The sequence below is a fragment of the Musca vetustissima genome, unplaced genomic scaffold (assembly GCF_032173495.1).
Source record: "Musca vetustissima isolate MV318-11 ecotype Yass unplaced genomic scaffold, APGP_CSIRO_Mvet_v1 utg28897, whole genome shotgun sequence".
Lineage (NCBI taxonomy): Eukaryota > Metazoa > Arthropoda > Insecta > Diptera > Muscidae > Musca > Musca vetustissima.
Genome location: NW_026875576.1, coordinates 7,341 through 138,820, shown reverse-complemented (window position 1 = coordinate 138,820; position 131,480 = coordinate 7,341). Strand labels below are relative to the sequence as shown.

At 35.6% G+C, this 131,480-nt stretch overlaps 11 protein-coding genes across 11 annotated transcripts in view; 5 read left to right on the top strand and 6 right to left on the bottom strand.

Moving 5' to 3' along the window:
- Positions 1–15,766: 15,766 nt before the first annotated feature.
- Positions 15,767–18,262, bottom strand: LOC133338063 (uncharacterized protein DDB_G0283357). Its single transcript, XM_061546246.1, has 6 exons — positions 18,048–18,262; positions 17,622–17,989; positions 16,533–17,491; positions 16,394–16,466; positions 16,100–16,326; positions 15,767–16,029 (listed from the first exon to the last, which is right to left on the bottom strand). The coding sequence occupies exons 1-6, from the start codon at positions 18,063–18,065 to the stop codon at positions 15,767–15,769; spliced, it is 1,908 nt and encodes a 635-aa protein (XP_061402230.1). The 5' UTR covers positions 18,066–18,262.
- Positions 18,263–18,987: 725 nt separating this feature from the next.
- On the top strand, positions 18,988–20,453 carry LOC133338066 (DDB1- and CUL4-associated factor 13). Its single transcript, XM_061546249.1, has 3 exons — positions 18,988–19,057; positions 19,124–19,838; positions 19,901–20,453. The coding sequence occupies exons 1-3, from the start codon at positions 18,988–18,990 to the stop codon at positions 20,451–20,453; spliced, it is 1,338 nt and encodes a 445-aa protein (XP_061402233.1).
- A 1,462-nt stretch (positions 20,454–21,915) lies between these two features.
- On the bottom strand, positions 21,916–22,554 carry LOC133338062 (histone H3-like centromeric protein A). Its single transcript, XM_061546244.1, has 2 exons — positions 22,215–22,554; positions 21,916–22,148 (listed from the first exon to the last, which is right to left on the bottom strand). Exons 1-2 carry the CDS (start codon positions 22,552–22,554, stop codon positions 21,916–21,918), a joined length of 573 nt encoding a protein of 190 aa, XP_061402228.1.
- Positions 22,555–26,709: 4,155 nt separating this feature from the next.
- On the top strand, positions 26,710–33,752 carry LOC133338061 (sugar transporter SWEET1). Its single transcript, XM_061546243.1, has 2 exons — positions 26,710–26,888; positions 33,323–33,752. Exons 1-2 carry the CDS (start codon positions 26,719–26,721, stop codon positions 33,750–33,752), a joined length of 600 nt encoding a protein of 199 aa, XP_061402227.1. The 5' UTR covers positions 26,710–26,718.
- Positions 33,753–39,068: 5,316 nt separating this feature from the next.
- LOC133338060 (uncharacterized protein CG7065) lies at positions 39,069–48,187 on the top strand. The gene is made up of 3 exons (XM_061546242.1): positions 39,069–41,005; positions 45,913–45,944; positions 46,602–48,187. Exons 1-3 carry the CDS (start codon positions 39,069–39,071, stop codon positions 48,185–48,187), a joined length of 3,555 nt encoding a protein of 1,184 aa, XP_061402226.1.
- A 2,630-nt stretch (positions 48,188–50,817) lies between these two features.
- On the top strand, positions 50,818–51,738 carry LOC133338058 (deubiquitinase OTUD6B). The gene has a single exon (XM_061546241.1). It carries the CDS (start codon positions 50,818–50,820, stop codon positions 51,736–51,738), a length of 921 nt encoding a protein of 306 aa, XP_061402225.1.
- Positions 51,739–53,340: 1,602 nt separating this feature from the next.
- On the bottom strand, positions 53,341–56,261 carry LOC133338065 (transmembrane protein 185B). The gene is made up of 5 exons (XM_061546248.1): positions 56,224–56,261; positions 55,945–56,121; positions 55,548–55,885; positions 55,332–55,462; positions 53,341–53,724 (listed from the first exon to the last, which is right to left on the bottom strand). Exons 1-5 carry the CDS (start codon positions 56,259–56,261, stop codon positions 53,341–53,343), a joined length of 1,068 nt encoding a protein of 355 aa, XP_061402232.1.
- Positions 56,262–58,637: 2,376 nt separating this feature from the next.
- LOC133338057 (band 7 protein AGAP004871-like) lies at positions 58,638–72,002 on the bottom strand. The gene is made up of 5 exons (XM_061546240.1): positions 71,852–72,002; positions 60,113–60,280; positions 59,704–60,052; positions 58,842–59,007; positions 58,638–58,775 (listed from the first exon to the last, which is right to left on the bottom strand). Exons 1-5 carry the CDS (start codon positions 72,000–72,002, stop codon positions 58,638–58,640), a joined length of 972 nt encoding a protein of 323 aa, XP_061402224.1.
- A 24,711-nt stretch (positions 72,003–96,713) lies between these two features.
- LOC133338056 (fatty acid hydroxylase domain-containing protein 2-like) lies at positions 96,714–98,021 on the bottom strand. The gene is made up of 4 exons (XM_061546239.1): positions 97,890–98,021; positions 97,658–97,833; positions 96,940–97,403; positions 96,714–96,861 (listed from the first exon to the last, which is right to left on the bottom strand). The coding sequence occupies exons 1-4, from the start codon at positions 97,990–97,992 to the stop codon at positions 96,714–96,716; spliced, it is 891 nt and encodes a 296-aa protein (XP_061402223.1). The 5' UTR covers positions 97,993–98,021.
- Positions 98,022–101,235: 3,214 nt separating this feature from the next.
- On the bottom strand, positions 101,236–104,854 carry LOC133338064 (fatty acid hydroxylase domain-containing protein 2). The gene is made up of 4 exons (XM_061546247.1): positions 104,738–104,854; positions 102,310–102,485; positions 101,457–101,911; positions 101,236–101,398 (listed from the first exon to the last, which is right to left on the bottom strand). The coding sequence occupies exons 1-4, from the start codon at positions 104,838–104,840 to the stop codon at positions 101,248–101,250; spliced, it is 885 nt and encodes a 294-aa protein (XP_061402231.1). The 5' UTR covers positions 104,841–104,854; the 3' UTR covers positions 101,236–101,247.
- Positions 104,855–119,783: 14,929 nt separating this feature from the next.
- The window catches only part of LOC133338069 (E3 ubiquitin-protein ligase UBR1-like), a gene marked incomplete at its 3' end in the record, with an annotated part of 18,800 nt that continues 7,103 nt past the window's right edge, over positions 119,784–131,480 (top strand). The window contains exon 1 of the mRNA XM_061546252.1: positions 119,784–120,009. Within this exon, the coding sequence (XP_061402236.1) occupies positions 119,838–120,009 (172 nt within the window). The remainder of the gene's footprint in view (positions 120,010–131,480) is intronic.

Here is a 131,480-nt window from a genome sequence, read left to right as displayed (position 1 = left end):
ATGTTTTTTTTATATTTTCTTTTTTTCATTTTCAAAAATTCATAATGGCAGTCTGACAATCCGCAAAAGAACCGCGTAGCTTGTTCCGATTTGTGTTGTGTTGTTGCTTTTTGTCTTCCTATTTTGTTTGATGTCTCGTGCTGTTGTTTTCTTTTATTTTTTGTGGTTCTATTTAAAAGAAGAACAATTTGCAATTTTGTTGGGGCCAGAGGAAACCCCCACCACCCACCATCCACATTTGCAGCCTCATCGAATATCGACATCATCACCACCAGCCATCAGGCCGGCAATCCGCGGTGTGTGTACGTGTATGACTTTTTTGGGGATATTTTATTTTAAATGTTGTTGTCGTTTTTTTTTTCTGTTGTTGTCTTCAAATGGCATTTTACCAAAAACGCAAAAAATATGAAATATTTAAAACGGAAAAGATCTAAGTTTAGCAAACGAAATGAAAAAAAAATGGTTCTACTGAAGAGGCGCTAAATGCAAGCGCAAATGTGTCATTTCATTCATGTGAATTCGCACAATATTTTTCACAAGAAAAAAGCCACAATCCATTACCCTGTGGATTTCTTTGATATCCTTTCTAGCCTTCTAACACCACCCCTGCTCCTCCTCAATAATGGATTTCTGTTCGTTTTAGCGTAAATTTCCCCTTTACGCAAAAAGGTTAAAGGTTAAACGCTGTGTGTGGTGTTTTTAATTCAAACCTCGTTAATAATGAATATCCTTGGTCAAAGGACACCGCTGAGTATTTATTTTTATTTTGCAAATTTTTTTTTCAATACAAACATAAATGGCAGCAACAAAGGGAGAGAGATTCAAGGCAACAACACAGCAGAATTGAAATAGGAGAGAGAGAGAGAGAAATTGTTTGGGTCTCAGAATGAAGAGTTTTCTGAGAGAGGTCCTTTAAAAAAGAGAAAGGAAAGTGGTAAAGTCGGACTGGACCGACTATATGACACCCTTCAACACTTTGGGTATATTTATTGACATGAAATAGAACGAACTTAAATATGCGATCTTTATCTATATGTGAACCGGCTATCATCAATCCATACACTTGGCATTCTGTAACCTATGGTAAATTTCATTTCATTCGGGCAGATTTAGATAGATACCTGTGTATCGGACAAACATTAGGAGTTGGATGCACAATTTACCTAAGATCGGACGAAAATATATATGGGACCTATATCTCAATCTGAACTGATTTTTCCCAATTGCAATACGGTTTGTCAGTTGTGCCAAATTTCAAAAAAACTAACATATAAAAAAATAATTAAAATCATCGTTATGTTCGAACGGATCGATCAGCATTTTTATAAAAAACATATTCTGATAAAATACTTCTTATTCACCAGTAAGCTGGAATACAAAAGTACAGCCAATTTGGTGAGAAAATAAAAACCGAATAAGTCTTTTTTATAGTCTTTTTTATATGGAAGCTTTGCCAAAATATGAACCTACACTGACATTCTTCTACAAAGAAGCAGAAATGCCAAATTACAATAAAATCGGAAATTAGGTTCAAACTTTTCAAATAACTAAAATATGCCGGGATCTTTATATGGGGGCGGATTTGACGAAACAGTAAATTTTGTAAAGATCCCGAATTACTTCAAAATACCGAAAATCTAAGTCTTACTGTCGGAATGTACTTCTTAAAGACACTCAGGTTGGAAATTTGACCAAGGACATTGAATATACCGAAAATGTAAAAACGTGAACTTATATTGAAAATGTAGAAGAAGTTTTTTACACACCATAATACCGGAATGCCAAATTACGCTACTTTTTTGTATTAAAATACAGTCAGGGGTCCATCAAAATACCTGGTAAGGAGCTGCACCTTTATATGTGGACTATATCCAAAGATCGTCCAAATGTTTCTAATATCTTGTAGGAAGATTTTCCGCCCAATGAGAACTCAAAATATTAAATTCGAACCAACACGGTTGAAAAATATGTCATCGATCGGGGTTTTAAGTAGAGGATATGCCATGGTAAATTACTGCCGAAAGAAAACGAAATACTAAACTACAGATACACAGGTTGCAGAATTTCGAATACGATCTTGAACATAACGAAAATAACGAATGATTGTTGCATGGATACTATGTAGAAAATGGGGATGAATATTGAAAAGCCAAAAAGTCGAAATCAACTTTTGATCTTTGAGAAAATCGTAAAGCCGACTTTTCAAGATCGATTTTTTTATAAATACGTGGTTTATTATCCCAAAGCCCAAATTGCCTAAAAATTACACATTCCAGAACTTTGTTTTATCTGTTGACAACAATTTATATAAAAAATTAAATTGTTAGTCGATTTTGCATTGGAAAGTCCATTTATATTGAAAATATCCTGTAAAACGTTGTAGTTTACCCACTAAGGTCCATTAACCTAAAATTACAGTCCCATATTAATGCTAAAATAAAGAAACTTTGGTTGGAAAATATGCTGCTGGTAGCAGAAAATCAGATTGGAAAAATCCAAGAAAATGCTCTAGAACCATCAAAATGGAGGTTATGCCCAAAGATCCGCCGATATTTATAAATTTTGTTATGTTAATCCCAATGATATTTTGGCATGATCGCTGCTAAAATCGATGCTCGAAAAAATATTCTTTAAACAATTTTCTAGCACTGATGTCAATGTCCTAGGAAAATTTTCTAATCTGAGTGCTGGTAGTTGGGTATTTAGTTTTCTGCTGTTAGCAATTGTCTATGACAGTGTCCCTATATCAAAATCCCGGACAATTTAAGGTATTTTAAATGTGCACTTCATGTTGGAGGATCTTTTTAATTTTTCCATCGGTGTCAGCCTTGTCAATGATGGCTATTCTCTGGTTATGTGGAACCATCTACTCTCAGTCGTTGGAAGAGAACTTGAAGACTCGCAAATATATCCGACTTTCTTCTTCCAAATGGGGGGCTTTCCACTATCCTTCTTGGCCACTACCGATACATACGAGATCAAAGACCGAGCTGCCAGAAAAATTTCTTCCCAGCTTATTGCTGATCCTCAGTCGATTTCATCCTGTTCATTTTTATAAAAATTCCATTTTATCCAAATTCCATATTTCCATAAGAATACATTTCTGTCTTCTTCAAGAATGCCTTTCCTTAATTCTTCTATAGGAATACCTTTCAGCCTTCTGTAAGAAACTCGTTCAGGTTCTCAAGGGAAATCGCTTCAATTTTCGGTGAGAATAAATTAAAATATTCAAAAACCTCGTTTTCCCTATGAAAATATCCTCCATAAAAGTTCGTTAGTTTCCAAGCAATATTCTGCGAAATTTTTATTTACCTCACATATTATGAAAATTGTAGTGTAGGATTCACAAAAGATATTAAAAAGAGTAGTAGTAGATAGAGAGAGAGAGAAAGGAAGGGGAGATTAGTTTCCTGTTGCAAATTGTCGACAATAAGAGCATCTGGTGTGTGCGTAGGAAACAAAAAAGGAAATAGAGAACATAAAAATTATAGAGTAAGGTTGGGAAAAAAGGACATCATAAAGAGAACGAGAGCGAGAGAGAATAATAGATAAATCCTAGTTTAATTGTTTTGTTGTTTGGTATTTTTTTTCAGATAAATGCGTTTTTGTGTATTTAACAAATGGAAGGGAGAAAGGGGAGATGTAAACAAAAATATTTGGAAGAAACGTAAAACAAACCAAAAAAAAAATGAAAAACAAAATACGCAGACAAAGAGAAGCAAAAAAAAACAATTAGGAAAACAATATTTATTTTTATAATTTAAATGACTTTAATATTATATATTCCAAAAACACACTTGTTTTTTTTTTTATTATGTTTTTTTGTTTTTCAGAAATACTGAATTGCGTTGTATTTAAAATAAATAATGGAAAATGGCTATTGAACACTAATAAATGGTTCCTCGTCTTCTTTGTATTGTTCTTGGGTTTGGTGTGTTATTATTTAAAGCAATGTTGTTTCAATTTCAAATCCAAAAAAAATCAAAAGTTTATTTGCATTATTTAAAATAAAAAGTATTCATTAATTGACCACAACAGAAACAACAATAAATATTATTGTCTATTGGCTGATTTTCATCATTGAGCAAGTTGAGCTGACTACAAGCAGTCTAGCGGGATATTTCGTTGTCACTTCCTTACTTATGTTGTTGTTTTGTACTCCAAATTTTTGTAAGTTCATTAGCTTGAGGGTGGTGGATCAAATATTGAGGAAATATTGGAATGGGGCCGTCGAATATTTATATAATTTATTTATATTGAAAATTTATATCGAAGCTACATTTATACCTGAAGAGAGGATGTGATGATCTACAAATGCCGATCGAATACAAACCAATGACTCTTGCTTATCCTGCCATCGGCATCAGGCTTGAGACATTGCAGGTTACTGTGAGGACTTGTAAATATTTCCTACTCTCGTATTCCCAATGGCAGGCTTCTCAATATCCTTCTTGGCAACTATCGATGCATGCGAGGTCGAAGACTGAGTTGTTCTTAGCAACAAGTGTTTCTTAGAAGCCGGTTGTAATCTTAGTAATTGAAGCAGACCACTATCCGTCTTGGCCACTACCGATACATACGAGTTCAAAGGCTAAGCTACAAGAAAGATTTCTTTCCAGATGGTTGGTTGCTAATCCTTCGTCGATTTCATTCTATTCATTTTTATAAAAATTCCATTTCAACCAAATTGCAATTTTCCATAAGAATACATTTTGGCCTTCTTTAAGTATAACTTTCCTTCGTTTAAAGGATAACCCTTAATTCTTCTATAGGAATACCTTTCAGCCTTCGGTTAAGAAACCCGTTCAGGTTCCCAAGGGTCTTCCCTTGGCAACTACCAATACATGGGAGACCGAAGACTAAGTTGTTTTTTTTTTTTTTTTTTTTTTTGCAACAAATGGTTCTTCGAAGCTGGTTGTAATTTCAGTCACTGGAGCAGACCTTTAAATGTTGCTGTGAAGACTTGTAAATATTTCCGACTTTCGTCTTCCCAATGGCGGTATTCCAACTACCCTTGATGGCCACTACCGAAACATGCGAGATCGAAGACAGCGAAAGGTTTCTCCCCAATTGGTTGATGTAGCTCCGTTGGTCTCATTCTCTTCATTGACCTTAGTACGAACTATAGCCTTGAACCTGTGGAAGTACCTTAGTGGCCTTGTATAGATAGTTTCTCAAACAGGAATCCTTCCTTATCAGCACATCGTTGGCAATAGTAAATTGTCCTCTAATACCATAGAAACCGATATCTTCCCTTTGTGCAGGTGATCAATAAAAGCTATTCTCTCTATAGAATAACGACGGGAGCTCTAATAAATTATTTTTTCTATCAAAGTCCCTTAAATTTAGGCATTCTCGACTACGTATTTTTGCTTCAGTTGTGGCAATGTTTTATTTTCTAGGTGTAATAACCAATTTCGCTGTCATGTGACTCAAAAGTTTGGGTACAAAACTTTTTATTAACTTCGTGATACAGCCAGAAACCCGATTTTTGGAACGGTCCGTTGTAGGTTCTAACTTATCCGGGTAGCCTACACTTTGAATTGTTTGACCTTGTTGCCATCATTGTAGCAACTAAAATAGAATAAATGGGAATTATCCATGGTCTGGTTTTATCTCCTCTGCATCCACATTTAGGTTGCAACCTGAATACTCCGTGGGTACCTACCTTGAGGTGTTACTCCACGGTGCTGTAAACACCAAACGCGAAATTCTCGAAAATGGGCCAAAATACCGCAGAAGGTCAAAGGTGACCAATTCGAACAAATCTAAACTTATTATTGCTTTCATTCAATAAAATTAAAAGGTATGGCGTTGACTTTGTTGCAGATTTTTTATATCTCACCCTGTATGTCTTTTGTTTACCCTTGATGATTGATTTTACACAGTGAATGTATCTCCCTTATATACCCTCCTGCCTCACTACATTAATCCGAATAGTTAATCACTTTTTAAATGGTAATTTCCATTATTCGAAGCAGGTAGAAATTCGGAAATATATAAATAGCAACCCTTGTATAAAGAATATACTTAAATAAGACATTATTAAACACACAAGAAGGGGGGAGGACAAGAAACAAACAAAAACGCAGCACACACATCGACACAACAACATGACATAATCGGTAGTGGGGGTCCGTCGTCATTATAATCGTTATTTTTAACTACTACTTCTTCCTTCACTACATTGCAGAATTCACGCTGAGTATCCAATGGATTTCTAAACAAAAAAGCAAAAAACAAAACCAAGAACAACAACATTTTCTTAGTGGAAAAATATGCATTCTATTTTTTGTTGATTATTTTTATACATTTTAGCAGCACAAATAAATAAACTCAAGCCTTTTCACAATATTTCCTTGTAATTCTTTTTTATTCCAAATAAAAAAATGGATACAAAAGTATCTTTGTGATTGTTATTTATGTTTAGATTGGCTTTAATTGCACCGATATGTTGTTCGCAGTTTTCGTTGTTGTTGTTATTATTTATAGTTTGTTGTATTTGTAAGTACAATTCTTTGCAATAATGGTTTTGGTTAATTTTGTTTTACTTTTATTTATTTTTTTTCAATTAACTCGATATTACAGAAAAAAACACAAACACACACAGTACCGAGCAACTCTTTTTCTTTTATTAAAAAAGAATTGATTAAAAAAACAATCCACCAGAACGACAAACAACGTTGTAATACGCTCCAATATAGAAAAATTACTGATTGTCATGCGGTGTATTTGGATTTGAGTTGGCCCCTTTTAGTTTCATTGGTTTGTTTTGTTTTGTTTGGGTATTGATGTGTTGCCTTGGTTGTAGTTGAGCGCGCGCTCTCTGCACACATCTCCTTCAAAATACCCAGTATGAGATAGAGAGAGCGAGAGAGTGGCACACACCACGACTTGGACCTCCTCTCTATTACGTGTGTTTTGAAGAGCTAATTCTTTTTTGTTTTTATTTATGTTTTCATCTTTATTTATTTGTCGTACGTCGTTCTTTGTCTCGGAGCGAGCGTTGTTGGTTTGTTTATTCTTGTTTTGTTTTTACTTTTTTACATATTCTACTTTATGTTTCTGTTTTGCACATAAATACTAGTAGTACTTGTTGTTGTTGTTGCTAAAATTGTATCTGTTTTATTTATTTTTGTATGGCTATTGTGTTGACGTTGACGTTTTGAGTTAAATGGTCAGAGAGAGAGAGAGAGAGAGAGAAGGAGATAAGAGCGGCTGGGAGCAAATTACAACACAGTGAGAAATTGCAATTCAATATTTGTGCAAAAACTCTTTATTATCACAGGGCGTAATTGTGATAACAATAAAAAATATCGATCAGTGTTGAACAGAACTAAATTGATAGTAAGTATGTGAGAGCGTAAGTGAGAGATCATCATCAACTAAATGGCTGACGATAAGAGAATACATGTTTAGCCATCACCGCTATCGTACTATTTTGTGCCTGAGTGATATAGATTAAGAAATTGTGATACCGTCTTGCGCACGATACTAGTAGTAAAGAACTAAAATATATACAGTAGTATCTCGATTCTTGCACGTAATGAAAACCAGCTTCGGTGCACGTTTCGAGGTTGTCACAGGAATCGAGTTATTAATTTCCACACAATTTTACGTAGTTATCTGCTTAGCATTCATATTTATTATGTTTAATATTTCAATTCAAAAAAATTAAGTACACATTTTACGTGGAACTAAACAAATTTAATATTTTTGTTTGTTTTGTGCAAACTTGCTTTTTCAGCGCCACACTGCTTCTGAGTCTCTGGAGCGTCATAATATCCTCTAAGGGAGCTTTGCCTTGATCCGCCCATTCTAAGCAAATATTAAATGCCGATATAGTCTCCTACGACGTCGGTTTTTTCATCAGCATCGTCAGTGTGCTCTTCATTTTATGCTGTGGGCGCCAGATTAGGTTCAACGACCCATATCTCAATTTCGGGATAGGAAATTTGCTGCAACGGTTCTACTTCCTCCAGCAAAGTTGCAATGTATTGAATACCAAGCAAGGGCTCTGATTGGCTTTAACATGGCGTTAAAGCCGGCTTATCTTGGTCCCTCTTTCATCTCAATTGTGGACACTGACCTCCCCGCGGTGTCACCTGGGAATCTATTTTCATCATCCCTTGAAATATAAAAAATGGGTTGAGGCGTCGGGTTAGTTGCCCACATTCAGAGAATCCCTCTTACTATGAAAAAGCAACGAAAAAGAAAACCAAACCCCACCAACGTTGACGACCCACGCAAACGTATAAAGGACCACGATCTGCGAATTTGCACTTGGAATGTTCGCACGTTGTACAGAACAGGCGCAGTTTTCACCTTGGCGGATGTACTCAAGAAGTACAAAGCCGATATTATTGCCTTACACAGGATATGTAAGGCAATAGGTTTCCATTTTCATGTGCCTTACAGAATGGAAATCAGGTGACAGATACAGACAGCGTGTTGAGGATCAGGAAGGAACATTTTGCAAATCTTCTGGTAACAAATAGTGGCGGTGAAGAAGATACCGCAGAACCAATCAGAGATGATGGTATAGAGTGTATACCACCCTAGCCAAGATGAGGTCAGAATAGTAATCGGCTGAAGAACAATAAAGCAGCAGATACAGATGTATTACAGTATTTTTCGGTTAATTGCACATCAAAATTTGCACAAATTTTTGTTCAATTAACCGAGGAACCAATTATCCGAACCCGCTTAATTGAATAGTTTGTTCAATTACTGTAATCACGTATAATTGGAACTACTAATGATTTGAAAAAATCCACCAATAAACATAGGTTTTGAATTAAATTATGTCGAATATGTATGTAAAAAATGACAGATTATTTGTCAATTATTATTATGCAATTAACCGGTGAAAATTAAAAGGAAATTTATTTTTGATGACATGAATTTTGAACCAATTAAGCGGGAAAATCAATTAACAGGGTTTAATTATCCGAGAAAATTTACTTGTATTTTCCTATGAAATATTTTTTGCCTCATCATGTGATTCAATTAAGCGTGGAAACCAATTAACCGTAGGGTTAATTAACCGAAAAATACTGTACCCAGGAAAAACACATCAACACCTTTCCATCCATTCGTCACCTATAAAGCCGCATTCGACAGCCCTATCTGTTCAGAGGTGTTTGAAGACATTTCTGAGTTCGGAATTCCTGCAAAATTAATACGTCTGTGCAGAATAACTTTAACTGGCACAAGGTCAGCAGTTAAAGTCGGAAAGGAACTATCGGAACCCTTCAATACCGAATGAGGATTCAGACAAGGTGACAGTTTGTCGTGTGACTTGTACAACATCCTGCTTGAAAAGTTCATACGAGATGCAAATGTGAACAAAAATGACACTCTGTAAACCAAACAGCATATGTTACTCGCCTACGCCGATGGGTCGAACATTGGGAGTGGTAACAGCCACCTTTGCCGAACACAGCCTTTCAAATTGGAAGAACTACGCTCGGCTTATGGAACAAATGTTCTGCCTTAAGCCAGCTATGTAAGTATATATCACCCGGTATTTTGGGCACTTTGGGATTTCGAATTGACTATAATTTTTGTATTTTAGTTTCTCATTGGGTAGCAAATGTTTTTTTTTTTAATATAAAGAAATACGCAAAATACTCTGAAGACTTCTTGGTGTTATAAAAATACAATGTAAGGCTTCGTTGGTTCGATATCATTTGAGAGATCAATTTTAATTTTTAATTGTTTTAAGGTTAAGGTCGAAATATCATCCCGGAGAAACAGGAATCTTATATGTGCATTTATTTATTGAGAACAAAAATTAATTGGTTTTCAAGTGGAAAATGTCTTCAATTGTCTCTGAAAGAGTAATAAAAATAAATTTAAGGTTTATCAAATACAAGTTTTGTTTTGTTTTTTTTTTTATTTAGATCAAGACAAAAAGTATTGAAAATATATGTATTATATTTATATTTTTTTTTTGTTCCATTAAGCATATATATTTAGAATAATTTATGCGTTATTATTTATTTTTGTTTTGTTTTTTATTTAAAATGCTAATTAATTTAATATTTTGATTAAAATGAAAGAACATACATTCATATATCTTTTCCGTTTTTTTTTGCGCATATAAGTTTAAGTCATTAAATGCTGTTTTTTAATACTGTTGTTGTTTTAGTTTTTCGATATTTTGTTTAGTGTAGAATATTGCAATATACACATACGTATATTAATATATTTATGAATAAATTATTAAAATTATATAGTTATTAAAAAATATAATTATAATTTGTTTCTTTTTTATTAAATAAAACATATCATTAGAGTGATATCAATCACTTTTTAAGAGATATGTTTAGATTGTGTGTGTGGGTATTTTTTTCATTACGATATTATTGTAATATGTGTTCAATGGGATTCTATTAAATGGTGGGTCTTTAAAAAAATCCAAATAGGACATTAGAAATCCCATTTATTGAACACTTCATATTTATGAATTTATTTCTATTGCCACATCAGCATTAAATAATACAACCATTTTTGTTTTAAATAATATTTCTTGTAATACAGTCACAACGCTTTAAAAGTAATTTAAGCTAAACTTTCGCTTTTCGTTTTTCGATTTTTTATTCCATCACATTCAGAAAAATTGCCAAATTAAAAAGGGAATTTTGTTAGGGTCGATACTCATAAATTTCGTCTGAACAATGCCTTCTGAATCGATCGATTCACCACATGCAAGGCAATTCCACGACGTCCAGTTCTATGCACCGGATTGACTCGGAGGAAGTAAATTCCGGCCAAGGGTGGTCAACCCAGCAAGTAAATGTTCGTGTATTTTTTCAAATTTAGAGCTACATTATCAGGAACGTTTTGGTCCGTGCCGGGATTGAGACAATCCCTGGAACATGGTTCTGCTCAGTTTGTCACAATATCATCCACCACAGATCTACTCGGCGAAAGGGACTACGTTGCTCGCCATTATCGGGGTCCACGTCATCTTCGTCGTCGTTTTTCCCCACAATCTCCGCCGCAGAGGCTAATCATCCAAGACGCTTAGTCCAGATGGAATCTCCATGGTGATGTTGAAGCAGCTTGATGGCCCAGAAGAAGAGTAGCTAACTAAAGTGTTTTTCCTCAAAATTTCGTTAGCCACCCTAATAGTTCCCGATGTCTGGAAAATGGACAGGGTGGTCCCGCTACTGAAGCCAGCCATGGATGCCAGCAAAGGTGAGGCATACCGGCCGATCTCACTTTTGTCGCCAGTAGCTAAGACCCTTCAGGCATTACTATTCCCTACTATTCGTGAATGCTATTTGATAGGCATTTAATACCGCCAGTCACGCCAAGCTGTTCGAGAACGTCGAGAGATCAACCTTCCAGCCAAGTTTGAAACGTTGGATCGTGAATTATATGTGTGGATGGTAGACGTACGTGGAATTCAGAAACAGGAAATCGAAGACCCGTAGAGTTAAACAGGCAGTTCCCCAAGGAGGGGCGATATCTCACGAACGGTTTAATTTCTACCTTTCTGGAATTCCACACCCACCGGACGACATAAAGATCGTAACATACGCGGATGATTGTACGTCAGGACCCAAATTTGATGACTTTTGCGAGAGGCTGAACCACCATCTCGTGGATATAGCTGAATTTTTCCGAGAGAGGAATATGGAAATATCCAGCATTAAATCAACGGTCACCTTGTTTACGACATGAGCAGCGGAGATGCGGCTACCTTTGAATGTATAGGTCGATGAGTCCACAATTCCGACCACCAATTACCACAAGGTTCCGCGAATGCCACAGCTATTTGCTATAAGATCAGAAGTAGGAACAAAGTTCTCAAGTCGCTAGCCGGCAGCACTTGGGGAAATCTTCAAACCTGAAAGAATGCTGCCCTGAGGACTGCAACAGGGTGTCTCCTCATGATTCCAATAGACCACATGCATGAGGAGACGAAGATCCTTCAGGTGCTTTAACACAACAAGATGTTGGGTGTTATAGAAGCAGCCATACAAATCATTGCCCACCACCTAAGCATGTCAGGAAGGATCTTCATGATCTGGAGAGAGAGAGAGAGAGAGGTGAAAAGGTACAAAAGGGAGCCTCTAGATCAACAGGCCTATATAGCAGGATTGAGTCGTATTCACACGGATGCAATAGAGGAAGCAATTCGAAAATATCGTGTGAATAGAATCCACGGCGATCACCCACCTACGATAGCAGCAAAAGAGCAGAAACTACCTCGACAAACCAGAGTGGTGAAGAAGATACCCCACTATACCACCTAGTCAAGATGATGTCAGAATAGCAATTAATCGGCCCAAGAACAATACAGCAGCAGGAGCCGATGGGTTACCAGCCGAACTATTCAAGACTGGAAGTCAGATGCTGGACAGAAGCATGCACCAGATGATTAATAGGATTTGGCTAGAGGAATGCATGCCCAATGATTGGAACCTCAGCATCCTGTGTCCCGTGCACAAAAAAGTAGACAAGACGATATGTATCAACTATAAAGGAATTAGTCTTCTTCCTATCGTATATAAAGTGCTATCCAGTGTGCTGTGTGAAAGATTGGAATCAATGGTCAATGACATTGAATCAATCAACCATTGACCAGATTTTACTCTGCGCCAAATCCTGGAAAAGATCCACGGATAACACATCGACACATTCCACCTATTCGTCGATTATAAAGCCGCAGCCCTATCCGTTCAGAGGTGTTTAAAGCCATGTCTGCGTTCGGCAATCCTGCAAAATTAATACGACTTTGCAGGATAACTTTAAGTGGCACAAGGTCAGCAGTTAAAGTCGGAAAGGACCTATCGGAGCCCTTCAATACCGAACAAGGATTCAGACAAGGTGACAGTTTGTTGTGTGATATTTTTAACATCCTTCTGGAAAAGGTCATACGAGACGCAAAGGTGAACAGAAATGACACTCTGTACACCAAACAACACATGTTACTCGGCTACACCGATGACATCGATATTATGGGTCGAACAATGCGAGCGGTATCAGACACCTTTGAACAAATTGAAAAGGACGAACTGTGAAACTGGAGAACTACAGCTTCGAGGTAGTTAAAGATTTTATATACCTTGGTACCGCCATAAATAAAACTAATAACATAAGTATTGAAATTCGGAGAAGGATATGGATGATCAACTGATGCTACTATGGTCTAAGTAAGCAGTTCAGAAACAAGGCCAGATGAGGCAGCTCCTGGGGGTGTTTGAGGGAAAAATTCTCCGAAATATCTACGGGCCGATCTGCGTCGACGGTAAATATGGGCGTCGAATGAACCACGAGCTTTTTAGTCTATACGCATACATCGACATAGTCAGTCGTATTGAGCTGCAGCGACTACGGTGGCTAGGTCATGTTGTGCGAATGAATGAGAATGCCCCAGCTCAAAAGGCATATAAAAGCGATGGTTCACACAGAATGGGAAGGCCACGAATTCGATTGAAAGATCAAGTAGAAGACAACGTCTCGGAACATGGCCTTTCAAATTGGAGGAGATGCGCCCAAGGCCGACGCGTTTCATATGAAATCTTTTTAAGCTCGTATTATGGAACAACCGTTCTGTAAAAAGCCAGTTAAGTAAGTAAGTTCAAAATTTATATATAGATTGTGAATTATAATAATTATATTATCGCAATAATTTAATCGCAATAATTTTCTTTTTGTTTCATTTCTAATTTATGCTTATAATATATATTTTATATTTTGATTTTTTTTTTTGTCTATATATTTTAAAATAAGTTGATATGGGTTTTTTATATTTTATTATTTAAAATAGATATGGAAATTAAAATGTAAATGGGAAATTAAAAGAGGAAAAAATAATGGCTTATTAAGCAAAACAATATAAAAATATTTTTCTTTAATTATTGCTCCTTAGTTTTTGATTTTTTTGTTCAATTGGAAAACATTCTAAACTATTTAAAACAATAATAAAAAAAAACCAAAAATAATGCAAAAAAACTTTTTGTAATTAAAACATTCAAATATCACAGATTTTGGATTTTGTCCACATCATTTTCATTTCCACGTTTTCCTTGTAAAAATATATAGAAAAAAACTAAATGCACAATTTTTATATTAAATTAAATTTTTATAGCCAATTTTTTGTTTTTGAGATTTCTAAAGCGAAAATGTAGAAGACTTTTTTTCATATATTTTGAACATTTTTTGTTTGTTATTTTTTAAATAAAGGAACATGTGTGTTTTGTTTTAAGGTTATTTTTTTTAATAAAAAAAGAAAAAAAAATAACACAATAGAGGCAAAATAAAATTAGTAAAAAATCAGTCTGTATTTTAAATAATGTGCAGTAGAATTGAATTGAAAATTTATATATTTTTAAATCTATACTCAAAACATAATGGTCGCCTATTTTTAAAAACAAATTATCCTCATAACTGCACATTATTATTATTTTTTTTTTTTTTTTTTTTTTTTGTTAGGAAATAAAAAATAATCAGTTTTAACCTAATTTATAATAAAAAAGGGAGTCTTAAAACAATGGCACACTTATGATTTATATATATATATATTTTGATAGCACACTACATTGTTTTTTACTGAGCATTTTGAAAAGAAAAAATACTTTTTCCGTTTGTTTGTTTTTTCTTCTTATTCAGCTAAGTTTTGTTAATAATTATAATAATAATAAAAATTATCTCCAACTTTAGAGTTGAAATTGCACAAATACTTAATTTACATACAATTAATAATTTCATTAAGATTGGTTTTAAAAACCTACATTCGAAGTTATGTGAGATTTTTTTTCGTTTAATATAAAATAATAACACTAATGCTATTGGGATTTTTTCTGATTTTAAAATTTACTTTAAACCTTTAGCATCAATTCAAGGATTTTATAATTTTTTTGATAGGAAAGAAATACCTTCTCATATTTATGTTGAGGATAATTTTCAGGGCTGAGGATTTGATTTTCTTAATAAAAGACGCAGAACCTAAAGAAAAAATCGCTCATCTACTAGTAACCTACACTATAGAAATATTAGTCCTAAGAAACTGAGGAAGTTTTTGCATAAAAATATCTGTCATCGTAAAATGCTTAAAAATCCACACGCTTTATGCGGATGCTTAAAAAAATATTTTTAAAAATCCACACGCCTTTTGTGGATGCTTAAAAATACGTTTTTAAAAATCCGCTCGACATATAATTTTATTATGATTAAGAATATATATATAACCCCGGGGAATATAATGAGACACTTAGGACGACTCAACTCAATGACCTAGAAGTTTAATAAAAATCTGTCATCAGTGTCTAAGAATTATTTTCTATATATAATACTATTCCTCTAAGCAAATAATCAGACAGCTGCAACAGTTTTTGTTTCAAATAATAAATAAACTACCTCTGAATTTAAAATGTATGTAACTATATAAACTTAAATATAATTATAGGACAAAGGATTCCTCAATGTAAACAAGAATTGATTCCTATAAAAAGGTAGCAGTGTGCTTATGTTTGATATTTTTCTTCAGTTCTTTAGGGAAGGAGAATGTAGAATAAAATCTACTACATATTAAATTTAATCTTACCAAGCTATATGTGTAATTATTGTATGTGCTGTGGAATGGTTTTTTTCTATTAGTTTGGGATATACATATAAATATTGTTATGGCATTCATCAATCTTTTTCACACATATATCATCTCGTTGATTTTCGAAACGTAAAACATAATTCAGAGCTTAATAAATAATAATTATTTTTAAACTTACCTTAAATAGAAATCGCCTTGCAACTAATTGCTTAAATTCTCAATACGATTTGTTGATAGATTAGTAATAAGGGATGGACCATTATTGCCACCAACAGAAGACATGCCACCAATACCGCCACCATTTGGACCAACTCCCATAACACCACCTCCAATGCCACCAACACCACTACCATCATTTAAATTTGATGTACCCTCACTTTCACTTTTCCACGAAGAGACTTGTATATGGGGTGGTGGTAAATAATTGCGTAAAGTTTGAACAATTTGTATGGTGTCCATTAAAGCTAAAATGACCGAGAGACAATAAAATTAATTTCCAGAATTCTTCTGTGTTCATTGAAATATCGCACATACTTTTCTGCAAGGATTCACTTTGTTTACCATAGGGTTTACACATTGATGGACGTATATAGGTTTTCATACGTGCCATATTACGCATTAATTCGGAAAATACCCGCACTATTTTATCCTGGCCAACGGGTAAATTATCTCGGGAATTCATATCCGGATTATTGTTAGACCATGCCCCATTGTGTAAAGCCAAAAGATCTTTATTCGATTCCAATGTTTCAAGATTTGAGCTGCAGAAAACCAAAGAATTAAATTTTAAATTAAATCAAAATCAATTTTTTAATCGTTTTTCCTTACCGCAAAGTTTCAACACTTTTCTGTACCATTTGTTCAACCATATGAGCTGTGGAGGACGACGACGATGATGATCCTGCTGCTGACGATGCAGCCTGTGATGCTGACGATGTTCCTGTATTCGATATATCATGACGACTACTGCTACTATGCATTGTGGTGGGAGATTGCGGTGGTGGTGGCAACTGATGATGGCCACTGCTGTGGTGTGTTGGCAAAGGAACTCCTTGATTGGGATTACCAGCTGAGAGAGCCATTGCGGCTGCCGATGAGAGAACCCTTTGCTTTTCTAGGGCGGATAAGTTATTGAATTTTTCAAAACTTTGTTGGGCCAATGCCCGACTCTGTTGTTGTTGCAATAGGGCTGCCGTCAATTGTTGTTGTTGCTGTTGTTGGGCTGCAGCAGCTGCGGCTGCCTGCTGTAAGGCGGCCTGTTGTTGGTGCTGTTGTTGTTGCTGTTGATGATGTTGTTGCTGCTGCTGATGATGTTGCTGCTGTTGTTGTTGCTGCTGCTGTTGTTTGGCCACGGCAGCCACAGCTGCACTAATTTGTGACAACTGAGATTGTTGCTGCTTCGTCAAGTGCTGCAATTGTGGTGGAAACAGTGGAGACTTTGCCGATAAATCCACTTCACCACCTCCAGCAGAACTACTCGTTGCGGAACTATTACTTCCCGCCGAACTAGGACCACTAACAGTACCACCACCAGCTCCCGGGACATGACCATGAGGTGGTGGTGGCGGTGGTAGATGTGGTAAATGTTGCAAAAATTCAGGACTAACTCCGGGAAATTGTTGGTCCATAAATGGTAATGGTGATATACCCACGTGATTTTTATAATAACGACAAGCCGGACTGGGGCAAGATTGGACCACTTCAATGATAAACTCCTTTTCCATGCCGAAATTTTCTCTTCCAATGGTATAGGATTCTAGGACAGCTCGAACGGTAGCATCAACACTCAAGTGCAGGCCATGTGGACCGGACATATGTTTCAACATGACAGCATTGGCGAAATGTTCAAAGGGTAAGACAATTTTACCATTTTCACGCAACACTAAACGTCCTTGGGAGTCCAACGTCATGCGATTGGCCAATACCCTGTAAGCAAAAAAACACAGATTAGTCTCGGTGAACACACAACCAAAATCTATACCCTAAATATCCTTTCTCCTTTTTCTTGGCTACCAGACACACACGCACACATACGTTGTATTGTCAGTATACTTACTGTAAATATCCTGCACTCGGTAACAATGCATTATCTTTCAGATCGGAAAAACATTGCAAAAGTTCTGCACTTGGATTCCAACCTTTGTTTTGCAAATACAATTGCAACAACATATACAATTTCTCTGTCACATAACCTGAACCAGATAGGCCGGGATTGACCGATGATGGAATATCACCAGCACCACCATGTGGGCCACCACCCACTGTGGACGATGAGGGCGCTGACATACCACCACCCACTCCCGAGGGACCTGCACCTGGCGCTGAACCCGGACCACCACCTCCGCCACCTTTCGACAATGCCGCCTTCATTGTTTCCGATAAATCCAATTTATAGTTTTCCGGGTAGAAATTCTTGACGTGATCCTTAAAAGTACAACAACAATAATTAATGTCCCCTCTATATTCCACTTTTTTTACTTACCAAATTATTCATTTTCATCAGGAAATCTCTCGAGATGTTGTTAGCGCCCGGCTGTGACGTCGACGTCCTTGCCTGTGATCTGGCAATTTTTAAAAATTTTTCTTTTTCACCTTTTTTCAAACAGTTATGCTTAAATATTCTTCTTCTACTAACGGTTTTCCATATAATGCGGCTAGCTCCTTCAAATTTTCACTGCTATAAATCGGATTTTGAGAATTCATCAGCTATTTCTTATAAGAAAAATACTTTTTGGCCAAGCAATTACACTTTTGTTCAGACGTGACTTGAAAATTTTCTTCCTTCTTATAGTTTACAGGATTTCTTTGTGTGAATTTACACACGAGCATCAGTTGCATGCAACAATGATGGTTGCATCTGGGTTTGTGCGTTTTTATAATTTTGTATTAAAAGAATAACGAATTGTAGATAAATGCTTGTAAAAATGCATAATATATATTGAAATTGACTTTGTTATTGTATTTAATTGATCAATTTGTTTATTTTGTTTGAAATAATTGCAAAAATGATAAATTCAATAAATTCATAAGTTTAGGGATTTGTAGATCGACTTTAGTCTTTAGACTTTAGTGAATTGTAAAGGTCGATTTCTCTTCTGTCGCCAATTGCTAAGACAGTCCAACATAAATACCATGGCTTGAATAAAGTTTTTTTTTTCCTTATCAACTCCTCTCCTTCCTGGTTATTGAATAACGTTTGCAAAACACCGGCATTTTTACGACATTCGCTGACGCCTTAGTTGTGTTTAATATCAAACAGCGGATCATTCAATGTGGCAACTATCGGCATTTCAAATGTCAAACATGTCAAACAATTCGTTTATTTACAAAACAACAAGACACGTGCGGTACTGCGAGATTAATTCCCAAATAGAACAAATAATTTAAAAAATTAACAATTTGCTAAAAGTTTAATAGGAAAAATGAAGGTAAAAATGATAAGCCGTAATCCGGACGAATATGTCCGTGAAACAAAACATGAACACCACAAATGTAAGTTTACAACAGCACCCATTAAGCTTCCCAATATGTAAACAATATATTTCTTTTAATTTACAGTACCTCGTAATTACGATCCTTCTCTGCATCCAATGGAATCGGCCCGTGAATATGTTCGCGCCTTAAATGCCACCAAATTGGAAAGAGTATTTGCCAAACCATTTGTTGGCAATTTAAGTGGTCATCGTGATGGTGTATCGTGTTTTGGTAAACACCCAAAACGTTTGTCAACCTTGACGAGTGGTGCGTATGATGGTGAGGTGCGGGTCTGGGATTTGGCAAATCGTGAAAGTGTCCGTAGTTTTGTGGCTCATGAGGGATTTGTGCGTGGTATCTGTTACGATGTTTCGGGAGAACGTTTCTTCACTGTGGGCGATGATAAAAATATCAAGGTATGGAATTCAAATGCACCCGATGTTGGTGAAGATGAAGAACCGATAAATACGATACTAAGTCGTACCATGATAACGGGTATAACACATCATCGTAAAGAACCGAAATTTGCAACATGTGGTGAATATTGTTCCATTTGGGATGAGAGTAGAAATGATCCACTGAAGAATTTGAAATGGGGTGTTGATACACTACATGCAGTGGCTTTTAATCCCGTGGAGACATCAGTGTTGGCTTGTTGTGGCAGTGATCGTTCAATTATATTTTATGATCAACGTGAAGCGAATCCCGTAAGGAAAATGGTATTGACAATGAAGAGCAACAAATTGGCATGGAATCCCATGGAGGCATTTAATTTTACGGTGGCCAATGAGGATTGCAAGTGAGTAAAACTTAATGGAATATATAAAAATTGTTAAATAAAATTTGTTTCTTCTCTTATAGTTTATACACCTTCGATACCCGCCAGCTGAGAAATCCTCTCAAAATCCACTTTGATCACGTGTCCGCCGTCACCGATGTCGATTATTCTCCAACCGGTAAAGAATTCGTCTCTGGCAGCTACGATAAAACCATACGCATCTACAATGTCCACCAAAGTCATTCACGTGATATTTATCATACAAAACGTATGCAACATATTGTTTGTGTTGCATGGTCATTGGATAACCGCTACGTATTTACCGGTTCCGACGAGATGAATATACGTATGTGGAAAGCTAAAGCCGCCGAGAAATTGGGTGTTATACGTCCTCGTGAACGTGTTGCATTCAATTATCAGGAAGCTTTGAAAGAGAAATATGCCGCTCATCCACAAATTAAACGTATTGCTAGACATCGTCAAGTACCACGTCACGTGTTGAATTCACAGAAGAAAATGCGTGCCGTTAAGGATAAGGAATTGCGTAAGGAAGCTAATGTCCGTAATCATTCGAAACCGGGCACCGTGCCATTTGTGGCGGAGAAAAAGAAGGCTGTACTAAAAGAGGAGGTGTGAGCAAGAACTACTTTGTTTTGTTTCTTTTTTGCACAGATAAAATTATTAGCTATTAAGAGAGTGTTTTTTTATTAGAATTTAAATATATAATAAAATAAATTAAAATTAATACTTCAGTAGTGTTGGCGGTTTGTTTTCGATACCATTTGTATTTTGTTTTTGGAAAATAGTCAGGCTGAATCCCAATTTGTTGTTTTTATAAAAAACTACTATTACTACTGAAGTTCTAGACGCAGGCACGGTTAAACTGTTTGGTTTGTTGCTGTATACTAGCAACACCAACAAAGTCGTTGTGTGCATTTGTCGCGATGTGACAACACACAACAGTTTGCCCCTCGGCAAACAATGCCATACATTCCCCACTAATAAATAGTTGTTTTTTATAAAAACAACAAATTGGAAATCAGCCTGACTATTTTGCAAAAACAAAATTAAAATTAATACCAAATTGTTATAAGGATATTTAATTTAAAACATACGCTTGTATGTTTGAAAAATCTTTTTTAGAAAAGTCCCCTGAAATATATATTTATACGGTCCCTGAAATATATATTTTTTTAAAGAAAGTCTACACTTGTAGACTGGACTGGACTGAAAATTCCACGCCTATAGTTTGGAACGCCCTTGAAATATATTTTTTAAAGAAAGACTACGCTGGACGGTCCTTGAAACACCCTTTTTAATAAAGTCCACGCCTTTAATTTGGAAGGTCCTTGAAAAATTGCCCTTAAGAAATATTCTTAAAAATAAAAATCGTCGCCTAAAGTCGGGATGGTTATTGAAAAATATTCTTTAAAAAATCCACGCCTAAAGCCGGGATGGTTATTGAAAAATATTCTTAAAAATAAAAATCGTCGCTTAAAGTCGGGATGGTTATTGAAAAATATTCTTTAAAAAATCCACGCCTAAAGCCGGGATGGTTATTGAAATATATTCTTTAAAAAATCCACGCGAGTAGTTAAAGTTATGTTGTTTTGTGTAACTTAAATGGCCTATTTGGCTTTGTTACTATGCTTAATAAAATAAAGTTTGGTTCTTTAAAAAAAATCCACGTTTATAGCTATGTTGGCCCTCGAACAAAAAATATTCTTTAATAATATGGTTATTTTATTACATAAAATAAGGCTATTTGATTAAGTTTAATTAACTTAAAATATATAATATATTAAAATTAAATACACAAATATAAATGTTGTAAAACAAATAGTAGCTAAATATATAGGGACATGCTAATTATTTAATAATAATTAGTCCTGGAATAATTAAATCAAATATATAAAATTACATAAACATTCAACACACGTTCAAAACTATGTACGACCGCAAAGAAAAACAATGAATCAGTCTATTTTGATGTATGCTCTATCATTCCATATAAGGTGCCTATACATATTACCAACTATGTACATGGAAACTTATAAGACTGTCTAATCATAAACAAAAGGAAACAACCCAAAAACAACTACAAATTAAATTTCAAATTACGTATTAACACAATATCGGATGCCGACAGGGTAATACAACGACGATGCAATGTCAGCAGATATGCATCCTGGAGCATTTGTGTTATAAACATTTCCGTTGCCTCTTGTATCGCTTCCAGCGCTGTCGGTGTATAATGTGTTACGTCTCGACGTACATCCATCGTAATTTCCCTCACCAAACGGGCAAATGGTGCTCTAGGTATTTGCAATTCTGAAAAAAAAAACAAAACACAAGAAATTCGTAGTTTAGATGGAATTAATTGCGGACTTGACTTACTTGTGGACTTTTGTAATTTCATTATTTTTCTCAAGTCGGCTAATTGTCTTTGACGATAGGATGGCTGTTTACGTTTTGCAGCTCCCCTGAGTACATCCTGAGTTGTTTCCTTTCTTTGTTGATTTTGTGGCGTTTCTCTTTGCTGATTCCGGCTTGTTTCCCTTTGTTGAGTCCGGCTTGTTTCCCTTTGTAGATTATGTGTATCCCGCAAGACGAGTTCCCCACGATCTCTAGCCTCTTTGCTAGTTGATGGTGGTATTTCGTATGGATTCGATATACGGGAATAACCTCGGACGCTGACATCACTATCACTGGCTTCACCCAAGGTTCCACGCGCCATGCTTCTTGTTGCTGCACTCCTTCGTTCAATTGGCTTTCTTGGGGGCATTTTCTCCTTTATTATTATCGTATTTTTTCGGTTTGTTTAAAAAAGTTAGTTTATTTGAAAATTCAAAGCAAAGCGCGTCCCCTCTTATTATTAGGGTTTTGTAGTGTTTAGACGTACACTTGTAATCATCTACAGTGGATAGCACGACAGCTAGCACACTAGTTATTATTTTACAGTGGATAGCGTACATCGTGGTTTACATATGCATCTTTTGTGTGCAACTCTGTTCAGCAGAGTTGCTGAGTTCTTATGAGATGAAGGTAAAAGTGGCTTTAGATTTACAAAATCCACTCGATCTCGAACGTCAATTCCTTAGCCTATACGTAAAATATAATCTATTGTAATCATCTTACAGTGGATAGGACGAAAGGTGATCATTTTATAGTGTATAGCACACGAGCACATTTTATAGTGGATAGTGTACGTCGTGGTTTACACATGCATCTTTTGTATGCAACTCTGCTCAGTAGAGTTGCTGAGTTCTTATGAGATGGAGGTAAAAGTGGATTTAGATTTACAAAATCCACTCTATCTCGAACGTCAATTCCTTAGCGTATATGTAAAATATAATCTATTGGATTTATGAAGATGATTAAGGTAACGTATACACTATGAAATTGACATTTAAGATCGAGTAGATTTCGTAGTCTAAACGTATCGCATTTAGATTAGAACTTTAACAGCACGCATATGTAAAAGTCAAGTCTGTGGAATCGGCACTGCATGAGGTCGTCAGTTATATTGAGATTAATATGGAAAACTCAAACTTTACGTTGGCTGCCTTCTTAGATATAGACGGAGCCTTCAACAGCATCAAACATGAGTCCGTAAACCACTCACTTAAAAAATTTTGCATTCCTGAAACCCTTACTTGTTGGATAGATAAAATGCTAATAGCAGAATTATAAATTCAAATGTGGTTTATACAAAAATCAGGAAAAAACTACTAGGCTAACGGCCTTGGAGTAAATCCAACAACGACAGAACTGGTAATGTTCACTAGGAAACGTAAGCTCGGCGTCTTTGCTCCACCAACACTGGATGGAGTGCAACTTCGTCTGGTCCCCGAAGCAAAATACATTGGCACAATCTTGGATCAATTACGATGGAACAGGAACGCTGAGGGACGGGCGAAGAGAGGGCAAATTGCACCCTATACATTCAAGAATTCCATTGTGAAAAGTTGGGGGCTAAAACCATCGACTATACACTGGATGCATAACACCCTGGTAAGGCCCATCCTTTCCTATGGTTCTCTTGTCTGGTGGCACTGCTTGCGCCATAAGTGGACATCTATCAAACTAGACAAGGTTCAAAGAGCCGCCTCGATTTCAATAATTGGAGCCGTGAGGACCACCACATAAGCAGCTCTGAACGCAATACTCAACTTAAGGCCTCTGAGTCTCAGCATTAAGTGTCAGGCAGCGTGAACAAAATCTATGGCGAAATTGTACCTATGGGCATGGATGTATCCTCAACGAATTAGGTATGACATTGGCTCAACGTATAAAAATAAGCGACTATATATCACCAGTCCTGAGATTTGACGATATAGATGTCGTTATCCGTAGTAGAGACGACTGGGAACGTAGCAACCCTCCTCTGGACGGTCTGATTTTTTATACATCCGTCTGTATAAAAAGTCAAGATGGAAGAAGATACGGGGGCAGGCGCCTACTGTGAAAGGTTAGGCCTTGAGCTTACATACAAGCTGGGTAACAACTGTAGTGAAATCTTCGCGATCTGGAAGGTAGCGGAATTGATAAAAAGACTGGATGCAGAGATCGTTGAACCGGTGACAATCTTTGTGTATAGTCAGGCGGCTCTTAAAGTCATCAAATACTGCAACATCAAATCTGATGCCGTCCTCAGCTACAGCTATCGGCTTTGTTGGGTACAAGGGCACCGTGACATCATGGGTAATGAAAAAACCGACGAATTAGCTAGACAAGGATCTCAATCTACATATCTAGCAATCGATGGCTCAATCACATCAACCACATGTCACCTTTTTCGGAACTTTGATGCGATCTTCAACGAATGAGGAAGAAGATACGGGGGCAGGTGCCTACTGTGAAAGGTTAGGTCTTGAGCTTACATACAAGCTGGGTAACAACTGTAGTGAAATCTTCGCGATCTGGAAGGTAGTGGAATTGCTAAAAAGACTGGATGCAGAGATCGTTGAACCGGTGACAATCTTTGTGTATAGTCAGGCGGCTCTTAAAGTCATCAAATACTGCAACATCAAATCTGATGCCGTCCTCAGCTACAGCTATCGGCTTTGTTGGGTACAAGGGCACCGTGACATCATGGGTAATGAAAAAATCGACGAATTAGCTAGACAAGGATCTCAATCTACATATCTAGCAATCGATGGCTCAATCACATCAACCACATGTCACCTTTTTCGGAACTTTGATGCGATCTTCAACGAATGAGCCAATGAACTGTGGCACAACGAACCTAGGTGCAATGTGTCAAGATTTATTTGGCCGACTCTGTCAACGAAGAGAACAAACTCACTATTGAACCTGTGTAAAGCTAAAATCAGAGTAATGGCAGGAGTCATTACTGGTCATTGCAATATCAGGGCCTTTACCAGTAAATGGGAACATGATGTTACTGACTTATGTAGACTCTGTGTTGAGGAGGAGGAGAGGGAGACAATTGAGCATCACCTGTGTCGCTGTCACACACTTTCCACCGCGAATGAATGAGAATGCTCCACGTCAAAAGGCGTAAAAAAGCAGCGAGCCTACTGATGGTTCACGCAGAAGGGGAAGGTCACGAATTAGATTGAAAGATCAACTAGAAGACATCTTGGAACGTGATTTTTCAAATTGGATGAGAAGCGCACAAGATCGAAACGCTTGGAAATCTTTTGTAAGCTCGGCTTATGGAACAACTGTTCGTAACACGCCAGCTAAGTAAGTAAGTATCTTTTCTATCCCCTGCAGAACTCTCCATATCATTCATGGGCAGTTGGGGCCAATTGGTCTCGGAGTGCTGCAGCCACATTAGTGACTGCACATCCCTAAACCTAACATACATTAGAACTTTTTAACGGGTTAAGCTATTTTATGATGATTTATTTGTACAAATTGTCACCTAAAATGTCATGCCTGAAATCATTTCTTTTTCTTCATTTTTTTTGACATTTCACCCCAATAAACACCATTTTCTTCAAAGCCTTTGTGTTGGCAACACTGATTTCATTTTCATAGAGGAAAAATAAATACTTCAAAGTTGACAACACTATTGTCATATTTTTGCCAATCGGAAGTGGGGGCATATTTGGGGGGACCTTACAAATTCAAAACATTGCTTTAGCACGAGAATTGAAAAAAGCAGTAAAACACACAACAGTTGTTGTCGAACCGTCCGAGAGAGAATATTTGCTCGCACAAACCGATTTTTGTTTGCGTGCGTAACGGTACGGTTGTGTGTTTTTGGTTTTCTGTTTTATATTTTGCATTACGGTGATTAGAAATTTAATTCTTTTTGTGTTTTCATTTGGCAAAGGCCAAAAAGTATTGTGAGAGATAAAATAAAAAAAGAACGAATGACCATTGATTAAGAAAGGCTTTAATTAGTGTACAACAAAAACAAAATAAAAAAGAATCGAATTAAAATAAAAATCAATTGGAATTTAATTGACAGTCAAGTGCATTGTATAAAAAAAGCGAGAGATAATTCCCATAACGACATTTATTGTAAACCGCTTTATAACCAAGTCTGTTAGAATTTTACATTTTTATTGGATGGTTGCAAGGTGGCCTGTGTGAGAAAAAGCCAACAAATCTGTGAACTTGAACTTGTATTTATTTTACAATTCCCATTGCAACCCCCTCCATAACCTCTTTCAGCACTTTCATAACTCTCTCATTTATGGAGCGCAGAGTAGTAGTATAGGAATTTGAAAAAAACAACAACGAAGTTGATTCTGTTAATTTTGTTGTTGTTCTTGTTATTTTGAACACGTTGCTCTGTGCTTTCTTATTATCTTCTCTTACGCTTGATTTAATGTTTTTTTTTTGTTATTACGTCTGTCTCCACTCACAACACAACAACAGATTTTTATAGTAAAAGCGGCAACAACAATTCTACAACAACAACATGGATGCACTAAGTGATATATTGGCGCCATACAGTGATGACATTGCCAAATTTGCCGGTTCGGTAACATGTCTGCAATTTTTATCCGGTGTTTTTCTACTCAACGACATTCGTAATAAAAAAAGCAGCGATCAATATCCGGCAGATCCATTCCTGGGAGGTATTGCATTGTAAGTAAAAATATGTATATACATATGTACTTATTTTAAAATGTTTATTAATGTGTAATTGTTTACTTCAGATATTGATTTGAAGATATTTTCAAAAATTTTGCAATAGTTTCCATTGAACAAATTATGGAAGAGGTGAAGATTGAAGTTATTACCTTGTATTAATAGCAGAGAATTAAACAGAAATTTTCCGAAAGAAAAGCTTTGTAAAATAAGACGTCTATTTTGAGCCGTAAATGTAACTAAAAAGTCCATGCTGTGATAGTCCTTCATGAATACTCATAAAAAATTCTCGTTTTTAGATATGTAGTTCTTCAAATAATCTACGAAAATTTACTAGGCTTACAGCTTTATCTCTGAAGAAAATGTGTTAAAAATTTAACGCTTACAGCTCTGATAGTCCTTGAATAAAATTTCAAGACTGATAATTCCCTAAAAACCAAGGCTACTTCTCTGATAGCGCTTCAAAAAATTCTCTAAAAAATCCAGACTGCTCTGATAGTCCTTCAAAAAATTACCTCCTTGAAAAAACGACCTTAAAAATTAAGACTATTGATTTGAACGTCTTAAAAAATCCTTTAAAAAATCCACGACTGGGATAGATCTTTTGACTGTACAACAGGACGCAAAAATCAAAACTCAATATTGACTGTAACTTCTTTAAAGTACATTTCAACAAATATAAGAGTGAGATTAAGCGTGCCAAGAAAAAGTTTTGAATTAACTTCTGTGAGTCGATAGAAGTCAACGACGCTGCTAGGTTTTGAAGATTACTATCCACTGATCCGAAATCCATTATGAGTATCAAGAAACAAGAGTGTGGTGCGTGGACGAACTCCGGCTCTGAGACTAGTAACCTCCTAGCAGAAACCCATTTCCTAGGTTGCAAAGTTGTGGATACCATCAACATTGAATGTGATGACACTCAACATCTTGCGAGTATAGATTTCGATCTTACAGACAAGGTGGTTAGAAGAAAAAAGATATGCTGGGCAGTCAGCACGTTCAATCCATATAAATCACAAGGACCAGATAGTATCATACCGGCTATGATTCAGTTTGCCTCGCCAAGTATATATCTGACCCTTGGGAAGATCTATACGGGGTGCTTGACTCTCTCGTGCGTTCCGGGTCTAAGGATCGTGGCCCATTAGCATATCATCCTTTCTTCTCAAGACTGTCGAAAGATTGATTGACCAGGAGATTAGGAGTTGTGTAGACACCACCTCTCTTAGCAATTCGCAAGTCTGTGGAATCTGCACAGCATGAGGTGGAGTTGTGTAGGCACCACCTCTCTTAGCAATTCGCAAGTCTGTGGGTCCGTAAACCACTCACTTAAAAAAGTTAGCATTCCTGAAACCTTTACTAGTTACATAGATAAAATGCTAAATAGCAGAATTATAAATTCAAATGTGGGTATACAAAAATCAGGAAAACAGTAACTAGAGGCATCCCTCAGGGCGAGGAGCTCTCACCTTTGCTATGGCAATTTGTAATCAACAATATTCTGATGGAACTGGAAGGGAAAGGTATCAAAGTCGTATCCTATGCGGACGACGTGGTGATATTGATTTCCGGAAAATTTCCGTCGACAATTTCGGAGCTCAGGCAAAGAGCCTTATCGACACTGTCACGCTGGGCCAAGGCTAGCGGCCTTGGAGTAAATCCACAAGTAGCTCTGAAATCCACAAGCAGCTCTGAAAAAAATGCTGAACTTAAGGGCTCTGTGTCTCAACATTAAGTGTCAGGCAGCGCGTAGTGCACTGTTTCCAAGCTGAAATCTTGGCGATCTGGAATGCAGCGGACTTAATAAAAAGTCTGGAAGCAAAGATCGTTGAACCGGTGACTAATTAAGGCCTCTGTGTCTCAGCATTAAGTGTCAGGCAGCGCGTAGTGCCCTATTTTCCAAGCTAAAATCTTGACGATCTGGAAGGCAGAGAAATTAATAAAAAGTCTGGATGCGGAGATCGTTGAACCAGTGACTACCTTTGTGGATAGTCAGGCGGCTCTTAAAGCTATCAAATCCTGTAATATCAAATCTGATGTCGTGCTCACTTACAGCTATCGGCTGTGTTGGGTACCAGGTCACCGTGACATCATGGGTAATGAAAAAAGCAGATGAATTAGCTAGACAAGGATCTCAATCTACAGGTCTAGCAATCGATTGCTCAATCAAACTACCCATCTGTCATATCATTCGGAACTTTGAGGCGTTCTTCGACGAACGAGCCAATGAACTCTGGCACAAAGAACCTAGGTGAAATGTGTCAAGATCTATCAAGATCAATAGGACAAACTCACTGTTGAACCTGAGCAAAGCTGAAATTAGAGTAATGACAGGAGTCATTACTGGTCATTGCAATATCAGGGCCTTTACCAGTAAATGGGACCATGATGTTACTGATTACTGCAGACTCTGTGCTGACGAGGAGGAGACGGAGACAATTGAGCATCTCCTGTGTCGCTGTCCAGTTTTGGCCTACAGACGGGACAGACTAGCGGGTGCTCTCTTTCCAACGTCTCTAAACTTCTTCTCAACTATGGAACCTGCTTTGATCTATAATACATCATTAGAAACCTAAAGTGGTTAGGAAAGAGCAACCTTAGCACGTAATATGATTTTCTGTCCAATTTCTTTAGCCATCGAAACTATTCTCACCTTCCTCCTCTTTTCTCTTCTTTCCTTTCAAATAAATTCCGTCTCTTACAGTCCTTCAAGAAATTAACTTTAAAAAATCCACGCCTGTGATAGTCCTTCATGAAATATACTTTAAAAGAATGCCAGTCAAGAAATCTACTTTAAAAAATCCACGTCTTTGATAGTCCTTGACATATGCTACTATAAAATATCCAATCCTTTAGATGTGATAGCTTTTGGAAAGACGTTATAAAAAAGCCCCTTATGTATTTTTTATTTATTTATATCTGAAAAATGTTCATCATTGCCATCCATCCCGACACACCCTTCGTTGTTTTCAATTTGTTAAAGTCATTTGTTAATTAAATTACGTTTTTCCGCAACCAGTACAGCCGTGGGACACTCCTCGAAAAACGCTTGCCACGCAATGCATTTAGATGAGATGACATTATTTTTTTCTTTCAATTAGGCTCCTCTGTTGATTTTATTTTTATAACTTGAGTATTTGCGTTAAATACATTTTTATTGGTATTACATTTGATTAGATTAGTTTGTTGTAGATGCTTTTGCTTTTTCGTTTTTCGTTTTTAGATTTTGTTTTTGCTCGACAATTTTATTCTAATCACAGATGGGATGGGGTTTGTATTTGTTTTTTTATGTTACTGCCCAATGGCACAATTTCATCATTTCGGGTTAATATTGAATTGATATATTATTTCCGAATGAATTTGTCAAAATACTTGAAATCTTATCAGTTTGTTGGTTACAAAGAGGAACTACTGCTGCTGTCAATAATTCAAAAACATTTATCAAAATATTAAAGTTTTCGATAGGGATTTTCATTGATAAGATTTGTGTGTGCAATTTTTTGCTGACGTGCCGTGATATGCTTAAAAAAACTAAACGAAAAGTAGATATTTAGTTGTGAAATATTAAAAGAAAATTTTTAAGGGCCCAAAATAAAAACATCACATTAATATGACTCAGCTCAATGTCAATCCTTAGATGTGGCGTGATGATATGCTATTACCATTTTTTAATGGGTGGAGTAGTCAGTTTTTTCATAAATTAATTGAAAATAAAATGTTGTAATATTCAGAAGAACTAACAAAGTGGGATTTTTTTAAAAAATATATATTTTTACAAATCAATCCGTATATTCTGCGTGAACCATCACTTACCTCGCTTTTATATGCCTTTTGAGCTGGGGCATCTTTATTCATTCTCACGAGATGGCGTAGACAACGTAGTCGTTGCAGCTCGATTTCGTCTGACTATGTTGATGTCCGAGAATAGATGGTATAGCTCATCGTTCATTCGACGACGATATTCACCATCGACGCAGATCGGCCCATAGATCTTCCGGAGAATTTTTCTGTCAAACACTCCAAGAGCTGCCTCATTTGCTTGCGCAAGGGGTAATATCTGCGTCTTGTAGAGTGTGAGTTTGGTCTGGCGAGAGGTGGTCTTGCTTTTGAGTTACTTACTCAGACCATAGTACCACCTGTTGGCCAACACTATTCTCCTCCGGAGAGGTATATAAAATCGTTCACTACCTCGAAGCTGTAGTTTTCAAGTTCCACAGTTGGTCCGAGTCTACTGGAAGTCTTGCGCGTGATACAATCAGCTTGGTCTACTGCCAGTAGACTAGCAATGTTTGACCCATTATGTCGATGTCGTCGGCGTAGGCGAGTAACATATGCTGTTTGCATCTCCTATGACCTTTTCCAGCAGGTCACACAACAAACGGTTACCTTGTCTGAATCCTCGTGCGGCATTGAAGGGCTCCGAGAGGTCCTTTCCTACTTTAACTGCTGACATTGTACCAGTAAAAGTTATCCTGCATAGCCGTATTAATTTTGCAGGAATGCCAAAGGCAGACATGGCTTTAAACCTCCAAACAAATAGAGCTGTCGAATGCGGCTTTATAGTCGACGAATGTGGAATGTGTCCATGTGTTTTTCGTGGGTTATTTCCAGGCTCTGGTCAATGGTGGATTTGCCAGGCCTGAAGCCGCATTGGTTGGTCCATAAATGTCATTGACCACTGGCTTCAGTCGTTCACACACCACGCTGGATAGCATTTTATATGTGATGGGAAGGAGACTTATTCCTCTATAGTTGGCACAATCGTCTTGTCTCCTTTTTTGTGCACGGGACACGGGATGCTGAGGTTCCAATAATTGGGCATGCATTCCTCTAACTAAATTGTACAAATCAGCTGGTGCATACTACGGACCAGCATTTGACCACCGGTCTTGAATAGTTCAGCTGGTAATCCATCGGCACCTGCTGCTTTGTTGTTCTTCGGCCGATTAATTGCTATTCTGACCTCATCTTGGCTAGGTGGTATATACTCTATACCGCCATACACGTCTCCTCCTGATCGGTCGTTGTTTGATCGGGAGAAATCCAAGTGGCCTTGTATATCGAGAAGCGAAGTCAATCAATCTCATGCCGTTGTCGGATGTTTCTTCATGGAGGCTGAATTTTCCGACAGTGGGACAAAAAATATTTTCACTTCCGATTTTTGAGTTAAAAAAATGCTAGCAGCATTTTAATGTCATGGCCAGAGCAGCGGTCATATGCAGTTTCTAGGCGGGGGTCGTCAACGCTGGGGGGTTGGTTTTCTTTCTCGTTGTTTTTTTCAGTAAGGGGGGTTTTCCGAGTGTGAGCAACAACCTGACGCCTCAACCCATTTTTTGTAGCTCTAAATGGTGCGCCAAATTCCCAAAGTTGGACCCAGTGAGATGAAATTTTACAAAGGGTATCAGATTGAGCCGAGTATGACGTGTATTCAGCTTTATTTAAATCGGTTCACATTCAGATATAAACCCCACATATATATTTTCAACATTTGACCGCTCTATTTTCTCCAGACTTTCAACTGAAAAGAAGAAAAAATATTGTTTAACAACTTCGACCGATGTCGAATTCCAGTTCCATATTTTGGAAGCCACTAAATGGATAACCCTTTAATATTCTCTAATTATAATATTCAACATTTGGGTGACCAATGTTGAATGGTAGAATTTAAAATAATTGCCTACTGTTGCATATTTTGCCGGTCCTCCGCCATAACTTTAAATTCCGAAAAAACGTGTTTTTCTCCGTCTGTGTGGCTGCATGTTAGAACATGCAAATTGCAGTAATTTACAATCGTAAGAGATTTTTTATCAGATATCTGAGAAGGCGAGCAGGTGAATCAAGTGCATGCTAAACTAGAAAAAAAGAACAACTGTGTGAAGTGTTTGCATACTCGCCTACCCACTTACCGGCTAGGTCAAATAAACTGCGACTAAGACATGTAAAGAATTCAACTAGTTGTGCTCTGGTAGTCAACCTATGCCTATCTGTTTGTGTGGCGGTGTCCACAAAAGGGTCATAAACTCAAGAGAATGTTAGAGAAACAAATGAAAAGCTTAATAGCTTTGTAGTGGGTGTAAATTGTTTGTCTGTTTTGCTTTGCAAAAAATATGCAGGACATAAACAACGCTACTATGTAACTGTTCAGGTGATATATGAATGTCCGTTATAAAAAGGGATACGGGGTTTTTTCTGTCTGTAGATGACATTTCGGAACTAATTGTTTGTTTGTAATCCATTGTGGCTTTTTAACGAGATTTATTTGAACTGTCTCCGTAATCAAGAAGGTATACAAAATTTTAAATTTATAAAGGCAAAATCGATAACAATTTTGATTATTAGAATATCCTTACAGTATTTGGAATAGAGCAATTGTATTTTTCTCACATAAAGGTCTATTTTTTTAATTTTCTTTTCTTTTTTATTTTCAGAACAATATTAAGTTTAAAAATGGGGGCCCTAATGGGCGATGAAGCAATGATCAAAGTCAATGTCATTGGTTTTGCCATTAACGTCATCTTCATGGTTGTCTTCTATTGGTATGCCTCGGAAACGTTTAGATCGAAAATCTGGTCGAAAATTGCAATGTATTTCACCTTTACGCTGGGCTGTTTGGCATATGCCAACTTTGAAGATCCCGCCAAAATTGAATTCCGTTTTGGTATGATTATCACCGCCATTCTGGTAGTACTTGTCGGCATGCCACTGCTGAATTTAGGTAAAATTATTGAAACCAAGAGCACTGAAGGACTACCATTCCCCTTGATATTGTCCGGAACAATTGTGGCCGCATCATGGGCTGCATATGGCATTTCCATCAGAAATCAAGTTGTAGCGGTAAGTAATTCACAATTTACCTGAAATACTTTTTTATAATCCAACACCTTTTTATTAATTTATTTACAGTATCAAAACTTGTTCTTATTCTTGTTGAGTTTTATACAACTCTCACTATTCGCCATATATCCAAACAGTTCAAATCCGGTAAAGACAACCACAGCTGATGGTGATGGTACACCATATAAAAAATTGAAATCAAACAACAATAGTCCATCCAAATCAAAAGCCAACAAGAAAAGGGATTAAATCCAGACATACATACCCACAAACATAATGGCACATTGCACAAAAGAGCTTTGCTTTGCTAAATAAAAAATACATTAAAACAACAAAACAAAAATATTAACAAATAAAAAGGCTTTAACTTTAAATCAAGAAAATAAAAAAATCCATAAGTGCATAACTTTTTGACAATAATAAAACATCTTCCAATAACGTATAACGATATATAAATATTTAATCAATTATTATTTTTTTAATAAAATCAAAATTATTTCACATATCTATAAATATTGTTATTTAGAATGTAATATAATGATAATTATTATTACTACAATTGTTGTTGTTTTTTATTACTATTTCTATTCTTATTAGCTATACAGCAAAATTTATAAGTTAACTTAAAAAAGAAAATAAGAAAAAATATAACACACAATAATAAACACTTTGTAAACATATTTCAAATAGCAAATTTTTGTTGAATGAATTATAACAAATTAAGAGCTTATTACAAAAAAATTAAAATAAATTTGATAAGAAAATAAAATATTATTATTGAAATGTTTGTCTGGGAATAAACAAATTAAGAGATTAGAAGTTAGAAAGTTATCTAGTTTCACTGATCAAAAATACAATATCACATTCTAAATATTACTTTTAATTTCCACATTGCTTGTTCTACAACAATTTTGCAATCGTTTGAATTTGTTTTCAGATTTTTAAGACCATTATTTAAGATATATATTTCAAATTCTGCTCATACATGACATGTTACAATATTACAAGTTAGGATAACTTATGGTGAAAAAAATCAACTTTGTAGATAGTGGCTTCTTCTGTCAAATATAAAAAATATGCCCATAATGCAACGATTGGTCTGTTCCCGAACTGCTAGAATCTACTACGAAAACGAATTTTCCTTTGTGATATCGAAGAAAATAAATTTGGGAGTAGTCATAATCCAATTAATCAAAACCATTTTTTAATCATAACCCATTATCCAATTAATCAAAATTTTTTTTTGTAATTTTCTCGGAATAATATTTTTAGTAGACCAAGCCGCTTTGTAATGATAACATTTATATTTAATTGTGAAATGTAGAATACAGCCTTAATAGCCTAGACAGACGACAGCCTTAATTTGCATTAACAGCCTTAATTTAAATTAACTTGTACATTATCCTCATTTTTATGTGTTGTAAATGCACAAAATCAAACTGAATTTATACTGAATTAAGCAATTTCAATATGGCAATGCTATAGAAAATAAATTGATTGTTGTCAAAATTGTTTACGTTTATGGAAATAAAAATTAGAAATAAAGGCAAAATACAACATTCCGTCGAAATGGGCGCTGTTTTATCGTAATTAGGAACTTTCGTCTGTCAGGGGTAAATATTAATTCAAATTAAGAATTTTTTAATGCAAATTAAGGCTGTCGTCTGTCTTTGGTATAAGATCCAAAGACTGGACAATAAAATAAATTAAATAAAAAAATAAAATCTAATTTGCAGAGTTAAATACGAATTTTTCGTTTTCTAGAGAGAAAAAAGCAAATAAACGAACAACATCCAGAAAAAAGATTGTATCGACACAGATGATTAAAACAACAAAATTGTTTCCTTGTAATAATTCGCAAATACTCAGTAACACAACTGTCAAATCTGCTCTCTCAATTTACTGGACTTTTGGGTAAACGAAGATTTTGTAATATTTTTTATACAAATTAATCAGTAAAAAGATTGTATCGACACAGATGATTAAAAGAACAAAATTGTTTCCTTGTAATAATTTGCAAATACTCAGTAACACAACTGTCAAATCTGCTCTCTCAATTTACTGGACTTTTAGGTAAACGAAGATTTTGTAATATTTTTTTATACAAATTATTGAGTAAACGAACAAACCTAATACCACATTTTAAATATTACTTTTTATTTTCAACTTGTTCTACAACAATTTTGCAATCGTTTGAATTTCTTTTCAGATTTTTAAGACCAATATTAAAGATATAGATTTGAAATTGTGGTGAGGTGAATAACAAAAAAGCAACTCTGTAGATAGTGGCTTTTTCTGTCAAATTTTATATCGTCATATTTCTCATGGTTGTCATAATCACAGGTCCCCTATACTACGGTACCTCCCATTTTCGGTATTTTGAAGATTTCAGAGAGGTTTTGACTATAATTATATATGTTTCATTGGGTGCCAAAATTAATCAACATCGTATCCTCGATTTTCGGTATTTTGAAAATTTCAGTCTGGTAAAGATATATAATTATATCTTTGCGTCTATTTGGATGCAAAAAATTTCTTCCAAAAAATCAGGCTGACCTTTGTTTTTACACAAAAGGGCTGAGGTGACAGACTTTGTTGTTGTTGTTGTAAGCCCTATTGCTTTTACACAATAGGCTAGACCCCTCTGTCGTGGAAACGTCCCCTCTTTGTGGCTTCACCTCTTTGTTTCTTCTCGCCCATAAGAAGTACCGATCAATTTTATATATTTTCAATGTGAAGGGTATACAAAATCCTGCCCGGTCGAATATAACCACTTATTAAAATTAATGGCAGAAAATGTGCTTTTGTATGTGGTGCATCATTAACGTGAAATCGGTTCTATTGGAAATTAAAACGTTTTAATTATTTTGCGCCCACTGTAGATTTAAAAAGGTAATGGCACTTTTAGATCTACAAAATCCTCTCGATCTCAAATGTCAATTCCATAGCGTCAAATATAATCCACTGGATTTGTTAACTGGATTAAGGTGAATTTGCGCTATGGAATTCACATTTGAGATCGAGGGGATTTAACAGTCTAAACGCGCTCTATAATTAGTACCTGAAATTACGAAATTACTCTGTTGAGAAAATGAATAAAAATTCAACTCTGTAGGGAAGTCTTATTATGTACCAAATCATGCCACAGATTGTATCGTTTACTTGGCATTTACAATTGCTACGGAATATTTTTTTTATTAAAAGCCATATTTTTAAATGACGACTTTTAATAATATATCACCAAAACACAACGTTAAAACATTCCCTGACAACAGGCACACTTCACAACTTTAGAATCACCCAGTGACCATTGTTTATGTATGCGGCTGACATTTTCGAGTAATCGATAACCAAATTAAATACAAAGAGAATCTCGTCGCGTCAAAACTTGAAGATTTCTGCAGTATTCTGTTCTGCTAGATTTATTTGTATTATAAAATAATACAATTATTTTATTTTAAATATTAGGGAATTATTTATTGAAAATGTATAGAAAATATTGATATATATTTACATTGCGTTAATTAAACTTGTGTGTGCATGTTTGCATCTGAAAAAAACCAAGACTTGTGTGTGTGTGATTGAACACAAGTTACGCGACAACAAGCCGCCGACAAATTCCATTGTTTTTTTATTGGGTAAGTACAATTGAATTTTTATACATTAAGATGGAAAAATAATCGTACACATTAAATAGACAACAAAAAATCTATATTTTATTTATGAGAGGATTTATGTTTCCCTGGTGTATTCCATTGCCTGTTTGTGTGTGCTAAATGTGCAGGGTACGCATACCAGTTTTCCGAGATGTGTAGGGAAATCATCAAGGTTGATATTTGTATGTACATATATGGTTCCATAAAGACGTTGGCTCCAATAAAGCCAGTATGCTGCAGCAGTCAAATTCAATATGTTCCTAAATGATACCATATTGTCATACCAACAGTTGGGTACCACAAATAGAGAATTTATTCTCCAGATTTATTAAAAAAAAATCTTTGTTGCAATTTTGGAAGACTGGTTATCTGTCAACATCAGCAATGAAATGGATACAGTATAAATCAACATATACTTTTCCATCTATTTTTGAAATCAAACGTTACGCATCTATGGAATTGCATGGCCTACGTCACACTGTGGTACAATTTATTATGCATTCGTACAGATATACATTTTGAGGATGTACTTTGAGTCGGTATGTGTGTGTCTAACCGTACGTCGCATTTATGAAATGAATCTGCACCTGGGGAAATGAATCTACATCAATTTAAACACCAATGCACACCCGATATCCCTTATGCACGTCCTTTGCGTATTTTATGACCAGACCACTAGTCTTCTGGAACATATTTAGGTGATCGAAAATTTGGTATTATGACGTATAGTTGGTCATAAGATCAAATTTTCGATCTGATTATGTTAAATAAGTGCTCTAAATAACGATTAATTTATAAAAAATCAGTTTTATGTGGTTTTACATAAAAAAGGCACGGTTTTAATCTCAAATTATTTTATCCTCTGAAATGCCTTATTTAGTTATGCCGAGAATTGGATAACAGGTTCCCAATGTCGGCACCATGTTTTATAATTATAATATTTTAATAAATAAAATTATTTTATATAACTTTTTCAATACTACACTGATGGAAATGTCCGATACTAATATTATTAATGAAAATATCAGAAAAATTAATTAAATAAATATTTTCTGTTTAACTAAAATACGACATGCCGACTATTGGAACATAACATGCCGACGATTGGAAAAAAGTGCCGACTATTGGCACAAAGGCACTGTTTTCCCTAATTATCAATTTAATCTACTTTAATACAAATTAATTAAACAAATTTGTATTGCATCGGAGATTAAACAAAATTTGGAAACATATGAACCTAAATACAATATAGTGAAAAAATGCTCTCGGGATGGTGAAACGTTTAAAATTCGAAAATCCTTAAAGTGCCGACTATTGATGCACTTACCCTATCTATCGTATATATAAATTTATTAAATTTGATTTAAATTTTCAACCAAAGAGACTACGTCGCTTTGTAATTGTGTAATTATCCTTTCAACTTATTTCTATAAAATAGGAATGTACGAATTATTTTTCTATCTTATGTCCGAAACTAAAAAAATCGGAAATAATGCATTTTTCTTGCGATTTCTTTAGGTATTTTTTCACAAGTTGACAAGTGAGTGAATGTGAGTCTGAGTAAATACGTCACATTTATATATCGCGCGTTCTTTTCTTTATTTTTTTGCGTGTGAATTTTGAAAGTATTTCAAGAAAAAGAAGAATTTATTTCTGTGAAATTTCGAAATCATAAACATCCATTATGGTGGATATTACACCTGGTGAGCCGGTACCACCCGGCTTTGAGGAAGAAATACTCAAGGCTCCACGTATTCAAAGTACAATCGATCAGTATAAAGCCAATGCTTTAATTGGTATCGAATATACCTTGGAATTGCATGAAAGTGATCGTCCCGAACCGGGTTACTTGTGTTTGTTGTGCGACAAACGTGGTGATGCCCGCACCATACTACACCATTGGACATCGTTTAATCATCGTATGAAATATTTGGAAAAACATTATCCTTCGTGTGTTCGTGAATTCCAACCGGTGAAGTATAAACCGAATTCCCACAATATTCTCATTGCCATAATACAAAGTATTGCCGAGGCTATTGAAGATTTTCATGGTCGTTTGAAAGTGAAAGCAATGGATGCCGATGAATTTCGTCGTCAGAAAACTAAGCATACCGAGGCAGTAATGTCATCGTTTCATCATGACGAACGAAATGGTCCGAATTTCTTAAATGCCATTGATCGGACATTGATTGATGTTAGAGGCAAATCAGATGGGTCAAGTAACCCCCCGTCTAAAGGCCATAAAAGAAATTCCCCCACAGAAAAGGCGCCACTAAAAAGAGATGAGTTTGATGCAATTTCCAGTGATTCGGATAATAATGATTCTGCAAAGAAACCCAAATTCCACAATAGGGGAGGAGGAGGAGGTAAACCCCCCACGTCCTATGCCAACGATGAGCCGCAAGACGACAAAGAAGAAAAGAAATTGCCCACTCCCAAAGAATTATCCCTGCAGGCATCTCATATTGCCCAAGAACGCTATAAGTGGGAAAAGTACCGCTGCATTTTGGAAATCCATTTAAAACAAGTTGAAAAATTGCAAAAAGACTATGAAAAATCCCCGGAGAAACATCCACAATATCCAGAAGAGTGGAAAAAGTTTTGGAATCGCCGTTACAAAGAATTGCAGGCTGAGAAAAAGGTCGATCCCAACAAATATGACTACAAACCGGAATGGATTGTTTTCTGGACGAAGCGAATGAAAGAACTCTTCAATGCTGATGTGGAAAAGAAGAAGAAAGAAATCAAAATTAAACTAGGTCTTCCCGAGGATGCTGAGGAAAAAGTTGATCAACTTAAGGAGCGTTATAAGGTGACTGTAAATCGTGTACAACGGCAGGTCGTATCGGATGTCATCGATATTAGCGATGAGGAAAGTCCAATTGGTCGTCGAAGACCACCGCCCAGACGTACTCGGTCGCGATCTCGATCTCGCTCACCGCGCGGTCGTTCACCACCACGTCGTGGTCGAGGTGGTGATTATCGTTATCGGTCGCGTTCACGTTCCAAATCACGTTCGTTAAGTCCATTCTCGGATGATTATGATCACATAAGTAGTAAACACCGTCATGCACCAAAACCACATCGTCCGACGGGGCCTCGTGGTTACAATCCCATAGATACACCTACGGACTATTATCAGTATGGTGGATCTTCACGTTATCCTCCAATGCCACATGGTGGTGTGGTTGGAGGTGGGGCACATTATCCCCCCGCCCATGCATCTGCGGGTCCATATCGCATTTTGGATTCAAGTAAAATACCCAAATATGAAGATACAACTACCCGGGATTCCAAAGAAGATGAGGCAAAGGAAGACGATGGTCCCCTATCGGTAGTTGGGGTTCTACGTCTCTTAACCGCTCTGGAAGAACATTTGGGTAGTCTCGGTCCCAAGGTCGTTGATCTGTTGGGCAAGGCATTGGCATTGGAAAAAGTGAAAGCCAATTCATCCGATGATCTTTTACTCAATGAAGATAATTGTGTATTTTTCGAAACCATCAAAGAAAAGCTAAAGGGTCTGTTAATTGCCGATGTTTTAGATGATGCACATAAAGTGCGTGCCGTCAAGAAAGCTATTAAAAATATTGCTGGCGTTATTTATCAAGTAACACAAGGTGAGTATAAACACACACACATTATGTGATTATTTGTGTAAGTATGCATAGCATATAAATAGAAATTTGTATTTTATGTATTTATAGAGTAGGGTATTTAAGAAGAAATTTAGGAAAGACTAAATTAGATTAATTTTTAAGTTTGGACATTTTTTAGATTTTAAATATTAGAAGTTTTTTAAGTAATTTGAAAACGCGCATTGTTCTTTGTGTTGTGTGAAAAATGTTTAAAAATATTAAATTGTGTTAAAGGTAAGACACATAAAATCAAATTGATTTATGGACGGCGGTTGTTCTGTTTTTAAAGTGTTGCGCATAGCACTTAATGTGTACTTTTTGTACGAAACGGATGTACAAAGTAATCCTACTTATTGGTATTTCAAAATTTTTTAGAGATATTCATGGATTTCATGGATAGTTTGGCCTTATTAGGCTTTATTGTTACATAATGAAATAAGAAATAAAATAAATAAATATCTAAAGTTCGAATTATGTGATCAATGACCTAATTGATGCTAGAAAATATATATGGAAGTAATTGTATTTAAAAAAATTAATATTTCATGATATTGATCAAAATTGCTATAATAAAAAGTAATCCAATATAGCACTGTTAAAAATTAATCTAAAAAAATATTTGTTAAAAATCCGCGCGTATCGAAAGCTTGCTTCATACTAAATTAAATCTAAAAAAATGATGTGTTTTAAGTTTCGTGAAAATCAAATCAGATTTACATATGCTCCCAAATATACAGTACTGCTCAAAACATTTGCAACCAAGTCATCTGCGGGACAAAACTCTTAATTTCATTGAAATAAAAAAAAATTGAAACAAAATTTTTAAATGCTAAAATATTAAGAATTATAAAATATTAATTTCATATCAACCAAAATTTCTTGTAAATTTTCAAAATAACGTAAAAACTCGTGTTTTTCTGTGTTCAAAACATTTGCAACTTAATTTTTTTGTTTAATGATTTCTGTCCATCTTCGTGCCATGGAGTTATACAGTGCTTTGTGTGTGTTATACAGTGCTTTGCGTGTGTGTCCTTTGGGATGTTATGCCCCTAATCATTCAGGGCAACATAAAAATTAAAATTTGCCAAAAGTTTCTCTATGTGATTTAGGTCTGGTGACTGACAGGTGTTTCACCAACATAGACGCGTGCTTGGTAATTGCCTCGTTGAAACACCCATGAAAGAGACATTTCCCAAGATGCATATGGCCAAATTACGTCAAATAAAATATTTTGGTAATTTTTTTGACCTTATAAAAGTTCAGTCTTTTGGAAAAAGAAAAAAGTTCAGTGTTTTGGAAGTTGCCAGATCGAAATAAAATTTAACATGTGTTCATAATAGAGATGGAAGTTTCCAATATACTTAACTTTTTTTCTGTTATACAGTGCTTTGTGTGTGTGGCCAGGTTTTCTTCCAAAAAAGTATAATCCAAAAACGATCATACACTAGGTACATCAAGCTTCTCGCATAAACAGTGTAATAGTAGTCCACAGTCCAACTATAGATTCAAAACGAAAGCTGCAACTAACAGCTGATGAAAATACAAACAAGAGCGATAGTACACAGAACTTTAATAATAGAAAAACTTGAAACAGATCAATCAAAGATTTTAAGTATATCGACTTAATCCGACTTACGATCTCCGGGTTGTGATGGTAGTCAAATAAACGTGAACGATATAAATGACTTCTTTGTTCAGTCTGGATCTGTTCCAACTGCCGACAGAGTAGAATTATCTGGGTATTTGGGTGAACAAACTTCTTTTTCCTTTGATTGTATCTTTGAGGAGGATATTTTCAATGCATTAAATTCCATAAAATCTCAATCTTTGGGAACTGATGGAGTTCCAATAAAGTTTATAAAAATCATATATCCTTATCTGTCTAATTATTTGCTTCATTTTTATAATACCATTTTTACAACGTCGATTTTCCCTACAGCATGGAAGGTCGCTCGTGTAGTACCTATACCTAAAGCAAAAGGTTCTTTCTCAGTAGATAACTTGCGTCCAATAAGCATTCTACCTTCACTTTCTAAAATCTTTGAACATCTAATGAAAAGACAAGTATTAGATTTTATTGGAAACCAAAAATTGTTAAATTCCTTTCAATATGGATTTAGACGTGGATATAGCACAGTATCTCACCTGTTGCATCTTACTGAAACAATTAGAGAGGCCGTAGATGCAGGCGATAATGGTGTTTTGATTTCGTTGGATCTGTCCAAAGCTTTTGATAGGGTGGACTATGCTACTTTGATTCAAAAATTACGTTATAGATTTTTCTTTGATGATACAGCCTGCAGGCTTATTTTCTCTTACTTAAATGGTCGCTCTCAGTTTGTGGATTTCAACGGAGTAGTATCGAGTGTTCGTTATGTTAGTAGTGGTGTTCCGCAAGGCTCTGTTCTTGGTCCATTGCTTTTCATTTTATACATCAACGATATTAATGATTCAATTGATTTAAATATATGTTCTCCATTTATATATGCTGATGATATACAATTATTTTTTCGATCACCTAGTGATGTTGATTTACTACTGCCTGCAATTAATTCAACGTTGAATACAGTGGGCCAATGGATGGAGCTGAATAATTTTATTGTTAATACCGACAAAACGAAGTCAATGCTATTTGGATCAATTCGACAGAGTGGTAATTCTTTTACAATGCATATCAATGGAAATATTGTTGAAGTAGTTGATATGATAAAATGTCTGGGTTTGTATATTGATTACAAACATGATTTTAGTTCTCATATTGACTCTTTATTTCCCAGAGTCATATCTATTTTGCGTAGACTACACTGTACAACTTATTACTTGCCCTTTTTTGTAAGAAGACAACTTGCACATGCATTATTGATGTCTGTCATTACATATGGCATTGAAATTATATCTGGCACTAGTCAATTATGTTTTGTTTATCGATTAAATTATCGTGATCACGTTCCCAACTATGTTACGGAGTTCCTTGGAGTGCCTTTTCAATCTTTTGTAAATGCACGAGTTATGGTATGTTTTTATAAAATAGTAAAAACTGCGATTCCAGAGATGGTTCACACAAAGTTCACATTTTCTCGATCTACACGAAATCCGCAAGTTCTCCTTCCTCGCTTTGGGTCATTAATCTATGATAGATCGTTTGTCGTTCGAGTAGCTAGGTTGTGGAATAACCTACCAAATAGTTTGCGCAATTTTGCCAGTTCGTCTTATACATTTAAGCAACATTATTTATTGTACCTTCGTCAATAAAGTTAATTTGATTCATTAGTATGGGTGTAATTATCAACAAATTATGGGTATTTCCTCAAATTTTCCTATTTTCTTTGGCTGGGGAGCCAAGTTTAATTTATATCATATATATCTTTGTTAAATTGTAATTAATATGAATTTAGAATATAAAATATGTTTCTTGCTTGGTCATGTATATATGCTAAAAACTTGTACTTAAAATGATGTCGACTTTGGTCTAAAAGACTTATTGGCATTAGAATGTATGAAAAATAAATAAATAAAATAAATAAGGCGTATGTAGTGACGAAAACTGCAAAACGGAGGCAAAGAATTTCCGGAACCAAAACTGCTTCCAGGTGATGAAGCGAATTAATTTCTTGAATAGCTCTTCCTCAGTGGATTTCAGGATTGTCATAAGATTGTTGTGTTGAAAAAAAGGGTGGTATAAGCGGTTCTTAATTGATTATATCTTGGGCAAGTAAAATGCAGTGCTTCATGTCTTCAGGAACACCGCATAAATCGCATTGCCAGGAATCACTGGCACCTATACAATGTAGATCGACTTTGCAATACGAATGTCCCGTCATGAGCCTGTTAATTAATTTTGTGTCCTCCGGGCTCAAATTGATTTTGCAATACCACGGTTTACTATACACATCGGCACAGAATTGGGAAAAGAATCTGCCTTCAGTCAAGGAAACTGTCTGAAACTCTTTATTCCACATGTCCTTTACTCTCCTTTCTATTTGTTTTATTGCCTCCTTCGTATTCAGCTATGCCACAATTGGTGTTCCTGCATCCACCGCTTGCTTTGCCAAAAATCCACAACTTCATTAAATAGTATGACTTTATGACTCGGAGTCCAAACCACATCACATCTGTACGCATTTGTTCTCCTCAAGAAATTGTAACATTCAGCAACCTGATAATTGTCAGAGCTTCCAGAGCCTAGAGCCTTACAGGCCGGCCGCAAGGCTGTCTGTAAAGATGACCAGATTGCCATAACCATCCTCTTCCGCAATTTCAAGGCCTTTTTGATAGCATAAAGTTCGCTGAACATGGACGAGGACTTAATGCCCAACTTAGAAACTTGTCCTTAATGGACACATTGTATACACCACACCCTGTGGCCTCACGCCCAACGAAGCATCAGTGGCAAAAATGGTGAAGTCATTACATCTGTAGTATTCCATCTCGTGTGGCACGTATTTCATTCTGCTTCGTACATGTTAAAATATTTGTTCTAATAGTCAATTTATCCTGATATTTATATGAACTTATTCTGATCTTTTGGAAAATGTCGTCAAACTCGTAAAATATTGCACTATAACTGGATTTAACTCGTGGGTTATCCGCTACTATCTCATATAATCTCTCATTGTTTTATGTATTTCTAATAATGTCTATGGCTGTTAGACCTTTGCTCGATATTTGGGGGGTATCTTCAGCTAGGGCATACCTCACATGAATCGGTGAAGTGGTCGTAACTCCCAAAGATCATCTCATTCATTGATATACGCCGGCGCATTGGCCGTTGTCGTCCTGCCATACACAACCTTCGCTCTTATAAAACTCTTATTACTGTTCATGGCCAGTTTCGGGCGCTTTTTATGCCAGGTTAAGAACTTCCCGAACTGTCCTCGTATATTAATTTGTCAGACACGCTATGTATATAAACTTTCCAGAAAATAGTATTCGTACATTTCAATATTCAATGTTTAAATCACGAGTTTCCAATCCTTTTTTATATATTTTATAATTGACAAATATTACCAATAAACAACAGCCACCTTTCGCGATATCAACAAAGTCATTTTGACCGAAAGTGAGCTCAGTTGTATACGTATATATATATATATTTTATTGATTATTCTTACTAAAAATAATATTAAAAATACACTACACATTGTTAAGTAAATTTCGTTCCAAGCATTGATTCTGATATTAAAAAGGTGCGCCATAATATCACAACCATTTACTATGAAATGTATTTACTAGTGCAAAATACTGTTTCGTTGTACACGGATATAGAGAACTAATCTTATTTATTTTTGTGATACCAAAAAGTTAAATGTTAATCCATTCAATGATTGTATCTGTAAGAAGAAGTGTTAATAACTATAAAAAGAAGAAATATGAGCACTACAAAATTATTAGTTAAAAAGAAATATTTAAAAGTGTTAACAAACTCAATAAAGAAAAGGAGCTTTTTTCATACAACAAACTACATAAGTAGACATTATTACAAAAATAATTATCTCTTTTTTGTTTAAATCTCATTTTAATAATACTACGTTTATTTATTTGTTATATTTTCCCCGAAAAAAAAAACAAAATTATAAATATAGGTAACACAAACGATGAGGTCAAGGAAGATAAATCGTACGATTCAACAAGTGGCGGCGGTGGCGGCGCTGCAATTCCCTCTACAATTGCCGGTAAAAATAAACTCAATGCTAAAGTAAATATCAAAGACTTGCCGTTTGATCGTCAAATGGTTGCCACCAAAATGGCTGCTGCATTGGTAATGCAAGGTCGCGAGGATGTCTCCACCGATGACATGGATAAGTTAATATATTTCTTTTTGTTAATGGTAAAATTATCGAAATCAAAACGTGAACTTGATGGTAAGCCGTTATATTCGAAAAATGTACTCTCCGAATTGGGTCTTATGCCCCTAATTAGTGCACAAAGCAGTAGTTCCGCTGGCATAATAGATATTGGCCACATTGAAACGGACAGCAGATCATCTTTCAGACCACCCTCATCGATACGTAGCGATTTCAGTAAAGACATTTCGGTGGAAAAAGAAACACCGAAAAATGATGCCAATGCCAGTACCTTGGAGTCGCTGACGGACTCTGATTTACAGACACTATTGCAAAACTTTAAACATTTATCTAGTGAAGAGCAGCATCATCTTATTGCCCATTTGAAGAAATTGGAATCTGTGGATCCACTACGTGTCGAGAAACTACGAAAATATGTAAACACTTCGGATATAGCCCCTGAACCGATGCCCAGTACAAGTAAAGCATCCTCTTCTGATAGCCTAGATGATGGTGGTATGGAACAGAAATCAAATTACTATTCGCCAAATACTAACAACGATTCACCTTTTTCAGCGATGGGTAAAGATCAGGACAAACACCGTCGTGTTCGATCGCCGCCTAGCCATGACATTGATGAACGGGCTAGAAATTCCGTTAATCCCAACAAATTTAGTTTGGATGATGATGACGATGATGATTATAATTTCGATGAAGTTTTTAAGGCAGCATCGCGAAATATAAATCCCGGCGGCGGTGGAACACCCGATGAAACATCGCGGCACTCAATGAATGATGCTTCTGGTAAATCCACAGGCAAATCCAGCAAAGATCACATTGTCTCTTTGGCATCTCAAAATGATTTGACATTTAATCCGGCTGGTCTCAAAGATCCACTGAGTGATACACAAAATCTTATTGCCAATTTAATGGGTTCACTGCAACAGAGCAATTCGAAATCGGCCAGCACCCTGCCGCAACCAGTTCCTCCCGTCGATGGTGGTGGCCAAAAACCAAAAATGCCACCACAAAATAAACAGCAGCAACAACCACCGCCACCACCTGCGCAACAACAGCATAACAATATGGCATACTATCAGCAGCAACAGCAGCCATCTCACCATCAAGGCGTCGGTGGTTATCCCGATATGCAACATGCTGGTGGTGGTTACAATCAAATGCCACCAAATTACTATAATCCCCCCGCCATGGGTTATAATCAAAATCCATATGGTGGTGGTCCACCGGCACCTGGCTACCCACCCCAACAGCAACAACCATGGGCCCCCGATCCCCATCAACAACAAATACCCGGCCATCCAAATATGCAATTCTTTGGTATGCCGAATTATGGTGGGGGTTATTATGGACAAGGTGGTAATTAAAAAAAACATTTTTGTTTAAAATTTAAAAAAATACAATTTTTGACTATTTTAATTTTTTATTATTTTTTTCATTTAGTTTTATAAACTATTTTTTATTCTTTTTGTTTAAAATAAAACAAGACAAATACATTAATAATAAATAATTATTATATATGAATTCATTGAATTCGTAATGCGATGCAAAACAGAAAAACAAATATGTATGTACATATATATATAAATAATAATATATACAAAAATAAACTACTACTCATTTTCCATAAGATAATTTTATCTTAAAAAACAATAACACACCGCATGTGTAGATTTAAAAATAATTTCTTTTCTTGTATGTATTTATGACCATTCAGCAGGTATGTATATTGAATATGTTTTGGAAGGCATTTTTATATTGGACAAAAATAAATTGAATCGATTTAGAAATTATTATTTAAAAAATATTGTCTAATATTATCAAGTTCTGGCTTAGTAATTATCTCAATGGTAATAAGCTCGATGTAAATATGCCCTAAACGTCATTTAATACATATGATCTGTTCCCGTACTGCTAGAATCTACTAGTTTTTACTTTTTATTTCGATATACATGTAAAAGAAAATGTGTTAACCTAGAAAGAAGTATTCGATTCTTGCAGTACGGGAACAGACCAATCCATGGTACAATTATAAAAGGCAAGTCCCAGCTGATTTGATTCCAACGTAATACTAGTGTCAATATGAATTTCACAAATTATATTTTTAAAAATCACCCAAAAGGAAAATTGTGAACGCATACAATTCGAAATTGTTCTTTATTAAATGTCCTCCCGTATTCATTTTACTAATGCCATGTTCTGACGGGCATTCGAACAACGTAGTTCGCTCTCAGAATTACGTACATGAATTAACCCGTTCATACAACACTATTCTTAATACATGTCATCAGAGTTTTTTATTTCAAACTTTTTGTTTCTTGTTTTACACCAAAATTCTAACATATTCGCATGAAACGCATATGGATCTAAATAGAAAAAATAATTCTCTTTCTCCTGACTATAATATCAGCCCCTATCTCTTTACTTTTAATTCATGTTTTCCATTTTTTTGAAAATATTGTTGTTTTCAATAAATTTTTATATTTTCTCAACTCAAATGTCACATATGTATATGTAAATAAAAATTTGGAGAATTTTTTGTTTGGGTTTCTCCACTTTTGTTTTTCGTTTTGTACGCTAATTAGAACCAATGGGAAAGAAATGCATATTGCATTATGTATACAACAAAATTTACATCCTTCTGCATATATAAAAACTAGAATTTTGATTACTTTTCATTCATCATTTTCAATTTTACTGAAAAAGTTTGAAAAATTTTTTCATGATGTCAAAATTAATTTATTTTCGATAAATTCTTTCATTTGTTAGAGATGGGACAAAATTCTTGGTTATTCAGAGAGTGATTCGAATAGAACAACGTACAAAAGTCGATGTTCGCTCAGACAATTTTGTATGGGGAACTAAGTAATTACTTCATGATTAGGGGTCGAACAACGAATGAGAGAGCGAACAACGCTCGTCTGTACATGGCATAAATCTGCCTGTTGGAAAAGTTTGAGGAAGCAAATCTTTCTTCATTGAATAACTCCCAATTCCCTGCATTTTCATATGTGTTACACATATAAGTGGCAATGGCTCAATTATAGGAAAGATGTGGAAGCGATAGAAATATAAATTTGATAGATTTTCATTCATGTTTTTCAAATTTTATTTTAGGGATTCGAAAATATTTTATTTTCAAAATAAATATAATTTATTTGTTTGTTTACATTTTTCTGTCAAAATACGTTGACACTAGTATAACTTACACAAACATATTTCCATGTGGTTGTTGTATCGTTTGTTGTACCACAACACTTGTTGTTACCTTCTATTATTATACCATGAGACCATGGCCTATAAATAAGGTCACCAAGGGAGACCAGCTGATTATCGATACCTCTCAAGTTTGCTGTCAAAATGCATTATTGTGAATTGACTCCCATTATGAAAACGTAAACAAAGTCGAAATTTTTGACATTAGACTTGAGAAAAAACAGCTGTTTTCCGATTTCGATTGCTATCTTGGTGACCTTATTAATAGATCTTGCATGAGACCAATCGTTGGCAAATTTATTATTTAAAAGTCGAGCTATATAACTCTAAATAATACAATCGATTTGGGTATCAGCTGTTTTTCGATAAATCGAAAAAATCTTTCTCGTTCATTTACACAAAAGGAACTAGTTCCATCTCTATCGTATTTTTTTGTTAATATATAAATTTCTTACAGAATTTTTAACATTTTACAGTATAACACAAAGATTCTTCAATTACACACACACACACCTTAAAAACAAACCGACGACATGAATTAAACTGGGCAATGTGAACTAAAGTGAATGAACTGGAAATAATTCCGTTCGTTCATTTCCCAAAGTCGTTCCATTGAACAGTTCGCTCCGGGACGACACTGCTGTAGTGAAATTGGCCAAAACGGAAGACATTTGCTCTGTTCCATCTGTTCCAGAACCTGAAAGAGGTTAAAAGATTTATAAGTTTTTGTGTACGGGAGCAGACAAATTAACTCATCACCTTTCATTTAACCAACGTATAAATGGAGGATCCAACTGACACTTTAATTGACACCACCGCAACAACATTGACGAAGCTATCCATTGAAGATGTACAGGCGAAACACCGCAAGGAGCGCAAAGAACTTCAGGCTAAAATCCAAGAATTAAAGAAAAATGCACCCAAGTCCGATAAAAAGAAACGAAAAGAGGTGCTGGAAGAAACTGCCAAATTGGAAGCAAATCTGGAGGCAAGACAAGCCGAAGAATTGAAAAAAGCTGAAGCCGAAATCAATGCCAATACTGCAGCCGAATGTAACGAAAAGAGCCCGGTGGACAATAATAAACAACCTCAACAACGCATATCGAAGGCACAAAAACGTAGGGATAAAAAATCACGCGAAGCACGTCAACGGGAAGAAGAAATAAAGGCTGCTGTCAAAGAGACGGTCTTTGCACCCAAGGCTGTTGAATATCGTAAACTGGTGGATAAGTTGGAAAAACGCAACTTGGCTCTGCACGACATCCCCTCGGATGGTGATTGTCTCTATAATGCAGTGCGTCATCAGCTACAGCAACACGGTTTGGGATCGCACAATATCCAAGAGCTTCGTCATGAGACTGCCAATTATATACACGCCAACAAAGATACGCTTTTACCCTATATGACAAATCCCCAGACTGGTGATTTGTTAAACGATGCGGAATTTGAAAAATATTGTGATGATGTACGCAATACGGCAGCCTGGGGTGGACAAATCGAATTAAAAGCTCTATCGACAATTCTCAAAGTACCAATTGAAGTAATACAAGCAGATGGCTCACCCACTATCCAAGGAGCAGAAGAATTTGGTGGTGCACCATTGATAATAACCTATCATCGTCATATGTATAGTCAGGGTGAACATTATAATTCGACGGTGGAATTGACAGGATGGGAGGGTGAAGAAAATGATGAAAATTAGACAAAAGGAAGGAAGGAAGAAAGCAAATGACATTATGTGGTATGCATGCGTATGACCATAAATGAGTCTTATATATGCAGAATCACGACTAATACAACTAAACGATGAATTTAATGCATTTAATCATAAAACAACAACAATAACAACACAAAATTTGATATTGATTTTATCTTTCAAAATAAAAGCAAACACATTTATTTGGTGTGTATATATCTCACCTTAGATGCAATTTTAAAGAAATTTCGAAATCATGGGTGGGCGAACGGTCGGTTCATGGATTTAAATTTAAAAACTAATGTGTAAAAAATAAATAATAAAAAATACAAATTATAATAAGTATACAAATAAAAAGAATTTCGTGCAAATCGAAGGATATGTAGGGACTATGGTGCACCATTTATATAAAATCGGACGAAAATATATATGGGAGCTATATATAAATCTGAACCGATATTCACGAAATTTAACACACATCTTTCTAGTCTTAATTCAGTACGCTGTGCAAAATTTCATTCAAATCGGAGGATATATAGCGACTTTGGTGCACCATTTACCTTAAATCGTACGAAAATATATATGGGAGCTATATATAAATCTGTACCGATTTTTCTTAATTTAAATAGGGTTCGTCCTTGGGCCAAATAAATGGGCTGTGCCAAATTTCATCCAATTCGAATCAAAAATGCGACATGCATTTTGTTTACAATTTAACATGGACATACGGACGGACGGATATGCATAAATCGACTCAGAAAGGGATTCTATATAAATATTCTCAAAAGAAACCATGTGTCTATCTCGTTTTCATTTGCCTGTTACATATGCACAAAGAAATAATACCTTGACCACAGTGTAGTGAAGGGTATAAAAAGGGACCTATATTGAATATTTTCTGCGGATATGTTGGAATGCTGTGAGTCAATACACAAGATGTCAATGTATTATCTGCTTGGGTAGGGTGACGTCTAACATGTCATGCCTGAATCCTCGTATGTGTTTCCTCTTTAGATCCTCCTTCACATTAAAACTCATTTTTTAATTTTTTTTGTTTTTTTTTTTTTTTTAAATTTACTATTTTCTACTACATAAATCCTTAACTATAGAAGTATGTATATATATGACGCCATATCATTAGTATTTTATTTGTATATGCTATACATATGGATTTACATTGTATTTAGTATTTGATGTTAGAAAAATATAGTTTTGTTTTCATTTGACATTTTTATTTTTTTTTTCAATAGAGAGATTCGATAAATGTTTCTAATAACGGAAAATGAAAGTGGATATTTTTGTTTGTGTTTCAAAAATAAATTTTAATAAAAATGTTTTTTTTTTTTTATTACAAATACTGTTTAATCTATGTGAAACAAACACACACACACCTTAAACATTCCGCTGAAAGAGTTGCTTTTGTGTTTTGTTAAAACCTAATTAATGTGAATAAAAAAAAGATGAAATAATTTTTTTATATGATGATTTAAAAAAACGTGTAATGCAAGTATTTTAGTTCACATAGTCTTTTCTAAAAAAATAACAATAGAAAGAAAATACCAAAAACTCTTACAACATACATATGCGATATGCATGTTCATGATTCATTTAATCGGGCATATCAATACTTATTATGGGTACCACCGGTTTCATGCTATCATTTTTAGCTGATTTTTTACTCTTCTTCATGTGCTTGTCGAAATCACCCAAATGGGCTGTACTCGATGATGATGAACTACCATCCAGTGGCTGTGATTGTTGGGCATTGCTGCTGCTTTCAGCATGATAGGAAATATTACCATATTCTTGTAGAAAAGGCATGGCCGACAATAGGAATTGACTGAAGGATTTGCGTATTCCAAACCACCATTTATTGCCACCCTTAGCACTAAAGCTGAGAACAATCAGGGCAAAGATGGAGGCCAGTAGGGGCGAGAAAATCACAATGTATGGGAATTTCAGTTCACCCTCAAGTTTATCGCAGATTACAACCTGTAACGAAGATCAAGATTTGTTTCAATTAATTTTTGTTTTCTAACGATAATGGAAATTATAAATTTTGATTTTAACGCAATATTTTTTGTTTTAATATTTGATAGCCTGTTCGCGGGTTACTTTTTATGTTTTTCCACAAGTAACCATATCACTATTTTGAAAGGCCATAATCACAAAAACTCCTCAAATTTCGAAATTTGGGAAGTATTGTTATATAAGCGTTACCCTAAAGATAGACCATCGTTGATAATATTTGGTAGGGGAATTTATTACTCAATGATAATCCATAATATCAAATTACAGTCAATTCGGTTGAAAAACTAGCCCAAAATACCGAATAATAGGAGTGGTTCTCCGAATATATTACAGTTTAAAATTATATTTTTTCAAAATATTTTTTTCCAATTTTCTTGCATAGTGGTTCTCCGAATATATAACCCTTAAAAATTATATTTTTTTCAAAATAATGTTTCTCTCCAAATTTCTTGTCCAAAAATTAGGAATAAAATGTTATCGAAAAAGTGAACAATAATGTCATTGACCATTGGCTTCAGTCGTTCACACAACACACTGGATAGCACTGTATATGTGATTGGAAGAATACTAATTCCACTATAGTTGGCACATATCGTCTTGTCTCCTTTTTTTGTGCACGGGACACAGGATGCTAAGGTTCCAATTATTGGGCATGCATTCCTCTAGCCAAATTGTACTAATTAGCTGGTGCATGCCCCTGACAAGCATCTGGCCACCAGTCTTGAATATTTCGGCTGGTAATACATCGGCTCCTGCTGCTTTATTGTTCTTCAGCCGATTGTTATTCTGGCCTCATCTTGGCTAGGTGGTATACACTCTATACCGTCATCTCTTATTGGTTTTGGGGTATCTTCTTCACCGTCACTATTTGATTCCAGAAGCTTTTTCCGAATATTATATTAAAAAAAGAAGATCTGTTCACAACTGAAGGTCTGAAATGTTGGTACGAAATTTGGCCACCATATAAAACAATTCTATTTGCACTGTTTGATACTAAACACAATAACAATATTCAAAGGTAACTACTGAATCTCTATATCTCAGGAAGTTTGTACTTTGTCCATAAGATTATTACATTTCAATGGCTTTTAAATGATACCCATATTGCCTTCGAATATAAAAGGTTATATTGTTGTTATCAGGGCTTTAAGGGTAAAAATTTTGAAACAATTCGCGGCTTGGCCCTAAGCTAGTCTTGTTCCCATATTCACCCTTATTACAGTAGGCGTAGTCGTAGTACAGCAGATGTCGTACGCGTCAACAGAATCTTGAAAGACAAATTTAGCGTATTGTAACGACTTTCATAATACCGATTTGTCATATATGTGCAACAGGGTCCACCACATCGCCAACCGTAATGAGGGTGATTATTTTCTTTTCTAAGTAGTCTCAATTCTTAGTCAAATTTGTATGTTGGTAGGCACCAACCAGTCTGGGACTTCTTCGCACGATTTGTAAACCGGAATATACAATTTTGTAAACAGGGCTCTTAGCTATATGTGGTAAAAAGTTCAAAATGAACCGCGGTTTCATCGATTTTATTTCTATATTTCCGTTTTCAAACATACCTGAAAAAATAAAAGCGGCAGTACTGTACAAACATTACCCACAGCTGCATTTAATGCGGCCTTTTTCTGTTGCAATGAAATCTCTGGGGTCCTCATCATAATACCACAAAATATAATATTGTAGAGAACACCTAAAAATAACATTGATAAATTAGACATTTCGAAAAAAAAATCATCACAGCTAATAATGGTTCACTCCTCTCATATAATACTCACTAACTAAGCTCAAACAAATCACAATCCACATTGGTACAAATACCACCTCCCAATTCCATGTTACAAATTGATCCAATTTCAATGGCAAGGATACAAATTGTAATGCATTGACGGCCAAAAACAATTCCAGCTCAAATGAACGATCATGTTTTACAGCCCAGACACAGGCACCAACGCTGGCCACCGAACCAAATATCAAGGGAATGAATACCAATACCCAGAGGTGGCGTTTTGAGGTGAGATTGTCACAGGCCAGCAATTCGAACATCAATAGGATTAGGTGGAGAGATAATGATATTAGCATGGCCTTAAATTGTGTATAGGAATCACCTTCAAGTCTGCAAATTGCCATAAGAAATAAATTAAAATATTCTCCTTTTAAATTTATTAAACTTACCTGTAGTGAGGATAACGGCACCATACTATTGCACCAATGGTAGCACCCAATGCTGCTATTGCCTTCCATATCCACAGTGGTGTAAAAATGAAATACCAAGGCCAATCGATGTAACCATCTAAGCGTAATGCAAACAACGTCACAAATGTAAATAAACTGCAGTGTACAATGAATTTGCTGCAAGCATAGAAACGCACACACACACGCGAACCCCGAGAAATATGTCATCCAAAAATACAATTTACAATTGACTAATAATGCAACCATATGCTTGCTTACCTGGGATTAAAATCTCTAAATAAGGATTGCAGATTCATTTTCCCCGCAACACATTCGGAGAGAGCACAGACGAAACAGGATCAGGATTATTTGTAAAATCACCTTGGTGGAACCACCGACCGAGCAACAAGTTTTCTCTTTTTCCACTTGAAATATTTATGAATATTGGGCGCTACTTGCAGCTTATGTAGTCAGGTTGGCCATTGATATGTTCGGCATTATTGTAAGGTACACAAAATGGTAGGAATTTTCATAAAAGTTTCACAATATGTTGCAGATTTTTTAGTTTTTTTTTCTTCTTTTCAAGATACTACACTATCCTAGCAATAAGCAAGCAGCATTAAGTAAGTATCATGGAAATGAAAATGTCGCACCTAGTCGAAAAACGTTTCGTATTTTGTGAATAGCAGGAGATACAGCGCAGAATGCCGATAAAGACCAGATGGAAACAAACCAAAAAAAAAAGAAAGGCACCCGTCTCGTATTTACGAATGAGTGAGAAGCATAAAGCCGTGGCAACCGTTTGTTTAGAATGAGACATAATAAAATGGTAACCAGCTGATTGAATACGAATGGAATAGAACAATCAAGAGAAAAATAACAGTCGCATTTCGAAAAATGTCAAGTTTAAGGTTACGGAACATTTTGAAATTTTTACCACAGATAGTCATAAGGATTCGGAGAAATGCACCTCCGCAGGGACCCTAGTATTTTCCACAGTTCCAAACATTTTCAAAGGCAATAAGAGGTTGAAGTCCTGACTACAAAAATGTAATTATCTTATTGAATAAGCCCCGAGGGAGTTGTTAGTCTCCTATCGGACGCGTCCCCAGGTGGCGGATAGGGCGGAGGTGGGTGATCATATTAATCTATTACAACCAGTGTATGTTGTAGGTATTGGAATAGTTTGATAACCCACCTTCATGGCTTCTGTTACCGCGGACCAAAACTAACTATGGGGTGTTACCCCCCAGATTCACCCCCACCCCCCAGATTCTTTATAAATTATTTTAAGGTTCTTAAAAAATATTCTTTAAACAAATTCAATAGACCAACTTCAGCCTTTTCGATAACCGATAACATGTCTTATGAATTGTTATAGAATATATTTCAAAGTGTGAACACCCCTAATGATTTGATTATCACATGAAACAGCTGACCAAAAGGCGGTTAAATGTAGCCTTTTATTCACATCTTACCACATTCCATAAGAAGAAATAACATAAAAATTAATATTTAATGGCAAACAACGGCGATATAAATGAAAGTGATTGCTGTGGAAATGGCTGTGCCAATTGTGTCCTTGATATGCCGGTGAAACAACCCAAAATCCGTGATAAAACTGGAAAAGAAAATGTGCTACTCCATTATACGCCCTTTCGTTTAGTAGAAAAGAAATCCCATTTTATTGGTGGTAATATTTGGCAATTCCATTTCAAGTCTGTGTTAGCCGAAATCTCAAAATCTTATATATTTGATATGAATCCTGGTTATCACTTAATGTTACGTGTCCCCGAAGGATGTGTGGTTGAAAACGACGATGAAAGGAAACGGAAATATTTATTGCGGCCTTATTCACCATACTGGTGGGATGTGCAGAAAATGGAATTTAAAATACTCGTTAACTTAAAATATCAAGGACCAATGTCTAGTGTTCTGAGGAACTTGGAAATTGACAATGAAATGGAATTTCGTGGACCCATAGGCAAATTTGAATATTCCCCAGATACTAAAGGTGATAATATCATGCTGATAATAAATCAAGGGGTGGCCATTGCTGCCACAATACCAATTATTGAAAATATTCTACAAAATGATGATGATCTAACAAGATTAATACATATATCCTGTTACGAGAATGTCCAACAAATATATTTTCGACAAGAAATTTATGATTTTCAAAAATATTGGAATTATATGGGTCACATATATGTGGCCCACGAATTGTGTGACGAATGTAAAGCGCATACGACAGCGACGACATGCTCCAATGAATGTCACATTTTTAAAAGTAAACTGAAATACAAAGAAGCAATACATCCACGACGACTGGATGACAATGAACTGGAAATAATATTAAATGGTTTTAAGGAAAATGAATTCGCAAACCTGCAAGTGGTATTGGCTGGTACGGGAAATTTTCAAAAACATTTTAAAAATTTACTATTAAATGATTTTTATCATATAAATGAAAATAATATTTATTTATTATAAAAAAAAAACATAAATAATACAACTTTTAATGAAATACTCGGTATATTTATATACTCGTTATTTATACTGTACAACTTTTTGTTTTAATTAATTAATTGTTTAATCTGTTTGGTATTTGGTATATCTCTTCGGCTAGTATCATCGTTTTTTAATTCGTAATGTCTAAGTGCATCCAAGTACCGTCGCAATGGTGATACTTGTCATTGTTTGTGGGAATTACAATTATGATTATTATGACCAGCCGATATAAATGGCGAGAGCAATTCCATTGGTAATGGAAAGATAATTGTGGAATTCTTTTCTGCCGATATGTTAACCAAGGTTTGTAGGTAACGTAACTGTAAATGTGAAAAAAAAGTTTTTATTAATTTTAAAGTAATATGAATAAAAAAAATTAACTGTACCTGTAAAGCTGATGGACTGGAGGAAATAATTTCCGAAGCCTCTTTTAATGCCCGGGATGATTTCATTTCACCCTCTGCTGCAATTACTTTGGCACGGGCCTCACGAGCGGCCTCTGCTTCCGCAGCCATGGCTCGTTGTAGGGCAGTGGGTAGTGATACGTCCTTACTGTTAAATATGAGAAGAAAATATTACAAATTTTTTTTTTCATAAATCTTAACCATATTTATTAAAATATTTGATTCCAACGGATTCGAGTAAATTTAAAGTTAACTCCCAATTTCGGTATTCTTCAACCGAAATGGCTATAATTTGATATTTTGAATTTTCATAGCTTATCAAATCTTCTTACGAAAAATTATCAATATTGTCCCATGTTTCAAGGTAGATCCTCCAATATTTCGGTATATTGGGCATGTTTTCCAACGAGTTGGATATTTTTTAGTTTTCTGGTTCTTATTCCTACCTTCCTACAAATACTTTTTAATATTGGCCTATGTTTCATAGTAGCATCAATATTACGCAACCCCCTAATATTCGGTTGTTTGGGCCCAATTTCCAGCCAAGTTGACTGTATAAAATTTTTCTGGCAAAGATTTATTATTCTCGGGAAGTATTTTTTGGAGAATTTGCCATGTTTTTCAATCGAATTGACTGAATATATTTTGGATTCTTATTGGATACAAAATTTTTCTAAGTCCTTTTGGGTTCTCATTGGCTATCATATAACGGTACCCCACATTTTTTGGAATTTTTTTGATTTTAGCCACGTTTAACAAATCGAGTATCTCACTCGAATTAGTTCCTGCCAACTTCTTTCGAAAAAATGTCCACGTTAAAATATTATTAACAAAACTGACTTACATTTCAACACGTTCCACCTTAACACCCCATGGATCGGTGGCCTCATCCAATGACATTTGCATGGTGTGAGATATTGTCTCACGTTCGGTTAACAATTCCGATAGATTTCTTGTACCCAAGACATTTCGTAATGTGGTAGCGGCCAGCAAACGTGTGGAATGACTATAATTCGAGACTTGTATAACCGATTTTAGAGGATCACTAATGCGATAATACACGACAGCATCTACAGTTACTGTTACCGAATCCTTCGATAGAACTTCCTGGGGTGGTACATCAAATGATACGGTTCTCAAATCAACTTTACAATAATCGTCGACGCAGGGTAAGACAAAAAATACACCGGGACCTTAAATAAAAAATTAAATTTGTAATTTTTTATAACTTAATATATTGCAAATTGCATTACCTCTTGCTCCACCACTACGTAAACGACCCATACGAAATATTACAGCTCTTTCATATTCTGACACCACTTTAAAGCAAATGAATACCGAAATGGGAAATGTCAGGACCATAAGGATTATCGATAATGTTGTGGCCAGTATTTCGACACAATTCATGTCATCATTTTCGGCTGTAATATATAGAAAAGGGAGTAAGTTATAATGGTTATGATTAAGTAAAAGTTAATTTTTATTTGTATTGTAATTTCAGATTAAATTAGAGCATACAGCAGACCTTCACTGTCTCTTCTAATTTGTCTGAAGCATTTAAAATTTACAAATTCAAGTCTAATGGGAGGTTCTGTAATACGTTCGTGCATGAACCCACAATGAAAATGTGAAAAAAGTCTATCGTGATGCAAATAATGGCAACCAAATGAATCAAGAAAGAACTTTTCAACCATAGAAACGGAATGAATTGTTATTTATTTTATAGATATAATCCAATGTTTTGAAAAGGATACAAGTAAAAAATGTATGGTCAAACTTTTTCATGAGGTGGAAATTAAATATATTTATATGGGATAAATTACGGCAAGGCGAAAACGAAATATTAAACCGCAGTCATACTAGAAAATGACGAAATATTGAAAATGACCTGTGAAGCTGTTGTTTACCCATCAATATCCCGGTTTGTCCATTCCATCAAAATACACATAAAGAGGCCTAATCTCTTTGGGACCTACTCCGATACTCCGACCAATATTAAGTTTGAAAACATAAAATACTCAACTTAACGGTCGTTTACATTAAACCGGATTTGGTTAACCCAGTGGGTTTAAATTTTCAATTCCTTTGAATATATGCCAAATAAATCCTCATAAATTTGGTTAACCCGGTAGAAAGTTCTAATGTAAATGCCGTATTACCCACCTGCTTGACGAAAACACTAACATACATAAGAAAACACTTCTTGTCCCGATAATAGTAAAGAAGCACAATGGCAATGAATTCCCCATGGTACGATCAGGAGTGTCGTAATGCTACTGATGTGAAAAACGCAGCGTATAGAAAAATGAAGAAAGAACAAGAAAAACATGAGCGTGAACAAATCGAGATGTACAGGAGTCTGAACGAAGTCAAGAAATTTTACCAACAAGTAAAACACCAAACCGATAGCTTTGACGCGTTTGAGAGAAAAATTCTCCGGAAGATCTATGGGCCGATCGCCGTCGAATGAACCTATACCTTCTATTCTCGGACATCGACATAGTCAGTTGGATCGAGCTGCAGCGAGAACGTTGGCTAGGCCATCTTTTGGGAACGGATGAAGATGCCGCAGCTCAAAAGGCATATAAAAGTGAGTCAAGTGATGATTCATGGAGAAGGGAAAGGCCACGAATCAGATGGAAAGATCAAGTAGAAGACAACATCTCGGAAAATGGTCCTTCAAATTTGATGAGACGCGCCTGGAAATCTTTTTTTTAGCTCGGCTTATGGAACAACCGTTCTGTCATAAGCCAGCGAAGTAAGTATGTAGGTTGGAAGATTTCCGAAAACCCAAAAAGTGGGTCAGCTCAAAAGGCATATAAAAGTGAGTCAAGTGATGATTCATGGAGAAGGGAAGGGCCACGAATCAGATGGAAAGATCAAGTAGAAGACAACATCTCGGAAAATGGTCCTTCAAATTTGATGAGACGCGCCTGGAAATCTTTTTTTAGCTCGGCTTATGGAACAACCGTTCTGTCATAAGCCAGCTAAGTAAGTATGTAGTATTATATTTTTTGGTTGGAAGATTTCCGAAAACCCAAAAATTGGGTCATTATTAATAATTTTTGGTAGGAAGATTTGTAACCTTGCGAGAACCTAAAATATCAAATTGGAGTCTAATCGGTTGAAAAATGTTTCTGAACTCTCTAAATTATTGAAATTTGGGAAATATTATTATATAGGTCCTACTCCAAAAAGTGGATCATTATTGATAATTATTGGTAGGTAGTTTGGTTTGATAAAATCGAAATTGATGAGATAATTATATGGGATGGTTTCCCAAGATTATTAATATTGATAATTTTTGGACGGAAGATTTGCTACCCAATGAGAATGTAAAATACCATTTGGAATATGCTCAACATTTTGGAATATGCTCAACAATTGGTTTGTTCCAAAACCTGCAAGAATGTAAAATTTTTTACTACAATAACAATTTTTTCTTTATAATATCGAAGGAAATATTAAAAATTAGTAGATTATTGTAGTACGGGAACAAATCAAATAATTCAATACCATGTCAAGTAATTGATATGAATACCATTGATTTTACAGATAAGATAACTTTAGAGTTCAAAAAAATCTTTTCCAAGTATGTGACAATTTCTGATAAGAACCTGTGAAATTCTAAGAAGACGAATTTATCAATTTGTTATCAGATTATTGACCTATTAGGTTACATTTACACAGAACATGTTTTATGATGAATCATTTAATCGTTGTTTAAGCTGCCATTTCTTTGTATATATGTAAAACAAACTCAACTGTCATGTAATTTCGATTTGGATTAAAATGCAAAAAAAGGGAATGTGTTTAATTTGTATTAATTGTAGCTTTGGCGCCAACTGACACACTTTCCACATTTACTTATAAACAAAATTATTAACCTTAATTTCCTTTGCCATTAATTTTCCATTTTATTGTCTACGAGAACCAAAAAATGGAAAAATGAATACCCATAAATCGATTGGCCGACCACCAACATCCATAGACACTTTTCCATCAATCAGCATCATGCTGTTATGTTTTAACACACAAATTTCAAATGTTTTCTACACTTCACTAACATATAAAAAAAAGGAAAAACAACACTTTCATTTTTCTAGGGAAGAAAATAAACAAAACTTAGAGTAAAAATAAACAGTATGTGGAATTCCTGTCCATTATATTGGATTGGATTTATCCACAATATTTATATTATGTTGGAATCCTCTTGCAAAAAAAGAATTTAAATGTGGTTAAATGCAAATAGATTTTAGTTTTAGTTTAGCCGGCAGACAGACACCTGCTCATTTCAATCAAATTGTTTACTCTAAACAAGCAATAAATTTTCTTTTCCGATAAACAAATTCGGGTAATTGTCGAATTAATCTCGTAAAAATTGACACAATTAAATTGTGTGCCATCGTTCAGATGTCAATATGGATGGATCATCAAAGGTATTTATTAACTTAATTAATTTTATTGTTTATAAATCATTTAAAGATCAGTAGATTATTTTTTAATAGGGAACGCCTATAAAAAATAGATTGTTTATAAAAAATATTAATACAGTTTTAGTCAGAGTATATAACAATTGGTCAGAGGATTTTTATAGACCAAACCGATTTTGCGAATAAAACACTCATGATATAGAAAATGGTTTGGTACTGTAATATGTGGGAGCCCCCAGGACCGCCCCCCTGCGTACGTCCATGGTGGGAGCTATATCGAAATCTGAACCGATTTTTTCCGAAACTTACCACACATCATTTTAGACTTAATTCAGTACGCTATGTAAAATTTCGTGTAAATCGAAGGATATATAGGGACTTTGGTGCACTATTTACCTTAAATCGCCATTCACGTCTCAATTTGATACGTTGTGCAAAATTTCGTGTTAATCGGACACATATTAGGAGTTTGATGTACTATTTAGGTAAAATCGGACAAATATATAAGAATATGTGGGAGCTATATCGAAAACTGAACCGATTTTTCCGAAACATACCACACATCATTCTAGACTTAATTCAGTACGCTATGTCAAATTTTGTGCAAATCGAAGGATATATAGAGACTTTGGTGCACTATTTACCTAAAATCGGACGAAAATATATATGGGAGCTATATCTAAATCTGAACCGATTTTCACGAAACTTAACACACATCACTCTAGACTTAATTTAGTACGCTATGTCAAATTTCTTGCAAATCGAAGGATATATAGGGACTTTGGAGCACTATTTACCTAAAATATATATGGAATCGTGTAGAATTGAGGTATGGAGGTAGTTTTGAAAATTCGTAATTATGTGTACTAAATTTACAATTTAGTGAAAAGATAGAGATGGAGAGCTTAACAATTATGGGATTTAGGTAATATTGGAAATTCGTAAATTTGATGAATGGGTAGAACTAGAATCCTGAAAATTGCAACTATGATAACTGTCGGAATGTAGGATTAAGGTAGTTTAGGAAATTCTTAATTATGAAAACAAAAAGTACTAAATGGTACCACATATTTTACAATTTCTTTTGTGTAAATAGATAGGGCTTAAATCTTGAAATTATAGTAGAAATTATAGTACACCAAATTGTACAGTATTCACGATTTCCATATAAAATATTATTTCTTTGTTTTGTATTCCCTTTCCGCATACGAAGTAACTGGCACTTCGCTAGTGAGGGTATATACACTTTGCTGGTGGGAAATATAACTCTCAAAGGGAGTAACCTATTTTATTCAAACTTTGTACAACCTAATATTTTTACCAATCCTGTATATTGTTGGAAGTTGGGACTTATCGGCACATTCCTTCTAGTACTGCCCCCACAAATGTCAATATTTTCAATTTTTAAAAATCCAATATTAAGGAAATGGAATGTCCGATTTGACCCAAACTTTGCAAACCTAGATCATGTCCGAAGATTTACTCCTTTTGGTAACACCCCACAAACATTGAAACACCTTTTATCAACCCAATTATCTCAAATCAGGACGATGTAGTCGAATTTGCGTGTTATAACAGATGAATTCTTTCCTTCTCTGTTTCTCAACTTTTATGAAACTAAAAAATAAAATTTGGATTTAAGGTTTAATTCATCAATCCTTGAAAGTAAAAAATCGGATTGTAAAATATAAAAAACAAAGTTGATAAACAAGTTTACTAGCCAAGTGACTTTAAATATACATATTTTCGCCGAAATACCTACAATGTTCACTAAAATTATTTTCGATTTGCACACATGTATATACATGTTTGTTTTTAATAGTATTTTGTAACTTATAATTAAAAGAACCAAAACTACTCGAATTGTTTTGTTGTTGTTGTTGTTATTTCAATTTATCGTGCATTTTAATCGATTTTATGATTTCATATGGCTGTGAATTTGTTCGTAAAACGGCTACAAATAATGTTTTTATTATTTTCATGTGCAATTAGCCGTTTTTTTGGTTGTGGCTGGATTGATGATTGAATTCCAAACAACAAAAATGTGATGAACACACTTTTGTAGTTTTCAATGAATGAATGAGAAATTCGTGCCAATTTAATGTTTCTATTTTGAAAATGTTGATGTTTCTTTAATTCAGTACTAATGATTTTTATAACAATTGAAAATCCATAAAATCAACATTAATTTTTTTACTGAACATGTTTTTATGTATTTTTGAACATTAAAAAATATTTGAATTGAAAATAGTTTTTTTTATTCCATTTGTAAAAATTTACATAAACAATAATACCCATGATCTATCAGAGGCTAATTATTGCCATGAGATAACAAAACATAAATATAATTTTCCCGACTTTTATATTTTTGTGAGATATTGGGGTTTTTCCTTTGCATGGACGTCTTACCACAGGACGTTTTGACACCCAATGAGAACCCCAAATATTAAATTAAAGCCAGTTAAGGGGGAAACACATAATTGGAGCTACCTCGATACTTAGACAATTGCTTATAATTTCGTACGAATATTTTCTGGCTTTCAATATGTGTAAATAGAAGCCAAAGATTTTGTTCAGCTCGTTTTTAAATACGACCTGAACTTATCTATATGGGAAATTACAAAATTCTTTTAAAATTCCATTTAAAAAAATTTGAAAAAAAAAATTTTGCGAGCACATTTATGATTTTTGGTACATAGGTTAAGAAAAATATGCTGATTCGAAATCTGTTCGCGTTCACAAATTCGGATGCTGCGCACAAAAGTTATAGCGGTTTTAAATCTTGTATTTCAAATATAAATTAAATGAATTTCTATTTGTTGTAATTCGCGAATTTCTTCACAAATGGTTAAACACATTTGTTTTCTTTGTATACTTGTCAAATCACAATGCAATACGGTTTAATAGTCGGGAAAAACAAATAGAATCATGAAGATATCTGCAAATAAAATAAATTAATTTTTGAATCAAAACAAAACTTTTTTTTGAATTTTCGATTTTTTAGTATGGTTAAGAGGATACGTTTTTGCCTTAATCTTCTAAAATATACGACGCTTTCTTCTGAAAATTCTTTTAGATGATTGTTAAATATCGGTAGATTCATCTGATAAGAGTTTCGACGTCATTAATGGCTAAATATATTGCACTTACAATACATATAAATGATCAATATTGAAAAGCTTGCAATTCGCGAATTAGTTGAAATCAGTTGATGCGCATCCGATTTTCGTATAAACCGAATCAATGTCGTTCAATAATTATGAATTTTTCGATGTTTAATATAGCGGTCAAAGTGTGCCACTCGATGCACTTTACTATGCAAAAATCCTAAAAATGGCTAAAAATCACGCAACGTGCATACGATTTTTATGCGCATCCGATTTCAGTAATCTCCTATGAAAATACACAAAAGGACACCTATTTTAAAAGGATCGGTTAAGAACCGCGGATGTGCCTCCACAATCAATTTTGGATAAAATGCGCATATTATTCGCTTATCGAAGGTTTTTTTGACCTATTTCCACACAGATTCGCGAATTTGACAATACAACATAAATGCATGTAAAATTAATTCGAAGAAAACCGCGATTATTTACGCGAATTTATCAAAATAAGTTTTTGCAGTTTTTCCCACATTCAAGGTACCTGTATCCGCCGTTTTATTTGGCGGAATTGAACATGGATGGGCTCATTAGATCCGGCACGTAAAAAAACTAAAATCACGCGGGGTTCCACGGAATTTGAATGGACTTTCTTAATTTTAGACTCAAAAAATATGTTTTTTATAAAAATTTACGCACTAAATTTTCGTCTTTGAAACCCAATTGCAAAGAAGCTACAGTGAGCACATTCATGAGATATACACTAAACGAAGCAGAATCACGAGTTCTACGATCCTATAATTAGTTTATTCTATTATCTGGATGCGCATCCTAATTATAAGAAAAATTCAAAAAACACCGAAAATCCGGCTTCAAAATGTCAGCATCCATTTTGGGTGGATGCAGTGATTATATCGAAAAATCATACATTAGAACCATATTGTCCATGGGGTATTCTGCAACATAGTCACTGATCACATGTGCGTGCGTTGTGTAGTTTAGCCACAAATCGGGAACGAACACAAAAAAACTCGTTGGCTTCAACACATTTTCACCCATTTTTTTACATTACCACCATCACAGCTTCCACGCAACTTATTATTTATTACCAATATTTTAAGATTTTGACAAGAACACTTCATTTTATAGAATTGAATTTAAATTATATGCAATATGTTCATATTTCGCGAGTTATAACCTTGCAAACCTCAGCTTCAAGGAATTTAAAAGATTTTTGTAATTTCCCATATATACTCAAATTTACTCGCCTATGCATAATGTATGCAGGTCCTCTATAAAGGCTCCCCATAAGTCCGTTTATGAAGACAATAGACTTCTGTTCGTATAAAAAATATGATATTTTATTAAAACAATCTGGTATTCAATAAAGGTTTAGAGATCGTCTATTAAGTACATCTATGAAGTGCACGCAATATGCAGGATAGACACAGAAAATAGAGAACTTGAGAGGGAACCTGGCACCTTGGATCAATCTATAAAACGACGTAATCCGAAATATCGATAAGCCAAAAAGGAGTGCATACGCAATATTCAGGATGACCACAGAATATGGAGAACTGGAGCGGGAACGTGACAAAGGTCGGAACTGCCCGAGAAGCATCCGGCATCCGGCACTATAAACGTGCCGTATCTTATTTCCACAAATTCGTAGGGCGAGATTCGAATTTGCTTTCGGAGAGGGAGGTTCATCTCATCAAGGGCAAGATGAAATTCGTAAGGAAGTTCGAAAGAACTTACCCGCACAGATGGACAGGATCTCCCTCCCGAAACAAACGGCTCGGTCAAAAATATCCAAAGAGACCTCAGAACCAAGCAAAGTAGTAGAGTCGGCAAATCCCCCTGTCTCTGACAAATGTGGGAAGCTGACTTCTGATCTGAAGCCTAACTCGAGTCAAAAGGCAGTGGAAAATGCGGTTGAGCAGCCTGTCGTCCATAAGGGTGATCGACATGTGGAGGGCTCTGTCTCAAAGCCCGATTCTACGCCAATTGACAAAGGTGAAGCGGTTGGTGTTAAGGCGTTAGTAGCCCCACTGTTGGTCGGAATATGAAGAAGAGCAAGTCCGGCAAGGAACCATGATCTTCTCGAACAGCGAATACTGACCCGCTGAACAAACCTGTGAAACGCATTCGCTCATCAGAAGGTCCACAGCCTTTACCCAAGAAGACGATGACGATCACGTCTGACTGAACCAATGACCTCTTGTGCGGCTGTCGTTGAGCACACTGCAGGGAAGAAACCTATTACAGAGAAGGCATCAACCTCCTCTGGAAAAGCTAACTCCAAAGTTCATGGTCAAAAGCAGAAGAAGCCATACGACAGATCGACCACGGTAGCTGCTAACGATGATATTCAAGTAGCAATCATCAACAAATCTGATCCTTAGGATTATCCGTAGGATTATCGATAGTCACTGGTTGCTCTTTGATGCAAGTCTTTGGTCGACTATTGTATGTAGATCGATAGCCGCCACCTGCCGCTTAAACAATAAATCGATTATATCTCCAAGAGTCGTTGAGATTTTTCAATTTTAAATAGACATTCTTGAAAAATTGTAGGTTCAAATTAATTAAATATAAAAAAAAATTTTTTTGAACCCAAAATGGTGGGAATCACAAAAGAGCTCGCAATATTTAGAATAAATAGAGCATTGAAATTTTGCACAAACATTGCACATTGAAAATTGGGTTATCGTTGCATGTTTTGGTATAGCCTCCATACAGAAGTTTGCATTTTGTACCCTATGATGATTTTTGGTTGTTATTGGGTGGCAAGTTTGGGCGCCATTTTTGCTGTAATGTGGTATTTAAGGGAATTCAGGTATTTTGGTAAGCTTGGACATGTTTTTCAAACGAATTGATTGTAATTAGAATTTGGGTTCTTGTAGGGCTGTTAATGCCCAATATTATTAATGTCCAATATTATTAAACGTGCGATTTATCCATTCCTATTTGTGGGAATCACAAAAGAGCTCGCAATATTTAGAATAAATAGAGCATTGAAATTTTGCACAAACATTGCACATTGAAAATTGGGTTATCGTTGCATGTTTTGGTATAGCCTCCATACAGAAGTTTGCATTTTGTACCCTATGATGATTTTTGGTTGTTATTGGGTGGCAAGTTTGGGCGCCATTTTTGCTGTAATGTGGTATTTAAGGGAATTCAGGTATTTTGGTAAGCTTGGACATGTTTTTCAAACGAATTGATTGTAATTTAAATTTGGGTTCTTGTAGGGCTGTTAATGCCCAATATTATTAAACGTTTTTTTATTTAAATTGGCTGTAGCTTAGTATTATGGTTTTAAGGGGCTAGAAAATCTTATTTCCAAAAAGTTTTAAATGTTGGCTTAAGTTTGGCAGAAGGCCCATGCCACCGCCCATTATTCGTTAGGTTGGGCGCCTTTTTCCACTAAATTGAATGTAATATCATTCTTGATTCTTTTATAATAGAAAAATCTTTCGGTCAAAAAATAATTAATATAGGTCCACGTTTTGATATAACAGTACCCCTATTTTTAGAATCTTAGAATCCTTGGTAGAATCTTATATTTCTGGTCCACTCTCTCTTTCCTATTAAAAAATGCCAATATCGGTCCAATGTCAGATAGAGCCACCATATACTATTTATATACAGGGTGAGATGAAAAAACTGCAACCAACTTAAGACTGTTGTCATTTCTAAGCCACTCGTCCGACAGCTGTTAAAATTATTCCAGCGACAGCTCATTATATTGTTTACAAGCGTACAGAAGCTTGTCGGTGAGAATTTTCCAGAAAAAAGTTATTCGTAACGGATTTCGAGCGTGAGAGTGTTATTTCATTATATTTGGCTGTGAATAAATCTTTTGTGTCTCGTACCGTCGCTCGTTACCGTGATTCTGGTAGCCTAGCCCGACGTCAAGGAAGTGGACGGAAGAAAACAGCAACATCAGCAGAATATTAAAAAATTAGCTCGGGGTAAAGCCATTGAAATTCCAAAAAGTGCAAGAACTTACACCGCAACAGAAAGAAAATAGACTCAAAAGAGCTAAAGAGTTGCTTCGCTTGGCCGAATTTGGTTTTCTCCGACGAAAAAACATGTGTTGTCCAGCAATTTGTAAACAAACAAAATTATCGTGTTTACTCGCCAAAGAGGTCAGCTGCAAATGTGCATCTTCGGTTGGCCACCAAAACTTAAGCGCCGGCCATGGTGATAGTGCGCAAACATCGCACTCAGTGCGCGCCACCCAAGAATGGTAACAAATTGAGGTTCTTCGCTTCATATCCAGCGCACAATGGCCACCAAAATCTCCGGATACCAATCCGTTGGACTATTGTGACTGTAGAATTTGGGAAAGCAAGGTTGGCACAAAAGAAGACCAAAGTGTCGATCACCTCAAACAAGTGCTTCGCCGGGAACGGCCGAAATACCACAGAGCAACATTCGGGCAGCGTGTGGTTTCATTGGTCGTTGAAGGCCATAATAAATGCCGAATATTATCGTGAAAATATTCTGGAGGGTGTATTAAAGCCTTGGGGTCGCAAACATTTTGGCCGCAGACCTTGGACATTCCAAAAGGACTCAGCACCATCGCACTCAGCACGCGCCGCCCAAGGTTACAAAAATGAGGTTCCTCGCTTTATTTCCAGCGCACAATGGCCACCAAAATCTCCGGATACCAATCCGTTGGACTATTGTGTCTGGAGTATTTTGGAAAACAAGGTTGGCACTAAAAAATACCAAAGTGTCGATCATCTCAAGCAAGCGCTTCGACGGGAATGGGCCAAAATACCGCAGAGCAATATTCGGGCAGCGTGTGGTTTCATTTGTCGTTTGAAGGCCATAATTCGTGCCAGAGGTGACCAATTCGAACAAATCTGAACTTATTCTAAAATTTGATGCTATTTCCGACATTTTATGCTTTCATTCGATAAAATTAAAAAAATAAAAAATTGAAAAAAATATGGAGTTTGACTTTGTTGCAGTTTTTTTTATTTCACCCTGTATATTTTTCAGGCGAGTTACCTTAGAAGTCAAATTTAAAATTTGAGTTTTAATTTGGCATTCGCGGCATTGGTGAGTGACAATTTTTTTCAGGACATTTAAAATTTTTCTAAACTTTTTTCCCCATCGATTTTCCCGATCGATTTTTCGTATTTTTAATGTTTGTCGAATGGCGGAGACGATATTTAACAGGGGTTTTACTTGTTTATTTCTATAGGCGATTTTTTTAATAAAAATTGTTTATGTTTGGATAAATATTCAATTGCGATTTCCAGAATTTCTTTGTTAGAAAAATAAATAAATATGCAAATAAATGCATATTCCGCAGATAGATTTTGTGATAAACAATATTTTTTTAAATACACTTTTAATTATAAAATTTAGCACATCTAAAAATATTTAATAATGCCAAAAATTTAAAAATAACAAACATTTCCTCCTCTTTAAAACCTACACGTTTTTAATCCTTGATATGTACGATTCGGTTCGGTTGGCGGTATTGTTATTGTATGCGAACGAATATCGGTCGATGGGGGAAAACGCATTGTATCCGGTGCTGGAGCAATACGCGCCCGATTTTGTAAACGCGGTGAGGATGTATTCATATTGGCGATAAAGTTTTACTAATTTTTTTTTTGGCACTTTTCCTCACTTCAATTACGATATTATCACGATCTATACCGATCGATGGACTGGCCGCAACTGAAGACGAAAAATTCTTTCATATCGTTCATTCAATACAAAACAACCGTACGTACATACATATTCTCATGTTATTGATACGTTTATATTCCCTGATATGAGAATTCGAATTTTGTGTTAATTTGGTGTGTATGTCTGTCATGCTGCGGCATGCATTCCAACAATTCCACACTGAAGAGCAGTTGCTAATCTGATCCACTACAAGTACAAGAACCAGAAAAATCTCAATGAAAAATACTAGTGATTTGTTAAAAAAAAAACTATAAAATAAAAACAACAACAACTAAATTTACTTTCAGTTCATATATTATGCGGCCGTTACGTTGCGACCCGTATCCTACTATTCGATATAGAATAGAATATTTTCTACTTTCAAATCAACACCATCGACAGCTGCCGGCAGCAGAGCCACACTATTGAATGTGTTAAATGGAACAAAATATCTGACTATTTTTCCAGGCATAATGTCCGTCGGTCGATCGGCCGGTCGGCGGTAAAACTATTTTGTTTACATTTCAGTAGTATCGGGTCGATATTCTTGTATTCGATGAGTATATTTTTTGTATATTTTTGTTTAGAGAATCTATGAAAATATAAATGTTGAAAATTTTATTTTCTCTGTCAAAAAAAAAAAATGTTGTTGTTTTTTCTTTCTTTTGTTGTTGTTTTTGACTAACAGGTAGGGTGTGGAAGGGTATGTTTTATATAAACACAAATAGTTTTTTTTGGGGGTGGGGAGTGGGTTTGCTTTCGCTGCATAAATAGATAGAAACAACACTCGAAAATATAAGTTCGGACAGTCAGAAATTTATATAACCTCCTTCATAAAGAAAACATTCTTACTTACTTGTGACAGAACAGTTGTTCCATAAGCCGAGCATAAAAAATGTTTCCAGGCGCGTCGGCCTTGTGCGGATCTCATCCAATTTGAAAAACCATGTTCCGAGATGTTGTCTTCTACTTGATCTTTCCATCGGATTCGTGGTCGTCCTCTTCTGGATTATTCATCACTTGGCTCGCTTTTATATGCCTTTTGAACTGGGGCATCCTCATCCATTCTCAGAACATAACCTAGCCAACGTAGTTGCTGCAGCTCGATCTCTCTTAAGGGGACCCCCCCCCCATTCTCGGGGTCAAAATTTTTGTTGATATAATTCGAATCTACACTGATTAAAGAATGTCTCTACAAAATTTCAAGTGAAAATCTTAAGAACTGTTGAAGATATATCCGATTTATTGTGTCAGCATCAAGTGACGGCTGAAGGGCTTCTCAAACTTTAAATGCGTTTTTCTCTAAACATTTTTTTGCGAATGGCGTATGAACTAGGATAAAGCTAATCGGTGAAGATCTTCCTTATTTTTTAACTTGGTTTTTGGTAAAAAATCGACTATTTTTCAAAAATATTTTTTCAAAGGTCCACCATTTTGTTAATTTTAGAGCGAAGTCAATAATCCTAGTTCATACGAGAGCCAGACATGTACTCTTTCTAACGCCGTTGGAATTTTCGGATTCCGATGTTCCAGTGAGGAGTTATCATGCCCGCCATCAAAAATAAGGACTTTTCTTTAATTACAAAAAACAACAACAAAACAACAACAAAATTTTTTGGTAAATTATTTTTCTTCTCTTTTAAATCTTCAATTATATATGTGCAAAGTTACAAACCTTAACAAGCATTGGTATTGATTTACCAGCCCATTGAAAATCTTGAAAAATTAAAATCGAGAATGGGTGGGGTTCCCTTAATATGTCGATGTCTGAGAATAGATGGTATAGGTTTCATGGATATTCACCGTCGACGCAGATGGGCCCATAGATCTTCCGGACAATTTTTCTCTCAAACACTCCAAGAGCTGCCTCATCTGTTTGCGCAAGTACCCATGCTTTAGATCCTTACAACAGCACGGGAAGTATCAGCGTCTTGTAGATTGCGGGTTTAGTCTGGCGAAAGGTGGTCTTGCTTTTGAATTGCTTACTATTCTCCTCCGGATTTCAAAGCTGATGTTATTAGTTTTGTTTATGGCTTGTAGTAGTTTTCAAGTTCCACAGTTGGTTCGAATCAACTGGACGTCTTGCGCGTTGATATCATCAGCTTGGTCTTCTCGCCATTTACTGCTAGTCCCATATGTTACCGCTCGCAATGTTCGATCCATATGAGTTTTTGGTGTACAGAGTGTCATTTCTTTTCACATTTGTATCTCGAATCAACTTTTCCAGCAGGATGTTAAACAGGTTACAGGACAAACTGTCACCTTGTTTGACATCGCATTATGTGTTGCTACTGCCTCCAGGGTGGCTGCCTCGTTTTTCACATCGTTAGCTCCGGATCGAACCATGGATTTTCTGATCGTATCATGGGTTTCTACATTAAGACGGGTGCGACCTTGGCTGCCACAAGGTAATGGTCCGAATCGATATTCGCTCCTCGTATCGATCGCACGTCTAAAACACTGGACGAATGCCTTCCGTCTATCACAACATGGCCAATTTGCCAAAAAGATGTTCTCTTAATGTCATGACCAGGGCAGCGGCCATATGAGCGCCTAGAAGGCTCATAAAATATGTCTTTGGTCTGTTCATCTTTGTCTTCCGTCGGAACATGGGTACAAAAAAGTCTGATGTAGAAGAACTTCGGTTTTATACGGATTATAGCAATTCGCTCATCTACTGGAGTGGATATGAAGACGAGGTATTTTATTCTCCTATTAACCAGACTCATGTCTTGTTTCATGGCAGCTATATTACAGGGCGTAATCATCTGATTTGCATACGCCAGTCCCTCTCCATCGCATTTCCTGTAAGGCAATAATAGCGGCTTTGTACATCTGCCAAAGCGAAAACTGCGCCTGTTCCGTACAACGTGCGCACATTCAAAGTGCAGATCGTGGTCCTTTATACGTTTGCGGGGGTCGTCAAATAGTTACCGCAGGTGACACCTCGGGGAGATCTGTGTCCACAATAGAGACGAAATTGAGACCAAGAAAAGCCTGGGCTTCGCCATGTTAAAACCAATCAGAGCCGTTTCTTGGTATCTATAATCCCCTATCAGATTTAACAGGGGAAATACACAGCAATAAAAGCAGCTACCACAACAACACACAAACATAATTAAAATAGTGCAACATCAGTGAGCTATTGACATATATCTGTCATACACGAGAAAATAGTTGAATCACCCTCCCAAATTAATTTAGTGAGTAAAAGTTATTGAAAAGTAAACAGACACAACTTATATTAATTTTAATGTTAGTTACAGATAATATATTTTCTAATCTATTATTTTTTCATTATCTTAAGTAGTATGTTTTTATGAATTCTGAAGTATTTTAATGATTGCATTTATACATTTAAACATTTTTACAAAATATTGTCTTTTTTACTTTTTGTAATTTTGAAGAAGAATATCTCTTACTTTCAAAAAAGGTAATTACGTCGACAAACCTAAAATTTATATGGAATTAATAATAAAAGTATTTAGTTCAAAGGGTTGTCCAAATTGTTCATCTCAATTATTCCGAAGTTATCATTAATAATATTACATGGCTGTTCCCTCTAAATTATAAAAGTTTTTATAAAGATTGTACAATTATTGGTAATTCGAATTTTATCCTTTTTTTTGTTTTTGGTACATAAATTTCTATTCATGAACAAAACATTTTTCCTCGAGCGTATAACTTTTCTATTACCTTTATGACTAGCTGTTGATTTTTATTTTCTCCAGAACAAAAAAAAAAAAAAAAAAAACAAAAATATAAATATAAGATAAATATTTAGACTATTTTGTTTTGTACCTGTGTAGCAACGGGGTCTCCGCCATACGCACATCCAACTGTTTAACGATTTGTTGAAGGTGTTAATAATCTTTTAAATATAAAAATAGACTAATTTTTTTATTATAACTTCAACACGTGATAATGAATACACGTTTACATGTTTCTACTCTACATGTAAACTTTTTTGGACATTAATGTGGGTGGGTGCAGCACCTTGTAATATAAACAAATTTTATTAAAAATCAATTCAAGTTTTTTTGTGCTTTTAAGAACTTATGTTTATCCATTATCCAAGTTTTTTGTTATATTTATCATTACGCGTGAATGCGGACAATGGAGTCATTCCGTTATATTCGCATAAACTACTATTCGTCATAGCCTACATAGACTGTAATTCCTTGATGAGTACCTTCCCACACTTTTTTCGACTGATAAACACATTTATGAATCGGTAATTTCATATAACTGTCATATGATAATAGCCTCCATCGGACGTCATTATGTTCATAATTAATAGATATCAGATAAGTATGTGGAAATCATTAGTTTAATTTTAAATATTTTACAAGCTAGTAACAGGGCTGCAAATTTATAAAACGCGTTGATTAAAAAATGACGCAGTCTATTATTTAAAAAAAAAGGTTAAAAATTTCGCGCTACCCTATTAATATGTAACAACTGTAAAACAAATATTTATTATGTATGTATGTATGTATTTAAAATCTGTGTTATATTTATCATTACGCGTGAATGCGGACAATGGAGTCATTCCGTTATATTCGCATAAACTACTATTCGTCATAGCCTACATCGACTGTAATTCCTTGATGAGTATCTTCCCACACTTTTTTCGACTGATAAACACATTTATGAATCGGTAATTTCATATAACTGACATATGATAATAGCCTCCATCGGACGTCATTATGTTCATAACTAATAGATATCAGATAAGTATGTGGAAATCATTAGTTTAATTTTAAATATTTTACAAGCTAGTAACAGGGCTGCAAATTTATAAAACGCGTTGATTAAAAAATGACGCAGTCTATTATTTAAAAAAAAGGTTAAAAATTTCGCGCTACCCTATTAATATGTAACAACTGTAAAACAAATATTTATTATTTTTATGTATGTATTTAAAATCTGTGATCCAGTTCGTCCTCGGACGGCTCACAAGAAAGACGTAAAAAAATTTTAAATGAGTACTACACGCCCACGGGCTTAAAAATAGTTTTTTTACAAAATGGCGGTTGTTAAGCGTTCGCTTAACTAACACGTGTGTTTTTAAATACGGATAACCTATAAATTACGAGTCGTTCAACAAAATCCAAACAGCTGCGCATGAAATTTTTAATTTTCGTAAATTTAATAGCAAAAGAAGATGCTTTTCGCTACTATGTGACTCCTTCACAGTAGAAGAGTTCACTGATACACAAGGCTTAGAAAGTCTGAACATTGTGGTCAAATTCTTAAAGAAGATCGAAGTCAACCTGCAAAACACAAACCACCATCTATGGATAAAGTCAAATTCGTAGCAAAGCTACATACGGATACATGGCACTAAACCTTCTATCCCTATAGAAAGTGGGCCAACCAAAATAATAAAAAAAAAAAAAAAAAAAAAAAAATCTGTGATCATGTTACTCAATACCCAGACAAAAGAAAACTTATCCAGAAAAATGTAAATAGTTTTGGATTAATTGATCTATCGTTGCACACTTTTCATGATAATGATCTCCAAACTTTATTTAGGTGGAAGCCGTGTCTACTTAATTGTAAAACAAGTGAAAAAGCGTTAAGTTCGGTCGGGCCGAACTTTGGATAACCTCCTCGCAAAAATACTGGTTATAGACTCCATTGTTACTATAAGATGTGGAATATCGGTCCACTTCTTCTGGTACCTCCCATGTAAAATAGTCAAAATTGTGCAAAAAATTTATTTTATAATGTCATGCGAACGGACTATCAAAATAGAACCAAACTTTGTACAACCTATTATCGTAACCAAGCCTAGATCAAGTAGGAAGATGGGACCCATAGGTCCACTCCTTATATATACATACAATATCAGGCGAATGCGATTTCCGTTTTGAACAAAACTTTGCACAGCCTATTGTATTTACGAAGTCTAGATCAATTCCGAAGTTGGGTCCCATCCGCCATGTCCTCTGGTAGCTCCAGATATTATATATGCTCTAGTATATATAACCTGTGTGTAACACCGAAGACCTTCTCCGCAAACTACTTGATTCTCCGCAAAAACACCAAAAAGTGGACCGATATTGGCAACGCATGGTAGGGTTGAACACCCTGAAAATACTGCAATTTAGAGGGCACAGGGATTGCAGAAAAAAATTGTATGAGTACATCCCTGGAGGCTATACTTTAAGCGGGACCAATGTTGATTTCATCCACCGAACATGTGTAGTTATATAGCTCTATTTCGAAACTAACTTTTTTGCATTGGAATACATTTCATTACGCTAAATATAAAAAATACGGAAAATCGGTAGGTATCATTATAGGGGGGCTAGGCCTAAATGCGGGTTATTGTTCATATACATATATATATATCCTCCGCAGGTAAAATGAATACAAAAGAGTCTTAGAACCAAACCCAAAACGCTGAACAAATCAGATAAATATTTTAATAAAAAAGGTGGTTATATAAGGACTACCCCTAAAAGGGGGCGAATATTAATAATTTTTGGTAGGGAGATTTGTTAGCATATACGACTTCCAAATACCAAATTGCAGAGAATTCGGTTGAAAACGCGACATAGAACCCCAAAATACCGAAAATTGGGGGTGTCCTTATATGGGTACTATCCAAAAAATGGACCTATATTCATAATTTTTTTGTGGAGAAATGAAGACCTCAAAATACTAAATTACAGCCGTATTCGGTGAAAAATACGATAAAACCCCATAATACTGAAAATTACGGGGGTACCGTTATATGGGGGCTACCAGAAAAAGTGGACCTATAGTTATAATTTTTGTGGTGGAAATAAGTACCCGAAAAGAACCTAATGTACCAAATTTTAGAGAATTCGGTTAAAAACGCGCTTAAAACCCCAAAATACCGAAATTTTGGGGGTACCCTTATATATGTGCAAAATTTCAGAACCCTGTATCAATTCCTTTAGAATATAGCGAGGTTACAACAGACGGACAGACAGACAGGCATGGCTAGATCGTCTTAGAATTTTACCCTGATCAAGAATATATATTTATAAAGTCGGGAATGAATATTTCGATGAGTTACAAATGGAATGACAAGATTAATATACCCTCCATACTATGATGGAGGGCATGTAGTATGTACAGCTTTAGAGTAATACTCATCCGGCGGGAACTGGTCTACCAAAAACTCAAAATTTGAACTTTTGCTAAAACAGATTTTTAAGAACTTCAGCCGAAAGAGAGATGTACCAAATTTCTCTGGGTCATCCATGGTTCTTACTGGACCGCATTGAAATAGGTGTAGATCTATGATAAACTAAAATGTTTGAATTCGTTTTTTAATATTGTTGAGTGGTTTTAATTTTGTTTGTGAATTTGTGGCCTAAAACATGATAGAAAAGTGTAATATGTTTTGTAAAATTTTCTAGAAAACTAAAATTTGTTTCAGAATCTAAAATGGACATATGAATTCTTATAGGTTTTTTCTGCTTAAAAATAATCTAAAAACTATACGCTTATATGGATGGAAGTCTGCTGAATACTCTTAAGAACTCCAGGCTAATAGGTCTGGTAGTCTGCTTAAATATAATTCCAAAAACGCTACACTTACAGGTAAATTAGCCTTTAGAAAAATTATCTTAAAACTCCACGCTTAAGGGGGTGGTATTCTGCTGAAAATAATCTTTAAAAAATACTGTTATAGGGGAGGTAGTCTGCTGAAAAATAATGTTAATATTTAAAAAAAAAAATCAGGCTTATAGACCTGTTAGTGGACAAAATATGTTAATAAAAGCTGCATACATATAGGTCTGGTATTGTTTCAAAAATACTCCAGAAACTCCAGTCCTGCGTTCTCCAAAAACATATTTTTAAAATCCCCAAGCTTATAGGTCTGTCAAAGTCCATGTTAATACGTCTGAATGTCCTCCAAAACATTCTTAAGCCAATTGGTTTGGTAAACTCCAAGTTAATAAGTCTCACAGCACTAAAAACATTCTTAAAAAGTCCACGTGAATAGGTCTCTCAGTCCCTAAAATCATATACATAAATATATACACTGCCAGTCCCTAATACGACTTTTTAAAACATTTTCTGAGTCCAGAATATTTTTAAAAATCTACATTCCTTCTAGTAAAAATATTTTCCAAATTATTGGAGCTTAGTAATCTTATTTTAAATTAATACAAAGTTTAAATAATTTGTTATATATGACTTATTTATTTATTTTTATAAACTTTATATGTATATAATTATAATACAAAAATATTGTTCTTAAATTGGGATTTTTAATAATTTTTTTTCTTTGTGTGTTTTCAAATGCTATACAAAGAATACTTACATAACTAGAGGGTTACATTTCTAATAAACAAAAAACGAAGAAAATATGTAAACCTATTAAATACTATATTGTTTTTTCTGTCGTTTAGAGTTATAGCACATTTAAATAAAAGCAAAAAAACAAATATCAATGAAACATATTTTTTTGTTTAATTTTTAGCATGATTGAATAGAACAAAAAATATCGAAAAATTTTGGCCACATGTGTTTTTTTTTTTTTGTTTTTACAAAACAATCAATCAAATTTCGGATACAATTGTATTGCTTATTGTTATGTTTAGCAGCTACCAACTATAGTGTGTAGTTAATTTCAAATGGTTAAAATTTAAAAAAAAATGGATTACAAAAATTTTTAAAATTATAATACGGAATATAGTTTTTGTTGAACTATTATAAAAGTAGTATTTTTTGTAGTTGAAGGTTGGTTATATTTTGTTGCGGGAAGGGGGTTTGGTGAACAGGAGAAAATCTCACTCCAATAAAATGTTGCGTTATATGTGGTTTTGTGGGGGGTTGGTGGTGATCGTAACTGAAAATTAATTGATTATTGATTATTAGTTTTGAAAATTTTAAAAAATAAATCACGGCTTTTATAGAAATTTTGAGAAATGGAAAATGTGATGCCTCTATTTGCAAAAAGAATGGTATGAAATTCACTTTGACAGTAATTTCAGAATCACCCCTATTATGAATATATTGGGAATTGGAAATGTGTATTTCCTCTTTCAAAAATTAAGACTTTGAATTCATACTTTCTTGATTCTCAAGATGTGTATGTCTGATACAGAACCTGCTAGAATATAAAACATTTTCCTACGTTAATTATTATTCCTTTATCATATAAAAAAAATAAATAGTAAAAATTAGTAGATTCTTGGTTTTTTGGAACAGGCCAAATAGGAGTAAATAAAATTAAATTTCTCAATTCCTCAAAATTTCTATAATAGCGATGAAATATTTCTACTCACCCTATATCTAAAATATTATCTTCGATTTTGTTTTGTTTATTGTTATCACAATTTCTTTCTGGTTTTAAGACTGCTAAGCAATTTGTGATATATCCCAGACATCTTCATCATCCTCGTCCTCTTCGCCACCACCATCATGTTTCCCCGCCGTCGATCTTAACAAATGCTGTCGGTGCTGTTGGTGATGGCGTTCTTCGGTGTTGAGCTGTTGATGCCGTCGTCAGTCATTGTACATGCCATCGACCAAAAAATCCATACGACGATAATGTCGTGTGGACCAACAATCACGGAATCGCCGATATGTGGTGATCAACACCCCAATGACCAGGGGTATTATGAAAATCATTGAGACAACGGGTAGAATGTAATCACGTCCACCATGGAAACCATTGTGATTGAAATTCTCTTGGGAGGGTTGGGCATAGGGGGCTTCGGGTAGAGGTAATTTATTGGAAGAGGATTGTTGTTGTTGCAGTTTGGTTATATTAACCCAGGCGGGATTTTGCTTATCCAAATCGGGAAAATCTTCCACGCCATAAGTGACGGTAGGTTTTTTGGGTTTTGGTGTGGTTGTAGTTGTGGTCGTCGTGGTTGTTGTTGTTGTTGTCGTCGTCGTTGTGGTAGTGGTGGTCGTAGTTGTACTGCTAGTAGTAGCTGGTGTAGTTGAAGATGTCTTCGCAGTGCTAGTACTCGAACTATTTGTATTGTTATTTATTGCCGAACCCCCACTAGGAGTACTTGCTGTTGTTGCTGACGTTGCATTGCTTGCAGTTGAATTGGCTTTTTCAACAAATGTTGGTGCTTTTGTTGTTGTCGATATGGGTACAACAACAGCGGGAGCTAATGTTGATGTTTTTATAGTCTCATTTACACTTGCTGCAATAGTTGTTGTATTTGTATTTATACTTGTGTTATTTTTATCCGCATGAGTCAAATCTGCCTTATCTGCACCAACAGTTTTATTTAAATTCAAAGGCAAATTTTCGATAGCTTTGGCACTGACCGCTTGGCCAGGTTGTTGTTCCACATTACTTCCATTATTAACCTTATTTGCTGGTTGCTTTGTGGTGGTAGCGGTGGAGTTTACCTTTGTCGTCAAATCGATAACAATATTTTCAGCCACTTGCACCTTTGGGGCCGCAGTTGTTGTTGTTGTACTGCTATTACTTTCCAAACTTCCAGCCTTATAGTCTCCCACAAGTGTCACCTTTCTCGACTTCACCTGATTTGCTGCTTCCTTGCTATTGATCAACTCGGTCAGTGGGATAGGTGGTGGCTTTTCACCAGCACCGGTAATCACCGTTACATCTTTGTTATTAAGCTCTATAATGGTCTTATTGTCATTTGAGGCATTGGCCACAATGCTGCCCGTGGTAGCATTGTTGCTGCTGCCCGTAACATTTTCCAGTGCTGCAACGGCCAACAGCAAATTGTTGGCCCCCCACACAACAGTTAACAATAGTAAAATTTTTGTGTACTCCATTTTTTATTGTTATTTCTTCAATTCATTAATAATCCATACTAATGACGAAGTGGTGTTTATAAAAGGAAAACAAAATTATCGCACTTATTCCACGTTTATTTGTTCATTTACTTGGCGTAAATTCTTTTGTGTCAACGTTGCAATTGATTGAACAGTTTTTGTTTTGTTTTGGAATGTTGCAACCAGAGAGTCACGAGTCAGCGTCATACTTTTTCGCCGGCGTGAAAACCAAACGAAAGAGTTGGCGTTAGCGGCACAAAATGTCAATTATTTGTTTTCATTTTCTGACAGAAAATTTTACGTTGTGCAAACCAAAATCAATTTATTATTTAATAAACAATAATGTCAAGGAACTTGGACAAAATTATTGAAAAAAATTATTTTTCTTCCATTTTATTATTAATTCGTTAAAAAACATCCACAATCTTTAAAAATGTTTGTTTTTTTAACAGCACTGCCATATGTTTTGATATAAATTCTCATTGAAATTTGGTAGCACTGTTGATTTTTACCTAAAATATGGCAACTCAATTGAGAGCAAGAGAGAAATTTTGAGTATGACGCTGAGCAAAAATGAATAAAATCTATTCTAGCGTCATGCCGCTAGACGCGAACGTCAGCCGTCGCGATTTCCCGTTGCCTTTAAGAAACACACGGCCAGTGTTGCCAAAACTTTGTTGATAAAAAATGCTAGATTTAGTTTAAAAGAGTGCCAGAAAGTGCTAAAAAATTTAAAAAAGTGCCAAATAAAAGTGCTAAAATTGTTTATAATAAAAATTAGTAGAATTGACTGTAATTTGATATTTTTGGATTTTCATTAGGTACAAATTTCCCACCTAAAATAATCAATGTGGTCTATGTTTCAGGATAGGCCCTAGAGAATGAAATTTTGGGGACGTCCGTACATCTACATACGCATAGCTAGAGATTTCAAACTTTGCGACAGTAATTTATAGATCAAAGTTAGTACGATGAGAGATTCATATCGAAAACGCCAATGTCAAATGTGCCGCAGTCTCCTCTATGAAGAAAACTGTCAAAATGAAGGTTTGCACATAGTCCTCATATTAAAGTACTGCTCTATCTTCTTTACTTTCAAGATTTTAGATTCATTCTCCGGGTTCTTGTATGGTAGGATATATATTTGCGGAAAATTTTCTACAAGGGAATATGTTTGGACATATCCCCCATATTAAGGTTCCATCTTTTTTGCATCATTTTAAGTTTTAGAACCTTTCCCGCCGAAGTAGCTGTAATTTAAAAATATGTTTGCTGAACTTTTTCGATGTAGGTCTAATTTTTGACATAACCCCATTACAAAGTGAAACGCGACTCATTTTCTGTACTCTCAAGTGGCTATAATTTGGCAATCCGGATTCACAGTGAATAAAAGTTCCTTTCCAGAAAGTTTCCGAATTAGGTTCTACACCACACAAAGGCCTGGTTTTTCATTTTACTAAATAAACAACCTTCTAGCTAGCGATGCTATAGTAACAATATGACCGATAATTTTTAGAAAAAATGTTAATACACTCCACATGGTGTAGGTTATAAAAAGTTCTAACTGGCTGAATTTTTTGGCTCTTTACAGATGTACTGACACTTTTTTAACATTAGGGTCAATTTAAAATCGAACATTGCCGAAAATTTTAACTAATTTCAGAAAAAAATAAAAATGCCAAAAAAGGTGCTAGGTGCTAGACCACTTTTTTTTGGTGCTAAACGAGTTTGAAAAGTGCTAAATCTAGCACTAAAAGTGCTAAATTGGCAACACTGCACACGGCAAACGACTGTCGCTGACTCTAGACTCTATGGTTGCGTTTAGACTCTTAGCGTTAGCGCTATTTAATAAACAATAATGTCAAGGAATTTGGATAAAATTATTGAAAAAATTATTTTTCTTCCATTTTATTAATAATTCATTAAAAAAACATCCACAATCTTTGAAAATATTTGTTTTTTAACAGTACTGCCATATGTATTGATATAAATTCTCATTGAAATTTGGTAGCACTGTTGATTTTTACCTAAGATATGGCAACTCAATTGAGAGCAAGAGAGAAATTTTGAATATGACGCTGAGCAAAAATGAATAAAATCTATTCTAGCGTCATGCCGCTAGACGCGAACTTCAGACGTCGCGATTTCCCGATGCCTATGAGTCTAAACGCAACCAGAGAGTCTCGAGTCAGCGTCATACTTTTTCGCCGGCGTGAAAACCAAACGAAAGAGTTAGCGTTAGCGGTACAAAATGTCAATTATTTGTTTTCATTTTTTGACAGAAAATTTTACGTTGTGCAAACCAAAATCAATTTATTATTTAATAAACAATAATGTCAAGGAACTTGGATAAAATTATTGAAAAAAATTATTTTTCTTACATTTTATTATAAATTCGTTAAAAAACATCCACAATCTTTAAAAATGTTTGTTTTTTTAACAGCACTGCCATATGTTTTGATATAAATTCTCATTGAAATTTGGTAGCACTGTTGATTTTTACCTAAAATATGGCAACTCAATTGAGAGCAAGAGAGAAATTTTGAGTATGACGCTGAGCAAAAATGAATAAAATCTATTCTAGCGTCATGCCGCTAGACGCGAATGTCAGCCGTCGCGATTTCCCGTTGCCTATAAGAAACACACGGCAAACGACTGTCGCTGACTCTAGACTCTATGGTTGCGTTTAGACTCTATAAGAACCACACGGCAAACGACTGTCGCTGACTCTAGAGTCTATGGTTGCGTTTAGACTCATAGGGATAAGTAAATCGACTTTCGACTAATCGATTAATCAAATATTTGTATTGAAAAATCAAAAAGTCGAAATCGAATTTTAATTTTTGAGAAAATCGTAAAGTCGACTTTTCAAAATTGACTTTCGATTTTCCTTTAAATACAAGCAGCCTTATTCTGGATGCCAATTTCACGTGAATCTACTCTTCCCCTTCGACTTATTCTGAACAACATTTCCCAGTGATTTTTTTCGCATTCTCGCTGTCGCCTTTTTCTGAATGAAGTTCGAAAGCGAAAAAAAATCCGCTTTGGGGAAAAATTAGGTATTCTGGATTACAGGGAGTGGGAGAATGTGATGACATTTTGTGCGAAATTTTTCGCTAATAAATAATAATAATCTAATAAATGAGACTACAAAAATATATACACTATGAAAAATATCTACGCAATACTCATATATACAAAACCTAAAGAAGGTCTTCTATCTAAAAAGGCTTGGAGGAGTAATTTTATATCTTCAAGACCTTGAAGTGTCTATCAATGAATTAAACTTGTCTGTGATCTGAAGGGAAACCTAAAATAATCGAATGATGTCTTCTAACCATTGAATATCTGACGAAGGTTCTTTATTTGTAGAAACTGTCTTTTGGCAAGAGACCATGACCTCAAGGCTGGTCTTCTGTGTATAGAAGAACTTTAATCTATTGAGGAACTTGAATTATTGATATTTTTATCTGTCGAAATTATATTTTTCTGGAGGACATCCAGACATCCGCTTTCAAACTTTTTCAATATTTATTTACATTAATTTCTTCGATACATTAACATTTTTAATTTTGTTGTTAGTTTGATTCATCTTGGCCATCTTGGCTTTCCAGCCCATTGTACTCTCCTTATAGGTGCCATGTAATTTATCCCACAAACCGAATACACCATAATTATAATTAAATCTGAAATTAAAAATAAAAATTAATGAACTAAAATAAACAACATCGTTTACACATACTTAGCATGATGATAGTCATGAAAGACCACGGACGATTTAAAAAATACACCCGGGAATGAATATCCAATATGATCATTTATGGCATTTATAATGGCAATAACGGCAAAAGTCCAAACCACAGTTACATGGGCATTAACGATTGCACTCGAAACGGCAATATGTCCCAAATTGCTGAGTACATGTTCCAAAGGGTTACAATAGAAGGTTATAGCACCAATTGGTGCTGTCCATTCATGATGTTGCTTGTGTACATATTTATAGACGGAACGATGATGTAGAAAACGATGTACATAATAGAATACAACTTCGTAGGACATGACCATAATGGCTAAATCGAATAGAACGATTTTTAACGAAGGCAACTGACGGATGTCCTCTCTTGTCAATCGTTGACTTTTCATGGACACATAAAGTACCATAGGGTTCACAATCAGCTGATTGAAAAGTACTTGTCTTACAGCCTGAAACAGAAAAACGAAATAAAATAATTTATAGGGAGATACTTGCAAATACAATTTAGTTTTTCACAAAAAAAGCATCACCTTTCTTAGCGGCTTCAAAGTGGCAACACTTTGTTTATGCACGTTAATTGCTTTACACATATCAGCTGATTGACTTTATAACATTTTAATACAAGTTTAAACAGCTAGGATTTAGGTCCCCGATTTAGCATGCATAGTCTAAATGTGTTTTAAATTTGGATCAAAAATAATGCTAGCGGAGTGGAAAATTGTTGCCACTGGAAGTTGAAGGAACTAGATTAGATTCTATATTATTCGATTGTATAAATATAAATATAGTAGATCTAAATCAGATTAGTATTATCTTATCGTTGTTTATATTTGCTAACAACGTTTTTTGTTGTCCAAACAAACAAATATATCATGTATTAATAAAATTAACATAATACTACAGATCTAAAGTTCAATGGAACTCATGGAATGGATTTTAAGAATTTTATTTCAACATTGAGTGGAAGCTTGTACATAGTTGAAGGAGTGGATTAAAAAAAAAAAAATATTTTTTCAGGGACCTCCTAAGGCGTGGAGAATATTTCTTACCTTCCAAAATTTCTTCATGTCCAATGGAACATTTTGATTCGGTTGTATTTTATATTTCAATATCCATTTAGGTTGTTGCGTAAAATCGATTATGGCGAAAATCGAAGCATATAACCAATAGGTAACGAACACAATTGCGGTGCTGCCAATAATCCAGACTCTTGTTGGATCATCACCTGCAGTATAAAATAGTTTTCAACATTATATATATATATATATATATAACGATTTTATTTGATTTTACCAGTAACATCCAAGAACTTATCCCATAGGATCTGTGTTTCAAAACCGATTTTTGTCACCATCGCGTACGTTTTTGTTTTAGATTTTTTGCTACTCTACCCACCGCGTTGTTATTTTGCCAATATATACTCTTCGATTAAAAATTCGGAGACTATTTTGGTACTTGAAATTAATTATTTTTGATAATAAAAACAATGCAAAAAACACGAAAAGTCCAACAATTCATATCTCCTCTTAATTTCAAAATAGTCATGGTCAGTGTCGTAGCTTCGTTATCACGATATTGTTTGGTGGTATGCTATAACAATACAGGAGATTAAATTGATATTCATACTTGTTATACATTTCATATAATTACTAACCCCTTCTCATTATGAACCTGCACTTACGCCACTGTGCATACAAATAAAAATTTGTTTTAAACAAAGGACAACAATAGGGCATTTTTTATTTTTATTATCATTTGCCGTACTGCAAGAAACTACTGGATTTTACTATTTTCTTCGATAGCATAAAGGAAAATTTGTTATCGTAGTAAAAAGTAGTAAATTCTTGCAGACACACCATTGGCCTGTTCCCGTACTGCAAGAATCTACTATTTCTTACTACGAAAACGAATTTTCCTTTATGATATCGAAAAAAATAGTAAAATATAGTAGTAGTGTTGCATGCAATCAGCTGTTTTCATTCAATCAGCTGTTGACAAAGAAGTCGATTATTTTTATAACCCAAAAATAAAATTTTTATTTCATTTTTTTTATATAAAAAAACACATCAATCTTATTTCATCGTTTTATTTTTGTATAAAAAATCTATTTAAACAAAATCATTTATTTCAGTTTCTTAGCGGTTTTAACTTTTTTAACATTGTTGTTATTATTATCCTTTTTTCCTGCAGTAGCTTTCCAGCCCATTGGACTCTCCTTATATGTGCCATGTAACTTATCCAACCATCCAAATACACCAAAATTATAATTAAATCTGCAAATAAAAAATAAAATTTCAAAATCAATAAATCTCCTTTAATACATAACCGTTTACACTCACTTAGCATGATGATAATCATGGAAGACCACAGATGATTTATAAAATGGAAATGGGAAGGAATATCCGGTGTGGTCAGTCATGGAATTTACAATAGCGAGTAATGTAAAGGTCCACGCCACAGTTATGTGGGCATTTACCAATATAGTTGAAAGGGCGATGGGTCCCAAATTGCTGAGTATATGTTCCCATGGTTTACAGTAGAATGTAATGGCGGCGACAGGTGCTGTCCATTCATGATGTTGTTTGTGTATGTATTTGTAGATGGAACGATGATGTAGCAAACGATGGGCATAGTAGAACATTATTTCCTCCAGTACCGACATTATGGCAATGTCTAGTAAATAGGTCTTTAGGGAGGGTAATTGTCGTATATTTTCTCTGGACCACATGCTGGAGCTTTTAGCGAAAATGTAGAGAGCAATTGGTGTCACCACCAATTGATTGACAAGGACTTGGCGAACAGCCTGAAATGAAAACGGGACACATTATTAGAATAGTTTATAAAATTATGAAATGACTAAAATTTTGAGATTAAGATTTTTATTGACAATTGGTTATGCCAATTTACACCCATTTTATAACTTAATTCGGATCATTATCTTATCATTGATTATATTTGTCAGACAAGAGCTAGTGTCCGATAATTATCGCTTATTGAGATTAAAATAAATCTAAAGACCCAAATAAAAAACTGTAAATGATAAAAACCGCACTTTAAGCGTATTAAAACAAGTAATGCAATTGGCAACAATTTTAAAATAACAGATTTAAAAAAAAGCAAGCGAAAACGCGTTAAGTTCGGAATGGAATTTGGAATCCAAATTAAGGTTGAGAACTATGGTCGGTATGAGGAGAGTTTGGAAAGCGTGTACTCATGTGTACGAAATGTACTATATGGTACTATATTTGGTACAAATTTGATTTGAAGGTACAAATCGAGCTGGAATGCTGAAAATTGAAAGTAACATTACCGTCGGAGTGTAGTATTAGGATATGTATGTAGTTTTGGAAAAAATTTACTTATGTGTACGAAAAGTACTAAATCGTACAATAATTGGTATAATTTGGATTTTGGTGAACCGATAGAGCTTGAACAATGAAATTTGGAGTTAGGATCATTGTAGGGATGTAGGATTAGGGTCAGATTCAGTTTAAAAAATTAATACTTATGGGTACAGAATGGTACTAAATTTGGTACAATTTAAATTTTAGGTGAACCAATAGAGCTAGAATCATGGAAATTAAAGTCAGGATCACTGTGGAGGAGTAAGATTGAAATATGTAGTAAGTTTTAGAAATTCGTACTAATGTGTACTAAATTTGGTACAATTTAAATTGTGGGTGAAGCGATAGAGTTGAAATCATAAAATTTTGGGGTATGTAGAATGTTTTGAAAATTCGTACTACTCTGTACTAAATGTGGTACAATTTGAATTGTGGGTGAACCAATAGAGTTGGAATCTTGAAATTTGAATTTGGAATCATTGTGGGGGTGTAGGATCGGGGTATGCATGAAGTTTTGTTGGATGGTTGAAGAGGGTACTTATGGAAATTTGCAAGTTTAATAAATGCCTCATACCTTTTTTGAAAATAAAGATATCAGTTCCGTTCCAGAACCTAAAAAAAAATCTACTAATATTCCAAGTTTTGCAACTTTTTACTTGAAAACCGTTCCTGAACCCACAAAACTGGTAAGCCATTGAATCAAATTTAAGAGAGCCCAAAACAAAATGGCGTTCTCTTTGCAAACTTTTTACACGAGAAATTTGGCAGAGTAAAAATGGTAAACAGGAATGCCTACTTCTAATTGGCTGTTATGTTGATTTTGAAGTACTGACATCTAATTTTGGCATATTTACTAGATTTTCATTTCCGAACTTTTCAAACTATTTTGTACTCTGAGAGCGATATTTAAATGTTTCCCTTTTACTAGCTTTACTTTTAAAAAAAGTACTGGAACATACCAATCGTGTTCGTTTTTTCAGTTTTAAAGAGGGCACTTTATCTACTTACAAAAAACTCTACAGTACAAACTGGATACCCTCCACCATAGGAATACTGACAAATTTTCGAAATGAAAATATAGGGATCATACATATAATCACAAGTCTACCAATCGATTGTTGTAAACCAATATGAGGCATACTAAAGCGGGACCAATATTGACAACATTGTGTAGGAATTAGCGAATACTTGGAGTTTTCATTATATAATTAAAACTCCTTGTACATTAGAACTTTTTTCCGGGTTAACCTACTTTATGAGGATTTATTTGACGGTACCCTTATATGGAGTACCGTCCAGAATACCCAAAAAATGGACTTATATTTATAATTTTTAGTGGAGAGTTCTGGTACCTATTAAGAACTCAAAATACTAAATTACAGCAAATTCGGTGGAAAAATATGATCAAAACCCCTAAAATACTGAAAATTGGGGAGCACTTTTATATGAGGGCTACCAGAAAAAGTGGACCGATATTTATAATTATTAGTTTAGATATTTGGCATCAAATAAAAACCCAATGTACCAAATTTCGGCGGATTCGGTTAAAAAACGCGCTCAAGAACACCAAAATAACGAAAATTAGGAGCTATGCCTAAACGTGGATCGATATATCCCATCTTTGAACTGCCTGCAGACAAAAGATGACTTTATGCAAAATTTTGGCGATCTATCTCAATTCGTTTAGACGCTAGAGTGATTACAGCAGACGGACAGACGGGCTTGTTTAAATCGTCATAGAATTTTAACCTGATCAAGAATATATATACGTTCGGAAATGATTATTTTGATGCGTTACAAACGGAAAAACAAAGCTAATATACTCTCCATACTATGGTGGAGGATATAAAAATATTTGTTGAGCAACAACAGGACCGAGGATATTTTAAGCCTGAATTTATTAAAACATATTTTTTCAAGGACCAAACAAGGTGTGAATTTATTAAAGAATATTTTTTCAAGGACCAAACAAGGCGTGGACTTATTAAAGAATATTTTTTCAGGACCAAACAAGGCGTGGACTTATTAAAGAATACTTTTTCAATGACCATACAAGGCGTGGACTTATTAAAGAATATTTTTTCAAGGACCATACAAGGCGTGGACTTATTAAAGAATATTTTTTTAAGGACCAAACAAGGCATGAATTTATTAAAGAATATTTTTATTAAAAATATTTCAGACACTGTTTTTCAAAAATTATTTTTTAAGGCATTTAAGACATGGTTTTTTTAAGATTATTTTTTTTAAATACCTCTCTTTTTTTCTAGTGGCAATTTAATAAAATTTCAAATATTACCTTCCAAAATTTCTGCATATCCAAAGGGTCATTTTGTTCCGGTTGTATTTTATATTTGAAAATCCATTTGGGCTTTTGGGTCCAATCGATGATACCGAAAATCGAAGCATATATCCAATAGCTGACGAAGACAATTACGGTAGTGTTTAGAACCCAGACACGGGTAGGATCATCGCCTGCGATACACACAAACGGCAAAAAAATATTCAAATGAATGCGAAGAATTTCAAAGTTCAAATTTCATGATTTTGAATTAAATTCTAAAATATTTTAAATAAAAATCGCTATGTCACACTGCATAATAGGTTTCATTTTGCCAAAATTTGTATTTGGAAAGATAACACATTTTTATATGTATATTTTTGTTTTTTTGTTACCGGTAGCATCCAAGAATTTATTCCAATATTCTTGCATTTCAATTCCGAGCTTTGTCAACATGACGGCAGTTTATTTTTTGCACCAACCGTCCCGCTGTGTTGATATTTTGCGAATAATTAATCTGCGTTTAAAGGTTCAGTGATTACTGCCTGAGCAACGACGCTACTCGAATTTTATTCCATTGATAATAAATAAAAAAATAAAAACACAACGAAAGACCACAACAATTACTTATCTCTTCTGAACTTCTGACAACCAGGGGCCAGAGTCGGAACGTTGTTAAAAGTGTTGTCATCGGGGGATGTAATTGTTCGGCAAATGAATGAAAATAAAAGTGACATGTAAAGTGACTTAATTTTCCATTATCATATAAATATAATGAGATGGTAGACCATTTAATAAAACTTTTACCTTCTGAGTATTTTTTGCAGATATTCTAAAACATGTCTACTACGTCTCCGTTTTATAGGTTTATCATTTCTTGTCAAATCAACAGATTAATTATATCAGTAAGTATTGGATTTAAGTTCGGCTGAACTTGAACGATATTCCTCACTTTTTTATTATTTTGCTGATTTCGCTATACATGGATGGTATAAACCCACAATTCCCATAATATTATATAGGCAAGTATTGCAGACAATTGATAATAGAAAGATTTTTTATAATGACACGGGATCGGTTCTAATTTTGATTTTTTTAATATTCTTTAATAAATCCACGCCTTTGATTTTGATTTTTTTAAATATTATTTATTAAATCCACGCCATTGGTTTTAACATGGCGAAGCCCTGGCTTATCTTGGCCCCTCTTTCATCTCAATTGTGGACGAGGTGTCGCCTGGGGTAACTATTTTCATCATCCGTTGAAATAGTTAGCTGATATGAGCCTCGAGTTAACCCATAAGAACTATAATCCATGGATTGAGGCGTAGGTTAGTTGCCCACACTCGGAAAAAATTAATACTATAAAAAAGCAAAGAAAAAGAAAACCAGACTAACCCCCCACCCCCCAATGTTGACGACCCCGGGGGAAATGTTTTTAGCCCCACCATCGGAAAATTCAGCCTCAATGAAGAAACATCCGACAACGGCAGTAGTTAGGAGCACCAGATTCAAGCATCTCGATATACACTAGGCCACTTGGATTTCCCCCGATCGAACAACGAGATATCAAATCGATCATGTTGTGATAGACGGAAGGCATTCATACAGTGTTTTAGACATTCGATCGATCCGAAGAGCGAATATAGATTCGGGCCACAACCTTGTAGCAGCCAAGTTTCGCACTCGTCTTAATGTAGCAGCAAAGGTGCGATCTAATGTAACACGAAAACTCGACATCGAAAAACTGCAAACACAACAGACAGCAGATGCCTACTCCGCAGAACTTACCCAACCGCTTGACGGAAGCACACCTTGTCCCGATAATAATATAGAAGCAGAGAATTGCCCAACTCCTAAAAGCTGTAGCAAAAGCTTGGTTACCAAAGACCACCATTAAGAAACCCGTGGTATGATCAGGAGTGTCGTATTGCTACCGATGTGAAAAACGCAGCGTATAGGGCAAACCAGCAGACAGTAGCAACACGTAATGCGATGGAGATCGGGAGAAAAGCAAAGAGGACAAACGTATTTTTTAAAAAAAGAAGAGAGAAAATCGAGATGTTCAGGAGTCAGAATGAAGTTCGGATTTTTTACCAACGACTAAACCCCAAACCGAAGGCTGTCGTGCAGGCACATCGTCCTGTAGTGATGAAGAAGGAAACCTGGTGACAGATACAGACAGCGTGTTGAGGATCTGGAAGGGGCATTTTGAAAAGCTTCTAGTATCAAATAGTGGCGGCGAAGAAGATGCCCCAAAACCAATAAGATATGTTGGTATAGAGTGTATACCACCTAGACAAGATGAGGTCAGAGTAGCAATTAATCGGCTCATGAAGAATAAAGCAGCAGGAGCCGATGGGTTACCAGCCGAACGATGCAAGACTGGTGGTGAGATGCTGGTCAGGAGCAAGCACCAGCTGATTAGTACAATTTGGCTAGAGGAATGCATGCCCAATGATTGGATCCTCAGCATCCTGTGTCCCGTGAACAAAAAAGGAGACAAGACGATATGTGTCAACTATAGAGGAATTAGTCTACTTCACATAGCATATAAAATGTTATCCAGTGTGCAGTGTGAACGACTGAAATCAATGATATTATTGGAACAGACCTGGCAAATCCACAATTGACCAGATTTTCACATTGCGCCAAATCCTAGAAAAGACCCACGAAAAACACATCGACACATTTCACCTATTCGTCGACTATAAAGCCGCATTCGACAGCCCTATCCCTGTGCAGTGTGAACGACTGAAATCAATGATATAATTGGACCAGACCTGGCAAATCCACAATTGACCAGATTTTCACATTGCGCCAAATCCTAGAAAAGACCCACGAAAAACACATCGACACATTTCACCTATTCGTCGACTATAAAGCCGCATTCGACAGCCCTATCCCTTCAGAGGTGTTTAAAGCCATGCCTGCGTTCGGCATTCCTGCAAAATTAATACGACTAAGCAGGATAATTTTAACTGGTACAATGTCAGCAGTTAAAGTCGGAAAGGATTTATCAGAGCCCTTCAATACCGAATGAGGATTCAGACAGGGTGACAGTTTGTCGTGTGACCTGTTCAACATCCTGCTGGAAAAGGTCATACGAGAGGTAAAAGTTAACAGAAATGGCACTCTGTACACCAAACAACACATGTCGCCTACGCTGATGACATCGATATAATGGGTCGAACATTGCGAGCGGTAACAGCCACCTTTGAACAAATTGAGAAGGAATCTGCCAAAGTGGGTCTGGCTGTAAATGGCGAGAATACCAAGCTGATGGTATCAACGCGCAAGACGTCCAATAGCCTCGGACCAACTTTGGAACTTGGTACTGTCATAAATAAAACTAATTACATTAGTTTTGAAATTCGGAGAAGGATTGTATTGGCCAAAAGATGCTGCTATGGTCTAAGTAAGCAGTTTAGAAATAAGGACACCTCCCGCCAGACCAAACTCACACTTTACAAGACGCTGATACTAACCATGCGGTTATATGGATCTGAAGCATGGGTACTTGCGCAAGCAGATGAGGCAGCTCTTGGGGTGTTTGAGAGAAAAATTCTTCGAAAGATCTATGTCTATTCTCGGACATCGACGTAGTCAGTCGTATTGAGCTGCAGCGACTACGGTGGCTAAGCCATCTTGTGCGAATGAACGACAATGCCCCAGCTCAAAAGGCATATAAAAGCGAACCAACTGATGGTTCACACAGAAGGGGAAGGCCACGAATAAGATTGAAAGACCAATTGGAAGACAACATTGCCGAATATGGTATTTCAAATTGGAAAAACTGCGCAAAAAACCGAGGCGCCTGGAAATTTGTTTTAAGCTCGGCGTATGGAACGAAAGTTCTGTCACAAGCCAGCTAAGTAAGTAAATATTCTAAAAAGGTAACAGCCACCTTTGAACAAATTGAGAAGGAATCTGCCAAAGTGGGTCTGGCATTAAATGGCGAGAAGACCAAGCTGACTCGGTCCAACTGTGGAACTTGAGAACGACAGCGAGGTAGTTAAAGGTTTTATATACCTTGGTACTGACATAAAAAAAACTAATGACATCAGTTTTGAAATTCGGGGAAGGATAGTATTTGCCAAAATATGCTACTATGGTCTAAGTAAGCAGTTTAGAAACACGGCCACCTCCCGCCGGACCAAACTCACACTTTACAAGACGCTGGTACTGCCCGTGCGGTTATATGAATCTAAGGCATGGGTACTTGCGCAAGCAGATGAGGCTCTTGGAGTGTTTGAGAGAAAAATTCTGCGAAAGATCTATGGACCGATCTGCGTTGACGGTGAATATCGCCGTCGAATGAATCACGAACTTTACAATCTATACACGGACATCGACATAGTCAGTCGTATCGAGCTGCAGCTACTACTGTCACAAGCCAGCTAAGTAAGTAAGTAAGTTCTCAAAAGACAAAGTCGAAAATATTATTTAAAAAGTCCACCCTTGTAGTTCCGACTTAGGTACATTTATTTATTCTTCATTTTCTTATTTACACTTTTGTCTTTGATATGTTTGCCCTTATTTTTAACACTAGGTTCCGTTTCCACTTTAGATTCTCTATAGGTTCCATGAAGTTTGTCCAACCATCCAAACATGCCGTAGTTATAATTAAATCTGAAATCGGAATAAAATTAGAAAATATTGGGAAAAAATTCTAAAATTCATTTCTCAAAAAAACAAAAACAAACTCACTTCGAATGATGCAAATCATGATAACGTATCGAAGAGCCGGAACGTGGAAATGAATATCCCGAATGATCTGCCATTGAATTGAAGATGGCCAATGTCAGGAACAGCCAGACGGTAAAGACATGCGAGCGGACCAATGCAAACGACAGCGATACGGGTATTAAATTCAAAAAGATATGTTCCAAGGGATGAGCATAGAAGGTTATCGCCGCAATGGGCGCAGTCCATTCGTGGTGTTTCTTATGGACATATTTATATATCGATTTGTGATGCATTGCCCGATGAATGTAATAGAAATAGAATTCTTCTAATATGGAAACGACGACTATGTCGAAGAGGACCTTTTGCATGGTGGGTAGCTCACGTAGGGGTGTCTGATTGCAACGGACCTTGAAGAGTGTGTGATAGAGGATATAATACATGGGAATTCCGACAAGGGTCTGGTTCATTAAGACATTAAGGATGCCCTGTTAGGAAGAGAAGGGGTACTAATTTATTTGCAGGATTTTAGAACATATTTTTTATTTTCGCCAGAAACTGGGGAATTTTGTCTACACGAAAAATTTCTTTCATCAGAGATTGGGAATTTTCTCCATAGAGGATAAAGAATTTTTTCCATAGAAAAAATTGATTTTCGTTTTTTTTCCTATAGAAAAACTTGTCCTCAGTGCCTGAGCATAAAAAGCTGACTTTAAAGATCCCATTGGTGCACACTACTAACCTCAATAAGTTTTTTCGTTTCAACAGGTGCATTTTTCTCCGGCTGAATTTTATATTTTCGTGCAGACTTCGGTTTCAAGGTGACATCCATAAAGGTATACCAACTGGCATTCAGCCAATAGACCAGCATAAATACCGCAGTGGTACCCAAGATCCACACGATTTGGGGATCATCACCTGTTTAGAAAATACTTGGATTATTAATTTCTTAATTGCAAATTTCAATAATTTACCTATAATATCCAGCAAGCCATTCCATTTCTTTTCTAAAACATATCCCACATAGTGATATTTATCAGCTATGAGATCAAGAATTTGACCGGCACCGGTGTTCATGTTAATGGTGTGATTAGAACTAAAACATTTGAACTGCCGGTGTTTAGTTTTTTTTTCAAGAGGTTATCAAAAATTATTTGTAGCTTATCAGGGAATACACACACAAATTGCATATCGATAATGTTTATAAACAATTGTTGCTGTTGTTGTTATTTTCCAAAATTAGTAATATTAGTCTTATCGAAAAATTTTGAACAATAAGAAACCACCACTTTTTGCTTTTTAAAGTACCCATGACGGTATTGGTTACTAAGAGTTTAGTATTTTATGAAGAATGATCATGAGTGATTTGTTTAAATATGTTTTCGGGCTTTTACATGCGTAGTTTTTTAAAACGATATTTTTAAACTAAGACGTGGATTTATTAAAGAATATTTTTAAAGCACCATCCGTGGTAAGGATGTTTTAAAGAATATTTTTAAACCTCCAGACATGGCTTGGATTTACTGTCAAAGGCCAGCTAGGCTTGTGACAGAACTTTCGTCCTATAAGCCGAGCATAAAAAAGATTTCAATGCTCGTCGCAGTTTTTCTAATTTGAAATACCATATTCGACAATGTTGTCATCCATTCATCCCTTCTGCGTGAACCATCAGGTGGTTCGCTTTTATATGCCTTCTGGGCTGGGGCATCTTCATCCATTCTCACAACATGACCTAGCCAACGTAGTCGCTGCAACTCAATACGTCTAACAATGTCGATGTTCGAGATGTTCGGTCCATAGATCTTTCAGAGAATTTTTCTCATCTGCTTGCGCAAGTACCCCTGCTTCAGATCCATATAACAGCATGGGTAGTATCAGCGTCTTGTAGAGTGTGAGTTTGGTCTGGCGGGAGGTGGCCTTGCTTTTGAGTTGTATGCTCAGACCATAGTGGCATCTGTTGGCCATCACTATCCTTCTCCGAATTTCAAAACTGATGTCATTCGCTTTGTTTATGGCGGTACCAAGGTATATAATATCTTTGACTACCTCGAAGCTGTAGTTCTCAAGTTCCACAGTTGGTCCGAGTCTACTGGACGTCTTGGGCGTTGATACCATCTCGCCGTTGACTGCCAAACCCATTTTGACAGGCTCCTTCACAATTTGTTCAAAGGTGGCTGTTACCGCTCTCAGTGTTCGACCATTATGTCGATGTCATAGACGTAGGCGAGTAACATGTGTTGTTTGGTGTACAGAGTGCCATTTCTGTTAACTTTTACCTTTCGTATGACCTTTTCCAGCTGGATCTTGAACAGGTCACGTTCGGTATTAAGGGCTCCGAGAGGTCCTTTCCGACTTTATATGCTGATCTTGTGCCTGTTAAAGTTATCCTGCATAGACGTATTAATTTTGCAGGAATGTCAAACGCAGACATGTCTTTAAACACCTCTGAAGGGCTGTCGAATGCGGATTTATAGTCGACGAATAGGTGGAATGTGTTGATGCTTTTTTCGTGGTTTTTTTCAGGATTTGGCGCAGAGTGAAAATCTGGTCAATGGTGGATTTGCCAGGTCTGAAGCCGCATTGGTATGGTCCAATAATGTCATTCACACAGAACAGTCGTTCACACAGAACGCTGAATAGCACTTTATATGCGATGGGAAAAAGACTTATTCCTCTATAGTTGGCACATATCGTCTTGTCTCCTTTTTTGTGCACGGTGCACAGCATGCTGAGGTTCCAATCATTGGGCATGCATTCTTCTAGCCAAATTATACTAATCAGCTGGGTCATGTTCTTTACCAGCATCTGACCACCAGTCTTGAATAGTTCGGCTTGTAACCCATCGGCAATAATGTTGCTTCATTATTTTCAGTCGATTGATTGCTATTCTGACTTCATCTTGGCTAGGTGGTATACTCTCTATATTGTCATCGATTATTGGTTCTGGGGCATTCTCTTCACCGCTACTATTTGATACCAGAAGTTTTTCAAAATGCTCCTTCCAGATCCTCAGCACGCTCTCTGTATCTGTCACCAGGTTTCCTTCTTCTAGGCGCTCGTAAAATATGTCTTTGGTCTGTTCATCTTTATCTTCGGTCGGAACATGGGTGCAAATGAGACTGATGTAGAAGAACTTCGCTTTTTTACCTTTGGTAGAATTTTCGCACTTCATTCTGACTCCTGTACATCTCGCTCACGTTTTTCTTGTTCTTTCTTTTTTTACTGAAAATACGTTTCTTCTCTCACCTGCGTACCTTGGCTGCCACAAGGTAATGGTCCGAATCGATATTCGCTCCCCGGATCGATCGGACGTCTAATACACTGGATGAATGACTTCCGTCTATAACAACATAATCGATTTGATTTGATCTCCTAGCAGAATTTTAATGTCATGGCCAGGGCAACGGTCATATGAAGTTTCTAGGCGGTCGTAAAATATGTCTTTGGTCTGTTCATCTTTATCTTCGGTCGTAGCATGGGCGCAAATGAGACTGATGCAGAAGAACTTCGCTTTTATACGGATTATAACAATTCGCTCATCTACTGGAGTGAATCTGGCGACGAGGTTTTTTATTCTACTGTTAACCATAAATCCGCAGCCACGTTTCGTTTCATGGCAGCTATAATACAGGGCGTAATCATCTGATTTACTTACGCCAGTCCCTTTCCATTGCATTTCCTGTAAGGCAATAATAACAGTTTTGTACTTCTTGAGTACATCCGCGGGGGTCGTCAAAATTAATTGAGTTTGGTTTTCTTTTTCTTGGCTTTTTCGTAGTAGGGACCAAGATAAACCTGGACTTCGCCATGTTAATGCCAATCAGAGTCGTTGCTTGGTATCTATCACCCCCTACGCCACCCATGGCTTGGATTTATTAAAGGTTATTTTATCAAGGACTATCCATAACTTGGTAATTTATAATTAACGTCCTTGAATAATTTTTAAGGGTGGTTATTATCAATTTTCTATTGTAAATAATAACACCCAATATTATATATCTCTTCATTTATTCACACAATAGTTTTATATATGTATGACTTATATAAAATATGTAGTTGTTTTAGTTTTCACCACTTAAAATCTATGTTAGACTAAAGGTAAACTGTGAAACTCTCCATTTATAGATTCTCATGATAATATTTCAAAATTCTCAAAACTAAAAGTAATTCTCACAGAATTATTCTCTCGCGCACACGCTCTTATTCTAACCTAAAAAATAAACACAAAAATATAAATTTTTTGTTAAAGCTTTTCTTTAAAAACAAAATTGAGACCCAACCCCCTTTGGGTAAAGGGCTACAATCAGGATCATCATCATGTGGCCTTCCTGTTTATTTTGTCGTTGAATCCGGAAAGGCTTCACGCGGTGGTACAAAACTTAACATCATCAAATGACGGGCATAGGACTTCGAGGCTCTAAACAAGCTGTCCGTGCCATGCAGACGATCCAAGACACCCAAGACTCCAAAGCAGTTATTGAATCTAAAATCGAGAGTGAAAGTTATTCTAAAGTCCGATCAGATAAAAAATACATCCTTACTTTAAATGATGAAAATCATGAGCTTCAGGACTGGGAAAGAACGGCAAATGATAGCCAGAGTGGGCATTCAATGTCGACAAAATAGCCAAGGCGAACCACATCCATGCCGTTGCCACATGACAACCCATTATGAAGACGCCCAAAAATGGTGGTAGTAGATTACTGAATACATGCTCAATTGGATGACAATACAGAGCTGTCACTGCTATCGGGGCTGTCCATTCATGATGTTGTTTGTGTATAAATTTATAGATATTCTTGTGATGCAGTAACCGATGTGAGTAATAGAATCCCAGTTCTTCCATCAGAATGCAGATAGTCAGCTCAACACAAACCCAATGGAATGTGGGTAATTCGCGTATTGGGGTTAGACCTCTCAATTGCATCAGTTTGTAGGAGATCACTGCAATCGGTATGCCGACACATACTTGATTCGTCACTACCTTTGCGATGACCTGTAATGGATGAAATTGAGAGACAATCAAAAGAGCTATTAATATATATTAAAACGCACACAAATAAATAAAAAATATGATATATGTATATTAGGATGCTTGAGCGTGATTTTTGATTATAAATAAATTACTCGCTTTAATGTGAGGTACAAATAGCGTATACTTTATATAAACACTAATACGCCACCCTATACACCTTTCACACTTTAGATATTGACAAACAACTTAATAACTTTAGCAATATTTGAGATATTTGAACTCATAATCGTTATTCTTTGCAAATCTATTTCTTGAAAATAAATCAACACACCCTAATATACATTTGCGTGTATGTGAATATATATAGAGTTCATTGCTACAATTAAATTCAATAAACAACACTATAACATAAACTTAACCTTTAGTAGTCGGGCACGTTCTACTGGTTCATTTGTGCCCGGTTGTATTTTATATTTACGCAAAAATGCCGGACAATTTGTCAAATCCATAAATGTGTAGAAGCCACCGAACAGCCAATAGACCAACATTGTAAAGATATTTGTACCGAATACCCAAAACATAAACGGATCATCACCTGCAAGAGAAAAATAATAGTTTTTTATACAATTTTAAAAAACAAATTTAAAAAATAGTAATAAAACTTATAATATTCTTGTAAAATTTGTGAAGAGAAATTGAGTTAGGATCTTGAAAGAAAATGACATGTGGCTTGATATGGGTGGCTATGTACTTTGTAATGCTAAACGACCATTAAAATATCTATAAAGGGATTAGAGCATTACATGGGACCTATTCCTAAATATCGTCCGATATTTATAATTGTTTGTAACCAGGGTGGCGTAGGGGATGATACCAAGCAACGGCTCTGATTGGCTTTAACATGGCGAAGCCCAGGCTTATCTTTTTGCCTCTACATTTCAATTGTGGACACTAACCTCCCCGCCGAGTTACCTGGGGTAACTATTTTCATCATCCATTGAAATAGTGAGCTGATATGTGCCAAGTCGTTTTAGTTGCCCACTCTCGGAAAACACCTTTTACTTTGAAAAAGCAACGAAAAAGAAATCCAAACCCCCCAATGTGACGACCCCGCAAACGTATTTTCTTCTGGGAGATTTTAATAAAAAATCGGGAGGGAAAATATTTTTGGCCCTTCCGTCGGAAAATTCAGCCTCCATGAAGAAACATCAAACAAGTTGATTGACGCGGCAGTAAAAAACATGGTAGTTAGAAGCACAAGATTCAAGCTTCTCGATATACATAAGGCCACCTGGATTTCTCCCGATCAAGCAACGAGAAATCAAATTGATCATGTTGTGATAGACGGAAGGCATTCATCCAGTGTTTTAGACGTTCGATTGATCCGAGGAGCGAATTTCGATTCGAACCATTACCTTGTGGCAGCCAAGGTTCGCACCAGTCTTAATGTAGAAGCAAAGGTGCGATCTAATATAACACGGAAAATCTACATCGAAAAGCTGCAAACACAACAGATAACAGAAACCTACTACAACACCAAGCAACACTTGGGTACCAAAAACCACCATCAAGAAACCCGTGCAACGATCAGGAGTGTCGTGATGCTACTGATGTGAAAAACGCAGCGTATAGGGGCAAGCCTGCAGACAGTAGCAACACGTAATGCGATGGAGAATTATCGGGAGCAAAGGAGAGAGGAGAAACGTATTTTCAGAAGAAAGAACAAGAAAACGTGAGCGTAAGCAAATCGAGATGTACAGGAGTCAAAATGAAGCCCGGAAATTTTACCAACGAGTAAAACACCAATTCGGAGGCTTTGGTGCATGCACATCCTACTGTAGAGATAAGGAAACTTGGTGACACATACATACAGCGTGTTGAGGATCTGGAAGGAGCATTTTGAAAAACTTCTGGTATCAAATAGAATCAAATAAGAGATTGAAATAAGAAACTCAAATTCTATTTCTTTTTTTGAAACTAAATTAAAAAAAATATTTATTGATAAAAATAGGCACTTCTTTCGTAATTACCTTTTTTCCAAATTTTATAAACATAATTTTATATTAAATGTAATTTTGATGGTTGCCAGTTTTGTTCTAATAAAAAATTTATGCTTTGTTTATCTTTGAAAAAATATATAAAATTACGCATTGAATATTCTTTAAAAAATATATTTTTTGTTTATGCTTATAAAAATATATTTTAAAAAATCTACCCATTTTTCCGAAAATATATTTCAAAATTGTCTACGTTTTTTTAAGAATGTACTAAAAGTGTATATACCATAAGACCGAGGCTATAAAATAATAAGTGGATTTATTTTATTGTTATATTCGTAATCCGAAAAAAAGATTTTTTAGCTGCCACTGTTAGTTCTTTGTCAACAAGGTGTTATTGATTGCCTTTATAAAGTTCACAAATTGTAAACGTTTACGGTTATTGCTAAATTGTCTTCTATAAAACCGATCAAAGTGCAATATTGTTATTTTTTTAGTTTGTTTCCAGGTGACATCGAATGCAGTTTTATAACCTCTAAGATAATGCAGAGTGTATATTAAAATTTGTAATTCTGTTCGCAACATTTCCAACTATTCACTGGGGACCTCATAAAGTTTATAAATATTCTTAATCTGAATAAAATTCTATGTCGATTCTTATCACATATGGAATCGATCATATGTTTGCTTTTTGCCTGTTGTAATGCTAATTAACGACAACAAAGCTTTGTTTATTTTCTTTTTTGCATTTCTCTTTCTTCGCATATTCTCTAGAGAATAATAAAACACGCAAAATGCAAAAATCAAAAGAAAAAAAGAAAAAATAACCGTCAACGAAATTCACACTCACCTGTAATGTCAATGAATTTATCCCATTGGGCTTGCCAAAAATCTCCAGAAGCTCCCCAGAAACTTTGTAAATGCCTGGTGAGAATCAAGGGAAAATAGTCCATTAGTAATTTTTCCATTGTTTACAAAAAAAGGGGTGGGTGGTGGTGTGGTGGTTGTGTGCGGGCGGGCGGAGATATGTCAAATAACGGGGAATGAGTGATGTAAACAAACAATTGATCAATTTATATTGCTGTTGTGTTCTTTTGTTGTTGTTGTTGCTGTTTGTGTTAAACTTTTATATAACGTTTGTTAAAATGATTCGTTTACAAATTTTGTGTTTTTATTTAAATTAAATAAATTGATTAAATTCATTCAATATCCTTCATTTGCTGTTGACATTTTGCAAATGCCTTTATCTTTTATTTATTTTGTGTGTATTTTTTTAATTCGATTTGTTGTTGCTGTCACAATCCGTTCGTTTACAGAGTATATATCTGCCAGCCCCAACAACAACCGTTCGTTGAGATCACTTGAGAGCGACTGAATCAAAAACTCAGATTTGTTTCGCTGCGAAACTTTCGCATTGCATTTTTATTTTGCCATGGTGTTGTGGGTATTCTGGGAGTATTGAATGGAAATGCTTTTGGATATCAGCAGCAAAGAAGCATTCCCGTTCGATATCCCAATGGGGAATTTTTGTATCTTTATCTCTGACAGTGGAAGTGAGAAAGACAAAAACAAAAACTGGAAATTGAGTAACAGTTACTTGACTCATTGTTGCTTTGTCACTCAATAGGTTTGTCACTCTTTATAACAGAAATTGGAGGGTAGGAAATTGCTGTCTGTTTAAATTTTATTAAGATTTCCGATTGAGTCAGTTTAGCATAGAGCAAAGGAATAGAGGGTATCTTCTATAAATACGCACCTCAGGTTGTTTGCAGAGACACCCTACTATTAGGTCGTCTGTAAATATCTGTAAATATATTGAAGATGGAAGGGCTGGTCTTCCATAGATCGAAGGTTTGCCTTCCATAGATCGAAGGCTTGACTTCCATAGATCGAAACTTGGTGTTCCCTAGATCGAAAATTGGACTTTCCTAGATTGAAGACTGGTTCTCTATGTATCGATGTATCGCCTTCCACAGATCAAAGACAGGTCTTCTATGTACTGAAATATTGTCTTCCATAGATCGAAGACTTCTTTCAAAGATCGAAGGCTTGCCTTCCATAGATCGAAGGCTTACATTCCATATATCGAAGGCATGCCTTCCATAGATCGAAAGCTTGCCTTCCATATATCAAAGACTGGCCTTCCATAGATCGAAAGCTTGTCTTCCATATATCAAAGGCTGGCCTTCCATAGATCGAAAGCTTACCTTCCATATATCAAAGGCTGGCCTTCCATAGATAGGCTGACCTACCATAGATCGAAGGCTTGCCTGCCATAGATTGAAGGCTTACCTTCCATAGATCGTAGGCTTGTCATCAAAGATCGAAGGCCAGTCTTCAAAGATCGAAGGCTTGCCTTCCATAGATAATGTCGTCTTCCATAGATCCAAGGCTTACCTGTCATAGATCAAAGGCTTGTCTTCAAAGATCGAAGGCCAGTCTTCAAAGATCGAAGGCTTGCCTTCCATAGATAGATGGCTTGACTTCCATAGATTGAAGGCTCGTCTTCCATAGGCTTGCCTTCCATAGATCGAAGGCTCGTCTTCCATAGGCTTGCCTTCCATAGAACGAAGACTGGCCTTCCATAGATCGAAAGCTTGCCTTACATATATCGAATGATTGCCTTCCAAAGATCGAAGGTTTACCTTCCATAGATCCAAATATACAAAGCTTGCCTTCCATGGATCAAAGGCTTGCCTTCAGTTTGTTCATAAAGATGTACTTCAATATAATATTCTCGCTCTCGGAACAAGTGTAAACAGTGTAAACATAATATGATATTTTCTTGTAGAGCTCTCACTTACCATGTCAGAACATTACGAAAAACAATGAAAATGGCCAAAGCACAGGTGATAATAAATATCACACTGTGCAGCGATGAAAGCCAGCGTCGCTTTTTAGGTTCGGTGACAACGGCCGGTCCGAAAGCATCATCGAGTGATAACAGGGATGTGGTTTTATCGAATATTATTTTATCATTTGTAGGTTCAGGAGGCATATAAAGTGGCATCTGTTGCTGGTGCTTAGAATCTGCAAAAGGATAGGGCGGCGGAGGTGGTGGATGCAGAACCGGATTATTAGATATATTTGATGGATCCATTAGAAATGCATTGGCCACAATGGAATGGCCATCACTTAGAGATTTCGATGATAGTGACTGAGCGGGGGCTGGTTGAGAGGTGGTGGTAGTTGCTGCTGCTGAAGAGGACGGCGGCTTTGATGCCGGTATAGCTGTAGCAGACGATGTAGACGGCATTTTTATTTGCTGTTTCAAATGACCTTCACTGTGTGCCATAATTTCAAAGAGCCCGTTCGATTAGTTGCCAGGTTAGGGAAATATCCAAGGAGGGTTACTAAGAAAATTTGCTTCTTGTTGTTGTTGTCAATACAGTGAAAATAGTATGTTGGTGGTGGTAGCTTGGGAATTTTTAAAGAATTCCAATTCGTTATATTATTTTTTTTATATGACCTTGGGGTCTCACTCGAATAGGTCCTTCTATAATGATTGCTATAAAAAGAATCATTGGTTCGTGTTAGACCTTAATTTGTGGTTTAATGAACTTTTTTCAAAGTAAATTATTATTTATTACTTAACTGTTTTCTTCCGAAGGATATCTAGTATATCCTTTTTCTGTTTGCAAATGTCGTAGATTCCAAATCGATTTTTACAACACGAATTTACTTTGGATCCCTTATATTCCTATTTATTTGCACTTGAAGATTTAAAAGGTGTACACTTCTTTAGAAAAAAATGTTTTTTTACTTTGATTTTTTTTAATTTTGTTTATAGATTTTTGTTGTTTTTAAATCCCTTCGTTGACACTTTGGTTACGAACGCTTTCCATATCCATAATATTTTATTGTTATTCCTTGGTGTTTATGTTTTGTTTTGATTAGTTAAAGGATTACAAAGCTTTATAAAGCTTTTATTATAGAAAAAAAACTTTAAGGATTCAAACAGATGATTTATGCACTTTGAAAAATTACAACTGATTTTTAAAACATCCAACAAGGTTTGGATTTTTTTTAAGAATATTTTTTCATCATCATTCTACGCGTGGATTTTTTAAAGAATATTTTTTTAACGACCATCTAAGTCTAAGGCGTGGATTTTTTAAAGAATATTTTTTTAACGACCATCTAAGTCTAAGGCGTGGATTTTTTAAAGAATATTTTTTTAACGACCATCTATGGCGTGGATTTTTTAAAGAATATTTTTGAAATAGAAACGACCATCCAAGGCGTGGATTTTTTAAAGAATATTTTTGAAATAACGACCATCCAAGGCGTGGATTTTTTAAAGAATATTTTTTTAACGACCATCCAAGGCGTGGATTTTTTAAAGAATATTTTTTTAACGACCATCCAAGGCGTGGATTTTTTAAAGAATATTTTTTTAACGACCATCCAAAGCGTGGATTTTTTAAAGAATATTTTTTAACGACCATCCAAGGCGTGGATTTTTAAAGAATATTTTTTTAACGACCATCCAAGGCGTGGATTTTTTAAAGAATATTTTTTTAACGACCATATTTGTTCAACCATCATCCAATTCGTGGATTTTTTAAAGAATATTTTTTTAACGACCATCCAAGGCGTGGATTTTTTAAAGAATATTTTTTTAACGACCATCCAAGGCGTGGATTTTTTAAAGAATATTTTTTTAACGACCATCCAAGGCGTGGATTTTTTAAAGAATATTTTTTTAACGACCATCCAAGGCGTGGATTTTTTAAAGAATATTTTTTTAACGACCATCCAAGGCGTGGATTTTTTAAAGAATATTTTTTTAACGACCATCCAAGGCGTGGATTTTTTAAAGAATATTTTTTTAACGACCATCCAAGACGTGGATTTTTTAAAGAATATTTTTTTAACGACCATCCAAGGCGTGGATTTTTTAAAGAATATTTTTTTAACGACCATCCAAGGCGTGGATTTTTAAAGAATATTTTTTTAACGACCATCCAAGGCGTGGATTTTTTAAAGAATATTTTTTTAACGACCATCCAAGGCGTGGATTTTTTAAAGAATATTTTTTTTAACGACCATCCAAGGCGTGGATTTTTTAAAGAATATTTTTTTAACGACCATCCAAGGCGTGGATTTTTTAAAGAATATTTTTTAACGACCATCTAAAACGTGGATTTTTTAAAGAATATATTTTTAACGACCATCCAAGGCGTGGATTTTTAAAGAATATTTTTTTAACGACCATCCAAGGCGTGGATTTTTTAAAGAATATTTTTTTAACGACCATCCAAGGCGTGGATTTTTAAAGAATATTTTTTAACGACCATCCAAGGCGTGGATTTTTTAAAGAATATTTTTTTAACGACCATCCAAGGCGTGGATTTTTTAAAGAATATTTTTTTAACGACCATCCAAGGCGTGGATTTTTTAAAGAATATTTTTTTAACGACCATCCAAGGCGTGGATTTTTTAAAGAATATTTTTTTAACGACCATCCAAGGCGTGGATTTTTTAAAGAATATTTTTTTAACGACCATCCAATGCGTGGATTTTTTAAAGAATATTTTTTTCCAAGGCGTGGAGTTTTTAAAGAATATTTTTTTAACGACCATCCAAGGCGTGGAGTTTTTAAAGAATATTTTTTTAACGACCATCCAAGGCGTGGAGTTTTTAAAGAATATTTTTTTAACGACCATCCAAGGCGTGGATTTTTTAAAGAATATTTTTTTAACGACCATCCAAGGCGTGGATTTTTTAAAGAATATTTTTTTAACGACCATCCAAGGCGTGGATTTTTTAAAGAATATTTTTTTAACGACCATCCAAGGCGTGGATTTTTTAAAGAATATTTTTTTAACGACCATCCAAGGCGTGGATTTTTTAAAGAATATTTTTTTAACGACCATCCAAGGCGTGGATTTTTTAAAGAATATTTTTTTAACGACCATCCAAGGCGTGGATTTTTTAAAGAATATTTTTTTAACGACCATCCAAGGCGTGGATTTTTTAAAGAATATTTTTTTAACGACCATCCAAGGCGTGGATTTTTTAAAGATTATTTTTTTAACGATTATCACAGCCATATAGGCGTAAATTTTTTAAAGAATATTTTTTTAACGACCATCCAAGGCGTGGATTTTTTAAAGAATATTTTTTTAACGACCATCCAAGGCGTGGATTTTTTAAAGAATATTTTTTTAACGACCATCCAAGGCGTGGATTTTTTAAAGAATATTTTTTTAACGACCATCCAAGGCGTGGATTTTTTAAAGAATATTTTTTTAACGACCATCCAAGGCGTGGATTTTTTAAAGAATATTTTTTTAACGACCATCCAAGGCGTGGATTTTTTAAAGAATATTTTTTTAACGACCATCCAAGGCGTGGAGTTTTTAAAGAATATTTTTTTAACGACCATCCAAGGCGTGGAGTTTTTAAAGAATATTTTTTAACGACCATCCAAGGCGTGGAGTTTTTAAAGAATATTTTTTTAACGACCATCCAAGGCGTGGATTTTTTAAAGAATATTTTTTTAACGACCATCCAAGGCGTGGAGTTTTTAAAGAATATTTTTTAACGACCATCCAAGGCGTGTAGTTTTAAAGAATATTTTTTAACGACCATCCAAGGCGTGGAGTTTTTAAAGAATATTTTTTTAACGACCATCCAAGGCGTGGAGTTTTTAAAGAATATTTTTTTAACGACCATCCAAGGCGTGGAGTTTTTAAAGAATATTTTTTAACGACCATCCAAGGCGTGGAGTTTTTAAAGAATATTTTTTAACGACCATCCAAGGCGTGGAGTTTTTAAAGAATATTTTTTAACGACCATCCAAGGCGTGGAGTTTTTAAAGAATATTTTTTAACGACCATCCAAGGCGTGGAGTTTTTAAAGAATATTTTTTAACGACCATCCAAGGCGTGGAGTTTTTAAAGAATATTTTTTAACGACCATCCAAGGCGTGGAGTTTTTAAAGAATATTTTTTAACGACCATCCAAGGCGTGGAGTTTTTAAAGAATATTTTTTAACGACCATCCAAGGCGTGGAGTTTTTAAAGAATATTTAAAAAAAACAACAGTTTTCATTACATTAGAAGTCGAGTATTTTAATAATGTATTTTTTTTTTGTATTTAAATATTTAAAAAAATATCGATTATTTAAATAATAGTATTTGATATTAATAAAGCAGTGATTTTTTTAAGGAATATACATTTTTAATTATTAAAGGATCTATTATTTAAAACAATATTTTTTTAACACTAAAATTTTTTATTTTTTGTATTTAAATATTTAAAAGAATATCGATTATTTAAATAATAGTATTTGATATTTATAAAGCAGTGATTTTTTTAAGGAATATACATTTTTAATTATTAAAGGATCTATTATTTAAAACAATATTTTTTTAACACTAAAATTTTTTATATGACCAGATCAGAACAACTACATGAAAAACTGTTTGTTACTCTAGACACACAAACGAACACACAAATCGCCATATATCAATTTTTTATTTCCAGTCGATTTCACTATTAGAGTAAACACTTATTATTTTTCGAACATTTTGACTCGCGCTCTTATTTTTCTAAAAGAGCAACTCGTGAGCCCTCCCACCGCAAACCAATAATAACAACTTTTTATATAACTGTAAATAATGTGAAAAATATTAAAAACTAAGTTTAAAAAAATTTCTTACGTAATAAAAATTCTTTCAAAATGAGGTCATTTTGAATATAGGTATATACAAAATGCCAGTCTTTCTAGTGTTAATATTAAAGCGTCTATTATATAAAAAAATATTTCAAATTATATTAAATGTCGATTATTCAAATAAAATATTACCTAACATTTTTAACCTATCAATTATTAAGTTTTTTAAATTTTTTCAAATTATATTTGTTTTAATTATATGAAGCAGTATTTTTTAACCTCTATAATTTGAATATTATTTTGCTTTAATTTATTTATTAATTATTATGTTTAATCATTTTATATTCAAATTATTGTTACGAATATAAATTTAGATAAAGTCCGTTAATTTAAGAATTTGAATTGTAACGTAAATTTGTACTACGCAGTTTATTTGAATAACTTCACAACAACAACTACTGTATAGATTTTTCTACATCCTTCCATTTCCTCTTTCATTTTCTATTTTGTTATTGTCGTACAATTCTTGTTAAACGTCATTCCTCTTTCTTTGTTATTCCCTCGCCTGTATATGTGTTGTTGTTATTGTAAGTTTGTTTACTCAAGTTTGTTGTTGTTATTGTTCACTCAGTAAGTTTGTTGTTGTTATTGTTACTCAATGTGTTTGTTGCATTGGTAGATTGTTCGTGATCTAGGTGTTACCAGATCGTCTAGAAACTTCTGTAGCGACAGGCAGGGCTCATATAAATAGAGGGAATGGAAAGGCAGTGAGTGAGTTGTGAATCAGATCGCGAATTGAAACCGTCGTGTAAAGTAAAGTGCAAAGTAAAGTTGTGTGAATAAAATCATTGTAATAATCGTAATCAGAACGAACCCGCGTTTTATTTTGTACGAACTGTATCGGGAAATAAAACAACGTCTACACGGGAATAAGTGAAGTCCAAGAACGTAACAATTGGTGTCGGAAGTGAGATTACGATAATACTACGATGAAGTTTAAGGATCTACGAGTGGAAGACTTGAAGAAGGAGCTGAATAAATTGGAATTGTCCTCTACTGGCAACAAGGCTGAACTACAAAAACGTCTGTTGGATGAGTTCGAGCGCCGTGGTATGAACATCGATACATATGAGTTTGACAGTAAGGATGAAGTGGATTTATCGGAAATGAGCGAATCCAACGGTGGGGAAGTCTCGTCAGTAGCTGCCAGGGGTGACGATTTCAGAGAAATGCTGGCCAAAATGTTTGAGGAAAATTTCAGAAGGAGCGAAGAGAATTCCAGAAAGTTAGAAGAAAACACGAGACGAATGTTCGAAGAGAATTCGAGAATAACGAACGAGAAACTCGAGTACATTACAGAAGTTATTGGAAGGAGAGTGGAAACCGTGGAGGTCCAAATTAAAGAGTTGGATAAGAAAGTGCAGTCGGTTGACGAGAAATTTCTGGTCCACGACCACAGGTTTACAAATCTGGAGAAGAAAATGTCGGAACTGGAAATCAAAGGTGGTCCGGTGCGAGCTCCTGATAACACACTAAAAATCAAACCTCCTGTATTCGACGACTCTACGTCATTCAATGTTTTCAAGTTACAGTTCGAGACAGTGGCTTCTAGAAATTCGTGGAACGACAGCGACAAAGCGGTTGCACTACTTCTGGCATTGAAGGGCAGTGCTGCTGATGTTATACAGAGTATTCCTGTCGCTTCTAGGAACAACTATGAAGATGTTATTGCTGCACTGGAACGTAAGTACGGTGGCGAACATAAACAAAACATCTACCTTATGGAACTAAGGGGAAGAGTGCAGAGGGCAAACGAGACGTTGCAAGACTTTGCAGCTGAGGTGGAACGTTTGGTGCTAATGGCGTATCCAGGAGAGAATCACCCATTGGTGGACCGTATGAAAATCGAAACCTTTGTGAATGGCATACGTGACCCTGAGATTAAATGTGCAACATATGCGTCACCAAAAGCGTCGTTTGCCGAAACTGTGTCGTTTGCCCTTGCCCAAGAGACGGCAAGAATGATTGTTAAGCCCCAGACCCACAAGATTAGCCAACTGGAGACCGAATGTTGCGAACACAAATCTCTCGTTAACTTGATCAAGGACGCCATGAGGCGGGTAATAGAAGAAACAAAGTTTGTAGGGATGACTAAGCACAGGGTTAGATGCTACAACTGCGATAAAGCAGGTCATATTGCGCGCGAATGCAGAGCTAAGCGCAAACGATCCAGGTCATCGTCACCAACCCCAACGAAAGATGGTAGAAGAATGGCTCAACAGTCCACCAATGAGTCACCGTTAAACAGAATCGAGCACAGAGAAGGCGGAAAATACGGTAATGCTGATGCCCTGTCTCGTCGGCCATGCAAGGTAGAATACAGCCACTGCTCAAAGGCTGAGTGCAAAGAGAATATCGTGGATGTCCGACGATTGCAGTTTGAGTCGGGAGAAGATTGGTCGACGGAACAACGAAGAGATCCCATTTTGGGCAAAATAATTTCGGCCATAGAAACGGGCAAGCGACCTAGTCGCAAAGAAATTACCTCCGAAAGGCCTCTTTTAAAATCCTATTGGGCCCAGTGGGACAGTCTACTTATAAAAGATGGCTGCCTATATCGCAAATGGGAAAGTGAGGACGGTAAATCTCACCGGAACTTGATCGTCGTCCCAGACTCCAAAATAAGAGATGTCTTGTCGGAGTTTCACGATGGGCCAAGTGGAGGACATCTTGGCATAGCAAAGACCGCTGAAAAGGTAAAGCAGAGATTCTACTGGGTCGGCTGTCAAAAATCCATTGCCGACTGGATCGCCAATTGTGAAAGGTGCATAAAAGCTAAAGGTCCAACACGGAAGAGTCGAGGCTACATGCAGCAGTATAATTCAGGAGCCCCTTTTGAAAGAATCGCAATGGATGTAGCTGGACCGTTCCCCACAAGCGACTCTGGGAACCGGTATGTCTTAGTGGTCATGGATTACTTCAGTAAATGGCCGGAGGTTTATGCTATCCCAAATCAAGAAGCCAGGACAATTGTGGATGTGTTCAGCAAAAATTGGATTTGTCGCTATGGTGTTCCATCTGAGGTTCATTCCGATCAAGGTAGGAATTTTGAATCAGCGATCTTCAAGGAAATGTGTGACTCCTACGGAATTAAGAAAACCAGAACGACGCCCCTACATCCACAATCAGATGGCATGGTGGAAAGATTCAATCGCACCCTTGAAGAACATCTACGGAAAGTGGTGGACAGTGGCCAACGAGACTGGGATGAGCATATTCCAAAGTTTTTATTGGCTTATAGATCGGCCATTCATGATTCCACATCCCGGACCCCAGCCAAAGTTCTGTTCGGAAATGAATTAAAGCTACCTGGCGATTTGATATTCGGCGCTACCCCAAACGACGATGTGAACCAAGATGAAGACAGCCAAAACTCTTTTAGTAAAGTCCACGATGCAGTCCGACATCGAATAAAAATGGTTAGCAACCGCATGAAGGCAAGGTACGATCGAGCGGCAAATACCGATGGGTTCCAAGAAGGGCAACTGGTACTATTGTTCAACCCACAACGAAAGAAAGGACTATGCCCCAAATTGCAAACGCACTGGGAAGGACCCTACAAGATTGTCACGAAAATAAATGACGTCGTTTATCGCATCCAGAGGAGCGACAGTCCCAGGTCGAAGATGAAAGTTGTACATTTGGAGCGGCTGACCCCCTACGGAACGGGAACTGTGCCTATTCGGGACGAACAGGCTTAAGCGGGGGGCAATGTTACGAATATAAATTTAGATAAAGTCCGTTAATTTAAGAATTTGAATTGTAACGTAAATTTGTACTACGCAGTTTATTTGAATAACTTCACAACAACAACTACTGTATAGATTTTTCTACATCCTTCCATTTCCTCTTTCATTTTCTATTTTGTTATTGTCGTACAATTCTTGTTAAACGTCATTCCTCTTTCTTTGTTATTCCCTCGCCTGTATATGTGTTGTTGTTATTGTAAGTTTGTTTACTCAAGTTTGTTGTTGTTATTGTTCACTCAGTAAGTTTGTTGTTGTTATTGTTACTCAATGTGTTTGTTGCATTGGTAGATTGTTCGTGATCTAGGTGTTACCAGATCGTCTAGAAACTTCTGTAGCGACAGGCAGGGCTCATATAAATAGAGGGAATGGAAAGGCAGTGAGTGAGTTGTGAATCAGATCGCGAATTGAAACCGTCGTGTAAAGTAAAGTGCAAAGTAAAGTTGTGTGAATAAAATCATTGTAATAATCGTAATCAGAACGAACCCGCGTTTTATTTTGTACGAACTGTATCGGGAAATAAAACAACGTCTACACGGGAATAAGTGAAGTCCAAGAACGTAACATTATACTTTTTATTTATTTTATTATTTAACAAACATCCCATCTGTGCAAAACAGCTGTTTTCCCCAACATACGTTACGTTTACGTATGTAACTAATCCCTCTCACCACACAGCCCAACAACTCAGCCAACGCCGTTATATAACGATGAAAAATCAATACGTCCAACGCTTCCAACAATTCATTCGACTTTGTTCTCTCTCCGTTTACTAGCTCAGTTTAATTTTTTAATTCTGTCCGTAAACGCGATACATTTTTTCCAATTGGAAGTAAATATATATATTTTTTGTTGTATATATTGCGATAGATTGTTTCGCAATATAGATATATATTGTGGAGTTTTCGACAAATTTCAAAAGGAATTTAAGAGTGTTAAACAAAAGGAAAAAGAAAGGCAAAATTAATGTGAGAAAAAGTGGAAACGCAGCATAAAGAAGAAATCTATAAGCAAAGGAAAGAAGCTGCTATAAATTCAAGTAAATACGCAAAAGTTGAAACGAAAATTTTCAAGTATTTCCTTCTCTTTACTGCAAAAACGAAAAGAAAAGCTGATTGAGTGTGTGTGTGTATAAAAAAGTAAGAAAATAAAGAAAGAGCAGTAGCCAGTAGTGGCAAGGAAGCAAGCAAATATAGTGATAAAAAGAAATAAAGGCAAAATGATGAATATAAAATAAAGAAAAAAACAAATTTTGACAAAATAAGGAAAACAAAAAAACAAATAAAAGTGAAATTGATGACAAGTGTTGACCAATAAAAAAACCCGAAAAAATGGTATGCCTATGGCTGGCCTACCTTACATTTCGCCAATAAATTAATTTTGTTATTGTTGTTTTTTTATGGAGCCGTATATTGTGAGACATAACCACAAAAAATTAAAAATCAAAAGTGAATAATTTTTGGATCATTTCGTGACGTATTTTAATTTTTTGTTTGGCCTATAAAAAAATTGTCGACAATACAAAGAAGAAGAGTGCGGGCCACAACACGTCGATGATGATAAAAATGATTGTGTGGAATTTTTGTGTGTTTTGAGAATGAATAAAAGAAAGGAAGGAAATATTACAATGTATTTAAAATCGATGAAATTAATTTACTTTGATACAATACTGCTGCTGCTGTACAAAGACGTCGTGTTTACTGTTGTTGGAAAAACAAAGGAAATTTTGTTACTTGAAAAAAAATGTAAAATTTTTCCGTTGGCTAGCGGCTAGGCTAGTTGCATGCGCCGCCTATATTTGGTATAATGTGCAGTTGTTGTTGCTTCCCCTTTAATTTGGCCCCTCACCCCCCACTTATTGGGGCTTTTGAGATGTAAAATGCAATATGTAATAAAGGAAAAGAGAAAGACTATTTCGTTGCATGCACTTTCGGTGGAATTGAGAGGATGACACTGTCATCTCTCATTTTGGTTTTTGTATATCTTCCCCAAAAAACAATACCAACAACAAAATTACCATATGTAGTATACTTGGTTGTAACAAAAACAAAAAAATCAATCATGATTGTATTTTGCTTCGCCATGCTTAAAGAATCACACTTTTGTGGGTTAATGACAAATTCTCTGGTTTTGTTTTGTCTAGCTTTTTTATAACAAAAAAACCCATAACGATGAAACAAAAAGTCACGACCTTCATCATTATATTTCTGTTTGGAAGAACCTGATTTGATATTAACATATAACAAAAACAACAATGAAAGCAGCAGCAAAAAAAATGCAAACCATATATGAAGTCTTTCTGACAGGTTTAGTCAGTGGAATTATTGTTGTTATTTTTGTGTTTGCTTTGTTTCACGTTAAATGTAAATTATGCATGTTTAATTTTGTCCATGGTATATATTGCAAATGTTTTTTTATTTTTGCGATGGAATAAATAACAAAAAAAAAATAAAAGTCAAGAGTGTTGCTACTGTCATAGTTTGTTGTTGGAGTCGTTTGGTTGTTATGTTTGTTGCATGTTGTTTTTATTCTTTCATGTTTTCCATCGTGTGTCTGAATGCTGCTGTTTTTATTTGTTGTTTTCCTCCTTCTGTTTTGTTTCTTTTTGTGTAACAGCTGCGCCACCGTTGACGTCAGCTGAGTACTGTTTATTCTCCTCTATGCAACTGTGAGAATTCGTGTGTGTGTGTGTACGAGTGTTTGTGTTCCTTTGTGAGTTCAGTTGTTAAATTGTAAATGAAAAGAACATGCAATGTTATGCTCTATGTGGATTTATTGACAATTTAAATGTGGGAATAGAATAATTTATTTGTTGTGAAAACTTTTTGTAAATATTAAAAGAAACAATCGCAACTTAAACCTTTAATAAAACATCGTTGCATTTTTTTCGTTCCTTCCTTCTTTGCTGTGTATGCTCATTAAGATGGCAACCCTGATTGTCATATTTTCTTTCCTCCTTTTACATCAATTGTCAGACAGAGAAAACAGCTGATTTGTGTCTGTATCAAAGAAAAGTAGTGATATTTTGGATTTTTATAGTCAAATTGTCTAAATTGTTAACTTGTTTATTCAAAATTTCAAGATATTAACTAATTTAAATGAGAAATAAATATCGTTCGTGAATTTTTCATGTTCCTAGGCATTGAGTAAAGGTATTTAACATTTGAAATAAAAATCAATTTATACATAATACTTTTTTCTTCTACTTTAGAAATAGAGAATAAGTTTTCAAGTGATTGGGAGAATCCACAATTAAATATCGAGATTCAGCTAAACTTCGTTGCAATGTGTCCTCTATTTTGTCAATGACAATGCTCAATCGTATTAAAACATGCAAATTCAAAAAATCCTAAAGAATTTCAATCGGTTTCCCTGAAGACCAAAAATACCATTTTCATGCACTGAAAACGTCACCGGACCGGACTATGTATACCCAGAGTAAACATACACGCTGTACAATCCATATTTTCTAATACGAAAGACGGAGGTCATGTGTAAAAGAGTCCCTCACAATACCTTAGACTAAAAATTTTATTGCTTAGCCAATGGAAAATTATCAGAACGTACCTTATGTTCACACAGGACACCTTAGCCTGCAAGTACATTTACACAAAAAGCAGCAAATGCAGGGAATGAGGGAAGACAAAAACGGCATACCTATGTACATTGCCTATCTCGTACAAAAGTTTCTTTCACTAAATGCCTTGGAAGTACCTTTTTAATCTTTAATGGTGGTCAAGGATTGTTTCGTGGTATTTGACTTCCAGGAGAATTCTAGGGTACTCTTTCAGAGGCTCACTTTGACTTTTAAATCGACCATACCAGTTTTTATGCATCGGTGCCAAATTTTCAATGAATCTTCATTTTATGATGTAGCCCCCACCCCACATGTTTCTGTTGTAGTCTGCGGAGTGAGACCTAGGTTTTTTCAGATCGTTTCCACAACAGAGAAAACGACACCTCATGTTGTAGGTGTATTTACTTGTTCGCTTTTATATGAAACATTTTTTTCAAAAAGCTTTTATAGTAGTAACACACAATCATTCTTATCCCATTTGCTTATAATTTTTTCCTTCCATTTTCATTACAGCTGCCGCTTAAAACAAGAAAAAAAAAAATAGAATGACAGAAGTGTAAAAACAAGAACAAAGAACATTGAATTTCCGTACAAATAATAAAATAAACAAAAACAAGAAATAATAATAATAAATGTGTGGAATTAATAAATTCAAATGAACAACAATATCGTCGCACAATTTGTCAACACAAGTGACACTTTAAATTAAAACAACTGCAACCAAAATAATATCAAGGGGAAATTTAAAAGAAAAAATATCTAACCCTTAAAAAATAAACCACAAGAAAGTACTGCAATTGCAATAAAAACAAAAACGTCACCACAAACGTTATCGCCATTATCAACAACGTCATCAACAGCACCACGAAAACCAACTCCTTCTTCGTCTTCACCATAAGCACCAACACAATCCTCTGTGATCTCTTTAACAAACAACATCATCATGGATAGCTTTGAGGATGAGGTTGTTGCCCCAACAACCACAACATCAGAATCACCACTAAAAGATTGGCGTGTTAAATATTTAGCCGGTACATTGGATAAAAAAGATTTCATTGAATTCTTTCAGCGAGAATCGCGTAAATATTTTGAATTTCAACAGGAAAATACTGCGGGTAAGTACATACTTATATTTTTTAATAAATATTTTTTTATTTAATCCGACTAATCCTAATTGTAGGTAAGCTATCTACTAGTATATATATTACAACGAAGATGTTGATAGACATTAGGAAGTCATAGATTACTATCCCGGCGTGGTTTTTTAACATTTTAATGACTAAGGGATTTTTTCAAAAAGTTTTTTCAATGACTTCATATGCGTGGATTTAACAAATTACTTTTAGGGTGCCTGTTATATTCGTATTTCGGTATTTTTATTCATAGCTGAACGAGTTTAATAGTTTTCTGGCTCAATTGCCATATCCCATCTTTAAACCTTGCTTTTAACAAATAGTATTTTTCCAATAGCAAGTGTTGTTAGAAATATTGTAGCTTCTAAGACCTTACATAAAAAGCCAATCATTCTTTGGATTGTTGTTTCTTTTAAATTTCCAACAACATCAATCATCATTGAAATTACTTGAAAAGTCAATACCAAGGCTTTCTTGTAATATTGCTTGGGTTGTAAACCACAGGTGGTGTCTTCTACGATACGGAAATTTATGGTGGTGTTTGCGGAAAATCCTTCAAAAAGTAAAATATATTAGCGAATGCGGTACAATACTGGCCCTCAACATGCGCAGCACACAATACCAAAATATTGTAAACCACGACAACACAACCAACCAACCACAATACAAAAATTGTAATTCTATCCATATGTTGCCGTACAATACTTTTTTATTTTACTTATTTATATACATATGTATATACGGTAAAGTTAAAAAAGCTTTAACATGCAATACAGGTTTGGCCAGATAATTGCATTTCTCAATCGATAGTCATTTGGAAAAAAATTAATGTAGCCTGTGGAAAAGTTCTGACGATCAATGAAAGTTCTAACGATCAACTTCAGGAAGAGATCCTTCAGTAATGCTCTCAACGGGGTCAGCCTGATCAATGATCGCCACTCGTCGCTATGTTCGGAGATAGATTTAATGTTCTCTTCTTCAGGAGACTTCGTCGACGTAACCGACGCATACGAAGCAGTGTATCGTACATCAATGCGGCTGCGTGGATCTCATCGCAGCAGGTTTTTGCTCATCCGAAGAACGCATCCTCTTCACAGTCACTGTTTGTGTTAGAGTTTCGGTATCCCACGTTGCATCTGCCGCAGGAGTCTTTTCATAAGGGAGTTGTTTTATAGCCGCCTTTCTATGGGCTCCCTTTTAGCCGACTTCGACACTACCTTACCCTCTTTTGCAGTGGAAGATGGTGTCAAAGACTTCTCAACATTTAGTAACCGTTCTCCGGTAGATTTGTCAGATATTTCTTTGACAGTGATACGTATTGTGGTTACTTGTGCGAATGATTCACCCGTCGCTTCGATGGGAAGGTCATAAGCACATATATCCACCTAAGCGATTCGAGTTTTACTCGGCAGATATCTGTCTACTCAGCCAATTGTCGGCTGCTACAAAAAATTCAAGGGTCATTTGCCTGGGAAGTCGTGGAACTTCAAGACTGCCATGGATATGAGGTTTCTATCCTCGCCAGTAATTGCGCCCCTCTCATCACCTTTGATGGCTCACCTTGTTTTAGAGGATCCCTTTGAATAACCGTTGTTTTAACAGTGATGTCCATAGCGCCCTTCTCGTTCGTCAAGGTTAAGTAAGTCATGCCAGAGATGAGTTTCCTCGATATGATCGTCTGTCTCTTCAGGCTGTGTCAACTAGGGTAATAGGTTTGGGAATATCAAAAGAAAGGTCCGGTGGCTCATTAGCAGTGGTTGATGACATTGCGAAATTTAAATTTAGAATTTAATTTGATCTTGTAGAGTTCGAAACATTCATTGTTGTTTTTGTTTGTAGAAAATGAAGGGGTAGGGATAAAAAAGGGCTTCATAAAAGTTCTTTGTGTAAGGATTTTGAGGCCAGCAATGATATAGCCGCGAACCACACAGTAAGGACTTATCAACTAAGCCTGAAACATTTTTTGAGGCGCTCAGCTATCAATAAGGCTATGTTTAAAGTCATGTCGGTGCCCTGACTGCAAACCATGAAACACTGATTGGCACGTGATCGCATAACACCCCTCCGTTGATAATTAGGTTCCCAATTCTCGCCCAGCTGATATTGATATTAGGTAATTTTCTTGTGACTAGGCCAAAAACCCGTTGATTTAATTATTTAAATTCACAGATATCCAATAAATGTTATTGTGCACTATCCACAACTGCGACCCATAGCATTTAGCTCTGCCTCACGTTTGAGGTCCTAACCTCAGTTTTGTTGTAGCAGCTTGCACTGCTGTGTATTTCATCTTAATCTCGTTAATCTGGTTCTGCTTCTAACTCCAAGTTCCGGAAGTCTAAAGAGAAGATGGGATTAGGTGAGTGGGTTTGGCTGGGCAGTTGAATAGGTGTAGCATGTCATATGGTTCATTACCACATGTCGGGCAGATATTATCGACCTCTCCGTCAATTCGTGCCCAATTTGAATTGAGGCGGATACACCATCCTGATCTTAATTGCGCCAAGACCACTCTGGTTTGTCGAGGTAGCTGTTGCTCTTCTGCAGCTATAGTAGGCGGGTGATCTCCGAGGATTGTATTCACACGATATTCTCGAATTGCTTCCTCAACTGCATTTGTGTGAATACGATTCAATTCTGCTTGATAGGTCTGTTGATCTAGAGACTTCCTTTTGTTCCGTTGGACCTCTCTCTCTTTCTCTCTCTCCAGGTCATTCACATTCTGCTTGATAGGTCTGTTGATCTAGAGACTTCCTTTTTGTCTCTCTCTCCAGTTCAAAGATCCTTTCTGACATATCTCTCTCTCTCTGCTTGATAGGCCTGTTGATTTAGAGGATCTCTTTTGTACCTTTGGAGGCCCTTCATGGAGGCCCTTCCTGACATGCCTAGGTGGTGGGTGCCTATCCATTAGGTAACGAATTGGATGGCTACTTCTATAAAACCCAAGCAGGTATTGCATCGATATTCGTATCCTCATGTAAGTTGTCTATTGGAGTCATAAGGAGACACCCTGTTGCAGTCCTCAGGACGGCATGATGCGGCAGGATTGAAGACTTTTCCTCTGCGTTGTACTGATGTTAGCGGACCACAATGGCGCCGCATAGTTAACCGCAGATCGGCCTATTGCTGTGTATATCGTTAACAAGGTTTCTTTGTCAGCTCCCCAACTGATGCCGGCTAGCGACTTGAATAAAGACTATCGAATGTGACCTCTAGAACCTTGACTTAGACGAGGATATTTCCATATTCCTCGACCGGAAAAAGTCTGCAATGTCCACGAGATAGTGGTTCAGCCTCCCGCAAATGTCATCAATTTCAGGGCAGCAATTCAATGACTGTCTGTATGTAGCCATGATATGTTAGTCATTGGAAAGTCCTTGAGGCAATCTTCTTAAAAAATCAAATTTTAAAAAGCAGTCGAAATACACGGTATCCAAAAGTACCTCAAAAAAGTTCTGCCCTATAAACGATTTTATGTGTAGTTTCATGTAGGCCCATTGAACTGTCCCTCAAACATTAGTAGACAGTCAGTAAGCGGCAAGCGCTAAACAATGAATACCCTGCAATGATATTTGATATAGTCATAGTGTTGTTGATGTTGTCCGTCGTTATTCGTACAGGTCGCACAACCACCACAAATACGTTTGAACAAAACAAAAAACTGCAAAATGATAAACCTAAAAATAAAACAATGACGTCTCCGAATTAAAGCAATTATTTTCAACTATTATTTACAACAGATTTAACTGTGTATAATGTAACTGTTGTTGTTGGTTGGTGTTGCAAACATATCGTAAACGGATTAACTTCAAACCCCTCATTGTTTTTTGTTGCTGCTGTTGTTGAAATTGTCATTTGACATACTAAACCATATCATTGTTGTCAGTATGTTAATGAAAATGATGTTTTGTGTGTTAAACATAAGTGCAATGTGTAAGTAATGCGGATAATGTAAGGTCAATGTGAGACAATGACGACAATGAGGGAGGGAGGTAGTTAGCGGTTTTGGAAAGTGACGAAGATTTGTATTTAAAGATATGTGGTATCATGAATGACAATGAATCTGAGTGGGATTATATTAAAATATACCTGTCAGATCCAAGGAAATACAAAATACAGTTGAAATCGATTATAACGACGGCCAAGGGTCCGGTAAAATTGGTCCCTATAAACGATATTCGTTATAAGTGAAATGAAATAAAGGACCGTCATTATCACCAACATATATAACGATGTCGTTATATATGTTGATAAATTTGTATCAATCAGTTGCTGGAATTCTCATGTCGCTCTTTTAGATATTTTTATTCCTCTTAAACGTTTATCCCTCCGCTGGAAATGGTGTAACATCAATTAGTTGACAAATTGCAATTCAGTAGCTCACAAAAAATGCATTTAATTTCAAAATAGGAATTATAAAAAAAACTGCTGATGAAACGTAAATAAAAAATAAGCTTTCTCATAGTAAGCAAAACTTGAAAAACAAAACATTGTATCGTGATGAAAATGATAATTGTTTCTTACTTGCTGGCTGACTGACACACTGGCAGAGAATATAGGGAGAATACCTAGTTTGCTTAGCTGGTAGTTGGGATACCATAAAATAATCAACAAATACAAAAAAATAAATGGTTAATAAAAATCTACAGTGTTTTCTATTTTTTTTTTTAGTCAATATCTCTAATGAAAACAAAGAAAATACTGAAAACGATAACAAATTTTCTAGTGGGCAATTTCTTTTTTTTCTTTAATTAGAGACCTGAACTTAAGATTTCGATACCGATAGCCGAAACACACAAAAATAAAATCTTGCGAATTTTAACTTAAAAATATTAACTTAAATAACTGATAGTTTAGCAAAGCTGGACACCTTATTCTATGCCCCAGATTGTCTCCAGGGAAGACTTCGACCAGAGGCTATCACCTCAACAAGTACGAGGAATTTATTTTTGTCATGGGAGCAAGTGACATTATTTCATAGAATGTCTGCTCCGATAACTTTTTGTAATAATCGCATGCTATTAGGGGATTTAAATGCACATCAAGAGTTATGGCATTCCGTCCTAGGTAATGGCGAGAGAGGTAAAGCCGGACAAATTGATAGCTAAATATTTGGATCGGCGAATGAGCAGAGACGCACAAATAAAAGAAGACTTTGCTACGGCTTGTCAGACATAGCCAGACCTACTTTCCTGAAACCATGATTGGCAATATTTCAGAGAGGTTTCCAATCACCGCTTTAGAGAGATATCCATCCACTCAGATACTGGGGTAGCTGATATGAATTTATGGAAAGTCTTTATTAGTGCTGCCGCCGAAGTAAAGCCATCGTCGTACTAGCCTTTCAGGGTCTGCTCAGCCCCGTTAGTGGCCATGAAAGACAATGAGATGACTGTCGCGAGGAAGACGACAGTTGGACCTGTTTTAAGAGCTCACAGCAACATTCGAAATATCCTACGACGACTGAAATGGTAGAGATCTCATGCAATGACGGACAGTACCAAAAAGGATCAGTGAGAGTTGGCCGCTATTCGACAGTCATCTGATGACTGATCATGAACGACTACATTTGGATTGGCCTCTATAATGAGGTCAGATGTGGGCATTCAGACCTTCCAGAATACCGCATTGAGATCTGCAACAGGGTGTCTACTCATTCACCCATCCAGGCACGCCAGTAGAGATCATTATCTAGAGTGAAAGAGATCCCAAGGTACAAATGTGAACCTGTGGATCAAAAGCCGGCATATCAAGTAGTTGTGAATATCATTTATAAAGATGGAGGCGACCGTATGAATGATATATTCGGAAACTGTCAACTATATTCTTTTCAAGTGTCCCGATTAGCCAACTAACATGCGTCCGAAGGGATATTTGATAGAACCCACGTTTATAATGGTCCTTAAAAAATTTGCCTCTACGAAAACACGCTTATATTGATCCTTACAAAATATTCCTTTAATACCTACCGCTAAATATGGTTCTAATAAAATATTTCTTTAAGAACCCAGGCTTAAAATGGTCTTTAAAAAATATATTAATATTAAGAACCCACGCTTATAATGGTCCTTAAAATACATTCCTTTTTGAAACTCACTCTTAAAATGGTCATTAAAAGACAGAACTGGTGATATTCACTAGGAAACGTCTTTGCTCCGCCAACACTAGATAGAGTGCAGCTTAATCTGGCCGCCGAAGCAAAATACCTTGGCACAATCCTGGAATGTCAATTACGATGGAACAGAAACGCTGAGTAACGGGCATGCAAGAATTCCATCGGGAAAAGTCATTCCACCAGGGATGTATAACACAGCGGTAAGGCTCATCCTCTCCTATGGTTCTCTTTTCTTGTGGCACTGCCTGCGCCACAAATCAACATCCAGCAAACTAGTCAAGGTACAAAGAGCCGCCTCGATTCTAATAACTAGAGCCGCGAGAAGCAAGCAGCTCTGAACGCAATGCTGGACTTAAGGCCTCTGGGCCTCAGCATAAAGTGTTAGGCAGCGCGTAGTGCCCTAAGGATACACGAACAAAATCTATGGCGAAATTGTACTTATCTTGAAGGAATTAGGTATGACATTGGACCAACGTGTAAAACTAAGCGACTATATATCACCAGTCCCGAGATTTGACGATGTAGAAGTCGTTATCAATAGTAGAAACGACTGGAAACGTAGCAACCCTCCTCTGGACGGTCTGGCTTTCTATACAGGTAGATCCAAGATGGAAGAAGGTAAGGGGGGAGGCGTCTACTGAAAGGTTAGACCTTGAGCTTACCTACAAGTTGGATAGCAACTGTGGTTTTTCCAAGCTGAAATCTTCGCTATTTGGAAGGCGGGGAATTGATAAAAAGTATGGATGCAGAGATCGTTGAACCGGTGACTATCTTTGTGGATAGTCAGGCGGCTCATAAAGCCATAAAATCCTTCAACATCAAATCTGAGGTCGTCCACGAGTGTAGAGCAGTTTTGGTAACACAGCTATCTCAATGCACAGATCTAGCAATTGATGGCTCAATCAAACCACTCATATGTCATCATTATCGGAACTTTTAGGCGTTCTGCGACGAAAGAGCCTATGAACTTTGGCACAACGAACCTTAGTGCAATGTATCAAGATTTATCTGGCCGACTCTGTCAACCAAGAGAACAAATTTACTGTTGAACCTATGTAAATCTGAAATCAGAGTAATGACAGAAGTCATTACTGGTCAGTGCAATATCAGGACCTTTACCAGTAAGTGGGGCCATGATGTTACTGATTACTGCTGACTCTGTTTTGACGATTAGGAGACGGAGACAATTGAGCATCTCCTGTGTCGATGTCCAGTCCTGGCCAACAGATGACACAGACTGTTGCGTGTTCAATTTCCATCGTGTCTAAGCTTCTATTCAACTATGGAATCTGCTTTAATCTGCAGCATCATTAGAAACCTAAAGTGTTTGGGAAAGTGCAACCTTAGAACTTAGTCCGAATTTATATAAATCATCGAATTTCTATAAACCATACTGCCTTGTTTTCTTAGCTTCTTATTTTTTCTAATTTCTTCTATCCCCTCTCTCATATCTTTCATGGATGATCACAATGGACCATTTGGTCTCAGAGTGCTGCAGCCACATTAGCGACTGCACATCCCCAAACCTAACCCTAACTTAACCTATGGTTCTTAAAATATATTCCTTTAATTATAACTAGTTTTTAAAAATATATTCCTTTTTGAAACCCACGCTTATAGTGGTCCCTAAAAATATTTCCTTTAAGAATCCACGCTTATAATGACCCTTAAAAAACATTCCTTAAACATCCACGCTAAGCGATGGTCTTTGAAAAAATATTATTTTAAAAATACACACATATAAAGTTTATTGAAAAAAACACCCTTTAAACATCGACGCCTAATATGGGTCTTCAAAAATATTCTGTAAATCCACGCAAACAATTTTTTAGAAATTTGTTTAAAAATCTACTTTTTGAAAATATATACACTTCATGCATATCTAATTTAATTATGAAAACACCATTAATTATTTGTTATTTTTGTTACTTTATATTCTGAAATGCAAGATCGACGAGTATATGTTGTTTTGATTCCTATTACTCAATAATCCAGTTTTGGAAAGTCATCGTCATCAGCAACACCACAATTATTATTTAGACAGCGTCGACAGACACCACAACTCAACAAAATTCATTGATTTATGAAACAAGTTCTCAAAATAATTGTCAAATAAATTGGTGATTAAAGAAATGAGTCAATATTTGAAACCCGTAACGAACAAAGTGAGACTCCTCCTGTTCGATGGCATTTAGAAAGAATTTTTTTAAGTAATTAGGCAAAATTTAAGATATTTTTTTTTTGTGGATGGCGGAACTTCTACTTTAGTCGGAAAAGAGAATTAGAAGAGAGGACATGAGAAAAGTATTGAGGATGTTGGAATTACTATGGCCAGTTTCAAAGGGTATTAATCTTGAAACATTTTTTCGATTTATTGAAAATAATAATTGGACCGATGACGTCTAGTTAATTATTTGAAATGATATTGTTTGCTTTTTCACACTTTCTTCCTGGTGCTCCTCCCCCCTCCTTCATTCGCAACCCCTATAAATATATCGATTACAACCTGTCCATAATTGATCTGTCTTCCTACATGTCGGTGTTTGTTATCTATGGGCATTATTGTAATGTTTTGTTGTTTTTTAATTGGTGTTGTTGTTATTGTTATTCTTGAATGGATGAATTACACCTTGAACAAGTTTAATTTGATTTTAATTCTTGCCATATCTCAGACATCGCCATGTAATTGCCCTTTTTTATTTGACTGCACCTGAAACGCAGTCAAACAGTCGGCAAAATCAGCACAACAACAAAACAAATATGGGAACAAAATGCGTTCAATGAACTTTTGTGTTCCACTGACTGACTTGAGTATTTGAGTATACTAAAACAAGGGGCGGTGGGGGGAGCTACGGTGTTGATGCAGGGTATGATTAAAATACGATCAGCGAATTTGTTTTTATTTTCTTCTTCTGTTTTTGTTTCTTTTTTGGTTTCTTTTCTCCGTTTTTTATTGGAACGCCGCTTTCCTTTGTATGCAATAATGATCTGCTTCATATTTAAAATTCTTTGAAATTTCGCACATTTCAAACGTCAAGACTTGGTGCTGTTTTCCTTATTCATTCGAGATCGGGTGTGGGTGTTGAAAATTAATTAAATTGAAATTGTTTTTGTTGTTGGTTGTTGTTCGTTTTGTTTATGTCCAACGTGAAATGACTCAGGACAAAGTGGAAAAATGTTTCATCATTTTTGTTGGATGCTATCAAAAATACTAACGCATGCCGGACATTCGGAAGATTGAGATTATTATCTGCACAAAAAAAAATCGCTTTTCTTTGTGAGGTGCAAATTGACTTGGAGGTGGACATTGAATGGGCCATGTATAAGTGCGTATTCTTTGAGAAATGGTTTTTAAGGTCTATAAATTGGATTTGTATTTTCAAAAGAATATTTTTCAGACTGTAAGGATCATTACAAGGCTTGGATATTTTTAAGCATATTTTTTCAAGGACCAATACATGGGCGTGAGTTTTTTAAAGAATATTTTTTCAGGGACCAATTAATGTCCCTTATATGCTTTGATTTTTTAACGAATACATTTTTTAGGTGTGGATTTAAAAAAAAATTATCAAGGACCACTATAAGCGTACTTTTTATAAGAAATTTAGTTTTCAACCCCTATTAGAGGCAGCAGAATTGATAAAAAGTCTAGATGCCGAGATCGTTGGACCGGTGGCTATCTTTGTGGATAGTCAGGCGGCTCTTAAAGCCATCAAATCCTGTAATATCAAATCTGATGTCGTCTTCGAGTGTAGAGCACTTTTAGTAACACTTACAACTATCGGCTGTGTTGGGTACAAGAACACCGTGACATCATGGGTAATGAAAAGGCAGACGAATTATCTAGCCGAGGATCTCCATCTTAGGTGCAATGTGTCAAGATCTATCCGGCCGACTCCGTCAACCATGAGAACGAACTCACTGTTGAACCTGAGCAAAGCTGAAATTGGAGAAATGACACGAGCCATTACTGGTGATTGCAATATCAGGACCTTTACCAGTACTGTTACTGATTACTGCAGACTCTGTGTTGACGAGGAGGACTCGGAGACAATTGAGCATCTTCTGTATCGCTGTCCAATCTTGGCCTATAGACGGCACAGACTAGTGGGTGCTCACATTCCACCGTGTCTAAGCTTCTTTTCAACTGAGGAACCTATCTACCTTCTAATACTTCTTGTTAGCTTCTTATTTTTTTGATCCCCCTTTCTCCTCTACAGATCTCTCCATATCTATCATGGATGATCACAATGGACTGGACGGTCTCAGAGTGCTGCCGCCACATTAGTGGTTTCACATCCTCAAACCTAACCTAACCCTAAATAGTCCCGACGATATCTCCCCTTTTGGGAAACTCCAAGTTTCACTCTATAACTTCTTAGTTTTTATACCCTCCTCCGCAGTATGGAGGGTATATTAATTTGGTTTTTCCGTTTGTAACTCATCGAAATAATCATTTCCGACCCTAAAAAGTATATATGTTCTTGATCCGCGAAAAATACTATGGCGAGGTCGGTCGTTCCATCCGTCTGTCTGTTGTAATCACTCTACCCTCTAAAGAAATTGAGATAGATCGTCAAAAATTAGCCTTTTGTCTGCAGGCAGGTCAAGTTCGTAGATTTTCGGTATTTCGGGTTTCTCGAGAGCGTTTTTCGACTAAATTAGCTGAAAATCGGCACACCGAGTTCTTATGAGGTACTAAATTTCCCCACTAAAAATTATAACTATAGGCCCACTTTTTCTGGTAGGCCCCATATAACCCCAATTTTCAGTATTTTGGAGGATTTGAGCGTATTTTCCGACAGAATTGTCTGTAGATGAGTACTTTCTGTTTTTATGGGATTGCAAATCTCTCCACTTAAAATTATAAATATTAATCAATTTCTTTGTGTAGCCCCCATATAAGGGTACCAACCAATTTTCGTTATTTTGGTGTCCTTGAAGGCGTTTTTTTCAACCGAATTCGCTGTAATTAGGTATTTTGTAGTCGTACATGGTAAAAAATTTCCCTCTCAAAAATTATTTATATTCGCCCCATATATAACCCCTTATATATATGTATATTAAAAAAAATTCCCATTAACATTTGTATGAGACTTGTAGAAAATCTTCTACATTTCACTTCCCTTGCATTCTCCAAAAAAAAAAAAAAACGTCATCTATAATTACTTTGCACTGTAAATGCTGAATCATCACCTCGATCAGAATGATCTTATACGTACATACATAGTATATTGCACCTCTTTGTATGTTCATCAGCCAAACACGAGCTTCCAGTTCATAAATGTTTACAATTCAATTTTGAGGTATTATTTAAAGAACTAACATTACTTTTCAT

What these genes read in the sequence shown, in the direction of transcription:
- LOC133338065 (XM_061546248.1), bottom strand. Translation starts at nt 56,261, where the DNA reads ATGAATCTGCAATCCTTATTTAGAGATTTTAATCCCAG. An exon ending in TGCCGTTATCCTCACTACAG is followed by an intron (nt 55,886 to 55,944) that starts GTAAGTTTAATA and finishes GGCAATTTGCAG; the next exon opens with ACTTGAAGGTGATTCCTATA. An exon ending in TGCCGCTTTTATTTTTTCAG is followed by an intron (nt 53,725 to 55,331) that starts GTATGTTTGAAA and finishes TCTTCGTTACAG; the next exon opens with GTTGTAATCTGCGATAAACT.
- LOC133338058 (XM_061546241.1), top strand. Translation starts at nt 50,818, where the DNA reads ATGGAGGATCCAACTGACACTTTAATTGACACCACCGCAACAACATTG.
- LOC133338060 (XM_061546242.1), top strand. Translation starts at nt 39,069, where the DNA reads ATGGTGGATATTACACCTGGTGAGCCGGTACCACCCGGCTTTGAGGAA. An exon ending in TATCAAGTAACACAAGGTGA is followed by an intron (nt 41,006 to 45,912) that starts GTATAAACACAC and finishes TTAATTTGTCAG; the next exon opens with ACACGCTATGTATATAAACT. An exon ending in TATAAACTTTCCAGAAAATA is followed by an intron (nt 45,945 to 46,601) that starts GTATTCGTACAT and finishes TTATAAATATAG; the next exon opens with GTAACACAAACGATGAGGTC.
- LOC133338064 (XM_061546247.1), bottom strand. Translation starts at nt 104,840, where the DNA reads ATGGACTATTTTCCCTTGATTCTCACCAGGCATTTACAAAGTTTCTGG. An exon ending in AACGTGCCCGACTACTAAAG is followed by an intron (nt 101,912 to 102,309) that starts GTTAAGTTTATG and finishes CATCCATTACAG; the next exon opens with GTCATCGCAAAGGTAGTGAC. An exon ending in CATGATTTTCATCATTTAAA is followed by an intron (nt 101,399 to 101,456) that starts GTAAGGATGTAT and finishes TCTCGATTTTAG; the next exon opens with ATTCAATAACTGCTTTGGAG.
- LOC133338061 (XM_061546243.1), top strand. Translation starts at nt 26,719, where the DNA reads ATGGATGCACTAAGTGATATATTGGCGCCATACAGTGATGACATTGCC. An exon ending in TTCCTGGGAGGTATTGCATT is followed by an intron (nt 26,889 to 33,322) that starts GTAAGTAAAAAT and finishes TTTTATTTTCAG; the next exon opens with AACAATATTAAGTTTAAAAA.
- LOC133338062 (XM_061546244.1), bottom strand. Translation starts at nt 22,554, where the DNA reads ATGGCGCGTGGAACCTTGGGTGAAGCCAGTGATAGTGATGTCAGCGTC. An exon ending in GAAATTACAAAAGTCCACAA is followed by an intron (nt 22,149 to 22,214) that starts GTAAGTCAAGTC and finishes TTTTTTTTTCAG; the next exon opens with AATTGCAAATACCTAGAGCA.
- LOC133338066 (XM_061546249.1), top strand. Translation starts at nt 18,988, where the DNA reads ATGAAGGTAAAAATGATAAGCCGTAATCCGGACGAATATGTCCGTGAA. An exon ending in AAAACATGAACACCACAAAT is followed by an intron (nt 19,058 to 19,123) that starts GTAAGTTTACAA and finishes TTTAATTTACAG; the next exon opens with TACCTCGTAATTACGATCCT. An exon ending in GTGGCCAATGAGGATTGCAA is followed by an intron (nt 19,839 to 19,900) that starts GTGAGTAAAACT and finishes CTTCTCTTATAG; the next exon opens with TTTATACACCTTCGATACCC.
- LOC133338056 (XM_061546239.1), bottom strand. Translation starts at nt 97,992, where the DNA reads ATGAACACCGGTGCCGGTCAAATTCTTGATCTCATAGCTGATAAATAT. An exon ending in TGGCTTGCTGGATATTATAG is followed by an intron (nt 97,834 to 97,889) that starts GTAAATTATTGA and finishes TTTTCTAAACAG; the next exon opens with GTGATGATCCCCAAATCGTG. An exon ending in AAACGAAAAAACTTATTGAG is followed by an intron (nt 97,404 to 97,657) that starts GTTAGTAGTGTG and finishes TCTTCCTAACAG; the next exon opens with GGCATCCTTAATGTCTTAAT.
- LOC133338057 (XM_061546240.1), bottom strand. Translation starts at nt 72,002, where the DNA reads ATGAATACATCCTCACCGCGTTTACAAAATCGGGCGCGTATTGCTCCA. An exon ending in ATATCAAGGATTAAAAACGT is followed by an intron (nt 60,281 to 71,851) that starts GTAGGTTTTAAA and finishes TATATATTACAG; the next exon opens with CCGAAAATGATGACATGAAT. An exon ending in AAGGTGGAACGTGTTGAAAT is followed by an intron (nt 59,008 to 59,703) that starts GTAAGTCAGTTT and finishes CATATTTAACAG; the next exon opens with TAAGGACGTATCACTACCCA.
- LOC133338063 (XM_061546246.1), bottom strand. An exon ending in CCGAGTGCAGGATATTTACA is followed by an intron (nt 17,492 to 17,621) that starts GTAAGTATACTG and finishes TTTTGCTTACAG; the next exon opens with GGTATTGGCCAATCGCATGA. An exon ending in CACCACAATGCATAGTAGCA is followed by an intron (nt 16,467 to 16,532) that starts GTAGTCGTCATG and finishes CGTCAGCAGCAG; the next exon opens with GATCATCATCGTCGTCGTCC.